Source organism: Muscardinus avellanarius (assembly GCF_963383645.1).
Source record: "Muscardinus avellanarius genome assembly, chromosome: 9".
NCBI lineage: Eukaryota > Metazoa > Chordata > Mammalia > Rodentia > Gliridae > Muscardinus > Muscardinus avellanarius.
The window spans coordinates 49,262,440-49,368,811 of record NC_137795.1 but is presented as its reverse complement, the minus strand read 5'-3'; the positions used below and the strand labels follow the sequence as shown (position 1 = coordinate 49,368,811).

Genomic DNA, 106,372 nt, shown 5'->3' with positions numbered 1-106,372 from the left:
ATCTCAATGAAATAACAAAGCAGATGCTTAGCTGGACATGTTTGGAAATAAGAGATCTAACTGGCACTTAGAAAATAAGCATTGAAAAGCAAATACTAATTAAGAATTTAACAAAAGACAAACTTTGCATATGTAAGTATGCAATTTCCAGTCACCAAAACTGGGTAGTACTGACTTTGCCTAGCCACATTTATATATGATTACCATTTAAAGTTGTTCTCTAAGCAAGGCGTGGTGACACAGGCTTGTAATCCCAGCATCAGGAGGCTGAGACAGGATTGTGGTTTGAGGACAGACTCAGCTACCTCGTGAGGCTCTTTGCAACTCAGTGAGACCCTGTTTCAAAATAAAGACTAAAAAATAAGGCTGGGAGTGTAGTTCAGAGGTAGATGTCCCTTGTTTCCATCCCCAGTACCAGTACCATAAAAAAAAAAAAAAAAAAATTGTTCTTTAAGCTGAGTGTGGAGGCACACACTTGTAATTCCAATTTTGGGGAGGCTGAAATAGGAGGACTGAGGTTTGAGGACAACCTCAGCTACTTAGTGAGGCCCTTTGCAACTCAGTGAGACCCTATTTCATAATAAAGAATAAAAAATTGAGCTTGGCGTGTAGCTTGGAGGTAGAATGCCCCTGGGTTCCGGTACCACACACACAGAAAAGTTATTCTTTATCTCAGCTATACCGTCTTGTTATCTACCTATAAGAATTAGACAGCATAGTATAGCAATACATGCACAATCATGTATATAGCAGCACAATTCACAAAGCCAGATTATAGAACCAGCCTAGGTACTCGTCAACAGATGAATGGAAAATGTGGTTTATATACATAATAGAGTTTTTTTAGCTATAAAAAGAAAACTCAAGGATCGTTTTCTACCTCCTCCTATTTTGTCTGTATGGAATAATCTCCTTACCCATTTACAAAAAAACACCTTTAAACATTCAAAGTTCCAGGGGTAGCTCCTCCCTGAACCTCCTAACCCATTCTCTCTCTCTTAAAATTATGTGTTCTGCTGGGCGTGGTGGCACATGCTTGTAATCCCCACGCTTGGGAGGCAGAGACAGAAGGATCGCGCTGGCTTAAGAGTCCTTGTTTCCAAAAATATAAAAGTATAAAATAGGTCTGGGAGTGTAGCCCGGAGGTAGAAAGTCTTCCAGGAACCCAGGTACCACCAGAAATGAAAACAAAAATGTGTTCTTTACTCAATGTTTACTATGTGCCAGTAGTTTACATATTTAATGCTTAATAACTCCTTTGAAGTGTCTGCTCCACTACACAGAAAAGGAAAATGAAGCTCAAAGAGACTTGGTGTCATGTTCAAAGTTACGTACAAACTCTCTTGTGCCTATACTTTAAATTATGTTTCCATAAAACTACAGATTCTACAGTACTCTCTTGGAGTATATATTGTATTATCATTTGTTCAAGTATCTCTCTCCTACTGAGTGGTTGCTTCTCATAGACAGGAAAATAACTTCTCTATCCCTGTATCTTCAGCAAACCTCAATAGTAGCTGTTATTAAAAAGATCTCAAAGTTTTACTAAATTGGTACAATACTGGCTTCAGTTTATGGTTTTGTAGCATTATTTTCCACTGATTAATCTCCTTCGACTAAGTCACTAAGAAGCAACTGTACTGTGGTGGTAAACCCTAAAAGCTTGGAATGTAGGCTTTGGAATCAAATAGGTTGGATGTGAATCCAGCAACTAATCGGCATTGAAATCTTCAACAAAAAAATTAACCTAAACCTTGGCTAGCTCATCTACAAAAATAGAACAGTAACCATAGTACCTACCTCATAGAACAAGTAGTGAGGTGATATTTAAGTAGTCCAACTATTTTCTGATCTTCATTTTGCATGCCATCATAAAATCCATCTTTTTTTATGGTACTGTAGATTGAACCTAGTGACATTCTACCTCCAAGCTGCATCCCCAGCCCCTTTTGTTTTTGTTTTGTTTTGTTTTTTGGTGGTACTGGGGTTCCTGGAAGCCCCTTCTACCTCCGGGCTACACTCCCAGACCTATTTTTTATACTTTTTTATTTGGAAACAGGGTCTCCTCTCTCCCCCTCCCAAGCGCGGGGATTACAAGTGTGCACCACCACCCCAGGAGCCCCTTTTATTTTGAAACAGCAAAGGGTCTTGCTGAATTGCTGAGGTTGACCTGGAACTTACAATCCTCCTGTCTCAACCTACCAAGTACTGGGATTACAAGCATGTGTCACCACTACCAGCTATAAATTATTTTTGGCTGTCTACTGAAGCCTTTCATTAGAAATTTCCTAATTTTTTAATTTTTTTTTTTTTTTGTGTGTGTGTGTGTGTGTGTTAATGGGGATCAAACCCAGGACCTCATGATGAGCCACATTCCCAGCCCAAGTTCCTTGCAATTATATATTAAGTGGGCTAACCAAAAAGGTTTATGGCTTAAATATTGCCTAGGTCACCTTCTTTATTTTTAGGGCCAACTACACAGTGCCAATATAGGTTCAAAAAAGATCTACTCTTGGAAGCTTGACTATTCAAGAATGTCTTCCACTGTACACTGTGCTTGATTTGCTTACCAATCTTTCATGCTCTACCAAAACGTGGTAAAAATTAGAACATTTTCCACCTAACACGTAAATTAATACCATGTGGTGTCCGCAAACAACCACCTGTGTAAAAGGCAGGGGTTTTTGGTTTTGTTTCTGTTTTGCAGTACCGGAGATTGATTCTATCTCCAAGCTACACCCCCAGCCCTATTTTTTATTCTTTTAAACAGCGTCTCAGAGGGAATAAGTAGCAAAGGCTGGCCGTGAACCTGCGATCCTCCAGTCTCAGCTGCAAGGCCAAGCCCCAGCACCTTTAGGCACGTTTTTCCAGAGGGGGCTGGGGGGGGGGGGGTCCTGCAACTACCTTGTTCCTGGTCCCACACAACAAGGCTCTCTTTCCCCAAACTGCAAAATTCTCTTCCTCTGGAATCTATAGGCTGAGCCACTAGGACTGACAAGAAATTCCAATTTCTTTCTCTTAAAATTAGCAGCCTGTACTCTAAATCCAAATCAGGATTTCAATTGTTATGTTATTTTTAAGGCTTTTCGGGCTAAAAAACACGCAAAGCCTCCAAATTCTTGGATTTTTCTTTCCAGTTTAGGGGTGTTCTGAAAAAAAGTCCAGTCAGGGAGTGGGGGGGAACTAATTTTACAAAATAGCGAGATCAAACTACTTAGACCAAATACTAAGTCAAAGCAAAGTCTCCGAGGAAATGGGGAAAACGGGAAAGAAACATTTAGAAATGTTTGGCGAAAACAAAACAAACCCATCAAATCAAAATATCACACATAATCTCAGGTAAGCAGGCTATAACCTAACCGCTAACAAAGAAAGTAACTGTAATATATCTACTCCATTCACATATCATTAATATCAAGATTACGTGGCAGGCTAAAACTCATTCTGAAATAAATTATTCCAGATTCTACTTTAGTCTACATTAAAGATAATGCCGTTCCTCGGCTTTGCCAGGCTAAAATAAAATGGGTAACAGAGTGATCCCCGAAGTTCCACCGGGAGGTGCCGAGTTAGAAAGCCAGGTCTCGAACGAACCACACTGGAACTCTAGCTGTCAACCTGGGGCGGATCAAAATAAGAAAAGGCGCGGCGTGCTGATGGACAAGGTATTGTTTCCAGGCGCGAGATCTCCCGAGGCCCGCGCGCGGGACCTCAGCACCGGCTCTGCAGTAGGTGTCGCGGCGGGGACCTCGCGCGCCAGGCTGCTCCGCGGCGCCGGGCAGCGACCTCCCCCGGCCGGCGGCGCGCCCCCTCCCCGCCGCCCCAGGACGCGGCGACACCCCCACCCCCCACCCCGCGCCGAAGGAAGGAAGTGAAGGAGGGAGCCTGGGGAGGGAGCCGGGGGGCGGGGGCGGCGCGGGCTTCGGCCCGCCACCCTCTAGCCCGGGGACCGCGCGGGCTCGGGAGGAGCGAGGCTGACCCTCCGCCCCCCGCCAGGTGATGCGCGGGGGCCGCGGGGGACCCCGGCCCGCAGGTGCGGGAGGCTGCCGAGGAAGCCACCGGCGGCGGGGGGCGACGCGCCGAGCCGGAGCCCGCACCGCCATCCCGCCGGCCGCCGCCTCCCGCGTCCAGATCCATCCTCCGGGCTCTGTCAGCACCGGCTACCTGCCCAGCGCCCGCCCAGCGTGGAGGCGGCGCGGCTCTTACCGAAGGAGCGGGCGCCGCGCCGCTAGGCGGCTGGGGTGCGCCGGGAGCCTGCGAGGCGAGCGCCGCGGCCGCCGGAGCCCGTGGAGCCACAGCGAGGCAGCGGGCGGCGCGCTGCCTCCGAGCGTCGCCCCACCCCCGCTCGCGCTCCCGCAGGATTTGCGCCGGAGCCTGCAGTCCCGCGGGCGGTCGGGGAGGGCCCGAGGAGGGGCGGGGCGCCGGCGGGGCGGAGCCGAGCGCCGGCTGCTCTGATTGGCACCCGAGGGCCCAATGGGAGAGCGGAAGATCCGGGCTAAGCTTAGACTGACTTTCCTCACAACCCGTAGCAGTGAGAGGCGAGTCCCCTGGGTTCTTTTGTTGCCGCCTTTTTGTGGAACCCGAAAGTAAAGAAAGGTCGATTGGTTTACACTGGCAGCCAGATAATCCAATTGCCGCGGGGAACGGGGCCTCTGAACCCTGATTGGCGTGTTCTCTACCCATTGGGAAGGTCCAGGAGCGGCGAGAACCAGCCCCGGATGTGGGCGCGGCCCTGAGGTAGAACCAAGAGAACCTCCACCACGGCGGTTTGGAGAGGCGGAGCTGGATCTTTTTCTTAATTATCATGTGACGGGTTCTGGGTTTAATGGGGGGGAAAGTGTGGGAAAAGACCCAGATCCAAGCTGGCGAATTTACTGATCTCCGCGGCCCTCTGCGCTCCCCGGCCGGCGGCGCTGCCAGGTGAGTCGGGGCTCGGCCGGCCTGCGGGCGCCCGGGGCTGTGCGGCCCGGCCCGGCTCCGGGGCTGCCGGTGCATCTTGCAAAACCGTTGATCCCCGAACGTGCTGGGCACACAGCCCAGAATGGGGGGAGCCCGGGGTACGGGGCCGCGAGTCTCCCGCAGGCTTTGCAGAGAAAGGACCGAGGTCGTTTAGCTGCATCCTCGAGTTCCGGGGTCCTGTAGGCCCGAAAACCGGTTAAGTTGTGAGCAGGACGCTGGATCTTTGAAGTATGGGTAAGTTGGCCAAGCCTGGCGCAACGGGCCTTTCAAAAGGAACTTATTTTGTAGAGGAATCTGCGGGCTCCTTCAGCAACACAGTGTTTGGGATGAAGGGAGTTCAAGGCCAGCCTTAGCAATCCCATGGGTTGCGGGTGTAGCTCACAGTTAGCATGCACTTGGGTTCAATCGCCAGTACCACACACACTAATAAATGCTTATCTCTTCCAATGATAAATGGGGAAGTTATATTTAAGCAAGTGTGTTATCATAAACCTACTCTTAAAAGGTCACAATAATAGCCGAATCGATTGGAGATCAGAACTGAGCAAACTTAATTTCCAGGTTGAAATCCATGTAATCCATTTTCATAGTTATTTTTTGTTTGTTCTTAATGGTCCTGGAGATTGAACCTCAGGGCATCAAACTTCTGAGCTACACTCCCAACCCTATTTTACTGTTTTACTTTGAAACAGGATCTCATTAAGTTGCTGAGGCTGGCTGGCTTTGAATTTAGCAATCCTCCAGTCTCAGCCTTCCAAGTACTGAGATTACAAGGGTGTGCCACTAACGCCCAGCGCATCCATAGTTATTCATCACACCACACGTTTCCACTTCTTCCTAATTGCCTCACATCCCACTACATGGCAGCCTCTGGCAAGGAAAGGAAAGCAACATAGAAATTGTCTTTCTAGGAGCAAAAGTACTGAAGTGTGAAGCATTCACCAACTAAGTAAACAAGTGCAAGTAGATGAGTATAAAAGGAAAGAGGTGAGTTAGGATATTCATACCTAGCGATTGAAATAAAACAGATGTGTATTCTTGCACCGTGATCACCACATTGTTTAGATTGACCATCATGGTGCATGCCTGTAATATCAATTCTTGGGAGGCTGAGATAGGAGGATCACAGGTTCAAGGCAGACTCAGCAACTTAGTGAGACCCTGCTGCAAATAAAAAAAAAAAATAGGACTAGTGGTGTAGCTCAGAAATAAAAGGCACCCAGATTCAATCCCCAGTACCACAGTAAATAAATACATCCTATTTAAAATAGAGATCTTACATAGTACGTCAAAGTTCACTTTAAAATAGAATTGATGAGCCGGGCGTGGTGGCGCATGCTTGTAATCCCAGCATTTGGGAGGCTGAGACCAGAGGATGCAGTTCACATGCGGACAACCTCAGCTACTTAGTGACGCTTTCTGCAACTCAGACCTTTTTTCAAAATAAAGAATAAAAAATAGGGCAGGGGGTGTAGCTCAGAGGTCGAATGCCTTTGGGTTTCATCCCCAGACCCGCCAAAAAAAAAAAAAAAAATATATATATATATATATATATATATAAAGAATTGATGGAGCACACTAGTCTAGGCCGTTTAGTCCATGGAGTCAATTTCTTTACTTTCCCTTGTTTCTTTTCTGGGCTCTGTACTACTATACCTATCACCCATGGTTTTGTTCCCGTCCCTGTCACCTTCTGACCTTTTCTTTTTTTAATCAAGTCTTCTCAAGTCTTTTTTTTTCTTCTTTCTGTTGTACTGGGGATGGAAACCAGGGGCATTCTACCTCTGAGCTACATCCCCAGCCTTATTTTTTATTCTTTTTTCTTGTGTGTGTGTGTGGGTGGGTCTTGAGATGGAATCCTGGAGCATTCTACCTCCAAGCTACACCCCCCTGCCCTATTTTTTATTCTTTATATTGAAACAGAGGGCCTCACTAAGTAGCTGAGGCTGTCCATGAACCGCGATCCTCCAGTCTCAGCCTCCCAAATGCTGGGATTACAAGCATGCACCACCATACGGGGCTAAGTCTTCTCTTTTTATTGGTGGGGGAGGGGTAAAGGAAGGTACTGAAAAGGATGTTTTCCCTCCCAGGGTTCTTGTCTACAAAGTACAAAGAATGGCACCCACAGAATGACACTTGCAGACAACAGAAAGGTGAGCCGGGAATTTATTGTAAAGAGAATGGGGTAAGAGAAAAGAGGCAGAACACCCTTTCAGGCAATGGAGACCCTGGTGTCTCAACACCTCCTTCTGGACACTCCTTGGGAGTAGCCCAAGCCACTCATATCAGTTGCAAATTGCTTTGTCCCAAAGTCCATGCAATCTACCCAAGAGAGTTGCTGGCCACCCCTCGGGGCCTTGGTCAGCCTTGATGCCCAACAGTTATCTTCTGGGCACTACTCAGGCGTCTTCTGGGATGAGTACCGTCAATTACACACCACCTTTTCTCAAAGCCCACACAACTTGAGCAAGAGAGAAAGCTCCCAAAAAGGGGGGGTTCCCAAATGGGTAGCGATTTAGAGTGGCTTGTCTGGGGCTCTGTATGCTTTTTTGGGTTTCCTTTCCCAGTTGGAGTCCCAGAGGCAGTTTCCTGGGACTTAATGTTCTTTTTGTGTCTCCTTTTTCCAGTTGTGGTCCCCGATCCTATTTCCTGGAATCTCCTGGGATTGCCTATCATCAGGAACACCTGGAGTTTTGTAAACCTCATCACTCTCAGGAGGCTTTTGATCTCATTAGCACTGAAGTCTGATCCTTTCAGGAGTTTTGGAAGTTAGCATCTCTTAACCTCTCAGGAAATTAAGTCTTTTCATCTTGGCCCTCTGACCCTATTTGCCTTTTTCTTTCTACCTCCTGAGTATTAGGATTTGAAGCCAAGGGTAGTCTACCTCCAAGCCCAACCCCCAGCTATTTTTATTTTTGTTTTGTTTTGTTTTGAAACAGAGTTTTACTAAATCCTGAGGCTAGCATCAAAACCTGAGATCCTGTCTCAGCCGCCCAGTACTAGAATCACAGGTGTATGCTACCACAGCCAGCTTTCTCTTTCATCTTTGATCTGTCCCTGTGGCTTGTTGACCCAGCTTAATCATACTTAGATTCCTCTTTGCCTAAAACTTTCTTATTCCTTTCTCAATCTCTTGACTTCTGTGTTTGCTTTTCCAAATGGCTCAAAGGAATAAGATGTTCTTAGCTGTTTCCATTTCCTTATCTTCTGTTAACTTTTTACCCAGCTGCATGCAGTCTGGCTTCTGATTTCACATTCATTAGTCTTATTACAAATGTTCTCTGGTTTGGTATAAAAATCTTGAATAAGAAGTCAGACGTGGTGTTCAAGTCACACTTGAATTCCCAATACCTGGGAGGCTGAGACAAGAGAATCACAGGTTCGGGACGGCCTCAGCTACTTAGAGAAACACTGTAGACCTATATGTGAAGATTAAATATAAGTGTGCCAGGCATGGTGGTGCACACCTGTGATCCCAGTATTTGGGAAGCTGAAACAGGAGGATTGCAGGTTCAAGAACAGCCTCAGCAAGTACTGAGATCCTGTTTCAAAAGTAAAAACAAAATAGGACTGACTGGGGATATGGCTTGGATATAGAATGCCCCCAGGTTCAATCCCCAATACCACAAAAATAACAATAATAAATGCTTAAACTGATATAAATTAATGGATTCACAATCAAAACTTTAAGTTTTAAACCAGCATGATAGTGCACGCCTGTAATCCCAGCATTTGGGAGGCTGAGACAGGAGGATCGAGTTTCTTGGCCAGCCTCAGCTACTTAGTGAGACCCTTTAGAACTCAGACCCTGTTTCAAAATTTAAAAAAATTAAAAATAGGGCTGGGGGTGAAGCTTGGAGGTAGAATACCCCTGGCTTCCATCCCCAGTACCACAAATTTTTTTTTTTTTTTTTCGGGTCTAGGGATGGAACCTAGAGGCATTTAACCTCCGAGCTATACTCCCTGCCCTATTTTTTATTCTTTATTTTGAAATTGGGTCTCATTGAGTTGCAGAGGGCCTCACTAAGTAGCTGAGGCTGTCCGCGAACCAAGATCCTCCAGGTCTCAGCCTCCTGAATGCTGGGATTACAAGCATGCACCACCACGCCCGGTTTAACAAATTTAAAAAGAAAAAATTCCAAGTTTTAGCTGAGACAGGAGGAGCTCAGGTTCAATGATAGCCTCAGAAGTTTAGCCAGACTCTATTTCAAATAAAAAATAAAAAGGGCTAGGGGTATACCTTAAAGGTAGAACATCCCTTGGCTCAATCCCCTGTACCAAAAAAAAGTTATCAATAACTTCTGTATTTTTTTTCTTCTGGTTTTTGTTTTTGTTTTTTGTGGGTCTGGGGATGGAACCCAGGGGCATTTGACCTCTGAGCTACCAAGCTACACCCCCTGCCCTATTTTTTATTCTTTATTTTGAAACAGGGTCTCACTAAGTTGTGGAGGGCCTCACTAAGTAGCTGAGGCTGTCTGCGAACCGCGATCCTCCAGTCTCAGCCTCCCAAATGCTGGGATTACAATCATGTGCCACCACACGCGGCTTCTTCTGTAATTTTTAAAACAGTGGTTCCTTTACATTCTTAATTCTACTTGATTTCTTACAGTATTTATTAACCATTCCCTCTTTATATAAAACTCCTCTTTTGGCTTGATGCCACTTCTTCCTTTTCCACAACTTTGGTTTCAAGTGCTTTATCTTTGTAGTTCTTGAAATTGAAAGAAAACCTGAGGTTTTTCAAATGTGTGGGGAGATAAAGAACATCCTTAAGAAAAAGGAATAAAGTCTTGATTAATAACACTGAAATGAAACAGACTAATCTGGAAACTATTTTGAGTAGAGCTTGTACTCAATAGACATACTAAAAGTCTTACATGTTAGTAATGAGCTATAGGAAATAATGGATATGGTGGGCTTAGTGGCGCATACCTGTAATCCCAGTACTTAGGAGGCTGAGACAGGAGGATCACAGATGCAAGTACAGCCTCAGCAAGCAGTGAGACGCATCAAACTAGTGAGACCCTGTTTGAAAATAAAAATAGGGCTGGGGGTGTGGTTTGGCGATAGAATGCCCCTGGGCTCAATCCCCAGCACCACAAAAATAAAAAAGGAAAGGAAGGGAGGGAAGGGGAGAGGGAAAGAGAAAAGAAGGGAGGGAGGAAATGATGGCTGTTGTCAAATGATTGCTCCAAGTTTTAGAAATTTTGAATGGAAGAATATTAGCTAGGCGTGGTGGCGCACGCTTGTAATCCCAGCATTTGGGAGGCTGAGACTGGAGGATCGCGGTTCGCGGACAGCCTCAGCTACTTAGTGAGGCCCTCCACAACTTAGTGAGACCCTGTTTCAAAATAAAGAATAAAAAGTAGGGCAGGGGGTATAGCTCGGAGGTCAAATGCCCCTGGGTTCCATCCCCAGACTCGCAAAAAAAAATAAATAATAATGATAATAATAATATCAAAATTAGGAAATCTATGAGTGGGGAAGAGCCCACTTATCAAGAATGGAACTAATTTCTTTTTTCTGGTATCAAAACAATATTTTTTTCCCTCCCAATCTCTTAGGGCATATTCTCCTTTCTTCAGGCCTACAACAGCCTCTTTAAACGGTTTAAATGAGAATGTCCTTGGCTCAGAGAGTACTCCTCACCTGGCTCTTCACATTGCTCTTCTTGATCATGCTGGTGTTGAAACTGGATGAGAAGGCACCTTGGAACTGGTTTCTCATATTTATCCCCGTCTGGATATTTGACACTATCCTTCTTGTCATGCTGATTGTGAAAATGGCTGGGCGATGTAAGTCTGGCTTTGACCCTCGGCACGGATCACACAATATTAAGAAAAAGGCCTGGTACCTCATTGCAATGTTACTTAAATTAGCCTTCTGCCTCGCACTCTGTGCTAAGCTGGAACAGTTTACTACCATGAATCTTTCTTATGTTTTCATTCCCTTATGGGCCTTACTGGCGGGGGCTTTAACAGAACTTGGATATAATGTCTTTTTTGTGAGAGACTGACTTCTACATCATTTCATTTCTACTGCTATTCAATAAGCTATCATTAAAGTGTTCTGGACCTTTGCAAGCTTCAAGAATACCAAAAAACAGAGAGAAAATACCAAAAGTAGTTTTACACTGCTTCCATAAAACAGGATCGATGAATCATGGACTTGTAGTCAACCCAAAGCTAAACTTTTCAATATTTGAGTTCTTGATAACCTTATGATCCCTGTATAAATAAAGATTGTTTTGACCTCATTTTTTAAATGATTTTTTTAATGATTTGCTATGTATGGTCAATACTTAAAGTAATACAAAGCCTTTAAGCTACATATTTAAATAGAAATTTAATGTTTTGGGTTCTGTTATGACCAGAGTAAAAGGCTGTTTATCCTAAATTGTGAAAGAGCCAGGCAGAACACCCCTGAGTTCAATCCCCAGTACCAAGTAAATATAAATAAAGAAGCCAAGTGTGGTGGCACACACTTGTAATCCCAGCATTTGGGAGGCTGAGACAGGAGGATCAAGGTTTGTGGACAGCCTCAGCTACTTAGTGAGGTCCTTTGCAACTCAGTGAGGCCCTGTTTCAAAATAAAAAATAGGGCTGGGGTTGTAGCTCAGAGGTAGAATGCCCCTGGATTCTATCCCAAATACTGCAAAATACGTATGTGTATGAACATACTGGTTCCCCCTTGTAAAGACTGATAACAAATTTAAGCTACAACACCACAAATTTAATACAGCTTAAGTTCTTGTTAGGCTTTAAAAACTAAAGAGCTAGTCTAATAAAAGTCAATCAAAGCTGGGTATGGTGGCACATGTTTGTAATCCCAATACGTGGAAGGCTGAGACTGGAAGATCAGAGTTCACGCCCAGCCTCAGCTACTTAGTAGGCCCTCTGCAACTTAGTGAGACCATGTTTTAAAATAACAATTAAACTCTGCAACTCAGTGAGACCCGGTTTCAAAATAAATAATAAAAAATTGGGCAGGGGGTGTAGCTCGGAGGTCAAATGTCCCTGGGTTCCAGACCCACAAAAAAAGAAAAAAAAAAGATACAGATTAAAAAGCCGGGCATGGTAGTGCACGCTTGTAATCCCAGTATTCAGGAGGCTGAGATTGGAGGATGGTGGTTCTCAGACAGCCTCAGCTACTGGGTGAGACCCTCTGCAAGTTAGTGAGACCCTGTTTCAAAATAAAGAATAAAAAAATAGGGTTGGGGGTATAGCTCGGAGGTAGAATTCCCAGTACCACAAAAAAAAGGAATAATATATAAATAATTAGTATTACAGAAAAAAGAACTTTTCTACATTTGTTTTAGAGGATACTTCCTTAATAACATGTTTACTACAGGTGTTTTTAAAATAAACGCAGTCTGCCTCAAGAAAGAAATATCAAAGGATCTTAACTGAAGCTGTTATTTTCCAGGTTAGACAAAAGATTTGTTATGATAATTTACAAGTAAAAACAACTTGTAAATAAAATATTTCTATGATTTAAATATGAAGCCGAAGCTGGGCATGATGATGTACGCTTGTAATCCCAGCATTCCAGAGGCTGAGACAGGAGGATTGTGGTTCTTGGAAAGCCTCAGCTATACTTAATGAGGCCCTTTACAATTCAGTGAGACCCTCTTTCAAAATAAAGACTAAAACTTAGGACTGGGGTGTCACTCAGAGATAGAATCCCCCTGGGTTGCATCCCCAGGGCTGCAAAAAAAGAAAGAAAATGAGAGAGAAAGAAGGAAAGAAAGAAAAGAAAGAAGGAAGGAAAGAAGGAAGCCGGGCGTGGTGGCGCACGCTTGTAATCCCAGCATTTGGGAGGCTGACTGGATCGCGGTTTGCAGACAGCCTCAGCTACTTAGTGAGGCCCTCTGCAACTCAGTGAGACCCTGTTTCAAAATAAAGAATAAAAAATTGGGCAAGGGGCGTAGCTCAGAGGTCAAATGCCTCTGGGTTCCATCCCCAGACCCACAAAAAAGGAAGGAAGGAAGGGAGGGAGAAAGGAAGAAAGAAAGAAGGAAAAAGAAGGAAGAAAGAAAGAAAATATAAAGTGAAGCATGGTGGCACACACTTGAAATCCCAGATTTGGGAGGATCCCAGGTTCTTGGCCAGTCTCAACAATTTAGTGAAGCTCTCTAACTTAGAGACCATACTTCAAACTAAAAAATAAATATAGAGCTGAGGATGTAGCTAAGAGGTAGAATGCCCTCCTGGGTTTAATCCCTCATACCAAAAAAAGAAAGAACATGAAAATAGAAATGTAACTATTTGTCAGCATAAAGACTAGATATAGCCAACTCAGCTAACTATGTGAAACATGAACACAAATTCATCAATGGAGAGTTTTCAGGTACCAAGAAAAGCATTTGTGTAGTGTCAAGAAGTAGATTATCAGCTGGGTGTGGTGATGCATGCTTGTAATCCCAATTCTTGGGAGGCTGAGACTGGAGGATCCAGGTTTGCAGCCAGCCTCACTACTTAGGCCCTCTGCAACTTGGCTGTTTCAAAAATAAAGAATAAAAGTATAAGTCTAGAGATGGAACCCCGGGGCCTTCTACCTTGAGGGTACACCCCAGACCAAATGCTGGGATTACAAGTGTGAGCCACCACGCCCAGCTGACTCTGAGTCTATTTCTACAAATAGGTCTATTGACGGAAGAAAAAAATAAAAGTATCAATGGTTGATACTCATCATCAAACACTGGATTAGGTCAAGTGCGGTGGTGCACGCTTGTAATCCCAGCACTTGGGAAGTTGATAGGAGGATCACAGGTTTGTGGCCAATCTCAGCTACTTAGTGAGGCCCTTTACAACTCAGTGACACCCCATTTCAAAATAAAGAATAAAAAATAGGGCTGAGGGTGTAGTTCAGAGATAGAATGCACCTGGTTTCAATCCCTAGTACCAGAAAAAAAATTTAACACTGGGACACTGGGTTAGTTACTACAAGGCTAGAGGTTTTTTTGTTTTTAAGATGTCCCAATATGATGTTGTTTTTTTTTAATTTTTTTATTGGTGCATTCTATTCATACATCATATTGGGAAGGCTAAAGGTTTTTATGAGGGACTTTACACTTTAATGTCTCATTTTGCTTGCCCCGTATTCAAATAATACTGCATTGTACATAAGGCGGTTTACTACCACTATCACCTGCACAACAACTTGAAACTTACTCCTATCAGGATAGGTGGCGGTCTGTGACATAATTTTGAATTGCCAACACAGAGCAAAACAGTAAACTAGGAAGTTTTTTTAAACCTTTTCTTCTATCTGCCCAAAATTAGAGAGGAAGACAAAAAAGAGAAAATTCATAAAGGGAAAGATTAGGATGCGCCTGAAAACAGATCTTCCAAATATTGATTTGGCTATTTTAATTCCAAGAGCAGAAGCTAATATTTTTAGTGTCTGTAGTCAGCCATGCAATGTGGTATGTAAGCATTCAGCATGTTTTGTTGTTCAGTTTTCATCACCAATTAACAGAATAGGCTTTATTTGGGGTTGGGGGTACTGGGGATTGAACCCAGAGGCATTCTACCTCCAAGCTACACTTCCAGCCTGATTCTATTCTTATTTAGAAATGGTCCAAGTAGGCTTCTGAGTCTCACTACACTGCCAAGGCTGGCTTTGAACCTACAAATCCTCCTGTCTCAACCTCCCAAGTACTGGGATTACAAGCCTGTGCCACCACGCCCAGTTTAACACAATAGGCATTATTCTTCCATTTACAAGTGAGAAATACAGAGTAAGTGAAGCCATTTTCTCAAGGTTATATAAATGCAGTGTGTGTGTGTGTGTATGTGTGTGTGTGTGTGTGTGTGTGTGTGTGTTACTAGGGATTGAACCCAGAGACATTCTGAGTTATACCCCCAGCCCTAGCCCTATTTTATTTATTTTTTATTTTGAAACAAGAGTCTTACTAAGTTACTGAAGGCCTAAATTACTAAGGCTAGCTTTGAACCTGACATCCTCTTGTCAGCCTCCCAAGTACTAGGATTATAGGCATGTGCCACCAAGTCTGGCTCTATTATTTCCTTTTAATACAGTATATTAAACCACAAATGTAGCTGAGTGTGGTGGTGCATGCTTAGGGTATAGCCTAGAGGTAGACAGCCCCTGGGTTCTACCCCCAGTGCCCACACACACACACCAGTTAATTAAACCACTACTTAAGCCCACAACTGGAATCCTGTGGTGGGCACTGATTGAGCCACCCTGGAACCCATCGCTCTTCCATGGGGCCTGTTACCCTGATTTTGTTCATTCATCCACAGCTATCCTGAGTGTCTGTAACCTGCTCGCCATTTTAGGATTTAAGGACACAATAGAAAACAGCACACAGTCCTCGCCTTCTTAGAACCTTGTTCTTGTGAAAAATAGTAGAAAAACAAATAGATGATGCCCCCCCCCATGATAGTAGAGTCCTCAGAAAATAACAATTAAAACTCAGCAGATTGTGGTGGTACATGCCTATAATCCCAGTACTTGGGAAGCTGAAACAAGAGGATTGCAAGGTTTTTTGTTTTTTTGTTGGTACTGGGGGTGGAACCCAGAGGCTTTCTACATCCGGGCCATACTCCCAGACCTTTTTTTTATATTTTATTTGGAAACAGGGTCTCACTAAGTTGCTGAAAGCCTCACTAAGTAGCTGAGGTTGGCTTCGAACCCGTGCGATCCTCCTGTCTCAGCCTCCCAAGCGCGGGGATTACAAGCATGCGCCACCACGCCCGGCTAGGATTGCAGGTTTGAGGCCAGCCTCAGCTACTTAGTGAGATCCTGCTTCAAAATAAAAAACAAAAGGACTAGAGGTGTAGCTCAGAGGCAGAATACTCCTGTGTTCAATCTCCAGTACCACACACACACATACACACACAAACACACATATGCACACACATGGAAAATAAAAACAAACCACTACTGTAGTGCTGCAGAAGCAATGAAGTGGCTTTATAGAGCTGTCTGTGAAAATGCACCACCTTGCCGGGCGTGGTGGCGCACGCTTGTAATCCTCGCGCTTGGGAGGCTGAGACAGGAGGATCGCGCAGGTTCAAAGCCAGCCTCAGCTACTTAGTGAGGCTCTCAGCAACATAGTAAGACCCTGTCTCTAAATAAAATATAAAAACAGGTCTGGGAGTATAGCCCGGAGGTAGAAAGCCCCTGGATTCCACTCCCAGTACCACCAAAAAAAAAAAAAAGTGCCATCTTTATGTCCTTGTTTCACTACAATAGCACAACATACTAGACATCGGTTAAAAAAGCTAGTGTGGTTTACCATCGAGCTACAGTATTTCCAGTTTTTGAATATGTGTTTATAATACCAGCAGGGAGAACCACACACACATGCCTAAGCAGAATGCCTGACAAGATATTATCTCACCAATTAAGACATAATTAAATTCTGCCTCAGGCTATGAGAGTTGTTAAGGTGATGCTGATGATATCTGCCACTTACCTCAATGTAGGCATTGTTATCCCAGCATTTGGGAGGCTGAAACAGAGAGAATCACAATTCACAAACAGCCTCAGCTACTTGGCGAGGCCTCTGCAATTCAGTGAGACCCTGTTTCAAAATAAAGAATAAAAAATTGGGCTGGGAGTGCAGCTTGGAGGTTGAATGCCCTGGGTTCCATCCCCAGTACCGCCAAAAAAAAAAATTATCTTTAATGAGCAATCACTTTCAATGTAATCTCCAGAAAAGCTAGCTGAAGGAAAAAATGTTGGGTAAGTTTTACAGGTTTGTCTGACATAATACCTCATCTCTAAACTGCCCAACGAATTTGGGTGGTCTGGTAGCTACCTTCTTAAACTTTACCTGGAAAACTGCAGAACAAACCAACAAATGAGTTTCTCTAGGGTCTGCTTATCTTGTTCTCTCCACTTTTCCTTCTGATGTAATTTTAAGATTACATAAGTTAAAAGTCAGGGACTGACGTTTGAAATTCTAGAAACTTACATAATTTGTTTCTCCCATCTCTAAGGTACTTATGTTCCTTCAAATAATTTTTTGGGGGAGGTACTGGGGATTGAACCCAGGGGCTCTGAGCTACACCTCCAGCCCTGTTTTATTTTAAAACAGGGTCTCACTAGGTTGATAAGAGACTGTCCTCAAACCTGCAATCCTCCTGTTGCTACCTCTCAAGTACTGGGATTACAAGCATGCACCACCACACCTGGCTCCTTCAAATATTTATTGAACATCAAATACAACATACATTGGGTACTAGGATGAAAAGTGGTTTCGTTAATATATATGCTAAATAGTGTGAACAAAGAGCCACAGGAGGCTCATAGAATTGGCTCTATACCAGCTACTGCAAGAGGGGACGGTTGGGATGAAATCAGTAACACTGATAGACAGATGAGGTAAATGGATTTTTACACTTAAAATAACAAACACTTTAAACCCAGGGACATTCTACCTCCAGGCTACACCCCTAACCCTTTTTAAATTTTGAGACAGGGTCCCAGGAAGTTACTGAGGGTCTCTTACACGTGTGTACCACCATGCCTGGCTTAAGCAGAATTTTGAAAAGAGAAATAAGAGCTGGGTATGGTGGTGCATGCCTGTATTCCCAGGGCATGGGAAGTTGAGACAGGAAGATCACAGGTTTGAGGTCAGACTCAGCAATTTTGTGAGACCCTGTTTCAAAATTTTTAAAAAGCTTAGAGGTAAGCCAAAAAGTGCCTCTGCTTTTAGGCTGTGTGCAAAGCGTTCTAAACTGCAGTCACTTCCACCTGCACTGCGTAGTGGATTACAGAGAGAACCAAACAGCCAGGATGGAAGGTGAAAAGAGCTCTCCGGAGTTTTCACATTATCTTATCTGAAACATACTGTCAGTACTAAGCACATCACAATGTCTTTTTCATGAAATAAGCAACACATTCTAAAACCAGTAAAATTTTGTTCATGTAGCAAAATAGTCAGGTGGGAAAAAGAGCATAATCTCTTCTACTACTCTGAAGATTTAAAACCCATCATGTCACCGGGCGTGGTGGCACACGCTTGTAATCTCCACACTTGGGAAGCAGAGACAGGAGGATCTCACAGGTTTGAAGCCAGCTGTGCTGGCTTAAGAGACCGTGTCCAAATTTTTAAAAAAAGTATAAAAAATAGGTCTGGGAGTGTAACCCGGAGGTAGAAGGGTTTCCAGGAACCCCAGTACCACCAAAAAAAAATAAATAAAACCCATCACGTCACTTTATAGTAGTCTAAAAGTATTTTGAAAAGAATGAAACCAAGAGTCACGAGTGGGGTAAGAGGGGAAGTATTTACCATGCCATTCCAAGCACCTATACTTAAAGACCTTAAGGTAATTCTAAGTATTATTTTCCTCTATTGGCACAAGTCAATGTTTCATTATAGTTGTGTTTTGTTGTAGTTTTGCAGTAATGGGATTGAACCCAGGGACTTTCTACCTCTGTGCAACACCCCCAGCCCTATATTTTTAATTCTTTATTTCATTTTTTATTTTTTTAATTTATTTTTGCGGTACTGGGGATGGAACCCTGAGGCATTCTACCTCCAAGTGACACTCCCCCCAACCCTATTTTTTTTTATTCTTTATTTTTATTTATTTTTTATTTTTTTCTTTTGCGGTACTAGAGATAGAGCCCGGGGGCATTCTACCTCTGAGCTACACCCCCAGGCCCCCTATTTTTTTTTCTTTATTTTGAAACAGGGTCTCACTGAGTTGCAGAGGGCCTCACTATGTAGCTGAGGCTGTCCGTGAACCACGATCCTCCTGTCTCAGCCTCCCGAATACTGGGATTACAAACATGCACCACCACACCTGGCTTAATCTTTCTTTGAAACAGGACCTCATTAAGTAGCTGAGACTGTCCAGGAACCTACAATCCTCCTGTTTTAGCCTTCCAAGTGCTAGGATTACAAGGGAACGCCACCATGCCCGGCTTCATCATAAGACACAAGATTTTCAGATTGAAATCACTTTCGGGATTTTATTGTTAGTTGAAAATAAAAAAATAACACCTAAAGATGTCAAGATTAAAATAAAGTATCAAATTTAAGAAAATAATTACAAAACAAATGTTAAAAGATGATAGTTATCAATTAGATTTATTGAAAGGTGGAAGACAAGGAAAAATACCTCTCAAACTCCAAAGAGAAATCCTGCACCTTTGCTAAATGTAAAATGAATTTTGAGATATTTTTTTTGCACAGTAAACTTGTCCAAAAAACAAAACAAAAACCTGAAGGTAACTTTTCAAAAACAGTGCTAATTTATTATTTACAAAAATCTAACTTGCCATAAATACTTGGGGGAAAAAAAACTATTTTACACTCGGGAACATTAATACCTTAAGACTTAACCTAATCTTCCCTATCTTCAATGACAAAATCCCTGCTTATGGAAGCAAACATAGTATCTCCAACAAGCTTACACACACACACACACACACGCACATATGTATATGCAGTGCTGTGATGGATAAACCTCATCTTTAAGGTCAACAGTCTTGGTGACAAGGAAGATAATACATGGCTTTTGTAAAGTTTACAACTAAATATCATAAATGTTTAATTCTTTTGCTAGCTAACCAGCTAACCTGAGTGTAGAATTTGTTACCTAGAGCACTAAAACAGCATAAACAAAATTACGAAAAAGAAAAAAAGAAAGCATTGCAGTAGAAACCATGGAGCTACCTAAGTTTTTATGTAAAATTCTGCATATCCATTTAAATAAGTTATGTAACAATTATTCTATATAGCATATAACCATATAGAAAATATATCTAGATGCTCCATCGCTGTGGTCCAAGATATTGGAAATAAAAGCAAAAGTCTTGAACTCAGATAAAGAACTGGAATGTACTAGCTAGGAAACCATTAATATAATACAATATTAAAATAGAAATTTGTGTGTAACAAAGGTAGTCGACAAGTTTTCAGATTGCATCTGAATAGGAGTTTAAAATTATAACCTGTAAGACATGGTACATAAACATTATTCAAGGCATTCACAAGACTGTATCTGGAATCTTGAGCCCACTAATTTACATGTATGTCACCTCCACAGAGATAAAAGCATTTTACAGAACAATTGAATTTTCATTATTATGGATTATTTTGACTGAGTTATATAAGGAACTTCTAAAACCAACTACTATAGTTGTTTTAGATATACATTCCTCTTTAGTTAAAAGTTTAAGACTCATATGCCAGAGGAATACCTTAAATACATTTCTTACAGTATGACCTCAATACATCTAGGTATACACTACTAGAAAACTGGGAATAAAACATCTTGTCAAATATAGCATTCTTCAATTTTTTAAGTTTAACTATGTCCCCCTTATTTCTCAGTATTGTTTTGTTAGGAACATTTGACTTACAAAAAGTCAGGTGCAAATTCCTAAATTTAGCTTGAAACAGAAGATTAAATAGCAAGGAGCGTAAGACAGTGACATATTTGCATTATCATGATTTACACCTTCCCTATCCCATGAAACTTCCCGTGCTGAGGATGCTGACTTCCTATAAACCATCAAGATTTCCTAGGATACTACCTCCCTTTTTATTACACCAGGGGCCGGATCTAAGAACATTGCTGCAGTTTATTTTTACTTGTTCTGGTGAACTGCCATTTTCTAAATGGCTTCTCCGGAACTAGAAATATAAAGAGTTTTGATGAGTACCATAAATGAGATCAGAACAGATCCCTCTGATAATGGAAACGGCAACAGTCTTCCAAAAAGCAGCTCACAAAACCCCAAAGGAAAGTCATCCCCAAAGTGTGGACCCAGAATAACTCAGAGAAGAAAAAACGAGTTGCAATGAACAGTTTCTAACATCTACACGTGTCAAAGGCTCTCATTTGACTTTTAATTACAAAAGCGGAAGCAATCTGAAATAGTGATCAAGTCCATCATTAAAGAGATTTGTTTTAGCCGGGCATGATGATGCACGCTTATAATCTCAGTCTTTCTGAAACTAAGGCAGGAGGATCAGGGTTCGTGGCCAGCCTCAGCCACTTAGGCCCTTCGCAACTCAGTGAGACCCTGTGTGTAGAATAAAAACAGGGCTGAAGGAGTAGCTCAAAAGTAAAATGCCCCTGGGTTCCATTCCCAATACTGCAGAGAGAGGGAGGAAGGGAGAGAGGGAGGGAGGGGGAGGGAGGGGGAGGGAGAGGGAGAGGGAGAGAGGGAGGGAGGGAGGGAGGGAAGAGGGAGAGAGGGAGAGAGGGAGAGAGAGAGAGAGAGAGAGAGAGAGAGAGAGAGAGGGAGGGAGGGAGGGAGGGAGAGGGAGAGGGAGAGGGAGAGGGAGAGAGAGAGGTTTGTCTTACTCATCTTTAGTTAGGCACTCGCAGTCCTGTTTCCTACCACAATTTTCTTTTTTCTTTTCTTTTTTTTTTTTTTGCAGTACCAGGAATGGAACCCACGGGCACTGTACCTCCAAGTTACACCCCCAGCCCTATTTCTTAGTCTTTTTGTTTTTGAAACAGGGTCCCGCTGAGTTGCAAAGGGCCTCAGTAAATAGCTGAGGCTACCACCAAACCACTATCCTCCAGTTTCCACCTCCCAAATGCTGGGTTTACAAACATGCACTTTTTACTTTACTTTCTAGAGCTTCTTTAGAAAAGGGAATACACCACTGGGTGCCCTGGCACACACCTGTTATCCCAGTACTTTGGAAGCTGAGACAGGAGAAGTGTAAGTTCAAGGTCAACCTCAGGAAAAAAAAAATGGGGGCGGTACTGGGGGGTGGAACCCAGGGCTTTCTACCTCCAGGCTATACTCCCAGACCTTTTTTAATATTTTATTTGGAAGCAGGATCTCACTAAGTTGCTGAGAGCCTCACTAAGTAGCCGAGGCTGGCTTCAAACCTGCGCAATCCTGTCTCAGCCTCCCAAGCGCGGGGATTACAAGCATGCGCCACCACGCCCGGCTCAACATCAGAAATTTAATGAGTTATTAATAATTTAGTGAGATCCTGTTTCAAAGTAAAAAAAATAAAATAGAACTGGGGGTGTAGCTCAGAGGTAGAGCACCCCTGAGTTCAATACCCAGTACCTTAAAAGAGAGAGAGAGAGAGAGAGAGAGAGAGAGAGAGAGAGAGAGAAGGAAGTACACAAGTTGTTTGTCTTGCTAGGACAGGGAGGAGGTCCTGAGAAAGATGAGGAAACATCATATTTTGTTAGTTGTATCTCTGTAGGGCAGTTGAGTCACTGTCATTACCCTTATTTCATGACTTTGTTTTTGCCATAGTGTTCTCCCATTCTGCAAGAGAATATATTAAAAAAGATTTAATTGCTCACAATTTTTCTGTAACTAAAGGTTTTTTGTTTTTTTTTTTTTTTAACTCAGCGACTACTAAGTACAGCCCAGGACAATCCCCAGTACCAAAAAATATATATATATATTTCTAAACATTTTATTCTTTATACCATACAACAAAAAAATTTTTGTTAGGGCTAATCTGGCCACATTACTTTATTAGTTAGATTAGAAAGCAATAACATACCTCGTTTCTCCCAACTTTCTAAAACTTTTCTATTAAATGACTTTCATGATGTTGAATATAAATATTTTTAATGTATTTCCAGGAAGTAGGGCTAAGAAGTTTCACATATTCATCTTAATAAGCAATTTAATATAATTTGCAAAATATGGTACACATATATACATTCCCATACACACACACACACACACACACACACACACACACTCATAACTGAATCTTCTTTTTAAATGCTTGCACAGTGTGGAGAGTTTAAATATTTACTAGATTTGAATACATATATTTGTACTCCATTACCAGTCTAAATGGATACACCAGTGGAGAGGAACATAATATATAAACAAATGATTTAACTGAATTGTCAGTTTGTCTTTGCAGACCCAACAGAAGACATTTATTATTATGAACCTTTATTAAGTGGCTCACATTTCAGTATAAATCACAAAAAGATTTTTAAAAAGCTATGTACACTACAGTGCTGACACATTTAAATGAAAAAAAAGTGGTATAAATAAGCTTTATGGAAAAGCCTTAAATTGTCAAAAAAAGAATTCTGGCTCATATTACACAAAAATATATATACAGATGTATATATATGCATATACATCTCTATATATATTTATGTTAATGTCAGCTCAATTCTAACCTATAACTCCAACTCAAATGATTTTTTAAAGACTCCTTTATGTTTAAACCTGCAATGTTTACAGTGCATCTGGCCCTAAGTGCTTGATAATTCACAGTTATGGACAGGCACTGAGGAATGTTACAAAGCTACATAAACTATATTTTTTAACAGACTTGAGAGCAAGTCCTTGGCTTGCTTTCAGAATTCATGAATCTTTTATTACATAATTAATTTTTTTAAAAAAGAAGAGTTTTAAATGCTATATACAAATTTAGCACAAAATGTCATCACCTTTTCCATCTTGATTCGAATGTGCTAAACTATGTTGCCTTGTATCAACCAGACTGATGAGACTTCCACGGCACAGTTCTTCCTTTAATTCTTTGTTGCTAATTTCAAATGTAGGCTCCTTGCCAATCTTAAATTCTGTAAACTGAACATGATCCAACTTTGTCTTAACATTCTTGCCATCCATGTTATTAGTTGCTCTAGTCTTTTCGGGAATATTAGCATTCACAGGTTCTTCCTTGATTCTTACGGATGCAATAGGTTCGTGTTTAATCTGCTGTAATTCATATTTAGAATGAAGTTTGTCTGAAGAAACAGAATCCAAGGAGGTTTTGCTTACAGCACAAATCACGTTGTCAGTGTGAGGTCCAAGAACTGACGATATGGAGTCTGACGATGTGCCTGTTTCATGAGTAGCTGTATTCTGAGAAGTGTCCTCCTCTGCGTGGTATAATTTAAGCCGAACATGCCATGCTAAACTGCATACAGCTGAAACTGTCTTGAACTGATGAACAACATTCCTTGGAATAAAGTAAATGTCATTATCGTACAGCTGAATCCGGGCATAGCGAATGCCTTCTCTCCTCAGCTGATTAAGTTTTGCATCATCAACCCACTGGACACACTAGAAAAAGAAACAAAGAATACAAATAAGTCTTTTCCACAATAAAACCTACACTAAAGACAATAATTATTTATAATATACCTGGGACAGTGGAGGTTCATGTAAATCTAACTGCAACCGTTGAACTACTTCCAAGAAATCTTCAGCATGAAAACAAATTACATCTTTGGTTATTCGGGGTTGATCAGGCCTACCAAAAAGAATTGTGAAAATGAAGGATTTGCCATTAATGTTGCATTCTGTTTTAAGTCCTTGGTAAATCCAAAGCAAAAATAGTTTATGATCAATACCAAAGCCTTCTCTTATAATTCTCTTAGCTTTGCAATTATAATTTTAAAAATCTATTTACCTTTTTTTAAATTTTTTAGTACTGAGGATGGAACCCAGGGGTATTCTACCTCCAAACTACACTCCCAGCCCTATTTTCTAGTCGTTATTTTGAAACAGGGTCTCACTGAGTTGCTGAGAGCCTCACTAAGGAGCTAAGTTTGGCCTCAAACCTGTGCGGTCCTCCTGTCTCAGCCTCCCAAGTGCAGGGATTACAAGTGTGCGCCACCACGCCCGGCTTTCAGTTTACATTTTAAACAAAGGTTCACAATCTATACATAATATTAAAAATAACTCACTTAGCCAGGCCTGGTGACACATTCTTGTACCAGTACCCAAACAAACAAACAAACCAACAACAACAACAAAAACCCAACTCACTTCACATTATTTTAGCTATTTTTCACAAACCTTGAAAACTTGAAAAAAAAATGTTTTTATGGTGCTGGGAATTAAATGCAGGGGCATTTTACCTCCAAGCTACACCCCAGCCCAATTTTTTATTCTTTATTTTGAAACGAAGTCTCACTAAGTTACAGAGAGCCTCACTAAGTAGCTGAGGCTGATCTCCAATCTGGATCCTCCTGTCTCAGCCTCCAAGTACTTGGATTACAAGATGAGCCTATCTTAAAATGATTTCTCTAAGTGAATTTGCAAGACTTGTCCCTATCTACCTAGAGATTTTTTTGAGGCTGTCCTTGAACCTACAATCCTCCTCTCTCAGTCTCCCAAGTCCTGGGGTTATAGATATGTACAACTGTGCCTAGCTCCAATATTTTACTTCAATTTGGTCTTAAGCCTGGATGTAAGACTATATCAAGAATTTAATATTCTGAGCCAGGTGTGGTGGTGCACGCTTATAATCCCAGCATTCGGGAGTCTGAGACCAGAGGTTCGTGCTTCGCAGACAGCCTCAGCTACTTAGTGAAGCCCTCCGCAATTTAGTTAGACTCTTTCAAAATAAAGAAAAAAAAATAGGGCAGGGAGTGTAGCTTGGAGGTCAAATGGCCCCTGGGTCCATCCCCAGACCCGCAAAAAAAAGAAAGAACTTAATATCATAAGGTGGGGACAGTAGTACTTGTCTGTGATCCCAGTGTCTTGGGAGGCTGAAGCAAGAGGATTGCAAGTTTAAGGCCAACCTCAGCATTAGTGAGATCCTGCCTCAAATAGAAAAAAATCATAAAATAATAAAAATGTTAAAGGCACTTTCTTTCTTCTTGGTGGTAATGGGAAGTGAATCCAGGGTCATTCTACCTCTAAGCTACACCCCCACACCTATTTATTTTTTTAGTTTGCAACAGTCTCATTAGGTTGTGGAGAGGCTAACTAAGTAGCGGAGGCTGGCCACAAACCTGAGATCCTCCAGTCTCAGTCTCTATAGTACTGGGATTACAGTTGTGCACCACCACACCCAGCCAAAAATATCTTTAAAAGAAAAAAATATTTAAACTTGTAAATGTACTGAAACATGTAAGCAAAGTTGGGGAGGAAATACAAGAAGAAAAATAATTAACAAACAGATAGCAAACCTCATATATGGAACAGCAAAGCAGAACAGTAAAAAAAAAAAAATACAAGAATCTGATGTCAGATCTAAAACCAATCTTAGCCAGGCGTGGTGGAACATGCTTATAATCCCAGCATTTGGGAGGCTGAGACCTGGAGGATCGCGGTTCGCGGACAGCTTCAGCTACTTAGTGAGGCCCTCTGCAACTCAGTGAGACCCGGTTTCAAAATAAAGAATAAAAAATAGGGCAGGGGGTGTAGCTCGGAGGTCAAATGCCCCTGGGTTCCGTCCCCAAACCTGCAAAAAATAAAATAAAATAAAATAAAATAAAATAAAATCAATCTTAGTTCTGCCACTTATTAACTATAAGACTATAAAGTTATATGCCAGCTCTGAGCCATAGAGTCCTTGTGTAATAAACATGGCCCAAAAAGTAGTTGAAAAATTAAATATATCAGATTCTTAAATAGACATACAGTAAGCACCATATAAACCTTTTACTTGAACTGTTCTACTCTTTAGTCACATAGAACATGAAATTATTTAGCTCCACCCATATGATTAAAACTAAATTCTAGCCAGGCATGGCGGTGCACAGGGCTGGGGGTATAGCTTGGAGGTAGAATGCCCCTGGGTTCCATCCCTAGTATCTCTAAAAAAAAAAAAAATTAGTTTCTAAAGCCAGGCATGGTGGTGCATACTTGTAATCTCAGTACTTGGAGGCTGAGATAGGAGAATCATAGGTTCTTGGGCAGCCTCAGCTACTTATTTGTGAGGCCCTCCATGACTTAGTGAGACGCTGTTTCAAAATAGAGAATAAAAAATCCTACTCAAAGGTAGGATGCCCCTCGGTTCAATCCCCAGTACCGCAAAAGAAAAATAAATAAAATAAATAAAATAAAAAACGAACCCAGATTCTAACATCTTAAAATCTTCCTTAGTGCATTTATGCAATCAGTATATTAAAATATGGGGGATGTGAAACCTCTTTTCCTTCACTGTATGGAGAATTACTAAGAAACTTGCCAAGACAAATGTTAGAAGCCAAGAAAGCCTTTCACTAAAATACAGTAGCTACGCTTACCACTCTCCACAGTGCACGGCCTTCAGCACTCCAACAGCAGCTGTTGTCTGTCGTTCAAAACCTTGTCCAATATGGTCTGCATGGGCTCTTGTCCTGTCTTCAAAGAGCATCTCACGAGGCTCACTGGTTCGAGGTAGGTACTGAAGGTTTTTTATTTCATTGGTAGTTCTGTTATTAAAAAAAGATTTACATTTATCTACTGAGACTTATTTGCCATCATACATTCAATAATCATATAATTCAGAAAAAAGAAAACTTTAAATCACCTCCTCTCAAATCAGACTGGCTTGCACGCTTGGGAGGCGGAGACAGGAGGATCATGCAGGTCTGAAGTCAGCCGCGCTGGCTTAAGAGACCCTGTTTCCAAATAAAAAGTATAAAATAGGTCTGGGGGTGTAGCCCGGAGGTAGAAGGGTTTCCAGGAACCCCAGTACCACCAAAAAAAAAAAAAAAAAAAAAAAATCAATCAGGCTGGCTTATTTATTTGTGGTACTGGGGGTAGAACCCAGGGGCCTTCTACCTCCAAGTTACACTCCCAGAACTATTTTATATATTTTGTTTGGAAACAGAGTCTTTTTGCGTGTGTGTGTGTGTGTGTGTGTGTGTGTGTGTGTGTGTGTGTGTGTTACTAGGGATGAAACCCTTCTACATTCAGGCTACACTCCCAGACCTATTTTATATTTTTATTTGGAAACAGGGTCTCTTAAATCAGCGAGGCTGGCTTCGAACCTGCACGATCCTCCTGTCTCCACCTCCCAAGCATGGAGATTACAAGCCTGTGCCATCACACCCGGCTGAAAACAAAGTCTTACTAAATTGCTGAGGGCCTCACTAAGTAGCTGAGGCTGGCTTCGAACCTGCACAATCTTTCTGTCTCAGCCTCCCATGTACTGAGATTACAAGAGTGCGCCACCACGCCCTGCTTAAATCACACTTTTAAATATATACATATTTAGTACTAGAGATTGAATCCAGGGGCATTCTTCCTCCAAGCTACACTCCCAGCCCTGTTTTAATTTTAATTTTGAAACAGGGTCTCACTAAATTGCTAGAGGACTTGCTAAATTGATGAGGCTGATCTCAAACCTGGGAACCTCTTATCTCAACCTGCCAGGTAATGGGATTAAAGGGGCATTCTACCTCTATCTCCAAACTACACCCCCAGCCCCATTTTCTATTCTTTACTTTGAAACAGAGTCTCACTAAGTTACAGAGGACCTCACTAAGTAGCTGAGGCTGGCCAGGTACCTTTGATCCTCCTGTCTCAGCCTCCTAAGTACTGGGATTACAAGTGTACACAACCACATCTGGCTTCTTTTATTTTTTTAATGAATAAAAACAAATGTATAATTCTCATTTTCCTAATATAACTTCATAAAAGTGGTAACTGAAAGAAGAAAATATTTACTTGGATAAGAAATTAAACTACAGATGGTTTAGTTCACTTATGTTCACTATATAGTAGTACCCTCTTTTTTTTTTTTTTGCAGGTCTGAGGATGGAACCCAGGGGCATTCGACCTCCGACCTACACCCCCTGCCCTATTTTTTATTCTTTAATTTGAAACAGGGTCTCACTAAGTTGTGGAGGGCCTCACTAAGTAGCTGAGGCTGTCCGCAAACTGCAATCCTCCAGTCTCAGCCTCCCGAATGCTGGGATTACAAGCGTGCACCACCACCCCCGGCTCACTAGTACCCTGTGTGTGTGTGTGGGGGGGGTACTGTGCTTCCTAGAAACCCTTCTACCTCCTGGCTACACTCCCAGACCTATTTTATATTTTTATTTGGAAACAGGGTCTCCCAAGCCAATAAGGCTGGCTTTGAACCCGTGCGCTTCTCCTGTCTCCGCCTCCCAAGTGCTGGGATTACAAGCGTGCGCCACCACGCCCGTCTATCTTTTAATACAGTATATTGTTAAAATTGTGCCATTTTATAAGTTATTATTGTTAATCTGTCACTATGTCTAGTTTACAAATTAAACTTTATTATAAATATGTATGTACAAGAAAAAACACAGCATATATACCATTGAGTACCATCTGTGGCTTCATCCACTGAGGTCTTGGACTATATCCCTCAGGGTAAGGGATAACTATTATAGCCAGCACCTTTATCTGGGCTTTAGATTTAATCTAATCACTTGGATAACACAAGATATATTCTAGAATAAACAGGTAACTTTTAAAAATAATTCAGTACTTATAGGACACAAACTATGTGCCAGGTAGTAGTCTAGGCACTGAGGATAGTGACTGAGACATGTCAGCTGAGGTGTCCTCTCTCTCAGAGTTTATATATGGTTTATTGGAGGTAGAGAGGAAACTCTTGGCTCTGTCCTGAAAGACAGCCATCTACCATGCCCCGCTCTTCACTGCTCACCTTCCAGAATCCAAATTCATACAGAATCTGATGCCTGCGTAGCCTCATTCACTGCAGAAACCTCGACAATTCTGCTGTAGTGTGGGGAAAAGAATGAGAACTCTGGCCAGAGGTCCTCATTCATCTTCCTCTATGGTGTTTCCATCTCTTCCAGAGACAACTCCAGATTGCATGCATAATTTCCCCCTCTTGTCCTAGTTCATCTTCCTAGAGGTAACTTAGTTCCCTAACTGCCCACTCTTGATCCTTACTACTTACTGCTCTTTGTGCACTCCTGCATTATAGTCTTAACACACATGCACACGTGTGTGCACGCAAACACACACACATATACAAACTATAATGTTTTGCTCTTTGTAATTATTGTTCTACACATCTATCAAAAAGCTAGGCAAGCCGGGCGTGGTGGCGCACACTTGTAATCCCAGCATTCGGGAGGCTGAGACTGGAGGATCGCGGTTCTGAGACAGCCTCATCTACTTCATGAGGCCCTTTGCAACTCAGTGAGACCTTGTTTCAAGATAAAGAATAAAAAACTGGGCTGGGAGTGTAGACTGGAGATAGAATGCCCCTGGGTTCCATCCCCAGTAACTGCAAAAAAAAAAAAAAAAAAAAAAAAGCTAGGCAATATCATTGTTTCCTCTGAAAAGCTAACAGGCTTTAAAGCCCACAAGTCTGGCTGGGTGAAGTGGCACATGCTTGTAATCCCAGCATTCGGGAGGCTAAGACCTGAGGATTGCGGTTCACAGACAGCCTCAGCTACTTAGTGAGGCCCTCTGCAACTCAGTGAGACCTGGATTCAAATAAAGAAATAAAGAATAAAAAACAGGGCAGGGGGTGTAGCTCGGAGGTCGAATGTCCCTGGGTTCCATCCCCAGACCCGCAAAAAAAAAAAAAATATATATATATATATATAAAAAAATAAAGCCCACAAGTCTGGTCTCATTAACACCACACTCATTCATTAAAGCATACACAGCATTTAGTGCAGAGCCTGGCAGAGTGCTGTTATTAGTTGGTGAGACTGTAAAAGGATGTGAAACCATAACATATACCATGGGCTGTTAAACCCTGAGGTGTAGGGGAAGTTCTTTACAGAGTTGGAGAACCCGTTATATCTAAAAGTGTGTGTAAATCTGCATTGTTCTGGGAAGAGACTGCAGATTCAGAAAAAGATTTATAAATCCTAAAAAGAGAAAGAGCTCCTTAGAAACATCAATTTTACATTTACTATCAGCTTTATTTTTATTTGTGTGTGGTACAAAGACGAAGCCAAGGGGCATTCTACCTGAGCTACTCCAACAGATCTATTTTTATTTGAACTATGTTATTTTTATTTTGAAACAGGGTCGATGAGTCTCACTAGTTGCTGAGCTATCCTCAAACCTGCATTCCTCCTGTCTCAGCATCCCAAGTACTGGGATTACAAGCCTGCACCATCATGACCAGCTTACTACCAACTTTAAAATTAACTTGTACAATTTCATTCATCCTGACATACATGGTAGCAGGCACACACCTGTAATCCCAGCTACTCGAGAGGCTAAGGCCAAGTTCGAGGCCAGCTGAGCAAAATAATCAGACCTTGTCTCAAAATAAAATAAAAAGAGCTGGAGATATGGTTTAGTAATGAGTACCCCTAGGTTCAATCCCAGCACCACAAAAAAAGTAAAAAAGAAATAATTATCATCCAATAATAATTATTATGCACTGGACACTGTATCTAAACACATATGTTAGAAACACATTAGTAGTAAAACCAACACTTTGCCACCATACAACCTATTTACTCAATGATGGAGGACATAGATGAAGCCTGAGGAGCGAAAGGTTCCTAAAGAGTTAAAGGAGATTCTACGAAAGGTCCAATCCTCCAAAACTCTGGGTGTGACTCCTGTCCTTTCCTGAATTTGCCCTCTAAGACCCACCAGTGAGAGCAGGGGACTGATTTTAATCACAAGACCTGTAATCATGGGGCTGATCTTAATCACAAGACCTGTGATGTCACAGGTCTTCTTTTTGTCTTGCTTATGGTTAGTGATTTACATGTCCTTCACTTAATACCCCACTATTATACTTTGGTGTTTACTCTTTTCTACTAGGATCTGATGATCAACCTAACTGGAGAAGGGTATAAAGATCTTGGTTTTAGAAAATAAATTTTGTCAGTTGCACGAGAAGAGGCAATTGTCCGGTTCTGTCATTTCAGGTCTCTCCCTCCCAAGTTCCGAAGAGGAATCGCCACAACTCAATAACTTTGTTCTTCTATTCTGTTTTTGTTTTAATCAATAATCACTCACTGCCATCACTAAAACCACCTTAAGCATCCAGAGAAAAAGGTATTATCTCCTCTAGCATCACCATTTCTATTCCTACAACATTAACATTTCCCCAAACCATTCTCTTTCTCCTTTTCCTCCTCTTTTTTTTTTTTTTTTTTTTTTTTTTTTTTTTTGTGTGTGTGTGTGTGTGTGTGTGTGTGTACTGGGAATTGAACCCAGGAGCATACACTACTTCTGTGCTAACCCCAGTACTTTTTTTTTTTAAATAGGATCTCACTATGTTGCTGAAGATGACCTTGAACATGCAATCCTGTCTGTCTTCCAAATACTGGGATTGGGATTATAAGTGTGTGCCACCACACTCAGCTTTAAAAAAAAAAAAAAAAACAAAACTTTCTCCAGGCCAGGCATGGTGGCACACACTTGTAATCCCAGTACTTGAGAGGCTGAGACAGGAGGATCACATAGGTTCAAACCCAGCCTCAGCTACTTAGTGAGGCTCTCAGCAACTTAGTGAGACCCTATTTCCAAATAAAATAGAAAAATAGGTCTGGGAGTGTAGCCTGATGGTAGAGAGCCTCTGGGTTCGACCCCCAGCACCATAAATAAATAAATAAATAAATAAAGCCTTTCTCCATGCTCACATAATACACATTTATGCAGGGATTTACGTATTTATTTATTTTATTTATTTATTTTTGTGGTATTGGGGGTAGAACCCAGGGGCCTTCTACCTCCAGGATATACCTCCAGACTTATTTTTTTTATTTGGAAACGGTCTCACTAAGTCGCTGAGAATCTAAGTTCGTAAGGCTGGCTCTGAACATGTGATCCTTCTGTCTCATCCTTCTAAGTACTAGGATTACAAGCATGAACCACGATACCTGGCTATCAGGGCCTATTTTAAGTTTTTATTTCTTTTCATAATGATAGAATTATATATTCTTATAAAAGAATATGGTGGAATAGTTAAAAGTGTTTTTTTATGTCTTCTAAATTGGAAGGGCATTCACAATCCATTTTGCTCTTTTTAAAAATACCATTTTAACTATTTCACCATATTCTTTTTTTTTTTTTTTTGCAGTTCTGAGAATGAAACCCAGGGGCATTCAACCTCCGAGCTACACCCCCTGCCCTATTTTTTTTATTCTTTGTTTTGAAACAGGGTCTCATTAAGTTGTGCAGGGCTTCGCTGTCCGCAAACGGCGATCCTCTGGTCTCAACCTCCCGAATGCTGGGATTACAAGTGTGCGCCACCACGCCTGGCTCACTGTATTCTTTAATGAGAATTACAAAATTTATTCAGCTATTCCCCTAGCTGGTGGACACTCAAGCAGGTTTAAATGTTTTTCTTAGAAAAGATCTCCCAAAGTGGCAGTATTAGATCACAGTTAAATACTTTCAGAAAATGATTATAGCAGTTCATCCTTCTAGCAACAATACATAAAAGACTACTTCACATGCTTTCCAGCCTGTATTATTTACTGCTTTATTAATAATGTTTGCAAAGCCGGGCGTGGTGGTACACGCTTGTAATCCCAGCATTCCGTAGGTGAAAACCAGAGGATCGCATTTCAGGGACAGTCTCAGCTACTTAAGGAGGCCCTTCACAACTCAGTGAGACCCTGTTTCAAAAAAATAAAAAGACTAAGCTGGGTGTGGTGGTGCACACTTGTAATCCTAGCATTTGGGAGGCTGAGACAGGAGGATTGCAGTTCCCAGACAGCCTCCGCTACTTAGTGAGGCTCCCTGCAACTTAGTGAGACCCTGTTTCAAAATAAAGAATAAAAAACAGGGCAGGGAGTGAAGTTTGGAGGTTGCCTCTGTATTCCATCCCCAGACCCACTAAATAAATAAATAAACTAAAAAAATAGGGCTGGGGGTATATCTCAGAGATATAATGCCCCTGGGTTCCATTCCCAGTACCACAAACAAAACAAAACAAAAAAAACCACAAATAATAATGTTTGCAAATACAAAGGGCAGACTATCTCAAATTTTTCTAAAATAAACTTACCTGCATGCAGTAAGGTTTATATTTCTACTGGGTTGTTTTACATTTTCCTCATTTTTTTTTTTTTTTTTTTGAGACAGGGTGTCATTATGTTGCTTAGATGGGTTCAAACTCAATGTCCTCCAGCCTCAGTCTCTCAGTAGCTGGTCCTGCAAGTGCGCCCTACCACCAGGCTTGGGAATTCTCCTCATACATTACTTTAGGCTGTCACACATTACTTTAGGCTGTCACACATTACTACCACTGAGATTTTGAACTTTTTTGTTGCTATTCTTTCCCAAAGAGTACTGCCACTGTGAATTTTTGTCTTGCTTAGGGAGATCTCTTCCAGGCTTAAAATTTTCTATGCTAACATTTCTATATTTTATCTGTGATGTTTAAATCTCTTTCTTTCTTTCTTTCTTTCTTTTTCTTTTTTTTTTTTTTTTGGTGGTACGGGGATTCCTGGAAGCCCTTCTACCTCCGGGCTATACTCCCAGACCTATTTTTATACTTTTTTTTATTTGGAAACAGGGTCTCTTAAGCCAGTGAGGCTGGCTTCGAACCTGCGCGATCCTCCTGTCTCCGCCTCCCAAGTGTGCGCCACCATGCCCGGCTCTTTCTTGTCTTTCTTTGTGTGTGTCTGTGTGTGTGTTACTGGCGATTGAACCCAGGGGCATTCAACCTTGGAGCTCCATCTTATTTTATTTTTTATTTTGAAATAAGGTTTCACTAAGTTGAGGAGGGCCTTACTAAGTAGCTCAGGCTGGCCACAAACCTGTGATCCTCCTGTCTCAGCCTCCCAAGTACTGAGATTACAAGCATGCGCCACCATGCCAAGCCCCAGACCTATTTTTTTATATTTTATTTTGAAATAAAGTCTCACTAAATTGCAGAGGGCTTTGCTAAATTGCTATGGGTGGCTGTGCACCTGCCATCCTCCTATCTGAGACTCCCAAGTACTGGGATTCAGGTGTGCATCACCACATCCAGCTAATACTTCTTGTTAAATTTATTCCCAAATAGCTTATAATGTTTCAGTATGAGAGACATTTTCTCCATTCCTAGTTATAATTTACTGTCATTTGCCTATATTTCTCATATCTATTTATACTGAATATTTTGGAACAGCATACATAGCTTCTTTTTTTTCCCTTTTTCTTTTTTGGTGGTGGTTAGAACTAAGAATTTAACCCAGGAGTATTCTTCCTCCAAGCTATATACCTAGCTGTCTTTATTTTAAAACAGTGTCTCATTAGGTTGCTAAGAATATTATTATTGCTGAGGTTAGTCTCAAACCTACAACCCTCCTTGTCTCAACCTCCCAAGTATTGGGATTACAGGCATGAGCCACCACACTTGGCCATATATAGCTTTTTTGGATTTACATTCCAATTATGCTCTTTTTGTGTGTGTGTGTGTGTGTGTGCTACTGGGGGTGGAACCTAGAGGCTTTCTACCTCCAGGCTATACTCCCAGACCTTTTTTTCTATTTTATTTGAAAACAGAGTCTCACTAAGTTGCTGAAAGCCTCAATAAGTAGCTGAGGCTGGCTTCGAACCCGTGCGATCCTCCTGTCTCAGCCTCCCAAACGCGGGGATTACAAGCGTGCGCCACCACGCCTGGCTTTCCAATTATGCTCTAAACCTTCCCTTCCTCCTCCCGCAAATTTTCACACACATCAACATGTAAACATCCATTTTAAGCAATAAAAAATTGTATTCAACATACCTTTTCCTTTTGAAAGGTGACTTTGGCATATCAGCCACAGGGATCATTTGTTCTCCTGGACGTACCCACATAATGGGACCATCATCACTATCTTTTCGACTCTCTAATTTTAGACTAGATAGTGTCCCCCATGGCAGTGTACACTAGAAACAAAAAATTACACACATTATGTTTAAATTTATCTTGAAATATAAAGAAAACTGCATCCCTCATAAATACCCATTCATATACAAATTAAGCATTTGAAAATATACATTTAGATTAAAAAATTTGTTTCAAGCATGGTGGCACACGCTTGTAATCCCAGCATTTGGGAGGCTGAGACTGGAGGATCGCGGTTTGCAGACAGCCTCAGCTACTTAATGAGGCCCTCTCCAACTTAGGGAGACCCTGTTTCAAAACAAAGAATAAAAGATAGGGCAGGGGATGTAGCTCAGAGGTCAAATGCCTCTGGGTTCCATCCCCAGACCCGCAAAAAAAAAAAAAAAATTGTTTCAAACATACCAAAAGAATATTTATGCTTGGATGCCCCTGCCAGAGATATAACTTACTGTATTCATCATTTGTTATTTTTCCATCTGCCAAATGTATGAGTCATGATTTTCGTTAAGTTGATGAAATAAGCAAGTGCTCAAAGAATATAGAAAAACAAGTTAATGAACAATAAAAGCATGGCACAGTGGTGCATGCCTATAGCCCCAGCTACTTGGGAGGCTGATACAGGCTGATCACTTGAGTCCAAGAGTTCGATACTAGTCTGGGCAACATAGCAAGATCCCATCTCAAAAATAAAAAAATAACAAAATATGGTGGGAGATGGAATTATTCAAGCCTAAGTATTCTCTTGGAATGTTCCTAATTGATTCTTTTACCAAATTTTTTCTTTTTACCAGAAAATATCAGAGATAAACAGATTTCACTTTTTTTTTTTTTTTTTTTTTTTTGTGGTACTGGAGATGGAATCCTTCTACCTCCGGGCTACATTCCCAGACCTATTCTTAAAATTTATTTGGAAACAAGGTCTCTTAAACCAGTGAGGCTGGCTTCAAACCTGCGTGATCCTCCTGTCTCTGCCTCCCAAGCATGTGCCACCATGCCCAGCTCCCGATCTCACATTCTTATACATTAGCAGTGACCTCTGAATTACTGATTAATTTATCTAACTACACAGCTCAGAGATTTATCTTCCAATGGGAAAGCCCCAACAACCCAGAATAAGGGACTGAAACATTTCCTGAAATGCAGAAACTGTTTTAAAAAGAAATTTGGATAGTAATTATTTAAAGAATTTAATGGGGTTATTTCACTACATGGCCTGTCTTATTTTATAGATGAAGAAACCAAAATCCTGAATATTCAAATGGTTTGGCCAACCTAGCTATATATAGCCAAGCTAAAAATACAGATGTAAAACTTCCCAGGCCAGTTTTCCACAATGTCAAACTACTCTTTTTTTTTTTTTTTTTTTTTTTTTTTTTTTTTGGCGGCACTAGAGATTGAGCTCAGGGGCATTCTACCTCTGAGCTATACCCCCGCACTATTTTATTTTTTATATGGAAACAGAATCTCACTAAGTTGCAGAGGGCCTCACTAAGTTTTCCCATATTCCTAAATCCCTTGGTACTACAGTGTATAAAGAGCTGATAATAGATGGAACCTAATTTCTTAAAGTGGCAGTAACAGGTAAATGTCATTTTCTGGCTGACCACTTGGCTTTGCCATTACAATTAAGACCTCAGAAGTCACATATACACACTAAAAAAAGACTACTGTTCCCTATTTCTTCCCCTTAAAAAAAAAAATTGGTTGGGGGTGGTGGCGCACGCTTGTAATCCCCGCGCTTGGGAGGCTGAGACAGAAGGATCGCACAGGTTCGAAGCCAGCCTCAGCTACTTAGTGAGGCTCTCAGCAACTTAGTGAGATCCTGTTTCCAAATAAAACATTTGGTCTGGGGGTGTAGCCTGGAGGTAGAAGGCCCCTGGGTTCTGTCCCCAGTACCATAGCCATTCATATATATCAGCTTTAGTGTGAAACTAACACCTGCAATTTATATTGCACAGATCATTTTCACTTACTTTTAAAAACGGTGAATCTTCTAACATGTCAAGGAACTCAGGGAAGTAATCTCCCACTTCTTCATCAACTGCTCCCACCAAGCTTATTTGTCGCATTGGGCCAGCTCTGTAAGTACCATGAGAATATGTCCTTTTTACCTAAAGAATAGGAATTTAATTAAACATTACACATACGAGAATGCTTGCTATCAACGTGTAATAATAAATTACACACAGAATATTAGAACATTATAGAAGGCAAGAAAACAGAACCCAAAAAGTTTCTACTAACAGTAACAAAAACAGCATTTTTTAAAAGCCCCACCCAGCCAGGCGTGGTGGCGCCCGCTTGTAATCCCAGCATTTGAGAGGCTGAGACCTAAGTAAGGATCACGGTTCGCAGACAGCCTCGGCTATTTAGTGAGGCCCTTTGCAACTCAGTAAGACCTGGTTTCAAAATAAAGAATAAAAACTAGGGCTGAAGGTGTAGCTGGGAAGTAGAATGTCCCTGGGTTCTATCCCCAGTACTGCAAAAAACAAACAAACAAACAAGGCCCCACCCTTGCTCTCTCTTCTTTGCTTCTACCCTGAACTTTGTAGATGGGGCCTAGTCTAACATGGACTGAAACCTCAAGAACTGTGAGCATATAAATCTTCACCTCTCTTAGTTATGTCATGAGGTCTTTTAGAGCACAGCAGTGACTATGCCGATTAAAGCACTGGGCAAGAGCCAGGCGTGGTGGCGCACGCTTGTATGTAATCCCAGCATTTGGGAGGCTGATACAGGAGGATCATGGTTCGTGAACAGCCTCAGCTACTTGGTGAGGCCATCTGCAACTCAGTGAGACCCTATTTCAAAATATCAAATAAAAAAAAACTGGGCTGGAGGTGTAGCTCAGAGATAGAATGCCCCTGGGTTGCCCCTGGGTTCCATCCCTAGTACCACCAAATAAACAAACAAGAAACAAGACCAAACACTGGGCAAGCTGGGCAAGGCGGTGCAAGCTTGGAATCCCAGCACTTGGGAGGCTGAGACAGGAGGATCGCAGGTTCACAGCCAGCCTCAGCTATTAGTGAGGCCTTCCGCAGCCTAGTGAGAACCTGTTTTCAAACAAAGAATAAAAGATAGGGTGAGGAGTCACAAAAAGTAAAGGGTCATATTTCTTCTCTAATATGTGAAAGCTAGGGAGTGATCGGATACCAGAGGGACTCCAGATAATTGGAGAAAAACCTGAGCGGAGACAGGGAGGTGGCCTGGGGAAATGGAAGGGGGAAGAGTGAGGATCAATGAAGAAATCACTACCATTGGCTTTATGTACACATGTGAGAATGCCAAAGTCAATCTCAGTACCATGTATGGGAAGCGGGGATAAAGAGAGAGAGGGAAAAACCCACCAAGTGCTATGTGCATGTATGTCATTAGCAACATAATTTACATCATGATGTGAGACAATGCACCAATAAATGTATATTAAAAACAAATTTATCTGGGTGTGGTGGTGCACGCTTGTAATCCCTGCACTTGGGAGGCTGAGACAGGAGGATCCCAGGTTCACAGACAGCCTCAGCTACTTAGTGAAGCCTTCCATAACTTAGTTAGACCCTGTTTCAAAAATAAAGAATAAACTGGGTATGGTGGCGCACGCTTATAATCCCAGCACCTGGGAGGCTGAGACAGAAGGACTGCACAGGTTTGAAACCACCCTCAGCTACTTAGGCTCTCAGCAACTTAGTGAGACCCTGTTTCCAAACAAAGTATAAAATAGGTCTGGGAATATAGCCTGGAGGTAGAAAAGCCCCTGGGTTCCACCCCCCAGTACCACACAGAAAGAAAGAAAGAAAGAAAGAAAGAAAGAAAGAAAGAGAGAGAGAGAGAGAGAGAGAGAGAGAGAGAGAGAGAAAGAAAGAAAGAAAGAAAGAAAGAAAGAAAGAAAGAAAGAAAGAAAGAGCGAGCTAGGGTATATAGCTTGGAGACAGAATGCTCCTTGGTTCAATACCTAGTACCACAAAAAACAAAACAAACAAACAAAAAGATACTAAGCAACTTAACAAGACCCTGTCTCAAAATAAGAATTTTAAAAATGGCAAGGAAGCTGGGCATGGTGGCGCTTGCTTGTAATTCCCGCACTTGGGAGGCGGAGACAGGAGGATCACGCATAAGAGACCCTGTTTCCAAAAATTTAAAAAAGTATAAAATAGGTCTGGGAGTATAGCCCAGAGGTAGAAGGGCTTCCAGGAACCCCAGTACCACAAAAAAAAAAAAAAAAGAAAGAAAGAAAAACAAGAAAAAAAGGCTAGGAATATAGCTGAGAAGTAGAAAATTCCTGGGTTCAATTCCACATATATCCCCCCAAAACCTAAATTTTATTGGAGATATCAAAATGTTTATTTTCAAAGTAATTTGAATTTTAAAATGTTGTGATATAACTTTTTATTATATGTTATTTCACACAACTTTCTAGTTTAATAACCTAGTATCTCAAACTCATACTAAAACAGTGGGGATTACTGTTTTAGTATGAGTTAACATCACTTTAACGTTTTAGACATAGCAAATTACACATTAACAATGTATTCAATATAGAAAAGTATATACCTCTTGATAAAATAAGTAGATGGCACTTAAACTGTTAAAACAAAATATGGCTGGGCATGGTGACACACACCTATAATCCCAGTATTTGTGATGCTAAAACAAGAGGATCACAGATTCAAGACCAGCCTCATCAAAATGGTGAAACCCTGCTTCAAAATTAAAAATAAAAAGGGCTGAGGGTATAGTTCTGAGGTAGAATGCCCCTGGATTCAATCTCCAGTTTTAAAAAAAAAATGCAGATTCTTTTAAAAAAAAATAAAAATAAAAATGCCTCTGGGTTCAATCCCACTATCCCCACCCCCCAAAAAATTCTCAAAGTGCCCCAAATAAATGCCACAAAGACCATGGCTCATAAAATAGCTCCTTCTTCTTTGTTCTTTTCTTTTCTTTTACCCCAGCCCAATTTTTTATTATTTATTTTTAATTTTTTTTTTTTTTTTTTTGCAGGTCTGGGGATGGAACCCAGAGGCATTTGACCTCCAAACTATAACCCCTGCCCAATGTTTTATTCTTTATTTTGAAACAGGGTCTCACTGAGTTGTGGAGGGCCTCACCAAGTAGCTGAGGCTGTCCACGAACCTCAATACTCTGGTCTCAGCCTCCCAAATGCTGGGATTACAAGCATGTGCCACCACGCCCGGCTTTATTCTTTATTTTGAAACAGGGTCTCACTGAGTAGCAGAGGCTGGCCACAAACCTGAGATCCTGTCTCAGTCTCCCAAGTACTGGGATTACAAGCATGCGCCACCACGCCTGGCAAATGTCCCTTCCTTATACATATTCCTGTATCCGGCACACTACAACAATTTCTAAGATCAGAAAGGACAAGACCACACATCTGGAATGAGGAGGTAAGTACTTCAGCAACTGCTCTAGGGTGTCACTCTCTCTGCATCATAATGATAAACCATGACAGAAAAGAGTTAAAATATGTCACATATGTTCCGTTTATGTAAAAATCAATTTTTCTGGAAAGCCTCACACATGGTGATGGCATTAGATGTGAGATTACTATATTTGCTTCTATTTATTTCGGTAGACCATTAGTTTTCAGATGCAGTTTAAAAACTGACCTAAATAAAATCAAAACATAGCCAGGTGTGGTGGTACACCCTTGTAATCTCAGCATTTGGGAGGCTAAGACAGGAGGATCTGTGTTCAAGGACAGCCTCACTACTCAGTGATGCCCTCTGCAACTGAGTGAACCCTGTTTCAAAATAAAGAATAAGCTAGGCATGGTGGTACACACTTGGAATCCCAGTATTCGGGAGGCTGAGAAAGGAGGATTGAGGTCGCAACAGCCTCAGGTACTTAGTGAGGTCCTTTGCAACTCAGTGAGGCCCTGTTTCAAAATAAAGAATAAAAATTAGGAATGGGGGTATACCTCGGAGGTACAATGCCCTTGGGTTCCATTTCCAGTACTGCAAAAATAACTTTAAAAATAAATAATTAAAAATAGGGCTGAGGGTGTAGGTTGGAGGCAAAATGCCTCTGGGCTCCATTCCCAGTACCACACACACAAAAAATCTAGGTACCACACACACACACAAAAAAAACCCAAAACATGTCATTATTTTAAAATGTGTATTTTCTTTCTAAACAGAAATGCACAAAACCATAAAAGGTTCCCTTATATAGGAACCTCTTAAGTTACATATGTATCTCTCAAAAAGAACACAATAAAAGAACTGATACACTTATGCATATATTTTTTCAGAAGCTTATATTTGTGTTTTTTAGAAGAGATATAATATTCTTCATCCAAATCTCCTTCTTAAGAGTCTCTCCCTCAACCCCCAAAATAAAAACCACAACCATCATGGTACATTTTCACTCCTTCCCTTGTTTATTCTCTGTAAATATTACAAAAATAAAAATAAGAAAGCAAGAGCCGGGCGTGGTGGCGCACGCTCGCTCGTAATCCCCGCACTTGGAAGGCTGAGACAGGAGGATCGCACGGGTTCGAAGCCAGCCTCAGCTACTTAGTGAGGCTTTCAGCAACTTAGTGAGACCCTGTTTCCAAATAAAATATAAAATAGGTCTGGGAGCATAGCCTGGAGGTAGAAAGCCTCTGGGTTCCACCCCCAGTACCACCAAAAAAAAAAAAAAAAAAAAAAAAGCAAGTAGGAATTGTATCTATCACCAATGTCAATAATAAGTCTCACCGGGTGTGGTGGGGCACACTTGTAATCCCTGTGCTTGGGAGGAGCAGGAGGATCACACCTTGTTTCCAAAAAAAAAAAATAAAATAGGTCTGGGAGTGTAGCCCGGAGGTAGAAGGATTCCATCCCCAGTACCACAAAAATAAAAAAAAGTCTCAAAAGCTTTGGTTAGCAGAAGATGAATTAAATTATATTTAAACTAAAACTGTATTTATTATTCCACATATAATCTTTGTATGATAAAGCTGTCTTCAGCAGGCATGGTGGCTCAGGCCTGCAATTCAGACCGAGGCAGAAGGATTTCAAACTGGAGGCCAGACTGGACAAGAGTGAGAACCTGTCTCAAAATAAAATTCAAAAATAGCTAGGGAGGTATATAGTTCAGTGTTAGAGCACTTCCTTAGCATGTTCAAGGCCATGGATTCAATTCCCAGTAGCACCAAAAAACAAAGAAAAAAGAAAAGCCATTTTTATAATTCTGAGATCTGCTTGCTATAAAAAGTAAAAAGTAGCCTAGTAGGAAACACATTACCAAAAATAAACCAGAATACTGTTTTATTTTACTTATAAAGATTGCTATAAGGAAAGAAGCAAATATGGTACTAAGGAATTAAACATAGATAATTTATGTGAAACAATTTGCTATTTCCCAAAATGAGTTCCCTGAGAAGGGAATTCTATGGTTCAGTAGGGTGGGATAATTCTATTTTTACTTGAGTAGTCTGGCACACACACAAAGTTTCTGAGAATTCTCATAGAAAGAAACAACTTATTTGGTCTAATATTATACAAACTATTGACTTCAAAATCCTTTTTTTAGGCTCTTGATGGTTTCCTTTGATGAGAAGAAACTTTTTAGTTTGAAAAGACCCCACTTATTAATTCTTGCTTTAATTTCCTGTGCTTTGGAAGTCTTATTGAGAAAGTCACTCCCTGTACCTATATGTTGGAGTGTAGATCCTATGCCTTTCTCTAATGACTTCACAGTCTCAGGTCTAATTTCTAAGTCTTTGATCCATTTCGAGTTGATTCCTGTGCATGGTGAGAAGTAAGGATTCAGATCCAACTTTCTACAAATGGATAGCCAGTTCTCCCAGCACCATTTGTTAAAAAGGCTGTCTTTTCTCCAGTGTATGAGTTTGGCCCCTTTGTCAAAGATCAGTTGACGATAGATGTGAGGGTTTGTTTCTGTATCTTCTATTCTGTTCCACTGGTCAGTCTGCCTATTGTTGTGCCAATACCATGCTGTTTTTACTACTATTGCTCTACAGTATAATTTGAAGTCCGGGATTGTGATGCCTCCTGCCTGGTTCTTGTTGCTGAGAATTGCTTTGGCTATTCTGGGTCTTCCTCCATACAAAATTCATAACTGATTTTTCCAGGTCTACGAGAAATGTTGTTGGTATTTTAATGGGGATTGCATTGAATCTATAGATCACTTTTGGCAGAATGGCCATTTTGATTATATTAATCCTGCCTATCCATGAGCAAGGGAGATCTTTCCATCTTCCAAGGTCGTCTTCAATTTCTTTCTTTAATGTTTTGTAGTTTTCTCTGTAGAGGTCTTTTACATCTTTGGTTAGGTTTATTCCTAGGTATTTTATTGGTTTAGAGGTTATAGTAAATGGAATAGTTTTCTTTATTTTTTTCAATGTGGATTCATTGTTGGCATAAAGAAAAGCAAATGATTTCTTTAGGTTGATTTTGTATCCTGAAACTTTGCTGAATTGGTTAATCAGCTCCAGAAGTCTTTTGATTGAGTTCATTGGATCTTCTAGATAAAGAATCATGTCATCTGCAAATAAGGATAGTTTCAGCTCCTCTCTTCCTATTTGAATTCCTTTGATTTCCTTCTCTTGTCTTACTGCTGTGGCAAGAGAATCAAGGACTATGTTGAAAAGGAGAGGTGATAATGGGCATCCTTGTCTTGTGCCTGATTTTAAGGGGAATTCTTGAAGATCTTTACCAGCCACCACTCTGATAGGGGGCTAATATTCAGAATATAGAAAGAACTCAAAAGACTCTACACTAGCAAAACAAACAACCCAATCAAGAAATGGGCAACTGAAATGAATAGACATTTCACAAAAGAAGAGATACAAATGGCCAATAGATACATGAAAAGATGTTCAACATCACTAGCCATCAGGGAGATGCAAATCAAAACTATGCTGAGATTCCATCTAACCCCAATCAGAGTGGCAAACCTAAAGAAATCAAACAACAACACTTGCTGGCGAGGATGTGGGGAAAGAGGAACTCTTACAATGTTGGTGGGAGTGCAAAGTAGTTCAGCCACTATGGAGATCAGTATGGAGATTCCTTAGAAAACTGGGAATAGATCCACCATTTGATCCAGCTATACCACTCCTGGGTATCTTCCCAAAGGGGTTGAAATCAGAGAACTACTGTAACATATGCATACCCATGTTCATAGCAGCACAGTTTGTAATAGCCAAAATATGGAACCAACCTAGATCTCCATCAACAGACAAGTGGATTGCAAAATTATGGGAAACACACACAATGGAATTCTATTCAGCTATAAAGAAAAATAAAATAATCGCATTTGCAAGAAGATGGAAGGAACTAGAGAACATTATGTTAAGTGAGATTAGTCAAGCACAGAAAGAGAAGGGACATATGTTTTCTCTAATATGTCCAAGCTAGGGAGTAGTGGAAATACCAGAGGGACTCCAGATGATGGAGGGGAAATCTCAACAAAGCTTGAACGGAAGGATAGGAGAGGAAGAAAGCTGAGGTTGTTCAATGGAGGAGCTACATACGAATATGTGTAATAGCATAAATACAACATGATTAACCTGGTCACATTGGGAGGGAAGGAGAGGGAAGGGCATGAAGCACAATGTAAATGTACACCACTCTCAATATGTTCCACTTATAAAAAATAAAAGTTAATTTTTAAAAAATCCTTTTTTTATAGTTGTTTTAGTGTACCTATCAATAACCCAAGACATTAAAAGTTCTTCAGAATATAACAGTGATCCATAATAAATACATAAGATATACATGTTTTTGCTTGTATCAGTATCAATTTGAAGAAAACGAAAAGTAGGATAATTATTAGAGCTAAAAATCAAGGCAGTTAGGTATAAGAGGCTGTTGATTCCATTCTGCTGGGTTGTTTTCAGGGGGTGCGAAGTGATAGGGAGTCTGAGACATGCTCATCTCGTTTTTACAGAGGCAATCTGAACGTCAAAGAAGTGTACCACAAGGGGGAGCCATTTCCCCATCACATCTGGAACATACTTTTTTTTTTTTTTTTTTTTTTTTTTTTTTGGTGGTACTGGGGTTCCTGGAAGCCCTTCTACCTCCGGGCTACACTCCCAGACCTATTTTTACATTTTTATTTGGAAACAGGGTCTCCTAAGCCAGCGCGCGTGGCTGGCTTCGAACCTGCGCGATCCTCCTGTCTCTGCCTCCCAAGTGGGGATTACAAGCATGCGCCACCACGCCCGGCTGGAACATACTTTTAAATTTCCCTAAATTGCTGAAGCTGGCCTCTAACCTGCAACCTACAATCCTCTTGTCCCATTCTAAAAAGTACTAGGATTACAGGCATGAGTGACCACACCTGGCTATGGTAACATTTTGTGTATCTATGGAGGATGTGGCATGCACAATTGGTCAAAAAGAAAATTTTGTACAAAAGCAGGCAATGTTTCACAGATGGCACATCAAACTGTTTTATTGGCCAAACACAGTGAATGGTTCCAGCATGAATTAAAAAATTATCTCCTTCTCCTATCAGTTCAACATAGCAAATCTAAATCAGATCAGATGTATTAACAATCATTAAAACAGTAGATCGCCGGACGTGGTGGCGCACGGTTGGGAGGCTGAGACAGGAGGATCGCACAGATTCAAATCCAGCTTCAGCTACTTAGTGAGGCTCTCAGTAACTTAGTGAGACCCTGTTTCCAAATAAAGTATAAAATAGGTCTGGGAGTATAGCCTGGAGGTAGAAAAGCCCCTGGGTTCCACGTGGACCCCAGTACCACAATCCCCCCCTCCCCCCACAGACACACACACAAAAAACAAAAACAGCAGATCTAAGCCGGGCTTGATGGTGCACGCTTGTAATCTCAGCATTTGGGAGGCTGAGACAGGAGGATCGTGGTTCGCAGACAGCCTCAGCTACTTAGCGAGGCCCTTTGCAACTTAGTGAGACCCTGTTTCAAAATTAAGAATAAAAAATAGGGCTGGGTATGTTGCTTGGAGAAAGAATGCTCCTGGGTTCCATCCCCAGTACCACAAAACAAGCAAACAAAAATAAATAAATAGATAAATAAATAAAACAGCAGATCTTTAATCACCAGTTAAACTCTGACATGTTACTTGAGGATCAATTCAGAACCAGGATAAAATAATATTTGGAGTATAGAATTGGCAGAAGGGTGGTTTAGAAGAAAATGGCTCCAGTTTTCATATTCTCACAGATGTTGGTTGGTTGGCTGGTATGGTTGGTATGGGGGATGGAACCCAGAGGCATTCTACCTGAGCTATAACCCCAGTCTCATTTTATTCTTTTATTTAGAAATAGTCTCACTAAGTTGTGGAGGCTGGCCACGAACACGTGATCTTCCTGTCTCAGCCTCCCAAGTACTGAGATTACAAGCATGTACCACCACTCCCAGCTTCTCAGAGTTCTTACAAGGTTCAGAGTAGGCTCTAAATTAAGGGTAAAATGACAAAACAAATCTCTTTTTTTTTTTTTTTCCAGATAAAACTCCTGGTTTTCTTTCGTGGAGAGAGGAGTCCTGGGGATTGAACCCAGGGGTATTTTACTTCTGAACTACACCCCTAGCCCTATTTTATTTTTATTTTGAAATAGGGTCTCTCCAAGTTTCCCAGGCTGGCCTCACACCTGCAATCCTCCTGTCTCAGCCTCTCAAGTACTGCCAATGATAGGTGGCCACCACTGCATCCAGCAAAACTCTTGCTTTAATTGCTTTTTTGTATCCCTAGCATCTAAGACACAGGAGCACAACAGGTTTTTGAATAAATATTTAAATAAAACAGCTGGGCCTGGTGGCACATGCTTGTCATCCCAGCATTCAGGAGGCTGAGACAAAAAGACCATGGTTCGTGGACAGCCTCAGCTATTACTTAGGCACTTTGCAACTCAGTGAGATCCTGTTTCAAAATAAAAAATAAAAAATAGGGCTGGGGGTATAGCTCAGACAGTCCATCAAAAAACTATTAGAACTAAAAAATGAATTTGGCAAAGTTGTAGGATACAAAGCCAGGCATGGTGGCATACCCTATTATTATCCCAGTACTTGAGAGGCTGAGACAGTAGGATCACAAGTTCAAGGCCAGAATGCTGTAACTTAGAAAGGCACAATAAAATAAAATAAAAAGGGCTGGGTAAGCTGGGTATTGTGGCACATGCTTGTAATCCCAGCATTCGGGAGGCTGAGACCAGAGGATCTCAGTTCGCGGACAGCCGCAGCTATTTAATGAGGCCCTCTGCAACTGACACCCCATTTCAAAATAAAGAATAAAAAAAAAAATAGGGCAGGGGGCATAACTTTGAGGTCGAATTCCCTGGGTTCCATCCCCAAACCCGCCAAAAAAAAAAAAAAGCCAGGCGTGGTGGCGCACGCTTGTAATCCCAGCATTCAGGAGGCTGAGACAGGAGGATTGCACAGGCTCGAAGCCAGCTTCAGCTACTTAGGCTCTCAGCAACTTAATGAGACCCTGTTTCCAAACAAAGTATAAAATAGGTCTGGGAATATAGCCTGGAGGTAGAAAAGCCCCTGGGTTCCACCCCCAGTACACACACACACACACACACACACACACACACACACACACACACAGCGTTGAGACCAAGAGGCCAGGTGTGGTGAAGCCCAGCTCCTTGACAGGAAGATCACAAGTTCAAGACCAGGCACAGTAACTTGGTAAGACACTGTATCATATTAAAAAGGGTAGGCATAGTGGTGCATGCTTGAAATCCCAGCATTCAGGAGGCTAAGACAAGAGAATCCAGGTTCACGGACAGCCTCAGCTACTTAGTGAGTCCCTTCTCAACTCAGTGAGACCCTGTTTCAAAATAGAGAATAAAAAATTGGGTTGGGGGTGTAGCTCAGAGGTAGAATGCCCCTGGGTTCCATCACCAGTACTGGGGAAAGAAAAAAAAAAAAAAAGAAAGCGATGGGAGCCAGGAGTGGCAGTGCACGCCTGTAATCTCAGTACTTGGGAGGCCTGAGACAGGAGGATTGTAGGTTTTTAAGTGAGCCTCAGCAACTTAGTGAGGTGCTCAGCAACAAATAAAAAATAAAATAGGGCTGGGGGTGTAGCTTAGAAATAGAAGGCCCTAGGGTTCCATCCCCTGTATCACAAAGAAAAAAAAATTAAAATTAAAATTGAATGGAATGTAGCTCAGTGGTACTAGAAAAAAACTCTCAATATCAAAATCCAAGGATGAGGATGTTCATGTCCTTTATATAAAACAGCGTATTATTAGTGGAGCCTGGTGACATACACCTATATCCCCATACTTGGGAGGCTGAGACAGAAGAATCCCAGGTTTGAGACCAGACTCAGTAATTTAGGGAGACTTTCAGCAACCTAGGGAGACCTTGTTTCAAACATGACACAAAACAAAAGTTAAAAAGGGCTGGGGGAGCCGGGCGTGGTGGCGCACGCTTGTAATCCCCACGCTTGGGAGGCTGAGACAGAAGGATCACTCAGGTCCAAAGCCAGCCTCAGCTACTTAGTGAGGCTCTCAGCAACTTAGTAAGACCCTGTTTCCAAATAAAATATAAAATGGGTCTGGGATTATAGCCCAGAGGTAGAAAGCCTCTGGGTTCCACCCCTAGTACCACCAATAAATAAATAAATAAATAGGGCTGGGGATGTGGGTTAGAGGCAGAATACCCCTAAGGTTAGCCGGGCATGGTGGTGCACACCTGTGATCCCAGTACTTGGGAGGCTGAGACAGGAAGATTGCAGGCTTGAGGCCAACCTCAGCAACTTGGTGAGGCCCTTCACAACTTAGTGAAACCCTGTTTCAAAATAAAACAGAAAATAGGGCAAAGGGTATAGCTCAGACATAGAACACCCCTGGGATCAATCCCCAGTACCACACATACACAAAAAGTCCCTAGGTTCATTCCCCAGCACTTTCCCCAAAAAACAAATAGCATGGTATTTGCAGATAACCTACACAAAGACTCCTATATACTCTAAATCACCTCTAAGTTACTTATGATACCATATACAATGTAAATACCTATTATATTGTTTAGGGACTACTGACAAGATAAAGTCTATACAGTTCAGTACAAATACAACCATCACAAGCCTACCTACATTTTGGGTCTGTAGTTTGATTGAATCCATGGATGCAGAACCTGCAGATACAGAGCACTGATGTAATCACTCTTTTTATTTTGAAGATGTCTGATTAAAGTAGCAAAAGTTAACAGATATAAATAGGTTGCAAACTCTGAAAAATCCATGTTTATGTTTCTATTCCCAAATGGACTTTCGTTTTGTTTTGCAGTACTGGGGGTGAAACTGAGGGGCATTCTACCACTGAGCTACATCCCAGCCCTATTTTTTATTCTTTGTTTTTGAAACAGGGTCTCACTGAGTTGCAAAGGGCCTCACTAAGTAGCTGAGACTGTCCGTGAACCGCGATCCTCCTGTCTCAGCCTCCCAAATGCTGGGATTACAAGTATGCGCAACCACACCTGGACTTGATATTATACATATGATAAAATGGACTTTTATCATACAGTTTGGGAAAGGCTTCTGGTTACTAATATTTTTTTGGTATGTGGGAAGCACTGGAAAGATTGAACCAAAGGACATTCTACCTCCAAGCTACACCCCCAGCCCTTTTTAAATTTTATTTATTGTTTATTTATTTATTTATTATTCTAATTTTGGTAGTGGGGATTGAACCAAGGGAGATTCTACCTCCAAGCTACACCCCCAGCCCTTTTTATATTTTATTTGTTTGTTTATCATTTTAATTTTGGTACTAGGGATTGAACCCAGAAGCATTCTACCTCCAAGCAAGGCACCCAACCTGATTTTATTTCTTTATTTGGAAAAAGGGTTTCACTAGGGTTCTGAAAGCCTCACTAAGTTGCCAGGGCTGACTTTGAACCTGCAATCCTCCTGTCTTAGCCTTCCAAGTACTGGAATTACAAGCATATACCAACTTCACCCAGCTACTACTTTTTATTTTTAAATAGGGTCTCACTAAGTTGCTAAGGGCCTTGCTAAGTTGTGAAACTGGCCTCAAACCTGAGATCCTCCTATCTTAACCTCCCAAGTACTGGGATTTCAGGTATGCGCCACCACGCCCAGCTAAGATCGAACTTTTAAAAACCATGGGTAAACCGGGCATGGTGGCACACGCTTGTAATCCCCACGCTTGGGAGGCGGAGACAAGAGGATCACTCTGGTTCGAAGTCAGCCTCGCTAGCTTAAGAGACCCTGATTCCAAATAAAAATGTAAAGTAGGTCTGGGGGTGTAGCCCAGAGGTAGAAGGGTTTCCAGGAACCCCAGTACCATCAAAAAAAAATTAAATTAAAATGAAAAGAAATGGGTAAACCTGGCATGGTGGTGCACACTTGTAATCCCAGTACTTGAGAGGCTGAGGCAGAAAAATTGCAGGTTCGAGGCCAACCTCAACTACTTAATGAGACCCTGTTTCAAAATAAAGAATAAAATGTAGGGCTGGGGGTGAAGCTTGGAGGTAGAATGCCCCTGGGTTCAACCCCCAGTACCAAAAATAAAAAAATAAAATAAAAATCATGGGTATTTAACAGCACAATTCACAATAACCAAGTTGTAAGACCAACTTAGGTGTACACCAGCAGATGAATAAAGAAAATGTGGCATATAGACACAATAAAGCTTTACTCAGCCATAATGAAGCAAAAGTTAACTGATATAAACAGGCTCAAACTCTGAAACAATCCATGTTTATGTTTCTATTCTCAAATGGACTTTTTTTTTTTTTTTTTTGCAGTACTGGGGCTGAAATCCAGGGCCATTCTACCACTGAGACACACCCCCAGCCTTATCTTTTTCTTTGTTTTTGAAACAGGGTCTCACTGAGTTGCAAAGAGCCTCACTAAGTAACAAATTATGTCATTTGCAGGGAAAATGAATGGAACTGGAGGACATCATGCTAAGTGAGGTAAACCAGACCCAGAAAAATCAAGGGCCACGGGTGTTTTTCCTCACCTGTGGAAGGGAGAGAGAGAAAAGAAAAGGAAAGGGAACTCGTGAAAATGAGGAGCAAGACCAGCAGAGTAGTGGAAAGGGATGAGGAAGGGAGGGGGCAGGGAACGGGGCGGTCTGGGGAAGGAAGCAAACCAACTGAGAGATCACTATGGATTTCGCCATCATGCACAACTGCAACACTCCATTAAAAACTAACCATAATGGCCGAGTGTGGGGGCGCACCCTTGTAATCTCCACACTTGGGAGGCTGAGACAGGAGGATCACACGGGTTCGAAGCCAGCCTCAGCTACTTAGTGAGGCTCTCAGCAACTTAGTGAGACCCTGTTTCCAAATAAAATATAAGATAGGTCTGGGAGTATAGTACTTGAGACAGGGGGATTGCAAGTTCTTGGCCAGCCTCAGCAACTGAGTGAGCCCTCCACAACTTAGTGTGACTCTTGTTTCAAAATAAAAGAATAAAATAGGGCTGGGGGTGTAGCTCAGAGATAGAAAGCCCCTGGGTTCCATCCCAAGTACCACACACACAAAAAAAAAAAAAAAAAAAAAATTAAAAATCATGGTGTCTTCATGTTATGAAGGTATATCACACTATACATAGGTAATATGTATGTACACTTTTCTGTTACTTATTTGTGTATATGTGTATGAGTGTGTGTTACTGGGGATTGAACACACGAATATTCTATCACCAAGGTACACTCCCAGTGTTTTGCAATAGGGTCTTGCTAGATTGCTGAGAGCCTCACTATGTTGTTGAGCCTGGTCTCAAACCTGCAATTCTCTTGTCTCAGCCTCCCATATACTAGGATTGAAGGCATGGTGCCACCATGCCCGGCACATATTATACTTAACTAGAAGGTTTACTTAAAAAAAAGAAAAATCAGTTCCTGAAGGAATACTACAAAATTAGGTTAAGAAATACAGCTTTTACTGGGAAGACTCAGGGGATTAGAAATAGAACTAAAAGGAATAAATATGTTCACTTTTCTTCTGCTACTTTTCTTTTGAATCCCATTCAGTTTCATGAAGCCGGTACATAAAGACAAGCCCAACACTACTGCTAATCTTGAAAACAACTTCCTTTGTCTTCTACGGTCTTACAAAACAAGAGTACAACGTGTGGGGCCAGGCATTGTGGCATACATCTGTAATTCTAGTTCTTGGGAGGCTGAGACAGGAGGATAGCAGGCCTGAGGCCTGCTTTAGCAACTGAAGCAGATTCTCAGCAACTTGTTGAGACCCTCTTTCCAAATAAAAATAAAAGATGGCTGGTGGTTGTAATTCAGAGATAGAATGCCTGGGTCAATCCCCAGCACCACCACTACAAAAAACAAAAAACAAAAAAACAATGTGTGGAAATTATCAAATGGGCGGTTTTGGGGTAGCTTTTCACTGGATATTCTTTCCCATACCAAAGGAGTAAGATCTGGGGGATCCAGTAATAAAGGAATACAGACTTTGCACATTTAGTGTCCTGTCTTACATGAGGGATGGTGGCAACCAGGGTAGATGGTTCCTCAGGGAGCTGAAATTTACAGCCTAAGCACAAACTGGCAACATTGGCAAGTCCAGCATCTCATTGTTTTAATGGCAAAAAGAGTTATGTAGTGCAGTTCAAAGAAAAGCTTTTATCATTTAATAAAAAAATAAGTAATTCCTAACCTTACTTTAAAAGTTGTTTGAAAAAGCATACAATGTAAATACATCAACATAAGTGATTATTACACTTAAAAGGTTACTGAAATAAACATGTACCTTGTAACAAGAAAGTTTTCCACACTGCAGAAACAACTGGGATAGAGAGCCAAAAGGCCTACAACAAGACTTGGCATTTAGCAGACCCACAATAACTGACAAGTGAATGATCTCTGAGCAAATTTATATCTTCTCTTATTGTTCCTTATCAACAAGAAGAAACAACTTGCTCAATTCCTCAGTGCTAGATCATTTGTTTGCAGTTTACTGTACCTGTTTCTTTGTTGCTAAAATTGTAATGAACACTAAATGAGTTATTACATTAAAAAATGCTTAGTGGAGTCCTTAGCACATTCAGTACTTTTTTTTTTTTTTTTTTTTTTTTTTTTTTTTTTTTTTTTTTTGGTGGTACTGGTGTTCCTGAAAACCCTTCTACCTCCAGTCTGCACTCCCAGACCTATTTTTTATATTTTTTAAAATTTGGAAACAGGGTCTCTTAAGCCAGCAAGGCTGGCTTTGAACCTGCGTGATCCTCCTGTCTCCGCCTCCCAAGCGCGGGGATTACAAGTGTGCGCCACCACGACCGGCTAGTGCTCATTGTTGACAAACGTGATCACTAGATGCCAGTCCTGGTTCTGTCACTAAACACAGGTGTAACCTCATACAAGTTACTGACCATTCTAGAATTCTATGAAATGACTCAGCTAGAAATGGATGTCTCTAGCTCCCTTTCCACTCTAAAAAAATATTTAAATGTCAACTCTCAAAAGTGTTACTTTAGGGAATAATTCCCACACACACATATAAAACCTTTATTTTTAAGAATTTTATTGGTGCGATATAATTATACATCATAGTGAGATTCAAAGTGATACATACTGCCATATTTTCCAGAATACACACCAAGCACACTGTTAGGAGGAGGGAGGTTGGTGTAGATGGATGTGATCAAACACCCAAACTACCATTTAAAGAGGAAAGTGTATTTTGAGAGTCTATTGCAAAAGGAAAGAACTAAGAATAAGGAAAAGACCCTGAATGAAAATTAAGGAGATTCTGTTCTACTGCTGGCTCTGCTCACACCCATAAACAGATGACTTAGTCCCTCCTCAGTATCTGTTAGCTGATCTGTAAGCAGGAAAAGTTTGGAATAAATGTTTGCTAAAACCACTCTGAGGCTTTTTTTACCTTTTTCCTACGTCTAAACTCGAATGTTGTCGATTATTACTGTTCACAGAATATGGAAAACTACAGCATTAATAAATGTAAGAACTGGCCAATCTCCTACACTAATGCTGTTTCTAATCTTGGGGTGGGGGATAATAGCAATCACTTTTTAGATGGGTCCACAATCATTTTCAAGAACCAGTGAACTCGCTTGGGAGGTTGAGACAGGAGGATCGCACAGGTTCGAAGCCAGCCTCTGCTAAACTTAGTAAAGCTCTCAGCAACTTAGTGAGACCCTGTTTCCAAATAAAATATAAAATATAAAATAGGTCTGGGAGTATAGCCTGGAGGTAGAAAGCCTCTGGGTTCCACAACCCAGTACCACCAAATAAACAAACAAACAAACAAACAAACAAAGAGAGAGAAAAGAAAGAAAGAAAGAAAAAAAAAGAACCAGTGAACTTCAATTATGTGTCTGCTTTCTCGGATATATGTTCTACACTGTAGAAAAGGGTTAGACATGAAAATTAGTTCAACATATTTACCAATTTTCTCACATAATTACACAGTCAGTGGTGATTCCTTTGGGCCAGAATATATTTAATAGCCAATATTTCTTCAGCACCTACTCTGTGGTAGACCCAGTGCTAAGCACTTGAAAGGTATTATAAAGAAGAAGACAAGTTTAAGTCATTTTCAGGTTGAAAACTATTTTCAGGAAAGGAAAATACGTGGTTAAATTCACGTATTAGGTCCAAGACAAATTTTTGCCAAAAAGTGGGGAAGGATAATAGAATCCTAATTAATTCACTAATTAAGAAAAAAAAGATAAGTACAAATAAAAATTTAAATTTTTATGTTCACATCAAGAAAGTACTCTTAATATGCGCAAATGGTGTTATTATATTCTTGTCTTTTTATTTGAAAACTATAGAAAAATTAGTAACCAAGAACAGAAGCTAGTCCAAAACATAAAATTAAGTTACCTAACAAATAAAAATAAAACCTCTTACCTGAGCATGAAAATTGGACATAGTCGTAGTCTCTATATCTTTCTTTCCCAATATCTCCATTTTCACTGGTGAATTAGGAAAATTAAAGGAAAAGTAGTCTAAAAAGTCAGGTAAATAAGTAGCTGCCCCATGAACGATACCCATTACATAGAAAGCTGCAGAGTTTTCATTTTCACTGAACACTAGGTCCACAAATTCTTCTGCAAACCTCTCCATCTCCACAGGAGACAGGTGGGAGAGCTCGGTACTGTAGGCATGGATGACAGAAGCACCTCCATTGGGCTGGTGCTCGATATGAATGAGCTGCTTGAACTCCAAAGTATCCAACCTCCGGAGGTTATTCTGAACTCGTGGTTCCTTTAAAGAGACAAATGGAAACTCACTATTCTCTGGAATTTTGGAATCATAGTTCTTGGTATCCGAATTCTTTCCAATGTAATCTTTTATGCTATCACTGAGGATGCCTTTGGCTTCTTGTTCTTCCACATCAGATAGCAATCCTGAGCAGATGGTTTGAATAGATTTGCTGTACATTTTCGGACGCTTCCGTTTTTCATTTTCTTTGTGTTTCTTTTTCTTTTTCTTCTTAACCTTTTTAATCTGAAGGTCTTCTACATTTGTTTTTGGTTTCTCCTTCCCACCTGTTGGGGGAAAAAATGTTTTTGAAACTCTGTAACAAAAATTTTACTTCTGAAAGTTTACCCAGAATTAGTTTTCTCTTGGGGACTTAACCAAAGCTTAGTCCATCTCTCATTCTCTCTCTACACACACGCGTGCCTCCCCAGCCCTCACACAGGATGGCACTGGACCAAATTACACCTAATGTTATGGCAACACCATTTTGACACACCGCTTATGCCCAGCAAGTGTTTACTGAAGTCCTGAGATGAATGATTTATAAAGTATAATACTCAAATTCTAAAAGGAGAAATACTGAAATGGAAAGTTGAATGAAGATAAGTATAAATAAAACCATCCAGCTACTTCCCAACCATCCAGCAAGAGGTTGATACACAGGTCCAGGAAACTTATAGGACTCTCTTTAGACAGGATCAGAGAAGAGGACCCCCACGCCACATGATTGTTAAAATGACCAATGTGGAAGCCAAGCAGAGAATCTTAAAGGCAACAAAAACAAAAGGCCAAGTGACATTCAGAGGCAAACCAATTAGAATCACTCCAGACTTCCCAAACCCAAGTCATGAAAGCCAGAAGGGCTTGGAGTAACATATTCCAAACTCTGAAAGAAAACAAATTCCAGCCAACAATTTCCTACTTAGCAAAACTATCTATTAAATTAGATGGGGAAATAAGAAGCTTCCATGACAAACAGAAACTCAAGGAATTTATGTCTTCAAAACCAGAGCTAGAGATTAACTACAAAGAAGAAATAGGTAATACACACCATAACCAAAGAAACATTAAACTACCAAGATCATTCCTCACAGACATAGAAAAATCTATCCTTAAATTTATATGGAATAACAAAAAGCCCAGAATAGCCAAAGTAGTTCTCAGCAACAAAAAACATGCAGGAGGAATCACAATACCTAACGTTAAACAAAGCCATTGTAATAAAAACAGCATGGTACTGGCAAAAAAACAGATACATAGACCAATGGAGCAGAATAGAAGACCCAGAAACAAATCCACACACTTTCAGGCAATTGATTTTTGACAAAGGGGCCAAAAACATACACTGAAAAAAAGATAGCCTGTTCAACAAATGGTGTTGGCAAAACTGGTTAACCATATGCAGAAAATTGGAAATTAATCCCACTTTCTTACCCTGTACAAAAGTCAATTCAAGATGGATCAAAGACTTGGAAATCAAACCAGAGACCTTGAAGCTCCTTGAAGAGGGCATAGGTCCAACACTGCAACACATAGGCACAGAAAAACATTTTCTCAACAAGACCCCAAAGGCACAACAAATTAAAAGGTGAATCAATACGTTGGATTGCATGAAACTGAAGAGCTTGTGTTCAGCAAAGGAAACTGTCAAGAACCTCAATCGAGAGCCAACAGAATGGGAGATTTTTGCCACCTACACCTCTGATAGAGGATTAATATCTAGAATATACAGAGAACTCAAGAAACTCAACACTAAGAAAAAAAAGCATCCAATAACAAAATGGGCAAGTGAACTAAATAGACACTTCATGAAAGAAGAAATTCAAATGGCCAATAAATGAATGAAAAAATGTTCAACATCATTGGCAATCAGAGAGATGCAAATCAAAACTACCCTGAGATTTCACCTATCTCCAACTAGAATGTCAATCATTCAAAACACAAACAACAAATGCTGGCAAGGATGTGGAGAAGCGGGAATTCTAAAACATTGCTGGTGGGATTGCAAATTAGTGCAACCACTTTGGAAAACAATATGAAGTTCCCATTCTTGTTCACAAGAATGGGAATAAATCTACCATTTGATCTAGCAATACCACTTCTGGGTATCTACCCAAAAGAAAGGAAACCAAACTACCAAACTAATGCATGTGTACCTATGTTCATAGCTACACAAGTCACCATAGCCAAACCATGGAACCAGCCAAGATGTCCATCAACAGATGAATAGATTACAAAACTGTGGGATATATACACAATGGAATTTTACTCAGCCATTAAAAAAAACCTCAATTACATAATTTTCAGGGAAATGGATGGAACTGGAGGAAATTATGCTAAGTGAGATTAGTCAGTCACAAAAAATAAGAAATCAGATGCTTTCCCTAATATGTCAGAGCTAAGGAGAAATGGGTGTATGTACACACAAGTTTTTTACCCCAATATGATGTATGAATATAATGCACCAATAAAAAATTAAAAAAAATTTTTTACTTTATCTCAGGTCTTAATAATTTCGCTTAAAGTGCCAAGGAAATCTTTAAGTCATAAAGGGAAAAATACTTACATAATAGTACCCAAAACAGCCATTTCCATAGCCTTGTATTTCCTACTTATAAATTACTCTTGCATCTAAAATGGGCTATTTTAAATCCTCCATACTTAGTTAAGTTTCAAGTGAAGATCCAACAAGGTACCATAAAGGAGATCCCAAATTTAGAATAGCTCTTATTTTCTAAACTCAAATGACACTCATGTGCTGGTAAAAAATAATAATAATAATTATAAGCCGGGCGTGGTGGCACATGCTTGTAATCCTAGTACTTGGTAGGCTGAGACAGGAGGCTCTGGGTTCGCAGACCGCCTCAGCTACTTAGTGAGGTGAGACCCTGTGTCAAAATAATTTAAAAAAAAAATAGGACTGAAGCATAGCTCGGAGGTAGAATGCCCCCAGGTTCCAACTCCAGTACTTCCAAAAAGAATAAATAAATAAAATAAATAAATAAAATAAATATAAAGGTAAAATAAAAGACAAAGTACATTATAAGCTTACACTAAGGAATCTGTATAAACAAAGGCCAAGTGGACTCAAGGGTCAGAAATTAGGAAATTTAAGAAATAAAAGATAAAAGATTATCCCAAAAAATGTTCAGCTACAGAATCTACTTAACATTATCACAGTATATTCATTTCTATACAGTAAGAAAAGTAAAGAAAAGAAAATAGCCTTACAAAAAGAATGTTTCCTTATATGGAAAAAAATAAACCCACTGGCAGGTTGGTAGTTTATACCTTGTAATCCCAGTACTTAGGAGGGTGGCACAGGAAGATCCCAGCTTCAAGGCCAGTCTCAGCAATTTAGCAAGGCCTTCAGAAACTTAGCAAGACCATGTTTCAAAACAAAAAATAAAACAGGGATGGGTGTAACTTGGAGGAAGAACACCCAAGCATCAATCCCCAGTAATACACATACACAGAGTTTAAAGGAAACTGGACACAGTGGGATATGCCTGTAATTCCACAAACTCAGCAGCCTAAAGCAGCTACACCCAAATCCTATTTTACTTTTTTTTTTTTAAACAGGGTCTCACTACATTGCTGTTAGCCTCACACCTATCTGTCTATCAAGTACTGGATTACAGGCGTGCCCACCAAGCCTGGCTTCCTTTAAACTTTAAAAATTTAATTTCTAGCTAGGCATGGAGGCACACACCTGTAGTCCCAGTACTTGGGAGGCTGAGTCAAAAGCATTGCGGGTGTGAGACCAGCCTCAGCAACTTAGAAAGACCCTGTTTTAAAATGAAAAATAAAATCAGGATGGGAGTGTAGCTCATGAGTTCAATGACTAGTATGAAAAAACAACAACAAAAAAAAACCTAGAAATTTTATTTCTTGTATCACTACTGTCATCTTTTTATTTTTCAGATCACATGACAAAGGCCAGCCTTGGCAACTTAAGAAGCTCCTGTCTCAAAATAAAACAATAGCTGGGCATGGTGGCACACGCTTGTAATCCCAGCATTCAGGAGGCTGAGACTGGAGGATCGCGGTTCACGGACAGCCTCAGCCACTTAGTGAGGCCCTCTGCAACTCAGTGAGACCCGGTTTCAAAATAAAGAATAAAAAATAGGACAGGGGTGTAGCTCGGAGGTCAAATGCCCCTGGGTTCCATCCCCACACCCGCAAAAATAAAATAAAAAAATTTAAAAATAGCTGGGCGTGGTGGCACACGCTTGTAATCCCCGCGCTTGGGAGGTGGAGACAGGAGGATTGCACTGGTTCGGAGCCAGCCTTGCTGGCTTAAGAGACCCTGTTTCCACATAAAAAGTAAAAAAATAGGTCTGGGAGTGTAGCCCGTGGGAGTGTATCCTGGAGGTAGAAGGGCTTCCAGGAACCCCAGTACCACCAAAAATAAAAATAAAAAATAAAACAATAAAAAGGGAGGGGATGTTGCTCAGTGGTAGAGTGCCTGTGGGTTCTACTAGTGAGTAGAATTTTGCCCAAAGGGGGGGAAAAATGTTATACGGCAGAGACATAATAACAGTATAAATCCCACAACTGAAAATGAACATGATTCTACAAATGGTTTGCCAAAATAAAACCTTGTTTGAATGAAAATGTGTGATATCCTACTATATTCATACCTACATACTTTTTAAAGTTAAAAGAGAAAATATCTAGCCACCAGAACACGTTACTTTGAAATAAAATAGGCACAACACTCAGTCTACTTCCTTGTGAGGATACACCAAAAAAAGAAATGCTAGAATAGTCAGAAACTGAAAAGATGCAAACCGTAAGAAATCAAGTAAGAGATTCTCATATTGTGCATCGAAAGTTAAACTTCCATGGGAAACTACTCTGTATTTAAAGACGACAGTGAGCACAGTGTGCACAAGAGATCACACACCCGTGACCTCTATGCTTAGAAAGGCCTGCTACAAGGGTGTTCCTTGGCTGGCATTTGGAAACTGGTATTGTGGAAGGTTCCCACCAGATCCTGATAGCAGCAGTTAGCAGCACCTAAAGTATTTAGACAAAAAATATGGTATGGCCGGGCATGGTGGCGCACGCTTGTAATCCCCGCGCTTGGGAGGCGGAGACAGGAGGATGGCGCTGGCTTAGGAGACCCTGTTTCTAAATAAAAATATAAGATAGGTCTGGGAGTGTAGCCCAGAGGTAGAAGGGCTTCCAGGAACCCCAGTACCACCACCAAAAAAAAAAAAAAAACATACATACATACATACATACATACATATATATATATATATATATATATATATATATATATATATATATGGTATGTGCCAAACATTTGTTTTCCTCCTCGGAGTCTGGAGTTTTGGTCTAAGCGAGGCAGCTGGTGCCTATACAACCAACTCCCAGCAAAAACCCAAGCAGTAAATTCTAATGTGCTTTCCCAGAATTAAGTGCACTCAGTGAGACTCCACTGGGACAAGACTCTCATTGTTTCTCTTTGCTGATTTTGTTTTGTATCCATTTACTATTTAAAAAAAAATTACAACCCCATTATGATGTATGAATACAAAGCACCAATAAAAATAATTTTTTAAAAATTACAGCCATAGCCCCGCACAGTGACACATAGCTCTGTAATACCAGTACTTGAGGGGCTGGGACAGGAAGATTTGCTGTCTCAGCAATGAGTGAGACCCTATTTCAAAGTGAATAATAAGTCAGGTGTGGTGGTGTACACTTGTAATCCTAGTACTTGGGAGGTGGAGACAAGAGGATCACAAGTTGAAGACCAGCTTCAGCAACTTAGGCCCTCAGCAATCTAGTGAGATTGTTTCCAAGTAAAAACTAAAATTGGGCTGGGGTGTAGCTCAGAGGTAGAATGTCCTAGGTTCAATGCCTAGTATCATACAAAAATAAAAATAAAAAAATAAAGAAGGAAGGAAAGAAACAAAGAAAGAAAAGGGGGTGGAGTGTAACTCTCAGGTAGAAACCTGAGTTTCAATCCCCAGTACAAATAAATAAACAAACACAAAATTAAAAACTAGTAAAGGCTGAAGGGACCTGGGCATGATAGTGCATACCCGTAATCCCAATATGTGGGAGGCTAAGACAGAAAGATAGCAGGTTCAAGGACAACCTCAGCAATTAGTGAGACTCCCAGCAACCTACAAAATCCAGTTTCAAAAACAATATTTAAAGAGGGCTGGGTTGTGGCTCTGAAGTAGAATGCCCCTGGTTAATCCTCAATACTACAAACATCAAAAATTCACTAATATTAATTTCTCCCACTAACTTTAGCATAGTTTTGTGTTAATAAAGTGAAAAGTAAAGGCTATCCAGGAAAAATCCTTTATTTCAGATATGACAGAAAATAATATACGTAATCATTAGCATACACAGAAAAATAAAAAAGCAATTTTGGCCTTTGGGGAACAAGCTTGATTTTCAACACTGCAATGCTGTTGAGATTTACTTACCTGTGATTAGTACACTATCAATAAATAACCTTGAACACTGGTTTTAACCCCCATTCTACCTTCTCACAAGCAGAATTCTTCGATATGTTATAATGATAAAAGTTATTTATTTATTTGTTTTGCAGTATTAGGGATTAAGCCCAGGAGCATTCTACCTTAGAGCTATACTCCCAGCCCTATTTTTTTATTCTTTATTTTGTAAAAAGTTCTCCCTAAATTGCAGAGGACCTCACTAAGTAGCTGAGGCTGGCGGTGAACCTGAGATCCTCCTGTCTCAGCCTCAGAAGCACTGAGATTACAAGCATGAATCACCACACCCAGCTTAAAATTTATTTTCAGCCAGATGTGGTGGCGCACACTTGTAATCCCCGCGCTTGGGAGGCAGAGACAGGAGGATGCCGCTGGTTCGGAGCCAGCCTCGCTGGCTTAAGAGACCCTGTTTCCACATAAAAAAAAAAAAAAGTTAAAAAATAGGTCTGGGAGTGTAGCCCGTGGGAGTGTTATGCCGGATGTAGAAGGGCTTCCAGGAACCCCAGTACCACCAAAAAAAAAAAAAATTATTTTCAAAATACTATAATCATGACACATATGTTCTTATAAATTAACCTTAATAAACCACATAAAACTGACTGGAATGTGTTAATATATTTGGAAAAAGTAGTTGGTAAACTTTAATATAAAAGGATGAGACCCACTAAATAAACTTCTACTTAAAACTTCTACTTTGTTCCTTTCAACTTTTTTCTTTTTTCTTTTTGGTGGTACTGGTGGGTAGAACCCAGGGGCTTTCTACCTCCAGGCTACACCCCCATGCCTATTTTATAATTTATTTGGAAACAGGGTCTTACTAAGTTTCTGAGAGCCTCACTAAGTAGCTGAGGCTGGCTCTGAACGTGTGCGATCCTCCTGTCTCAGCCTCCCAAGCGCAGGGATTACAAGCGTGTCACCACGCCCGGCCCTTTCAACTATGGTGCATGCTAGTAATCCCAGTACTTGGGAGGTGTGGAGACAGGAAGATAGAAGATTCAGAGCCTGACTTAGCAACTCAGTGAGGTCCTCCACAAGTTAGTGAGACCCATTTAAAATAAAAAATAAGGCCGGGTCCCAGTGTTGTGGGAAACTGAAACAGGAGGAAGGCAGTTCGTGAATGCCTCAGCTATTTAGTGAGGCCCTTTGCAACTCAGTGAGACTCTGTTTCAAAATAAAGAAAAAAAAAAAATAGGACTGGGGTTGTAGCTTGGAGGTGGAATGCCCCTGGGTTCCATCCCCAGTACCACAAAAAAGAAAAAAAGAAAATAAATAAATAAATATGACTGGGGGTGTGGCTCAGAGGTAGAATGCCTCTGGGTTTAATTTCTAGCACTTAAAAACATTTTTTTGAAAGAGTAGCTCAGAATTGAACCCAGGGGCATTCCACCTCCAAGCTACACCCCCAGCCTTTCTTATTTATTCAGAAACAGCGTCTTGCTAAATTTCTGAGGCTGTCCTAAATCCTGGAATCCTCCTGTTGGGATTACAGGCATGTACCACCACACCCAGTTGCAGAGAAACTCTGTAGGATGCATATGACTGCATATTATCTCTAGTCATTAGAAGCCTCAGCACAATTTTGAACAAAAACCTTTAAGAAATTAGACTAATCTGAACACGGCATTCGTATTATATTTTCCATCACTTCCATCAAACAATGTCTGCATGTGTTACACCTTGCAACATTAGTATTAGCAGAAGAAAATGATAAGGAGATAATAAACACTAAAGGTCAAGAGGAAAAGGGGCACGCCGCAGGAGAAGCAGCACGCTGCCATCAAACTGATCCTGCTGCTGCCCCTGAACGCCAGAGGCAGGCTGAGTTCCTTGACACGGCTCGCGTGGAAAAGGCTGCACGTGCTGGGCCAACTGTTTCTGCTGGATAAGAACAGAAACTAACATGTACTCGATGGTTATGATGGGATGGTTGCTCTTTTCCAATTGAATCATGTTTTTATTCATTTAGTTACCTACATATTACACACAGAGGAGAGAGAAAAAATAGTTTGGCTTTTGTGCTTTTTTTGGGGGGTGGGGGTCTGGGAATGGAACCCTTCTACCTCCGGGCTACACTCCCAGACCTATTTTATATTTTATTGGAAACAGGGTCTCTTAAGCCAGTGAACAAGCGTGCGCCACCGCACCCAGCTGGCCTTTGTGCTTTCTAATTACAAAAGTTAATCTTTCAAACGTGGTTACAAGATTCATGACCATTAAGTGTCTGTGGGCCACACGAGCTTGTCACTTAGCTAATACTTTATGTTTTGTGGTCCTAGATATTGAACTCAGGAACATTCTACTCTGAGTTACACCCCCAGCCCTTTTTATTCTTTAGTTTGGAAACAGGGTCTTACTATGTTGCAGAGGCTGTCCTCAAATTTGTGATCTTCCTGTCTCAGCCTCCCAAGTACTGGGATTACAGGCATGTGCCACCAAGCCTGGCTCATATTTCATCCTATATAATCTTCAAAACACTATAAGGCAGTAATTAAGTTATTACTTATTTCCACTGTATAGTAAATACATTTTCTCTAAGTTTTTCTATGGTTATCCCAGACGTTACAAGTTAATTTCCAAGTCTTTCCCAATTTTTTCCCTTATCATCTGTAGTTTCACTTTAATATACTTAAAAGTGTCTCCTAAAGTTTTCATCTATTTCAAAGTCAAGGTTAATACAGTATATTCCTGGAAAATCTCAAATTTTTAGGCTATTTTTAATTTTATTTGTGTATATCTATATCTAGATGGACATAATTCACATTAATGTTATGTTAGCATTCTAGTACTCAAACCAAGAACATATGAGCTTTTAGTAAGTTGCTGAACGCCTCACTAAGGAGCTGAGGCTGGCTTCAAATATGCGTGATCCTCTTGTCTCAGCCTCCCAAGTACTCAAGGCTCCTTTTTTTTTTTTTTAAATACTAGATATTGAACCCAGGGGCATTCTACCTTCAAGATAATAATAATTCTTCCCCCCCCCCCGAAACAGAATCTTGTTAGGTTGTTGAGAGTCTCACCAAATTGCTGAAACTGGCCTCAAACCTGAAATCCTCCAGTACTGGGATTACAGATGTGCACCACCAACCTCAGCTTATAAAGTATTTCTAAGACTCAAGTGACATAAAGTTCTATCTCTGCATATTCAAATGGGTGAGAAAATGAATATCTGACTAACAAAGTAAAAAATACATGACTGATTAAATCAACAGAGTAAAGTTAAATAAACATTTCAAGCCGGGTGTGGCGGTGGACCCTTGTAATCCCCGCGCTTGGGAGGTGGAAACAGGAGGATCGCACAGGTTCGAAGCCAGCGCGCTAGCTTAAGAGACCCTGTTTCCAAATTTAAAAAGTGTATAAAATTTTGGTCCTGGAGTGTAGCCTGGAGGTAGAAGGGTTTCCAGGAACCCCAGTACCACCAAAATAAATAAATCAACATTTCAAGTATTAATCAATAGTTCTTCTATAGTACTAATGTTGTTAGATTCAATTTCTGTCTCAAAGTGTTAAAACTAGACAGCACAGATAAAACACAGTGATGAAGCCAGGCATGGTAGTACATACTAGTAATCCCATTAGTTGGGAGGCTGAGACAGGAAGATCATACGTTTGAGGCCAACCTCAGCAACACAGCAAGACTCTCAGCAGTAGCTAGATCCTGTTTCAAAACAAAAAAATAAAAAGGTCTGGGGGTTTAGCTTGGTGGTAGAATGCTCTGGGTTCAATCACCAGTATCAGAAACAAAACAAAAAAAACATAGTGGCAAAAAAAAAAAAAACAGAACAAACATATCAAGAATATTAACTAAGTAACCACCAACTTAAGCTCTAACAAGGTTGAAAGAATGTTAAAGAAAAATAATATTCTGACATGTAGAAAACAAAGTTTATGTAAACAACCAAAGAACTGGGGGATCTTAGCAAAGAATGAAATGAAAATGTAGGGACACCAGGCGTGGTGGCGCAGGCTTGTAATCCCCACGCTTGGGAGGCGGAGACAGAAGGATCACACAGGTTTGAAGCCGGCCTCGCTGGCTTACGAGACCCTTTTCCAAATAAAAAAAAATAAAATAGGTCTGGGAGTGTATCCTGGAGGTAGGGTTTCCAGGAACCCCAATACCACCATAAAAAAGAAGAAAAAAAAAAGAAAGTGTAGGGCCTAATTATGTTTGTCTTAAATTACATAAACTAACCAGTTATTTTGTCATAAATAAAGTGCTGTGGACTGTTTCCCTTTTTTAGATATAAAGGATTACCAACACATAAATTCAGTATGAAATTAATCAAGGTCAACAAGTTTTGTTTTGTTTTTTCCCTATACTGGGGATTGAACCCAGGGGCATGTTACCTCCCAGCTACATCCCCAGCCCTATTTTTTAATTCTTTTTTTTATATTCTTTTTTTTTTAATTCTTTATTTTTGAAACAGGGTGTCACTAAAGGGCAGAGGGCCTCCAAAAGTAGCTGAGGCTAGCCGGGCATGGTGGCACATGCTTATAATCCTAGTACTTGGGATGCTGAGACAGGAGGATGGCAGGTTTATGACCAGTCTCAGTAACTTAATGAGACCCTGTTTAAAAAAATAAAGAAAGAAAGAATAGGACGGAGGATGTAATTCAGAGGTAGAATGCCCCTGGATTCAATTCCTAGTACCATAAAAAAGAAAGAAAAGAAAAGAAAAGAAAAGAAGAGAAGAGAAGAGAAGAGAAGAGAAGAGAAGAGAAGAGGAAAGGAAAGGAAAGGAAAGGAAAGGAAAGGAAAGGAAAGGAAAGGAAAGGAAAGGAAGGAAAGAAAGAAAGAAGAAAAGTAGCTGAGGCTGGCTAGGAACCTGTGATCCTCCTGTCTCAGCCTCCCAGTACTGGGATTAAAAGCATGAAGTCAATGTGTTCTGATCAGCAATTGTCAACTGGATACAATAGTCTCTGTCTTTCCTAGGGATCTAGCATGTGAATGTCATTTATTTTTCTGACCTTGATATCTGAGTTAAGCCTATTTTTCTTTCTATTCTAATATAAATTCTCTTTGAAAAAGTTCAGATGTAGCTGGGTGTGATGGCACACTTATAATCCAAGTACTTGGGAGGCTGAGACAGGAGGATCACAGGTTTGAGGTTAGCCTCAGTAACTTAGTGAGAACCTGTTTCAAATTAAAAATAAAATGAGGGGCTGGGGTGTAGTTCAAAGGTAGAATGCCCCTGGGTTCAACCCCTAGTACCAAAAAAAAAAAAAAAAAAAAAGAAAAGAAAAAGTTCAGATATATTGATAGGATTTATATACTTACTAACTAGCTTAATCTACCCCCCAAATTTTCTCCCTACAACATTTATAAACACTGAACAGCTGGGCGTGGTGGTGCACACTTGTGATCCCAGTGCTTGAGAGACTGAGACAGGAGGATCATGGTTCGCAGATAGCCTCAGCTACTACTTAATGAGGCCCTCTATAACTCAGGGCGAATAAAGAATAAAATATAGAATAAAGAATACAAAATAGAATAAAGAATAAAAAATAGGGTTGGGGTGTCACTCAGAGGTTAAATACCCCTGGGTTTTTCCCCAGAGTACCCCCCAAAAAAAGAAAATTAATGAATATAATAGTTTAGTGAAGTTTAACCTTTAAAACAATCAATGACTCACTAAATAAATATACTAATGATGCGTTCCCATGTAGAACTCCCAGATATTACATTTGTTATTTACTTCCCCACCATTAACATATATTCTCTGCAAAAATTGACACCAAATTTCTTTTTTTTTTTTTTTTTGGTGGTACTGGGGTTCCTGGAAGCCCTACTACCTCCAGGCTACACTCCCAGACCTATTTTTACATTTTTATTTGGAAACAGGGTCTCCTAAGCCAGCGCACGGCTGGCTTCGAACCTGCGCGATCCTCCTGTCTCTGCCTCCCAAGTGCGGGGATTACAAGCGTGCGCCACCACGCCAAGCAGCACCAAATATTTTGCTTGCTTTAGTCTCTTGATAATATGTTCATTGGGCAGTATAATACAGTAAAACAAAAGTCACTTACTTTTCAGCAAAATCTTCACTTCTCCATTCTCTTTCTTGATCTCACTCATTACTTTATGCTTCTTTTTCTCTCTCTCCTTTTCTTTGTCTCTCTCTTTAATTTTGTCTTTGAGTTTATCTGAAAGATAAAACAAATATGGAAAACTATTAAAATCTTAATTTTTCTCCATGAACTGTACACAGTTCAATTTCTGGAACTATAATGCACCATAAAATCAGAATGAAAAAAGAAATATGCCTTTTTTCCTTCTCTCTGGTTTTGGAGAATATTTCTAAATTTCCTTTCATGATAGCCAAAATATTAGACTAATTTCAAAGCATTTAGAACAACTGGCTATCCTTAATTGAACCGAAAGCTAAAATGGAAAAGTGCTAGCTCTGAAATTGGACATATCTGTATTGGAACATAATATTGCAAAGTGTATTTGTTTCCAGTTTCATGATCTGTAAGTTGGTGGTTGATAACTTCCTCATAGGATTACTATAAGGATTAAATGGGGAAAGATACAACTATATAGAACTTGGCATATATAAGACTAGTTAGTTTCCTTATCCTTGTACCTTTTTTTTTTCTTTTGAAGATTTAAAGAAGTTTATTAAAAGATAGAAATACAGAAAATAGAAATACACCTCCATACCAGACTGGCATGGAGGGGTGACTCGAATGAGTACACTCTATCCTTGTACCTTTTAAGAATATGAATGATCTGGTTAGCTAGTGAAACTGTAGTTAATATTAAAATATGCAACAAAGAACTCTAAGGATCACTGATATTATATATATATATTGTTTTTAATACACTTTTATTGGCACATTGTAGTCTCCTCATAGTGAAGTTCAGAGTGATAGAGACATACATGTACACAGCACTTAACTGATATACATCTACAAACTTAGAGTTTGTAAACAAATGATATCCCATTAATTCTTGTTTGTTCAATCAATTCCCTATGAATCTAGCAAAGGACAAGATACGTAACAGAATTTAAAAACAGCAAAATAGTTCTTGCCTTTAAAATGTTTAATATTGATTCTGAAGCAGTGATGAGAGTATACAAACACTGTAAAATATCCTGTAATGTATCTAAGATTATGTGGCGTATATGCGTAATGCATAATCTCCTAAAGCCCCTCCTTACTTTCCTTTCTATAAATATTACTCTAATCCAGATCACAACTATCCAATGATAAATTACTACCTCGATCAGGACTGTCTAAAAGAAATATAGTGCCATATGTAAGTTTACATTTTCTAGTTAGCCACACTAAAAATGTAAAACGGAACATGTGAAATTAATTTTTAATTTTTATATTTTATAAAGAAATAAATATAAATTTATACTTTATTTAACCCAATATGTCCAAAACATCATCAAGTCATCATGGAACTGATATTTAAGAACTGTTACTAATATATTTTTATATTCTTTGATCATAAGATTTCAAAATTCAGTGCATATGATTTACACTCATGACACATCTCAATTTGAACTAGGTCCACTTAAAGTATTCAATAGCCACAAAGACTAATGCCTTCCACACTGAGCAACACAGGCCTAAACTACTTAAATAGCTAAATTCTCAACAAGTTAAGTCTATAATTCAATAAAATGTTTTAAGCTACATTCATTAATAATTTAAAGCACAAATTATAAGAGGGCAGTATTTTTATCTGCTACACTGATGAAATGCTTTTTGTGTTTTTTGAAGTGGCAACACTCCAAGCAGACGGGAGGACAGGTGATGAGCCGGCCACCAACAGGAGAATACATGGACTCAACAAATGGGAAATGCTGAAGCGAGAAAAGGTCAGGGACGGGGTGAACAGGCTGGGGAGGGTCCTCATCTGTTCACATATAACTTAAACTCAAAAGCAGATTAACCTATTCTCACATTTCTCCCCCCCTCCTAGAGAAATGTGTGTTTTAAATTGCACATACTTATTAGGGTACCATGTGATGCTTCAATACATGTACACAGACCTGGCATGATAGCACACACCTGAGATTCCAGCTCCTCAGGAGGCTGAGGCAGGAGGATCACAAGTCTGAGATCAGCCTGAGCAACTTAGCAAGAACTTGTCTCAAAAGAAAAAGGTCTGAGGGGAAAGCGCAGTGTACAGCATTTAGCATCTACCACTAATGACTGAACCCAGTGAGGCCCTCCCTGGTTATCTTTTTTTTTTTTTTTTTTTGCAGGTCTGGGGATGGAACCCAGAGGCATTTGACCTTGGAGTTACACCCCCTGCCCCATTTTTTATTCTTTATTTTGAAACAGGGTCTCACTGAGTTACAGAGGGCCTAAATAGCTGAGTCTGTCTGTGAACCGCGATCCTCCAGTCTCAGCCTCCCAAATGCTGGGATTACAAGCGTGTGCCACCACGCCTGGTGAGATCGACGTTTTTAGATCCCATATGTGATTCAACTCCTAAGAAGGGAGGGTATATATTCCACATATGAGTGAGATGGAACAGTATTTGTCTTCATTTTTTTAAATATACTGAAAGTTGAATCCAAAGGCATTCTACCTCCAAACTACATCTCCAGCACTGTATTATTATTTTATTTTGAAACAGGGTCTCGCTAAATGGCTAAGGCTGGCTTGAAACGTGCAATTCTCCAGTCTCGGCCTCCCATGTACTGAGAATACAGGTGTGTAGTATAAGGCCTGCTCAATTCATTTTACCTAACATACTATCTTCCGTTTCCATCCATGTTGTAAATAATAAGATTTAACCCTTTCTTTGAAGGGTGCTCGTGTGTGTGTGTGTGTGTGTGTGTGTGTGTGTGTGTGTGACATTTTCTTTATCCATTCATGACTGATGGGCACTTATGTTGTTTCTATTTCTTGGAAATTGTGAATAGTGCCATAAGGGTCATGAGAGCGCAGACATACTGATTTCATTTCCTTTTGAGTATGTACCCATCGGTGGGATTGCAGATTGTATGGTAGTCCTAGTTTGAGTTTTCAGAAGAACCTCCACACTGTTTTCCATAATGGCTGTACTAATTTATATTCCCATCAACAATGTGCAAGTTTCCTTTTCTCCATATCCTTACTAGCCTTGTTACTGGTCTTTATGGTAACAGTCATTCTAACCAGAAAGAGATGACAGCTCACTCTGGTACTGCTGCACATCCCCCTGGTGACCAGTGATACTGAGCACTTTTTCCATCTATCTGTTGCCAATCTACTGCCCATTTATATATATTAAAATATACATTTAAAAAATATAGCTGGGTGTGGTGGCGCACACTTGTAATCCCAGCGGTACTGGGGATGGAACACAGGGGCATTCTGCCTCCAAGCTATATGCCCAGCCCTATTTTTTAGTCTTTTATTTTTTGAAACAGGGTTTCACTGAGTTGCGAAGAGCCTCGCTAAGTAGCTGAGGCTGTCTGCAACCTGCGATCCTCTGGTTTTCGCCTCCCAAATGCTGGGATTACAAGTGTGCGCCACCATACCCAGCCATAAAATATATTTTATATATTTTAAAAATATCTATTAAGTCTACTGCCTATATATGTGGAATTTTTATTTATTTTTTGGTACTAGGGATTGAACTCAGGGGCATTCTACCTCTGAGCTACAACTCCAGCCCTATTTCACTTTTTATTTTGAAATAGAATCTCACTAAATTGTTGAGGGTCTCACTAAGTTGCTGAAGCTGGCCAGGAACCTGCAATCCTTCTGCCTCAGCCTCTAAAATACTGCAGTTACAGGTATGTTCCACCACATCTGGTTTTTAAGCAGAAATTTTTAAGTTAACTCTGCCTACACACACATGCACACATGCACACCCAGCTTTTATATATCATTTAAAATAACAACTAAAGAAAACAGATATCTGAACCAGGTGTGATTGTGTACACCTTCAATCCCAGTACTTGGGAGGCTGAGACAGGAGGGTCGCAGGTTCATCGCCTAGGCCCTGTTTCAAAATTAAAACTAAAAATGATTAGGGTTGGGGAGCTGGGCCTGGTGGTTCACACCTGCAATCCCAGTACTTGGGAGGCAGGTTCAAGGACAGCCTCAGCAAGTAGTGAGACTTTCATCAATCTAGGGAGACCCTCCCAGTACTTGGGAGGCTGAGACAGGAGGATTGCAGGTTCAAGGACAGCCTCTGTTTCAAGTTAAAAATAAAATATGGTTGAAGGTGTAACCTGGAGGTAGAATGCCCCTAGGTTCAATTCCCAGAAAGAAGAGAAAAAAGAATAGTTATCTGAACTATCTCTACATTTCTTTTTCCATTCATGGCAACCTTATTAATGTTATTTCAATAGCTATTAAATCTCTTAAACTTTATTAAAGTATAAAAGTCTGCAGTTCAATTTTCATAAAAATAAGTACATCTTAAAATTTTTTAATAATAAACACATCTGTGAAACAACACTACAGGATTCATGTGTGCTCCCTTCTTGTCCTGAAAGGTAGCCAAAATCCTGACTTCTAGCCATATACATTAAAATAGCTATAGGCGGGTGTATTCATTCGAGTCACCCCTCCATGCCAGTCTGGTATGGAGCTGTATTTCTATTTTCTGTATTTCTATCTTTCTAATAAACTTCTTTAAAAAATAAATTAATTAATTAAATAAAATAGCTATAGGCTTTTAATGTCATCTACTCACAATATAACAGTCTACCACAATCATAAAATATAACTATTTTTCAAAAACAAACTAATTACTTAGAAAATAAAACTGTAGTTTGACTCAATTATTGTTAAACTTTATAAATTCACACACACTACCTTCAGAAAAAAAGAATGAAACAGCACAGTCCAAATTACTAAAAGTGTTTGTTTTAATATTTATTTATTTATTTATTTATTTATTTATTTATATTGCAGTATGAGGGATGGAACCCAAGGGCACTATACCTCTGAGCTACACCCCCAGCCCTAGTTTCTACTCTTTTTTTATTTTTGAAACAGGGTCTGAGATGTGAGGGCCTCACTACGTAGCTGAGGCTGTCCATGAATCGTGATCCTCTACTCTCCGCCTCCCTAATGCTGGGATTACAAGCATGTGCTGCCACCCCCAGCCTATAAGTGGTTAATTTTTGCTCGGCATGGTGGGACATACCTGTAACCCCAGTACCTAAGTACTTGGGAGGCTGAGACAGGAGGATCACAGGTTCAAGGCCAGCCTTGGCAATTGAACAAGACCCTGTTTCAAGATTTAAAAGTAAAAAGGGCTTAGGGTGTAGCTTAGAGGTAAAATATCTCTGGGTTTAATCTCAAGAAAAAAAAAAAAAAAGGAAAGACGTCCTTAATTTTAACTTGTAGAAAGTTTCTAAGTTCTGCACAGGGCACATATTAGTTTCATAACACTAGAAAAAAAATTGAAATATGCATTCAAATGTGGCATTAAATAGTTTGAGTAAAAACAGGTTGAAGATAAAATGTCATTACATGAAAAACATCAACAGAAACAAAACATCCTAGGCAGGACAGAAGTTACTGATAACATAATCGAAGTTACGCCTCACCTCCCCATACCCACAAAACTCTCCATCTCCACAAAACAAATGAGCACACACACACACACACACACACACACACACACACACACACAAGAGAAAACAGAAGAGCATTTTGTGGCTTCTCCCCACCTCTCAGCCTTGTTTGTTTGTTTGTGGTACTAGGATCAAATCCAGGGGCATTCTACTCTCTTTTATCCCACCCCTATTTTATTTTTATTTTGAAACAGGGCCTCACTAGGTTGGTGAGAGTATCACTACTGGCTGAGGCTGTCCGCAAACCTCTGACCCTCCGGCCTCGGCCTCCCAAGTACTGGGATTACAGGCATGCACCACCACGCCTGGCTACCTCTCTCAGCTTTTTTTTTTTTTTTTTGGTAGTACCAGGGATGAAACCCAGGGGCTTTCAACCTCCAAGCTACACCCGCAGCCCAATTTTTTATTCTTTATTTTGGAACAGCGTCTCACTGAGTTGTAAAGAACCTCACTAAGTAGCTGAGGCTGTCCACAAAGCACTATCCCCCTGTCTCGGCCTCCCAAATGCTGTGATTGCAAGCGTGCGCCACCACGCCTGGCTCCTCTCACCCTTTCAACATAACTCATGGTTCCCAGAATTTTCACTTTTTCTAAGAGCATATCCTTCTTGAAAACCCAACCATAAATGTTTCCATTAAGCTTCTTGTAATTATTTTACTTGGCACAGCTATAATAAAGTAGGAAAACTGTGTGCTCAAAAGACTGAGGCACATGTGTAAGCTCTACAACTCTAATGACAAACTTTCATGTAAAGATTAAATAGGAAATCTCAAGCCTGATGCTACCACGCTGTAATGTGTTCATATATAAAAACGACTCTGGACACTTGAAGGGATTATGATGGAAAGCAGGGTCCTGACATCACTGTCTGCTTTAATACACTGTTCCTAAAAGTGCAGTTCTTCATTAGTTTGCATCATGTCTTTGCATAACCCAGTTAGTACAGCTTTACTCTTCATGGTTTAATCTGAGGCTCAGAAAAAGACTTCTAACTCACCTCTTTGTAATTACTATCTGAAATGTTAAACAACATCAGGACTACAAGTATTATTTAGAAATAAAAAAAGGAATCAAGACACTGTGGTACTGGCAAAAGAATGGATGAACAGATCAGTGGAACAAAGCATGAGTTCAGAAACAAATTCACCCAAGCCAGGTATGATGGCCCACCCTTATAATCCCAGTACTTGGGAGGCTGTGACAGGAGGATTTCAGGTTCACAGCCAGCCTCAGCTACTTAGTGAGACCCTCTGCAACTTACTGAGACCCTGTTTCAAAATAAAGAATAAAGAGCCGGGCGTGGTGGAGCACGCTTGTAATCCCAGCATTTGGGAGGCTGGGACCAAAGGATTGCAGTTTGTGGACAGCCTTAGTTACTTAGTGAGGCCCTCCACAACTTAGTGAGAACTTGTTTCAAAATAAAGTATGAAAAATAGGGCAGGGGGTATAGCTTGGAGGTCAAATGCCTCTGGGTTCCATCCCCAGACTGAAAAAAAAAAAAAAAAAAAAAGAATAAAATAGGGCTGGGGGTGGAGCTTGGAGATAGAATATGCCTAGGTTCTATCCCTAGTACCACCATAACAAAAGGAAATAAACTCACCTAAATACAATCAAATCGCTTTAGAAGTGGACACCTACATACAAAAATGAATCTAGACACTGACCTTCTGCCTTGCACAAAAATAAGTCTTATGTCTAAACCTTGAAATAAAAAACTACTAAAAGTCCTAGAAGATAACACAGGGAAAAAATATCTAGATGCTGTTGAGTTTGATGATAACTTGTTAAATTCAGCATCAAAGGCACCATCCACAAAATAAAGAATTGATAAGCTGGACTTCATTAAAATTCTGCAAAAGGCACTCGCTACCAAGAGAAGAAAAAGATAAGCCATTACGGGCTGAGAAAACATAGCAGCCATATTGAAGTTGCATTAAACTGCATAATAGTGGGAAAGACTTATTAGCATGTTGGTAAACAAGCTATCTTGATTCTCAACAACAAAAAAAAGACAAGCCACAGAAAGGAAAAAATATTTGTAAAAAGCCTGTCTGATAAAGAACTATTATCCAAAACAAATTACTCTTAAAACTCAGCAAGAAAACAAAATTTTTAAATGGGTCACACCAAACACAGTGCACACACCTATAATCCCAAATACTCAGAAGGCTAAGACAGAGGATTGCCATGTTTAAGACCAACATGGGTAACTTAGCAAGACTCTGTCTCAAAATAAGATAAAAAGGACTGGGGGAAAAGTTCAGTGGCAGAAAACATGCCTGGCATGCACAAGGCTGTGGTTCAATCCTCCGTACTACAAGGTGAGGGAGAGGGAACAAAGACCTTGCTAAAGAACTCACACCACAGAAAACAGATGACAAAAGATGTTCTAGATCATACATCATCTGATGTCATCTGAGAAATGCAAACTAAGACTAGATGCCACTATGCACATACCAGAATGGCCAAAACCCAGAACGCCGATAATACCAAATATTGGTGAATATGTGGAATAGTAAGAATCTACATTGCTGGTGTGCATACAGAAAGCTACTAAGGAAGACAGCTGAGTTGTTTCTCACAAATCTGAACATATTCTTACAGGATCCAATAATCATACAGCTTGGTATTTATCCAAAGGAAATGAAAACTATATCCACAAAAATAAATAGGCACACAGATGTTTATAAGAGGTTCATTTACAATGGACAAGGCTTGGAAGAAACTGAGCTGTCCTTCAGTAGAGGAAAGGATAAACTGTGGTACATCCTGACAACGGAATATTCTTTGACACTAAAAAGACAAGCTCTCAAGCCATGCTAAGACATAAAGTAAATTTAAATGCATATTGCTGAGTGAAAGAAACTACATACTATATGATTCCAACTCTATGACATTCTAGAAAAGACAAAAATATGGACAGTAAAAAGTTCAGTAGCCGGACGTAGTTTGTAATCCCAGCATTCAGGGGGCTGAGATCTGAGGATGAGGATCACGGTTCGCGGACAGCCTCAGCTACTCAGTGAGGCCCTCTGCAACTCAGTGAGACCCAGTTTCAAAATAAAGAATAAAAAATAGGGCAGGGGTGTAGCTCAGAGGTCAAATGCCCCTGGGTTCCATCCCCAGATCCCCCCCCCAAAAAATATCACATAGTAAAGAAGATACCAGTTGGTTCTTATGATAAGTATCACTTTGAGAAACCAGTTCTTAGTAACAAAATCATTTGTTTCATCTAATTTTTTTTTTTTTTTTTTTTTTTTTGGTGGTACTGGGGTTCCTGGAAACCCTTCTACCTCCGGGCTACACTCCCAGACCTATTGTATATTTTTATTTGGAAACAGGGTCTCTTAAGCCAGCGTGGCTGGCTTCAAACCTGCACAATCCTCCTGTCTCCACTTCCTAAGCACGAAGATTACAAGCGTGCGCCACCACACCCAGCCTGTTTCATCTAATTTTAAGATTGACTAATCTTTCAGTATTAAGTCATGATAATAAAGAGATAAAAATAGGTGAACTGTGTTTGTGTGTATAAGTATATATGAGATTTGACCTACTCCAATAAGAAAATTGTAATTTTAAAAAGCATAAAGCATGATGTGGTGGTATATGTCTGTAATCTCAGTAATTGGGAGGCTAAGACAAGAGGATCACAAATTCAAAGCCAGCCTCAGCAACTTAGCAAGACCCTGTTTCAAAATAAAACAGGAATGGTGATGTAGCTCAAAGATAGGATGCCTCTGGGTTCAATCCCAAGTAACACACACACACACACACACACACACACACACACACACACACAGAAAAAAGGAGGGAGAGAGGGGCAGGTGCAAGAGAAAGCATGCACCCACATAGAAAATTCTTTTAAATGATTAAGTAACAGAAGAAATGTTTCAATCACCCATTTCTATGGAATCTTTAGAATTACTGCATATATAACAGAAAATTGCTATTTTTTAAATCATTCGTGTGTGTGTGTGTGTGTGTGTGTGTGTGTTTGTGTGTGTGTGTGTGTGTGTTGCTGGGGATTGAACCCAAGGGGCAGTTTATCTCATTAGGTTGCTGAGTCTCCTTACATTGCTGAGGCTGTCCTTGAACCTGCAATCCTCCTGTCTCAGCCTTTCAAGTAGTAGGATTATAGGCATGTTGCCACCATGCCTGGCTGAGAGCCTATTTTAAAATAAAAAATAAGGCTGGAGATGTAGCTCAGAGGTAGAACAGTCCTGGATTTAATTCCCAGTACCACACACACACACACACACACACACACACACACACACACAAAATAGCCAGGTGTGGTGGCACATGCTTATAATCCCCGCGCTTGGGAGGCGGAGACAGGAGGATTGTGCAGGTTCGAAGCCAGCCATGCTGGTTTGAGAGACCCTGTTTCCAAATTTTTTTTTAAAGTATAAAATAGGTCTGGGAGTGTAGCCCGGAGGTAGAAGGGTTTCCAGGAACCCCAGGACCACCAAAAAAAAGGGGGGGGGAGGAAAACCAGCCTGGACAATATTGTGAAAATAATAGAAAGGAGAACAAAAGAAAAGTAGAAAGTAAGATATAATTATTTATGTATTCTAAATACACATACACACATTAGGCTGAATAGCTTTTAAGAAAATGATAGTAATCCCAAACCATACTGTGACTCAGCAAACCACAGGAAACTAAGTTATTTTCAAAGGTTCATTAAATTTTTTTAGTAAAAGGGTCATAAAAATCCACATTGGAGGGTCTTAAGAAATATTGGTAGAATCTCATGCTAAATTTGTCAGTCACAATACATTCTTACAGCAAAACCTCAAATAGGCTTCACACTATCATACTTTTGCCTGCCTTTTATATGAGTCATAAGTCACAACATAGTAATGCAGCCCATGAAATCAACTGGTCTAAGCAAGCACTGATATCCTCCTTCCCCCTCACATCCAGCCAAGAATACTGTACAGCTAGAAAGAGATCAGAGCGCACGCAGGAAGCAGAAGAAAAAGATAATTGTACGGAATTTAAAGGGGGACACAGAAGGAAAGTGGAGTTACACAATGATAGGAACATGGCTAGAAAAACGAACGATGAGGAATACAGTGAACAGAAAAGAAACAGCTTTACGGTGCATGGGGAAAGAAGTGATTTCACACCGTCTACTCAGCACAGGCTAAAAATTAAATGGTTTCTTTAGCCCCTTGTCCTTGGACCTCTCAAGCAACATTACTGACACCACAAAACAGCTCCCCAAATTCCAATGTGCTGTACTTCCCTCACCTGGCCCTCCCTCCCTCTCACAATCCCACCATCGCCTAGGAACTGTCTTAGGCATGCTTCGCTCTGCTCTAGACTTCCTATGACTTAAACCACAACCACCAGGCACACTGTGCTCCAAAGCAATCTCCCGGTCTCCCTGCCACACCTGTGCTTTGAGATATGTTCAACACCAAAATTGTCAGCTTTCTACTCTAAAAAATTCCCATTTACGTTAAAACCACAACACCTGCCAACATCTGGATATAAAAAACTCTCAGTAACCTTATTTATATGTTTATTTATTTATTTTTATCTCCCTACCTAGAGTTTTTCTCCTCCCCACAATCCACTAAACACTGACTGACCATAAAAATTTCTTAAAAATAGAAAGGCTGGCCAGGCATGGTGGTGCATGCTTGTAATCCAGTACCTGGGAGGCTGAGACAGGAAGATCACAGGTTCGTGGCCAGCCTCAGCTACTTAGTGAGGCCCTCCATAACTTTTGGCAAAGACCCTATTTCAAAATAAAGAATAAAATTCAGCTGGGGATGTAGCTCAGAGGTAATATGCCCCTAGGTTCAATCCATAGTACTGAGAAGAGAAAAAAAAAAAAAAAAGATAGCTCAGTAGTGGAGCATTTGCCCAGCACACATAAAGCCCTTGTCAATTGCTCTACATAAAACACACACACACAAACACACACACTGCCCTTGATCCACCATACAAGAATTTCCACAGCTGAGGCAGGGTGTGGTGGCCCACACCTGCAATCTCAGTATTTGGGGGGTTGAAACAGGAGGATCGCAGTTTGGAGACCAGCCTCGGAAACAGCAAGACCCTGTTTCCATCTCTAGCCTTTACAGATTCTAGATTGCTTGATTCGTTACACAAATGCATTTTTTGCTAATACTTAACCTAGATACCTTCACCTAACAATTCAACCATCAAAATCCTACGTGTTCTGCAAGATCTACCTAAAATTCATCTTTTTATTGGGTATTTCTTGATCTCTGCCAGATAAAAACCGGCGCATGCTTGTAATCCCAGCATTCGGGAGGCTGAGACTGGAGGATCGCAGCTCGCGGACAGCCTCAGCTACTTAGTGAGGCCCTCTGCAACTCAGTGAGACCCAGTTTCATAATAAAGAATAAAAAATAGGGCAGGGGGTGTAGCTCAGAGGTCAAATGCCCCTGGGTTCCATCCCCAGACCCTGAAGAAAAAAAAGAAAAAAAAGATAAAAACCATCATCTCCTCCTCCCGTCTTTTATGATTATAATTCTCATTGTTTTCTGTGTAGCAGCTCTATCTGCCCTACTGGTTTGTAAACTCTTTTACAGTTACTTTATCTTTTTTGTTACCTTCTACAGAACCCAAAATAGTAGTTTGCACATAATTGATACTTAATATGAGGTTTACAGGGGACAATAGGAAAAAGGAGTTAACGCAAAAAGGAACAAATTACTTGTGATTAGCATCAAGAGAGTTAGCAAGCACAGAAGACAAATAAAAAAATCAATATGCAGACAAAATTAAAAGCAAAGTGAGTAACAAAATCTCTCAAATTAATTACAAAGTCTCTAAAAGCAAGAAATAGAGTTTTTCTCTTCCCATTTCCCCTCCCCAGCACAGGGCTGGCAATAAACATGTTTGATTTGTAAAAGAAAAGTAGAAGCAGAGAGGGTAACTTAGAGAAACTGTGGTGTAAAATGATAAAGTAAATGCTTATATAAGACTCTCAGAAATAAACACAATATAGTGGCGGTGTGATAAGAAAAAAACAGACAAAACAGTGTTGGAATGTCATGGCTGCCAGAAAAGTTTTCATAAAATTAGCTTTTTCAATAGGAAACAATTTAGAGAGCTCACCTACTCTCCTCATTTAACAGAGGGAAAAGGTGAGCTCACAGAATTTAAATGATTTTCCAGAGACTGAAATGTGGCAAAATTAGGACAGTTTCTAACCAGGCTTCCTAGTTTCCTCGTTTCTAATTAAAAGCTCTTATACCACACTAAGAATGAAAACCAACAAATACAATGAGAATTCTTCAGACCACAAATGTTTTACAATATTCAGCTAACAACAGTTCCTAACTTACCTGAGTACAGTTCAATTCTTCTGTACTGTCTCCCTAGTAGAAATGGTTACACAAGAAAAGGATACTATAGAAATGGTTTCTAGAGCCCGGGGTGGTAGCCCACGCTGTAATCCCTGAATTTGGGAGGCCAAGAAAGGAGGATCACACAGGTTCGAAGCCAGGTCTGGGAGTTTAGCCTGGAGGTAGAAGGGTTCCATCCCCAGTACCACAAAAAAAAAAAAAAAAAAAAAAAAAAAAAAATCAGGTGTTTAGCTAATATCACTAGATAACTCTCCTATAGATGCTTTATCTATTTGGTTCAATTTAGAATGTGCCCTAAATGTAATTTTACAAATATATATATAATGTATCCTGATATTTGTAATGTGAACAGCCGTTTCAGGCTTCCTACACTCTATCAGAAGCTTTGTTATTTCCACACCAGTCTCCAGGCCTCGGTGCTTTCTTGGAGTCCTGAACTGCCATGTAGGAAAGAGAGCACGTGCAAAGGCCCCAAGATGACACGGGGAGAGAGAACTCAGCTCAGCTCAGCACTAGCCTTCCTTCCCAACGCAGCAGGAAGGGAGAAGAGTCATTTTGAATCTTTCAGATCAGATCAGTCACAATTCAACCCCACTAAGCAACCACAGTCAATGCTGCATGAAGCAGGGGAATCACCCAGTTGATCCTGCTAGATTTTCTGGCCCACACAATCACCAAATATATAAGGGTTATTGATTCATTTAGTTTTGGTTTTGTTTTATGGCACCAGGGACTGAACCAAGAAGCATTCAACCTCTGGACTATAGCTCCAGCCCTACTGCATTTTTTATTCTGAAACAGTCTTACTAAGTTGCTAAGAGACCCACCAAGTTGCTGAGGCTGACCTCAAACCTGTGATCTTCTGGTCTCAGTCTCCCAAGTACAAGTATTACAGGTGTGCACCCAGTTCTTTCCCCTTTTTTAATACATACCCACCCCTACCCACACCCCCATTATTTGCCACTTTTGGTATTTAAATTTATTGCACTAAACATGGTAAGTATACTGCTAGATTTTTTAAGCCATTTAATGGTAGAAACTGTATACTACTGATTTTGTCATTTTTGTTAACAATTCACCACAGCATTTAAGCACTAAAATGTTTATCAAGTTAATAGTTATATTCTTGCTAAGAAAGATCTGTTTGCTAAGATAAATATAATGCTTGCACAAAGTATTTTACTATGATCCATTCTGCTTCTGATTTCAAACTATTGCTAACCTTTCACTGACCTAGGAATACATATCCAAATATCAAGTATATATAGAAAAACCAGGGGTTTTCTTGCATAATGATAATAATCTTACAAAAACATACTGGGGAAAACTTTCTATTACAAAAATAACACAAGACATTTTCAGGGAAATGGATGGAACTGGAGGACATTATGCTAAGTGAGATTAGTCAGTCACGAAAAATAAGAAATCAGATGCTTTCTCTAATATGTGAAAGCTAAGGAGAAAAGGGTCATAGGAGGTTCTCTAGATGAAAAAGGAAATCCTATAGAGGAGCAAACAAGACAACCTAAAGGAGAAGAAAGGAGGGGAGGAAAATCTCTAAAACACACAATGTAGTTAAACATATCAAAGTCAACCACTAAACCAAGCAAGGGAGGAAGGGTTGGGGAGGGAATGGGGTGGCAATTGGGTAGGGGTTAAATCAGTGATGTGTACATTTATGTACACACACAAGTTTTTTACCCCAATATGATGTATGAATATAATGCACCAATAAAAAAATTTTAAAAATAACACAAGATACTAGAAGAAAACAAATAACCTATGTTAAGTAACAATAAATTGTTACCAAATATAAAAATGAGTAAAGATATACATACAGCTTTCAAATACAAATATAGTTCTATAATAATGACTACTATCTGCTCCTAACTTAATAAATTAATCCCTATAGCATTAGAGGAGGGTGGGAGAACCTTACAAAGCAAGTCTCAAGTTAAAAGGGAAAACATTGTCAGAAAGTGTTGACTCCAACCTCACACAGAATAATTTTCAGAATGCATTATAGATCTAAATGTCAAACCTAAAACTATAAAATGTGTAGGGAAAACATAAGAGAATTTTTGTGACTCTGGTCTAAGGCAAGCTGTCTTAGCTATGACATAAAAGGCAGAAACCGTAAAAATAAGTTATAAAGTGGCCTCACTAGACAGTAGACTCACACAGGCTTTACTCCTTTCACCAAGAGCACAAATTGCTGCTAAATCAAGAAATCATTCCTAAGGGCTCCTGATTCTCAGCTGTATGTTCACTCTCAAATATATATTTCACAACATGCATGTTTTCACTCATTCATCTATACCAAGTATGAAAGTCAGGTTAAAATTGACTAAAAATAGTAATTACACTGTCCTTAAATATGGCTACTTTTGAACACAGCTTATTTATCCAAAATGCCCTTCTGGAGTTTTTTTCCCCTTTCCCAATTATCTTCCCATTCCCAAATTATGGTTGGTTTACCTAGCTTTTGTAAACAAATTCAGACTTAAAACACAAAAGATCCTTTTTGTACACTGTAACAAGTTTTTTATTTCTTTTGGGGTTAAGATACACAAAATAGAAATTCCGATAACTTGACATTAGCCACACTTAATTCTATTAGCTTACTCACACTGTTCATTACTTTGCTAGTTCTCATGCCATTCGTATCTGCCTCTTAAGCTCACTTGCCAATTCGGTCACTGTCTGAGAGCTTCTGGTCAACTTCTGGTCCCATTTTCACCCTTTTGCTGTTCTCAGTTTGAAGTAGCTGCCAAAATTGTCCTGAATGACAATCAGGCATTTCTTCTGAGCAGGCAAAAAGGGCTGAAATGTACTACAATTCATTAATTTCTCAAATGTCTATCAAGTACTCAGAGGTTGAAAGCCTAACCCAAAACAAGGAATTAACAGATCTAGATTTCACAGAGTATATAGTCTAGTTAAGAAGACACAGGCTGAGGGTGTCCCTCCATGGAATAACGCTTGGCTTGCATGGGACAAATTCCCAGCACCAAAAAAAGAAGAAAAGAAAAGAAATATGTAGTATTAAGAAGACAGCCAGACACAGTAGCACATGCCTATAATCACAGTACTTGGGAGGCTGAGACAGGAGAATGGCAGGTTTAACACCAGCATCTTAGCAAAGCCTGCAGCAAGTTAGTGAGACCCTGTTTCAAAACAAAAAAAAAATAAAATGGGCTGACGGTGTAGCTGGGAGGTAGAATGTCCCTGGGTTCAATCCCCAATACAAAGGAAGAGCAGCAGCAGCAGCCACCATGACTAAGTGACAATGATGTCAAGAATGTTAGGACTGAAGAACTAAGCAATATGGGAAGGCACAGCAAGGAAAACCAACGTAGTCCAGAGAGTGGCAAAGGTCTGCCTTTCAAGATGAGACCTAAAAGATGAGGAGACATTAGTCAGATCTAACAGAAGTGTGGAGCTAGGGACAGAAAGATAATGAGTAGAGAAGATTCCAGGCAGTGAGGAGCACTGAAGGGAAGCTGAAGAGCAAAGCAAGGATATGATTCCCTAGCATTTGAAGACATTAAGAAGGAGTTTAAATGAAAAGAGAACAGATAGGAAGTAGGGAACCCAATAAGAAAGCAGCTACAAACAATTCAAGCAACAGACAATGGTAGTTTGAACAAAGACTGGAAGAAAAAACAAAGTGGATGGATATGAAAGACAGTGGCTAAAAGTGACATGACCTGGCAACAGGTTGGATAAAGATGAAGGGCAGAATCCAGAATTCAACTTTTAATTGCTGGATATATGACAACACTGAGATAGGAATACACATAGCAAGACAAGTTTAGGCAAAGACCAAGAGTTTTGGTGTATTCATTTTACAGTTCTATGGAATACCTAATAAGAGGTTATAGCAAGGAAACAGTTCAATATATGGACCTAAAATTCTGGACTAAGGTAAGACTTTGGAAATGCTAGCAATAGTCATGTAATGATTTGGTTTTAGAATGTCCCCTCATGGATACAAGGTAGCAATGCTGGAAGCAGAGCTGGTTTGCTAAGGAAGGGTCCCTGGGGGTGTGGCCTTGGGGATTATCTGGTTCCTCCTCTCCCTGCTCTCTGCTTGGGCCTCTACCATAAGAAAGCAGAGCCTTGGGCTCACCTGCTCTCTGTTTCCATCCACTTTGCCCAAGCTCTTGCAGAGCAGGCTTACACAGAGTGATCCTGAAATCGCTAAAAACTGCACAAATAGATCTTCATCTAACTTGTGCGGTAAGTCATTTTGAGTTACAGCAGTGAGAATGTTGAACATTTTGATTGAGACAAGGCAGTACAAAACAAAAAGGCAGTTAGCAAAACCAGAGAGAGTACAACGGACCAAACACTAAACCAAATGCTGAAATTTGTGGCAGTAAAGGTGGGGAGGGGAGAAGGAAAGACAGATGGAAGGTAAATTATTAAACTGTTTGGCCAGAGTAAGAGAGTAAGGGGTTAAGGGTCATGCTTAATCCTGGGTTTCTTAGAACTTTCAAAGACTATGAACCATTAACTGATGACCTAAGAATTAAAAAAGGGATTATTTGCTTCTCACAGAAAAATTGTTACTGTCATCCCACTATAAGATGACTTTTAAAAGGGTCCCCTCCACACACACATATACAGGTACACACATTAGCTGGGTAGAACCCTCTCTCTGTAGGACAGTATTTTTAAATCTTGCTCACTGACTCAACATTAACTTGAGTTGCATCTGATAACAACACTAATATAAGGTATTTGTCTTCATCTCAAACTCAGATGTAGGTCCACCCATAATTTTTTAATGATATGCTTATTCTCTTAATCTGAAGCCTTAAAATTATCTATGAATCCTCCTTTCTTGCTACAGATTCAATAATCAAGATGCCCTGTCATACATTCCTTCTAAGTCTTTGTACCAGAAGTACCATTTTTATTACTAAAATCATTTTACCAATACAGTAGTCTTCAGTATCTCTATATCCAACACAGCTCTTACCTAAGCCATCCTACACAATTCTGCCATGTTATTTTTCCTAAAATACTGATGTGAATACATTAGCACCCTATTTTTTTTAAAAATACAACAACAAAACTATGACTTGCTGTTGTCCAAAAAATGAAGTCTGAACTTATCCTGGCAAAAAAAGGCAAACTGTGGCAAACTCTCAACTGCCGTGACATCTTATCTTCCTACTTAGAACACATGCTTCAATATCAGCCAAATGGCGCTATTTAGACTGCTGAATATGCCACATATACTCCTGCCTCTGTAGTAATTTTACCATGCCATCACCCTACCCCCAACAAGCCTGTATCCATCATCTATTTACCTAAACCCAATTCTTCCAAAGCCCAGTTCACTTATTGGTAAATGATCTTACAATGCCAGGTATGATTCTGGATGAAGACGACTGAAAAATAAAAATTAATATAGTTTGTGGAGTAGTGTAGGGCTGGATTCTGAAGTCAGATTATCTAGATCCCTGAAATATAGATTTAATACTAATTTTTATTTACATTTTGTGAGCATCCATACAGCATGTATAAAAAGCTAATATCTGGCCGGGCGTGGTGGCGCACGCTTGTAATCCCCGCGCTTGGGAGGCGGAGACAGGAGGATCGCGCAGGTTCGAAGCCAGCCATGCGCTGGCTTAGGAGACCCTGTTTCCAAAATGAAAATGTAAAAATAGGTCTGGGAGTGTAGCCCCGAGGTAGAAGGGCTTCCAGGAACCCCAGTACCACCAAAAAAAAAAAAAGCTAATATCTAAACTTTCAAGTCATATAAAATGATATGTAAAGTGATGGGGACAGTTCTATAAGTGTTTGCTATTATTATTTTTACTTCTGTCCTCTAGGAGCTCATATGCTAGCTCAAGATGTGCCAAAGTACTCACTGCATAAATTTGTGACCTATCACAAAAGTGCTTGACAGACTTCACTAATTTTCATTGTCCTTAAATGAGAAAATCAAATAAAAGCGAGTATTTATTGCCTTTAAGTTATAAAATTAAAGCAGAGTATAGTGGCACACACTCAGAATCCCAGTACTTGAGAGGCTGAGACAGGAGGATCACAAGTTCAAGGACAGGCTGAACAAGTAGTTGAGACCCTCTTCAATCTACTGAGACCCTGTTTCAAAATAATAAAAATAGGGCTGGGGTTGTGTAACCCGGAGGTAGAATGCCCTTGGGTTCAATTCCCAGTACCAAAACACACACACACATGTATACATGTAGAGATATATACATATAAATATACACACATGCATATATATACACATATACACACATATAAATATGTATTTATACTATAACTTATATCTATTTAAATTCAGCCAGGTAGGTGGCACACACCTGTAATCCTAGTACTTGGGAGGCTGAGACAGGAGAATCAGGGGTTCAAGGCCAACCTCAGCAACTTAGTGAGGCTCTCAGCAACCAAGCAAGACCCTGTTTTTAAAGAAAACATAAAATAGGGCTGTGGGTATAGCTCAGAGGCAGAGTGCTTCTGGGTTCAATCACCAGTACCACACACACAAAAATAAAATTATTTTCTTTTTTCTACCAAATCCAGTATTTTCCTATGCTGATGAGACTGAACCATACTGACTTCACAAGAATTTGCTTTAATCTGTTACAGGTTATTTGGTTTACTTAATTTCCCAATTTTTAAGTGCCAACCTAGTCCTTGGATGTCACTGGTAGGAATAGAAAATGGTGCAGCCACTAGAGAAAATAGCTATAGGAAAAAATATGGAAGATCCTCAAAAATGTAAAAATAAGCCGGGCGTGGTGGCACCACACTTGTAATCCCAGCATTCAGGAGGCTGAGACCAGACAATTGTGGTTCGTCGACAGCCTCAGCTACTTAGTGAGGCCCCTGTAACGTAGTGAGACCCTGTTTCAAAATAAAGAATAAAAAAAATAGGGCAGGGGCTGTAGCTTGAAAGTCTAATGCCCTTTGGTTCCATTCCCAGACCCGCATAAATAAATAAATAAATAAATAAATAAATAAATAAATAAATAAATAAATAAATAAAAATAGAATTATTATTTCAGTACTTGGGAGGCTGAGACATGAGGATTGCAAGCTCGCTGCCAATCTCAGCTATTTAGGAAGACCCTGTTTCAAAACAAGGAATAGAAAAAAATGGCCTGGAGTGTAGCTCAGAGGTAGAATACCCCTCAGTTCAATACACAGTACTAAAAAAAAAAAACTAGCCGGCATGGTGGCGCAAGCTTGTAATCCCCGGGCTTGGGAGGCAGAGACAGGAGGATCGCGCAGGTTCAAAGCCAGCCGCACTGGCTTAAGAGACCCTGTTTCCAAATAAAAATATAAACAACAGGTGTCTGGGAGTGTAGCCCGGAAAAGGGTTCCATCCCCAGTACCACCAAAACAAAGAACAAAAAAACAATAAAATTATCATATGATCAAGCCTGGTCGTGGTGGTGCTCACTTGGCTTGTAATCCCTGCACTTGGGAGGCTGAGACATGAGGATCACACAGGTTCGAAGCCAGCTTCAGCTACTTAGTGAGGCTCTCAGCAACTTATTGAGACCCTGTTTCCAAATAAAATACAAAATAGGGATGGAAGTATACCCCAGAGGTAGATAGCCTCTGGGTTCCACCCGCAATACCAAAAAAAAAAAAAAAAGAATTATCATATGATCCCACAATTCCACTTCAGGGTATATGCCCAAAAGAATAAAAGCAAGGACTGAAACTGATATTTATACACCCATGTTCATAACAGCATTATTCACAATAGCCAAAAAGTAGAAGCAATCCAAGTATCCAAAATGGAATGAATGGGTAAACAAAATATAGTGTGTGTCTGTCTGTCTCTCTTGCTGCTGGGCCCAGTGGTGCACACATGCAATAGGAGGCTGACAAAGTAGGATCCCAAGTTCAAGGGCAGCCATAGCCTTACCAACTTAACAGGACCATTTTTTTCAAATTAAAAAAATTGAAAAGGATTGGGAAGCCAGGCGTGGAGGCGCACACTTGTAATCTCAGTACTGGGGAGGCTGAGACAGAAAGATCACAGGTTCAAGGATAGCCTCAGCAAGTAGTGAAATTCTCACCAACCTAGCGAGATCATGTTTCCAAATAAAAATAAAACAGGAGCCAGGCATGGTGGCACATGCTTGTAATCCCAGCAGCTGGGAGGCTGAGACCAGAGGATCATGGTTCAAAGACAGCCTTACCTACTTAGTGAGGCCGTCTGCAACCTAGTGAGACCCAGTTTCAAAATAAAGAATAAAAAATACGGCTGGGGGTGTAACTCGGTGGTAGAATGCCCCTGGGTTCCATCCCCAGTACTGCAAAAACAAACAAACAAACAAATAAATAAATATAAAAAGGAGTTGGAGGTGTAGCTCAGAGGTAGAATGTCCCTACGTTTGATTCCCAGTGCCACAAAAAAAGAAAAAAGAAAAAAAAAACAGAAAAGGGTTGGGTGTATATCTCAGTGGTAGAGTGCCCTTGTTCAATCCTCCATACAAGGGCTGGGGAAGTGGGTAGTAGAGGAAATTCTAGGGGATAGGGGTGGAGCTAAGTGGAAGAGTGCCAGCCTACCATACATTGAGGTCCTGGGTTCAATCCCCATACTCTCCTCCAAAGAAAGGGAAATTCTTTTTTTTATTATTTCTTATTGGTGCATTGTAGTCATGGTAGAGGCCTACGTGCACACATCACTCATTTAACCCTGACCCAATTCCCACCCCATTCCCTCCCCTCTCCCTTCCTTCTCATGTTTGGCTTATTGATTGACTTTGATATGTTTGTAAATATACATGACATACATTAGGGAAATTTCTCTATTCCCCACCTCAGAAAGGGAAATTCTGACACATAATACCACATAGCTAAACCTTAAATATATTATGCTAAGTGAAATAAAGTCAAAAAAGAACAAATTCCTTATGATTCCACTTCTAAATGAGGTACTAAGAGTAGTCAAATTCAGAGAAAGTAGAATGATAGTTTCCAGGGAATGAGGGGAGGGAGAAATGAGGAGTTATTCTTTAATGAGTATGAAGTTTCAGTTTGGGAAGATAAGGGAAAAAAAGTTCTGGAGTTGGATGCAATATTGCATGACAATGTAAATGCCACAAACTATATGCTTAAAAATGGCTAAAATGACTGGGCATGGTGATACACACCGTTAAGTCCAGTACTTGGGAGGCTGACACAGGAGGTCTGCAGGTTCAAGGACAGCCTCAACAATGCAGGGAGACTTTCAGCAACCTATGAAGACTTTGTTTCAAAAATGAAAATAGCTGGGTGTGGTGGGGACACATGCCTGTAATCCCAGAAGTGGGAAGCAGAAACGGGAGAATGGCAGATTCGCAGGCAGCCTCAGCTACTTAATGAGGCTCTCCACAACTTAATGAGACCATTTCCAATTAAAAAATAAAATTGGTCTGGAGGTATAGCTCGGAGGTAGAATGCCTCTGACTTCAATCCCAAATACCAAAATCAAATTTAAATAAAAAATAAAAAAGGGGCTAGAGTATAGCTCAGAGGTGGAATGGCCCTGGGTTCAATTCTCAGTTTAAACATTTTTTTTTGGTTAGCTAAGCATGGTGGTGCATGCTTGTAAAACCCACGCTTGGGAGGCTGAGACAGGAGGATCGCACAGTTTCCAGCTACCACTGGCTTAAGAGACCCTGTTTCCAAATAAAAAATATAAAATAGGTCTGGGAGTGTAGCCCGGAGATAGAAGAGAAGGCCCCTGGGTTCCATCCCCAGTACCACCAAAAAAAAATTTTTTTTGGTTAAAATGATAAATTTTTATGTGTGACGGTTAGTTTATGTGTCAACTTGACTGAAATAAAGAGGTGCCCAGGTAACTATTAAAACATTACTTCTGCCAGGCTAAACGCCTGTAATCTGAGTCCCTGGGAGGCTGAAACAGAAGGATTCCAAGTTTGAGGCCAGCTTTGGCAACTTAGTAAGGCTCTCAGCCACTTAGCAAGACCATGTTTCCTTATAAAAAGTAAAATAGGGCTGGGGATGTAGCTCAGACGTGGAATCTTCCTTGGGGTTCAACCCCCAGCACCATTATAAAACAAAAATTAGAAACAAAAAATAGAAAAACATTATTTGTAGGTGTGTCTGGGGCTGTTTCTGGGAGAATTAGCATTTGAATCTACTGATTAGAGTAAAAGCTAGCTGCCCTCACTGATGTGGACAGGCATTACTCAATTAGTGTGGAAAGCCCTAATAGAACAAAAAAGCCAAGAGAGAAAAACTGCTCTCTGCTTGAACGGAGCCATCACCTTCTAGCCACAGACGTTGGTACTCCTGATTCTGGGGCCTCACAATTCAACCTGGACTCACACCACCAGCGTCTTTCCCCTCGGTCCACCCCACACCACCACCAGAGCTCAGGCTTGGGGACCAGCGCAGCAGACCGTGCAGCTTTTCAGCCTCCACAACTGAGAGGGCCAGTCCCTTAACAAATCACACACATGTCCTATTGGCTCTGTCTCCCTGAAGAACACTAATATATTACGCATACTTTACAAAAATTTTTTTAAATAGTATTTTAAAAAGAGCTAATCAAGGTGGGCAGATCACAGTACTTGGGAGGCTGAGACAGGAGGATTCCAAGTTCCAGGAAAGCCTCAGCAACAAAGACTCTCAGCAACCTTGCAAGACCCCATTTCAAAAATAAAAAGGGCCGGCCGGGCGTGGTGGCGCACGCTTGTAATCCCCGCGCTTGGGAGGCGGAGACAGGAGGATCGCGCAGGTTCAAAGCCAGCCTCGGCTACTTAGTGAGGCTCTCAGCAACTTAGTGAGACCCTGTTTCCAAATAAAATATAAAATAGGTCTGGGAGTATAGTCCGGAAGTAGAAAGCCCCTGGGTTCCACCCCTAGTACCACCAAAAAAATAAATAAATAAATAAAAAGGGCTGGGGTTGTATTGTAGCTTGGAGATAGAATGCTCCTTGGTTCAATCCCCAGTACCCTCCCCCCCCCCCACACACACACACAGAACTAACCTAAAAATAAGAAGAGAAGTGGGGGAGAGAGGGAAGGGGGGAAGGGAGGGAAGGAAGGAGAAGGAGGGGGAGAGAGAGGGAGAGGGAGAGGGAGAGGGAGAGGGAGAGGGAGAGGGAGAGAGAGAGGGAGAGAGAGAGGGGGGGAGAGAGAGAGAGAGAGAGAGAGAGAGAGAGAGAGAGAGAGAGAGAACATCAAATTAATTATAGTATAGGGCAGAAAAACACTGGAGATCTCTGGAGATGTGTGGTGGCACATGCTTGTAATCCCTGCACTTGGGAGGCTGAGACAGGAGGAAGCCAGCCTCAGCTACTTAGTGAGGCTCTCAACAACTTAGTGAGATCTTGTTTCCGAATAAAATAGAAAATAGGTCTGGGTGTATAGCCCAAAGTAAGCCCCTGGGTTCCACCCCCAGTACCACCAAAAAGAAAGAAAGAAAGAAAAAAAGAAAGAAAGAAAGAAAGAAAGAAAGAAAGAAAGAAAGAAAGAAAGACAGACAGACAGACATTGGAGAGATATCAAATTAGTGATAGGCTGGGATAGATGGGGAATCTCACTTTTTTTAATTGTTATTGTGTCATGGTTGCCCAGGCTGGCAAACTCCTGGGCTCAAGTGATCCCCCTGCCTCCGCCTCCTAAGTAGCTGGGACTACAAGCATGCGCCACCATGCCTGGCTCTCATTCTTTCATATATACATATACAATGCTAAACATTTTAAGCATTAGTCATGTAATGAAAAAAAATTTACTCCTGATTGTTTTTAAGTGAAATGATACATTTCTAGAATATGCTTTAAAATTCCAAGGGCATAAAAAATAAAACTAAGTAGAGCCAGGCATGGTGGCGTACCCTTGTAGTCCCAGCATTTGGGAGGCTGAGACAGGAGGATCATGGTTCATGGAAGCCTCAGCTACTACTACTTAGTGAGGCCCTTTGCAACTTAGTGAGACCCTTTTTCGAAATAAAGAATAAAAAATAGGGGTGGGTTTATAGCTCAAAGGTAGAATGCCCCTGAGTTCAATCCCCAAGTACCTCAAAAAATAAATTAATTAAATAAATAAAATAAAACATGAAAGCCAGGTGTGGTGGTGCATGTTTGTAATCCTAGTGCTTGGGAGGCCGAGACAGGAGGATCGCACAGGTTTGAAGCCAGCCTCAGCTACTTAGTGAGGCTCTCAGCAACTTGGTGAGAATATAGCCCAGAGGCAGAAAAGTCCGAGTGAGGCTCTCAGCAACTTGGTGAGAATATAGCCCAGAGGTAGAAAAGTCCGAGTTCCACCCTCAGTACCACACACACACACACACACACACACACACACACTAGTGAGACACTGTTTTGCAATAAAAAATAAAAAGGGTTGGGGTAGCTCACAGATTGAATTACCGTGTTCAATACTCAGTACCTTTATTTTATTTTATTTTATTTTGGTGGTACTGGGGGTAGAACCCAGAGGCTTTCTATCTCCGGGCTATACTCCCAGACCTATTTATACTTTATTTGGAAACAGGGTCTCACTAAGTTGCTGAGAGCCTCACTAAGTAGCTGAGGCTGGCTTCCAACCTGTGCGATCCTCCTGTCTCGGCCTCCCAAGCACAGGGATTACAAGCGTGCGCCACCAGGCCTGGCTACTCCGTACCTTTAAAAAAAAAAAAGCATCTGCAAGCCAGGAAAAGAGCTCTTTCCAGAACCCAACAGTGGGAGCACACTTGTCACAGGCTTCCAGCTCCCAGAAACATATTTCTGTTGTCTAAGCTACCCAGCCTATAGTATTTTATTATGGCAGTCCTGAGTGACTAAAATGCTCCTCCTCTGTCTCCATCATTCCACCCACACACACACAGAAAAATGAAGAACATTTATCTAAAGAAACTGAAAGTCTTTCACACAACCCAGAGAAAACAAACATAAAAAACATGGGAGCCCATCAGTCGCTAAGCCCTGCTCATGCACGTCTGTGAGCTTTCAACCAATTTTGATCATATTCTCTTAAATATAAAAAAAAAAACTGTTAAGGATAACACAGAGCTAAAGAAAGGCTCTAACTAAAAGGTCAAAACAAGCAGAAACAAAATTAGAGGAACCAAAAACAATGCAGAAAACATAACATTTCAAAGAAACTATAACATCCTTGAAGAGATAAAAAGAGCCGTGAAAAAGGAATCAAATACTATACACTATAGAATCAAACACCAGAAACAATCATAAAAAAAAGTTAAAGCCAAAATCTTAAAATCCAGTGAAAAGAATAAAATATCCCAGATAGAATAAACAAATCTTTAGAGATCAGATTTCTCAACATCAAAACTGGAAACCAGGCAGTAATAAAAAGCCACCTTCCAACTTTATTTTTTTATAGTGTATCAATAGAAATACCAGGTTTAACATGCACAAAGCAAAGAAAACCAACGATGCTAGATACTGAATTTCTATCGCACTGTCCTTTGAACACACCGGCAGGAAGAACCGCTGAGTGCAGATACCATGCGGTGCAACACCTTCCAACTTTAGAGGGAAAGCAATTTCCAATATAGTAATCTCTCAACAGCCAGAGTCAAGTGTGATGGTAAAAATATACTTCTCACACACCCTTTCACATACTACTAGTAGAAAAAGAAAAAAAAAAAAATTAGGGAATAAACCAAAAGGAAGGCATGAGATCCAGAAAAAAAGGGACTTCAACAGAAATAAAAGAAATTCCCAGAATGTCAGTCAGCTAAGAAAAGTCCCAAGGTGATATTTATGAAGCAGGCCTCGGGAGAAAACAATCTCGACAGAAGCAGGAAGAGCAGCTACAGCAGGGATGTCTGCATGAGCAAACGAAACTGCTAAGTTATCTGACAGCTTTCTCATGGGGATAACTGTACTGAGAATTTTATGTATATATGTATCTAAGTATCTATTTATTTTTGTGGTACTAGGAATTAAACTCAGAGGCATTCTACCTCTGGGTATATCCCCAGACCTACTTTGTTTTCTTTATTTGGAAACGGTCTCAGAAGTTGCTCATGAGGTTGCTGGGGCCGGCTGCAAACCTATGATCTTCGTGTCTCAGTCTCCCAAGTTACAAGCATGCACCACCAAGCCTGGCCTGACAAGCATTTTATAGAGCTGCTGGCGGCATATGGTAAGATTTTGCCGAAGGAAACCAACAAAGGAAAATAAAGAGGCATAAGAAACAAAAGGTTACACAAGAAAATGAAATCAGTCAAATATTCACTCAGCAGTGACAAAAATATTTGGTAGATGAAAATGCTAAATACAAATTTCACTTAATATTGTGACTATCAGAAAGATGGAGGAAAGTGTAGCTGAAAAAAATCAGCCCTTAAAAATCACTCATATTAGCCACGTGTGGTGGCACAGGACTGTAATCCCAGTGATTAGAAGGCTGAGACAGGACAACTGCAGTTTCAGGGCCAGCCTCAACAATTTAGCCAAACCTTCAGAACTGAGCCAGACTGTTTCAAAATGTAAAACTAGCTGCGGGTGGTGGCACACGCTTGTAATCCCAGTGCTTGTAATCCCAGTATTCGGGAGGCTAAGACCCGAGGATCACAGTTCACAGACAGCATCAGCTACTTAAGTGAGGCCCTCTGCAACTCAGTGAGACCCTGTTTCAAAATAAAGAATAGTGGTGTATTCATTTCGAGTCACCCCCCCATGCCATTTTGGCATGGGGCTGTATTTCTATTTTCTGTATTTCTACCTTTTTAATAAACTTCTTTAAATCTTCAATAAAATAAAATAAAATAAAGAATAAAAAATTGGGCAGGGGGTGTAGCTCGGAGGTCAAATGCCTCTGGGTTCCATCCCCAGACCCACGGGAGGGAAAAAAAAATTTTTTTTAAACTAAGATGGGCTTAGGTTGTAGCTGGGAAGTAGAATGCTCCTGGGTTCAATCCCCAGCACCACACACACACACACACACACACACACACAAAATCAGATATTTATATACTTCAAATTATTCGCTACTAAGAAAAACCTCTATTTTCATTAGAGTTAAATTCTGTAACTATACTTTCAAATTCAGTAAAATGGTCTGACTTTTGTTCTAAAATACTTCACAGGGTCATTCTAAAAAATAGGGAGGAAAAGCAAAAATTATAAAAATTATAGGAGTTATATATATTTTATTAGTTATTGGAGCCACTGAAGGACCATAATATTTAATGATGTTTGCTGGTTTTTACCATAATTTTAAATATTAGATACCTTGAATATGTCCTTTTTTTTCCTTTGGGGTGTGTGTGTGTGTCTGTCTGTCTGTCTGTCTGTCTCTCTCTCTCTCTCTCTCTCTCTCTCTCTTTCACAGGGGTTGAACCAAAAGGCATTCTACCTCTAAGCTACACCCCAGCCATTTTCATTTTTTTATTTTGAAACAGGGTCTCAGTAGGGTGTTGGGAATCTTGCTAAATTGCTGAAGCTGGCTTTGAAGCTGCAGTCTTCCCATCTCAGCCTCCAAAGTACTGAGATTACAAGCATGTGCCACGCCCAGATCAGTACATATCCATTTTACTTTCTACATTTTTCAATTTAACAATTTATTCAGTCTTACAAGAAAATGTGCTATTAATTCCAGTATCTTACCTCTATAAGCAACAAAACCTGGTTATTTTTCAGTTTTAGGAATCTAAACCAGGCATAGTGGTGCATGCCTGTAATCGCAGTACTTGGGAGGCTGAGATAGGAGGATCATGGGTTCAAAGCCAGCCTTAGCAACTTAGTGAGGCCCTCCACAACTCAATGAGTTCCTGTTTCAAAATAAAAAATAAAATAGGGCTGGGGATGTAGCTTAGAGACAGAATGCCCCTGGGTTCAATCCCCAGTACCACAAAGGAAAAAAAAATCTAAAATTTTCTGCACTTTTTCTTTTTATGAGAAACAAATATAATCTTTATTTGATGATTCAGACTATCATTCATGTCAACTACAGCATTATAACCAAATGATCATAGGGATTTTAGGTGCGTAAGGCACTGGCACTGTTACTGAATGGACTTAGGCTAGCATGCGTTTAAAATTCTCCTGTTCATCCCTTCTAGCCTTCAATTTTACTGTCAATGATCCTTCCTCTATCAGAATTGACTCATCTTTTAATTTGCTTTGGATTTAAAAAAATTTAAAGCCAGTCGGGCATGGTGACACATGCCCATAATTCCAATATTTGAGAGACTGAGACAAGAGGATCACAGGTTCAAGACCAGCCTCAGCAACTTAGCAAGACCTTGTTTCAATATTAAAAATAAAACAGAGCCGGGGATGGTGGTGCATGCTTGTAATCCCAGTACCTGGGAGGCTGAGCCAGGAGGATCATGCGGGTTCGAAGCCAGCCTCAGCTACTTAGTGAGGCTCTCAGCAACTTAGTGAGACCCTGTTTCCAAATAAAGTATAAAATAAGTCTGGGAGTGTATGCTGGAGGTAGAAAGTCCCTGGGTTCCATCCCAGTATCACCAAAAAAATAAAAAAAATAAAATGGGGCTGGTGCCAGGCACGGTTGTACATGCTTGTAATCCTAGTACTCAGGAGGCTGAGACAGGAGACTCACAGGTTTGCGGCCATCCTCAGCAACTTAGTAAGGACCTCCACAACTTAGTAAGACCCCATTTCATAAGAAAAGAATAAAAAAATAGGGCTGGGGGTGTAGCTTGGAGGTAGAATGCCCCTAGGTTCAATCCCCAGGGCCACAAAAATAAATAAATAATAAATAATAAAATAGGGCTGGGGATATAGCTTAGTGATAGAATGCCACAGGTTCAATTCCCAGTACCACAAAAAATAAAATAAAAACTATGCTGTAAACTCAACATTTACTAAATACCTTGCAAAGCCCTTTCATATACAAACTTTCATTTAGTATCAATACGTTCTGTTGGAATGATAGTCAGTGTAAAAATAAAGAAGTTCTAAGAAATTATATATATTGCAGTACTGGGGACTGAACCCAGGGGCATTCTTTCTCTGAGCTATACCCCCAGCCCTATTTTTTATTTTGAAACAGGGTTCATTAAGTTACAGAGGGCCTCACTAAGTCTAAGTTGCTGAGGCTGGCTGTGAACCTGTGATCCTCCTGTCTCAGCCTCCCAAGTAATGAGATTATAAACATGCACCACCACACCCCGCTTTCTAAAGACTTAAAAAAAAATAGATACAGGAGCTTGTATAATGGAGTTGGGAGTGGCTAAATCTTCTGGGGGCTGTGTATGTCCTTTTGGTTTTGTTGAGAGAGAATCTATTTTCTTTAAGTGTCTTTATAGCCCACATTGGTTCAGACTGTTCAATCAATGAACTATGATAATTGAGGTGTTACTGAACTATGTACAGCCAACTTGGGGCAACATTTTTAAAAAGAGATATATGAAGCTGGGCATAATGGCGAACACTTGTAATCTCAGCATTCAGGAGGCTGAGATAGGAGATCGCGGTTCGTGGACAGCCTCAGCTACTTAGTGAGATCCTTTGCAACTCAATAAGATCCTGTTTAAAAATAAAGAATTAAAAAAAAAAATAGGGTTGGGTCTAGCTTGTAGACAGAATACGCCTGGGTTCCATCCCCAGTACTGAAGAGAGAGAGAGAAAGAGAGAGAGAGAGAGGGAGGATGCCTAAAACAACAGTGACTTGGTCATCCATTTACTATAATTTGTACAAAAGGCACAAAGAAATGAGCACTGTATTACAAATTAGGACTTGTATATTTGAAAATTATATCTATAATAAAGGCACATGTGTAATCATGCTATTTAAAAAAAAACACTTTTTTTTTTATACTAGGGATTAAACCCAGAAGCCCAGGGACTTTCTAACTCCAGGCTCCATGCCCTTTTTAATTATTTTGAAATAGGATCTTGCTATGTTATTGAGGGTCTCACTCAAGTTAGTTAACTTGTGCTAGACTCCAGCCTGCAACCCTTCTGTCTCAGCCTCCCAAATACTGGAATTAAAGGCTTGTGCAACCATATCCAGCTAAAACCACAATTTCTTAATTCACTAAATCCAAACTTTAAAGGGATATTATTTCACAAGTTTAGGGGGAAAACATTTCATCCTTAAAAATTTATCCTCAGATGGGAGTGGTGGTACATTGTTGTAATTATAATCCCAGTACTTGGGGGCTGAGACAGGAGGATCGCAGGTTCATAGCCAGTCTCATAAATTCAGTGAAGCCCTCTGCAACTTAGTGAGACCCTGCTTCCAAAGAAAAATAAAAAATAAAATAGGACTGGAAGTGTAACTGAGAGGTAGAAGGCCCCTGGGTTTCATTCCCAATCAAATAAATAAATAAATAAATAACAATTTACCCTCAAAATATTTAAAAAGCAATTTTTCTGATTTTTAGCTTTTTCTCAACAAAACAGTATTTCTGTCCCCCACAAAAAGTACAAAAGTAGCTGGGCATGGTTATGCACACTTGTAAGCCCAGCATTCGGGAGGCTGAGACAGGAGGATCCCAGTTCATAGACAGCCTCAGCTACTTAGTGAGGCCCTCTGCAACTCAGTGAGACCCTATTTCAAAAAGAAAAAAGAAAAAATAGGGCTGGAAGTGTAGCTCAGAGGTAGAATACTCCTGGGTTCTGCATCCTCAGTACCGCAAAAAAAAAAAAAAAAAAAAGTACAAAGGTGTTAATATTTACCATTTCTTAAAAAAAAAAACCTACACAATCATGAGAAACCATCTTCCCCACATTTTAATATAAAAGCTATCACTACTTATATTTAGACTTAAAAATGTAAAATGTACTTCTCTCAAAAGGAAGATTCTAAATGTAACTTAAGAAAGTATTAAAATTTCTCTTTCACAGAAATTCCACTCTTTTTTCTCTTTGATACTGGGGATTAAAACCAGGGTCTGGCACAAGATAGGCAAGTATTCTGCCTCTCAGTTACCTCGCCAGTTCTTTTATTTTTGAAAAAGAGTCTGGATAAAATGTTTAGGCTGGCCTCAACCTTGCTGCCTTAGCCTCCCCAAGTACTGGATTACAACCTAGGCCACTGCACCTGTTTTCAACAGCCACCTCACCTCAAAGGCTATTTGTGTACTCAATATTTTAAGTCAGAATTGATTTTTTTAAAATGTCTAAGCCGGGCGTGGTGGCACACATCTGCAATCCTAGTACTTGGGAGGCTGAGAGAGGAGGACCACAGGTTCATGGACATCCCCAGCAAGTAGTTAAGTCTCTCATCAACCTAACAAAACCCTGTTTCAAAATCAAAAATAAAATAGGGTTAGAGGTGTAGGTCAGTGGTAGAATGCCCCTGGGTTCAATCTCCAGTACCCCACCCCTCACACACACACAAACACACACAAAGACTATTTTCAGCCATTCCAATGCCCATATTCACTTCCTCACAGAACTCATACAGAACAAATGCAGTTTGCATACCAATAAGACTGATATCAAGCTGCATATGGATAGACTTCCAGGCACTTAGAACTTAAAATATTTATATTTAACCGTTAGAACAAATAGCTTTAAAATACTAACCACCTAAAATTCCTATGTATGAGGGTTATAAATTCCATCCTCAAAACCACTTTTGTAGACTCCACGTTCTCCAAACCTGAGAGCTCTTTCGATTGCATACACCAGCAGAGTACATTCGACACCAGGCTTGCTTATAAGTCAACGCTTTGCTACCTTAAGCTTTGCTACGGCAAATAAAATTAAAAAAAAAAAATCAAGGAAAGAGTAACACTGTTACTACCAACTCGTGTAGCAATGTTTTTAATTGTGAAAAAGCCATTGTAATTCAAACCGAGAACCTTTTCTGATCTAACTAGCATTAGATCAGAAATGTTAAAACTGCTTGGCATTTCATATTTTTTCCTAAAACACAAATAAAACAAAAAGACTTTATTTCACAACACTGTAGCAATGTACAGAAAGATCATTACGAGCTTTTAGTTTGTGGCCACAAAGACCTAAATTCCAGCCCGTCCGTGCAGCACTACTATCAGATCATTATGTATCCCAGGCTAAACAGGTAGGACCACCTAGTTTAGAGAAATACCATCTGAAAAATCCTACGACTAGCCTACATTTCAAAACAAAACTGTCTGAAAAAGAGCGCTTAAGAATTTGCCTTTTTCTCACGCTAAAACATTTTGCAGCCTCTTGGTCTTGATCCAAACACGTCAAAGCTCCCAATTTTATCATCTGCTACAGGAAAAAAAGAATATGGCTGAAAATTCTCCCGAAAGGTGGTATTTCAAATAAGACCACTCAGAACACTTAAGAATATGGGGCGGAGAGGAGGGTGGGTACCTTATGAAACAGCACACTTGGGGCTCTGCACACTACCTCATTTCCCTAATAGGGATGAAATGCTCGGGCCTCTGCTGGCCTCCAGCTGACGCCAAATGCTCTCCACACCCCCCTCTTTTTTTTTTTTTTTTTTGACAGGATTTTCTGGTGTTGGGAGCTGTGTCACAAACACGGATCCCTGCGATCACGTCTCAACAGTTTAGTAATCCATCAAGCATCTTTTAAACACCAAACCCTTCCTCAGCCTCCTCTTCCCAGATCACGTTTCCTGCCCATCTCCCTTCCCAGCCAGACACACACCTAGGAGGGTCCTCCAGACCAATTTCTACAAATCCTGCAGCGCATCAGCCGGGAGGAAAATTTAAAAATGTACACATATGATAGAGAAAACCAGAGTTGCGGCCGTCCCCCTCTCCGCCGCCGAAATTACGGGCTCCATTTCCTGCCCCCGGGGCCCGCAGCCCGCGCACGCGGCGCCTCCCCTCCCCCGCGCCCACCTCGCGGCGGCGGCGGCCTCAGCTCGCCGTTCTCCTCGCGGGCCGCCCCGCCGCCGTGCCTCCGCTTCTCCTTCTCGCGCTTGTCCTTGGGTCTGCGCGGCTTGGCGCCGGCCGCGGCGGCGGCGGGCGGCAGGAGGTGGCGAGGCTGGGCGTGCAGCAGCGGAGGCGGCACCAGCAGTTTGCGCGGCATCGGCGGGGTCAAGGAAGCGGAGGCCGAGGAGGGGACCGCCGGGCCGGCGGAGAAAGAGAAACAGCTCCGAGAAGAGGACGGGGAGGCCGCGGCGGGCAGCGCGGAGAAGCTCCAGGAGGCCGGGCTGCCGTAGCTCTGAGGCGAAGGTGCCGCCGGCGGCTGCAGCTGCCTGCCGGTCCCGCCGCCGCTGCCCCCTTCTCCGTTCACTCTCCGCGGCGCCTTCTTCTCCTCCGTCCGGATCTTCTTGGCGGACAGAGAGCCCGACGGGTCCCGGGAGGAAGACTGCAGCTTGCCGGAGGGCTCTTTCTCGGGGACCGCCGAGGCGGCGGCGGCGGCGGCGCCGTGCGCTGGGCTCGGCGGGGCCGCCATCTTGCGCTCCTGTTGTATTTACTCTCCTCCGCGGCCCGGCGCGGGCAGGGGGCGGGCCCTCCGCCAGGGGCGGGGCAGGGGCGGGGTGGGGCCGGGCCCCCGGCCTGGCCCTCCATTGGGCGAGCCGTGCTGAGGGATCCATATGGGAACCAATCAGAGGCGCGGACCTAAACCCAAGGGTTGGGATAGCGGAGCGGACTCGCTTTGGAGGTCAGAGCCGCGCCGGGTGCGGCGGGCAGCAGCGAAGACTCCCTCGGAGGGCCTGCAGCTGTCGCCCGCGTGAACTCAGGTGCCCTGTGCGTGTCTAGGAAGAACCCCACCCAGGACCCCCACACTCGGCCCCGATTGCGGTAGCGACTGAAGAATTTGTCTTCGTTGTACCACTTTCTCTTTTTCCCTGGGGCCCCTTTGGTCCTTTCCTGCCTCTGCGCGTTCCGAAAGCTGTATTCCGGAGATGCTCAACTCAGAGGAGAAAATTTTGTCAAGAATTAAATCCTTTCTTCTGTTAGTCCGTAGTTTTTGGTGGGAGGGGCTAACAATCTTTTGATGTGGTAACAAGATGTGTTACTGTTGTTAAGATCCTGAACTCTAATGATTTGAGGGAGATGATTTCCTGCAAAGCTGGGACTTTAGGATTACTTCCGAGCTTGAAGGTAAGTAAGACTCCCCCTGGGTATAGAGACTTTTTAAATTGTTCTGACTGGATGAACGCTTAAAAGTTTTAATATAATCATACCTTAAACTCACCAAGAAAAATCTGCTAGCGATATTTATAGACGTTTGAAAAGCAAGAATTTTTTTTAAGTTTCTCTCTCCTTGTTCGTGTGGTTTCCTGAGTGATCCATATTCTGTAAACGTGTGTTTTGATTTTTAGCTTAAAGAATAAGGAATTTGGGGAGATGGGTTGCAGTACATTTTTAACTGTTGTGGCAAAGAGCATGGTTTTAATTTGGCTCTTAGATCTAATAAGAGATCACAAAGCCAAAGGGATGGGTGTAAAGTGAAAGTAGTTAACGCAGGAGACGACTACCAGTAAGGGAAAATTTTTTAATTTCTAAGAAAAGCCCTAGGTTACCTGTTACTTTCTAGAAACAATTAAAAGTAACCTTTCAATAATACCCATTCTCCTGACCTCAGAAAGTTGGAATTCCTTGTTTTCCTCTTCTGTTTTTTCTGTCTGTCTTTCTTTTTGTTTATTTTCTTCTTTTTAGAATTTTGTTTGGGGAGAGGAGTCAGAATTTAACATTTTTTAATCTTAGGTGCCTCAGATTCTTAAAGGTAATGAAATACTGAATTCCTTTAATACATAAACAGTGAAAACTTTGCCCTTGGAATTGAGTGGCAACAGATATCTTCATAAATAGCAGCATTGGTGAAAGAGTAGACAGGAAAACAGGGCTGGAAATGATCTGCTACTCACTAGAATTGTGACATTAGGCTGCTTCACCTGTCAAGACTGCTGTTTTCTATTAAATGAGTACATTTGATTACATGATCAGTAAAGTCCCTTCCACGCTCTAAACTTTTACCATAATGAACAAGCTTTTCAAAATCACACTGAAAGTACAGTATGGTGGTACATGCCTGTAAATCCCAGTACACACCCGACAGAAAAGAATAATAATTTCTTAATTGTTGACTGAAGTTTCTTTTATATACATGTACTACCTGGAAACTTGTATCACTCATTCATTTCCACATTGAAGTCTGGAAAAATCTTGACCTTTTTTGGGGGGAGTTTTTTGTTTGTTGTTTGTTTGTGGTGCTGGAGATTGAACTCAGAGACATTCTACCTCTGAGCTATAACCTAGCCTCATTTTGTTTTCCCCAGTACTGGGGATGGAGCCCCGGGGGCATTCTACCTCTGAGCTACACTCTCAGCCCTATTTTTTATTCTTTATTTTGAAACAGCGTCTCACTGAGTTGCAAAGGGCCTCATAAAGTAGTAGCTGAGGCTGTCCTCTAACCGCAATCCTTCTGTCTCAGCCTCCCGAATGCTGGGATTACAAACATGTGTCACCATGCCTGGCTTACTTTTTATTTTGAAACAGGGTCTCACTGAGTTACCAAGGCTGGCCTTAATCTGTGAGCCTTCTGTATTAGCCCCCAAAATACTGGGATTACAACATGTACCACTATACCTGGCTTTTTGTTTTTTGTTGTTTTTGTTTTGTTTTTGTTTTTATTTTGGTACTGGGGGTAGAACCCAGGGGCGCCTTTTTTTTTTTTTTTTTTTTTTTTTTTTTTTTTTTTTTTACCTCTTGGCTATACTCCCAAATCTATTTTATATTTTATTTGGAAACAGGGTCTCAGTTGCTGAGAGCCTCACTAAGTAGCTGAGACTGACTTCGAACCTGTGCAGTCCTCCTGTCTCAGCACCCCAAGCGTGGGGATTACAAGTGTGCGCCACCACGCCCGGCATGGCTTTATTTATTTATTTATTTATTCATTCATTCAGAGGTACTGGAGATGGAACTCAGAGGCATTCTACCTCCGAGCTGCACGTCCAGCCCTATTTTTTATTCTTTATTTTGATACCAGGTCTCACTGAGTTGCAAAGAGCCTCCCCAAGTATCTGAGGCTGTCCGTGAACCGCTCCTGAATGCTGGAATTACAAACGTGCACCACCACGCCCAGCTAACTTATTTTATTTTGAAACAGAGTCTCATCAAGTTTCAGAGGGCCCCCCTAAATTTCTGAGGCTGGCCCAGAACATGCTAACCTCCTGTTTCAGCCTCCCAAGTACTGGGATTACAGGCAGATACTACCAAACAAAGTAAAATCTGACTTTTTAAAGGCCCAGCTGAAGTATATTCTCATCTGTGTGACTTTTTTATTCTTTGCAATGTAATAAACTGTTATCAGGCCTGGCCTTAAATTGGCTAAGTCCAGACAATAGTCCAGGCTATGGAGGCCCATGTACCACCTGTTTAAATATTGAGATGTTATAAAGCAAGATAGCAAACTATTATATAAAATATATTCTTTTTTTGTGTATGTGTGGTCTTGGAGATTGAACCCAGAGGCAATCTTTCTTTGAGCTACACCCCCAGCACAATTTTCTTATTTGGAAATAGCATCTCACTAGATTGATGAGTCTCTCTATTTGCTGAGGCTGTCCTCGAACCTGTGATTCTCCTGTCTCAACCTCCCAAGTATTAGAATTACAGGTGTGAATATAATGCACCAATAAGAAATAAAAAAATTTTAATTAAAGAAAAAGAATTACATGTGTGTACCACCACACCCAACTTATATAAAATATATATATATATATATTTTTTTTTTTTTTTTTTGCAGCACTAGGGATGAAACCCAGGGGCATTCTACCGTTGAGCTACAACCTCAGTCCTATTTTTTTTTTTTTTTTTTTTTTTTGAAACAAGGTCTCACTGAGTTGCGAAGGGCCCCACAAAGTAGCTGAGGCTGTTCATGAACCACGATCATCTGGTCTCTGCCTCCCAAATACTGGGATTACAAGTGTGTGCCACCACGCCCGGCCCATAAAATATACTCTACTTGCCGGGCATGGTGGCGCATGTTTGTAATCCCAGTATTTGGCAGGCTGAGACAGGAGGATCACACAAGTTCAAAGCCAGCCTCAGCTACTTAGGATCTCAGCAACTTTGAGACCCTGTTTCCAAATAAAATATAAAATAGGTCTGGGGGTATAACCTGGGGTAGAAAGCCCCTGGGTTCAATCCCTTGTACCATATAATATATATATTTTTATATATTCTACCTTAACAAACCCCCTTTCATAATTATCTGGAAGGCCAGATCTAAATTTAGAATTCTGACTCCTCAGAGCCCCAGGACTGATTCCATCCTCTTCTCATCCTCAGCATCTTCACCCAACACACTAAATGAGACCACGCATGTTCCTAACCCAGCATATTCAAGCATATGTCCACACCTCATACTCCCTGCAAATAGTGATTTCCAATCAGCAGCTCAGTCTACCCTCATATCTCATCAGTCTAAAAGAGATGGAGAGCTGAACAAGGTGGCTCACACTTGTAATGCTAGTGCTTGGGAGGCTGAGGCAGGAGGATCACAGATTCACAGCCAGCCTCCGCAATTTAGGGAGGCCCTCTGCCGGGCATGGTGGTCC

General features: G+C 40.7%; 2 protein-coding genes across 2 annotated transcripts; one reads left to right on the top strand and one right to left on the bottom strand.

Annotated features, from left to right (window-relative positions):
• Nucleotides 1-10,573: 10,573 nt before the first annotated feature.
• TMEM60 (transmembrane protein 60) lies at nucleotides 10,574-10,975 on the top strand (the record flags this gene model as incomplete). Its single annotated transcript, XM_080701889.1, has 1 exon — nucleotides 10,574-10,975. The coding sequence occupies one exon, from the start codon at nucleotides 10,574-10,576 to the stop codon at nucleotides 10,973-10,975; it is 402 nt and encodes a 133-aa protein (XP_080558015.1).
• A 12,359-nt stretch (nucleotides 10,976-23,334) lies between these two features.
• RSBN1L (round spermatid basic protein 1 like) lies at nucleotides 23,335-102,258 on the bottom strand (the record flags this gene model as incomplete). Its single annotated transcript, XM_080701478.1, has 8 exons — nucleotides 23,335-23,976; nucleotides 24,058-24,166; nucleotides 26,895-27,062; nucleotides 35,279-35,421; nucleotides 37,354-37,491; nucleotides 55,205-55,845; nucleotides 68,065-68,181; nucleotides 101,700-102,258. 8 exons carry the CDS (start codon nucleotides 102,256-102,258, stop codon nucleotides 23,335-23,337), a joined length of 2,517 nt encoding a protein of 838 aa, XP_080557604.1.
• Nucleotides 102,259-106,372: the final 4,114 nt, after the last annotated feature.